Source organism: Corylus avellana, chromosome 6, assembly GCF_965113065.1.
Source record: "Corylus avellana chromosome 6, dhCorAvel1.hap1.2, whole genome shotgun sequence".
NCBI lineage: Eukaryota > Viridiplantae > Streptophyta > Magnoliopsida > Fagales > Betulaceae > Corylus > Corylus avellana.
In genome coordinates, this window is record NC_142495.1 from 7,667,306 (window position 1) to 7,784,230 (window position 116,925).

The 116,925-nt window shown below is 36.4% G+C and overlaps 6 protein-coding genes, 1 long non-coding RNA gene, 1 other non-coding gene and 1 pseudogene across 11 annotated transcripts; 2 read left to right on the plus strand and 7 right to left on the minus strand.

The window, feature by feature from the left end:
* Window positions 1–23,977: 23,977 nt before the first annotated feature.
* Window positions 23,978–24,124, minus strand: LOC132188910 (small nucleolar RNA snoR135). The gene has a single exon (XR_009440969.2). It is a non-coding gene; the product is annotated as a small nucleolar RNA snoR135 (small nucleolar RNA).
* Window positions 24,125–26,434: 2,310 nt separating this feature from the next.
* LOC132187599 (profilin-5) lies at window positions 26,435–30,132 on the minus strand. The gene is given in 3 exon segments (NM_001427885.1): window positions 26,435–26,953; window positions 28,517–28,654; window positions 29,957–30,132. Coding segments are annotated over 3 exon segments (396 nt in total). The 5' UTR covers window positions 30,080–30,132; the 3' UTR covers window positions 26,435–26,818.
* Window positions 30,133–37,648: 7,516 nt separating this feature from the next.
* On the minus strand, window positions 37,649–39,647 carry LOC132188718 (stem 28 kDa glycoprotein-like). Its single transcript, XM_059603246.2, has 3 exons — window positions 39,265–39,647; window positions 38,317–38,526; window positions 37,649–37,826 (listed from the first exon to the last, which is right to left on the minus strand). Exons 1-3 carry the CDS (start codon window positions 39,645–39,647, stop codon window positions 37,649–37,651), a joined length of 771 nt encoding a protein of 256 aa, XP_059459229.2.
* Window positions 39,648–44,764: 5,117 nt separating this feature from the next.
* Window positions 44,765–46,168, minus strand: LOC132187771 (stem 28 kDa glycoprotein). Its single transcript, XM_059602195.2, has 3 exons — window positions 45,685–46,168; window positions 45,371–45,580; window positions 44,765–45,146 (listed from the first exon to the last, which is right to left on the minus strand). Exons 1-3 carry the CDS (start codon window positions 46,068–46,070, stop codon window positions 44,969–44,971), a joined length of 774 nt encoding a protein of 257 aa, XP_059458178.1. The 5' UTR covers window positions 46,071–46,168; the 3' UTR covers window positions 44,765–44,968.
* Window positions 46,169–48,594: 2,426 nt separating this feature from the next.
* LOC148584819 (stem 28 kDa glycoprotein-like) lies at window positions 48,595–55,733 on the minus strand (annotated as a pseudogene).
* On the minus strand, window positions 53,079–58,319 carry ABO5 (ABA Overly-Sensitive 5). 3 transcript variants are annotated; one of them, XR_015912614.1, is made up of 3 exons: window positions 57,515–58,319; window positions 55,613–57,155; window positions 53,079–53,487 (listed from the first exon to the last, which is right to left on the minus strand). XR_015912614.1 is itself a non-coding variant. In XM_059603294.2 (2 exons), the coding sequence occupies exons 1-2, from the start codon at window positions 58,301–58,303 to the stop codon at window positions 55,950–55,952; spliced, it is 1,995 nt and encodes a 664-aa protein (XP_059459277.2). In that variant the 5' UTR covers window positions 58,304–58,319; the 3' UTR covers window positions 55,507–55,949. The 3 variants fall into 3 exon arrangements, 1 of the variants encoding a protein (XP_059459277.2); XR_015912613.1 differs by having other exon boundaries at window positions 53,079–53,539; XM_059603294.2 differs by lacking the exon at window positions 53,079–53,487 and having other exon boundaries at window positions 55,507–57,155.
* A 6,138-nt stretch (window positions 58,320–64,457) lies between these two features.
* Window positions 64,458–65,369, plus strand: LOC148584820 (uncharacterized). The gene is made up of 3 exons (XR_015912601.1): window positions 64,458–64,598; window positions 64,713–64,809; window positions 65,105–65,369. It is a non-coding gene; the product is annotated as an uncharacterized LOC148584820 (long non-coding RNA).
* An 18,287-nt stretch (window positions 65,370–83,656) lies between these two features.
* On the minus strand, window positions 83,657–89,777 carry LOC132187518 (Insulinase (Peptidase family M16) protein). The gene is made up of 13 exons (XM_059601857.2): window positions 89,607–89,777; window positions 88,593–88,832; window positions 88,170–88,466; window positions 87,369–87,536; window positions 87,028–87,195; window positions 86,807–86,887; window positions 86,563–86,629; window positions 85,905–86,002; window positions 85,012–85,084; window positions 84,828–84,898; window positions 84,604–84,653; window positions 84,115–84,227; window positions 83,657–84,035 (listed from the first exon to the last, which is right to left on the minus strand). Exons 1-13 carry the CDS (start codon window positions 89,643–89,645, stop codon window positions 83,983–83,985), a joined length of 1,518 nt encoding a protein of 505 aa, XP_059457840.2. The 5' UTR covers window positions 89,646–89,777; the 3' UTR covers window positions 83,657–83,982.
* A 20,498-nt stretch (window positions 89,778–110,275) lies between these two features.
* Window positions 110,276–115,769, plus strand: LOC132186660 (ATP-dependent 6-phosphofructokinase 3). 2 transcript variants are annotated; one of them, XM_059600649.2, is made up of 13 exons: window positions 110,276–110,577; window positions 111,516–111,562; window positions 111,669–111,708; window positions 111,871–111,933; window positions 112,029–112,166; window positions 112,491–112,649; window positions 112,754–112,807; window positions 112,983–113,051; window positions 113,175–113,304; window positions 114,187–114,452; window positions 114,771–114,816; window positions 114,910–115,064; window positions 115,246–115,769. In XM_059600649.2, the coding sequence occupies exons 1-13, from the start codon at window positions 110,356–110,358 to the stop codon at window positions 115,519–115,521; spliced, it is 1,665 nt and encodes a 554-aa protein (XP_059456632.2). In that variant the 5' UTR covers window positions 110,276–110,355; the 3' UTR covers window positions 115,522–115,769. The 2 variants fall into 2 exon arrangements, with proteins under 2 accessions (XP_059456632.2, XP_059456633.2); XM_059600650.2 differs by lacking the exons at window positions 111,516–111,562; window positions 111,669–111,708.
* The last annotated feature ends 1,156 nt before the right edge of the window (window positions 115,770–116,925 follow it).

Genomic DNA, 116,925 nt, shown 5'->3' on the forward strand with positions numbered 1-116,925 from the left:
AAAGTAGAGATTAGCAGCAGCTCAAAGTTGACAAAAGTGTTACGCTGACGCTAGACGACAAGAGCTAAAATTTGAAGTCGGCACAAAGGTCTTCCTCAAGGTTGCTCCTATGAAAGGAGTAATGAGATTCGAGAGAAAAGGGAAATTCAATCCTAGGTTCGTTGGTCCTTTTGAAATTCTTGAGAAAATTGGGGCAGTAGCTTATCATTTGGCATTACCCCCGAATTGTAAATGGAATGTAAAATAGTTAATAGTAGGTATGATAGTGTTGGTAAGTGGAATAGTAAAATGAGGGTAAGAGCTCTATTTATAGGAAAAACAAATTAACAATTGTAAATGGAAAGTAGAATAGTATTTGGTTTTTCCTATGAATAGAGCGCTTACCCTTGGTGACAACGTGTCCTAAGAAAGCCACATTGTCTAACCAAAATTCAAACTTTTTGAACTTCACATAAAGTTATAGCTTCCTCAAGATGTCCAATACCATTCGCAAATGCTCTTCGTGTTCTTCCTGAGTCTTTGAATAAATTAAGATGCCGTCGATAAATACTACCACATATCGGTCAACAAGTTCTTGAAATACTCGATTCATCATGTCCATAAATGCTGCTGGAGTGTTAGTTAAACCGAAAGACATTACAAGAATTCACAATGTCCGTACCTTGTCCAAAACGCTGACTTTTGCATGTCCTCCTCCCGAATTTTGAGTTGATGATAACCAGAATGAAGGTCAATCTAAGAGAATACTTGCGACCCTTGGAGTTGATCGAAGAGATCTTCAATCCTTGGGAGCGGGTATTTATTCTTGATTGTAACCTTATTCAATTCCCTATAGTCAATACATAATCTCATAGATCCATCATTCTTTTTCATAAATAGAACAAGTGCTCCACACGGTGATACACTCGGATGAATAAAACCTTTGTCGAGTAGTTCCTGTAGTTGATCCTTGAGCTCCGCGAGTTCTCGTGGTGCCATCCGATAAGAAGCCTTGGATATGGGTGCAGTGCCTGGTAATAGGTCAATAGTGAATTCAATTTCCCTATTGGGAGGCATTCACGGCAATTCATTCAGGAAAACATCTGTGAATTCCTGTACAACGGGTATCTCTTCGATGTTTGCTTCTCCTTTATCCTCTGTCACACATGCCAAAAATAGTAAACAACCTTTCTTGATTAATCGAGTTGCATGCAGTGCAGATATCAACTTAGGTGTGTTGATAGTTTAATCTCCATAAAATTTGAACTCTTATTTTCCCGACAGTCTAAATATTACCTCTTTGTGGAAACAGTCCATGCATGCATGGTATATGGATAGCCAATCCATCCCTAAGATCACATCAAACCCGGTCATCTTGAAGATTACAAGATTTGCTGGCATGACATGACCTTTAATCGATACAGGACAACGTCTAACTACTGAGGTACATACGACTGTCTTTCTCATCGGGTTAGTCACTGATAGGCTTACATCTAATGATTTTAGCTTTAGGTTACATGTTTTAGCAAGGGAATATGACACAAATGACTGCGTTGCTCCAGGGTCAAAAAGAACGAAAGCTACACCATTTGAAATAGGGAGGGTACCTGCCACCACTTCATTGGACGCTGATGCATCACCAGGTGTTAGAGCATAAACCTGAACAATTGCATGGTTCTTCTGTTCCTCAAGGCATTTCTGACCACTTGGGTTGCTGGTAGGAGCTTTGCAATCTCTTAGGATATGTCCAGATTTCCCGCATTTGTAACATACAAACAGATAATTTTCGGCATGAAGCTTCCCACATTTCTGACATGGTGCACGTTGACCACCATTTCCTTGTTAACGGGATTGTTGTGGTGTAAAATTTCTCTGTGGGGTTTGGTGAAATCTCTTCTTACTGGGTTGCTCTCCTGAGTGGTTTCATTATGGGACATTTCTCTTGCTCTAGTAGGAATACCCCGAATTTGCATTCTGGTTGGAATACCCCAAATTTGCATTCTGGGTCTGCTCGATTATCGCAGCTTTGTTGACGAGGTCTGATAAGTTTCCAATATGGAGTCCTACCATAAGGTTCATAATGCATGGTTGTAGACCTCTTTCAAACTTCCTTGCTTCTAGCTCTCCTGTCGACACGAGATAAGGGGCAAATTGTGATAGTTTGATGAATTTGGCAGCATATTGCTCTACCGTCATTGACCCTTGAACTAGGTCCGTAAATTCCTAGGCCCTGGCTTGTCGAACTGTCAGAGGAAAGAATCGTTCATAAAATTCCCTTTTGAATTCTTCCTAGGGAATGGGATCCTCTTCTTTTTGTCCTAGCCAGCTTCGTACTAGTGTGTCCTTGGTTTCCCACCACCAATTTGCTTGATCACTTAGGAGGTAAGTAGCATACCTAACCATCTTATTATCAGCGCAGTTCATCACCTTTAGCAGCCTTTTTGTTTGTAGAAACCAGTTTTCTGCAGCTTCTGCACCTGCATTTCCTTCAAAGGTAGGGGGTTGCTACCGACGAAACCTTTCGAATGTGCATCCTTGTTGTCCTTCACTAGTGGATCCTTTCCTGCGTCGGGCCTCGTCTAGCAAGTTCACGAGCTGAGTTGCCAACGCTGTTATAGGGTTTAACTCATGGTTGACTATAGCGTTTTCTCCACTTCCGGAGTCGTTGAACTCGGTATTGCTATCTTGGTTATTGTGAGTTGGGGACGTCATTTCTTTACAATATAACAACCATTAAACAACTTAGACAAGAATCTTGTACTATCTAGTAATGACTACAATGACTGACTCTACTTGGCCGGAATGTGGCTTCCCATTACCCCAAATTTAATTCATTATTATTTTTATTATTATTATTATTTAAAAAGTCTGCAGAACCTTATAACCTTTGCTCTGATACCAAAATTGTAATGTCCCCAACCGGATAGGGCTAGGTCTACCACTTTATTTTCTTTTTATTTTACTAATGCAAAGATCTATAAGGTCTATCAAAGATCTATTAAAGCATTATTAAAAAAAAAAATAAATAAATAAAGTGGCAAACCTAGTTGGGGATGTTAGGGGGTATTTATAGAGAGGAAAAGTTGGAGGCGTTCATCAACTACTCTAAAAAGTAGCGGACATCCGGTACTATAGGGGCGTACGTCTGGTACTATTACACATTAGGTAAAAGGGTTCATCGTATGTCCAAGTATTATCCAATGGTTTTCCAAAAAGCATCGTACGTCTGGGTGGTCCCTCGGTGTATGTCCAAATGGTCCCTAATGTACTATTGTTAGTGTACATCCGGGTGGTCCATACGTCCTCTACTAAAAACAGTATCATGCGTTCGGTAACCCTGACGTACGTTCGGTCAAAAAGGGTTAAGTTCAGATTTGTGCTTCAAAACGTCCAAGGATTTTTATGTTGCAAATTTGGGCATGGGTTCTTGTCATAAAATCGGGTCCTTTATAAATCCCTTAACCTTTCCTTGTAAAAAAACTATTGTTTTTACCGGGGTATTACACCCGGTGAGGTCCTAGGCAGGTCCAGTCGTGTCCCAAGTAGGTCTTGGTCAAGTCTCGGGTGGCGAGGTCTTGGGCACTCTAATCGAGTCTCGGGCAAGTCTCGGTCAAGTCCCTAACAAGTACGATCGGGTCCCAGGTGGGTCCTGGGTGAGTCGCGGTCTAGTCCTAGGTAGGTCCCGGCGAGGTATCGGACAAGTCCTCCTGGGTAGGTCTCGAGCAGGTCCGGGTGGTTCCCAGGCGAGTCTCAGTTAAGTCCAAGGCGAGTCCTGTGAAGGAAGGTCTGGTCAGGCCCAAGGTAGGTCCGGTCAGGTCTCTAGTGGGTCTCGGGAGGGACTTGGGCAGGTCTCGGTCAAGTCTAGAACGGGTCTCGGGCAGGTCTGAGCAGGTCCTAAGTGGGTTCCGTGCAGGTCTGGTCTGGACCCGAGCGGGTCTCGATGAAGTACTAGGCGAGTCTCGGGTAGGTTCGATTGGGTCCAGTCATGTCCTAGGCAGGTCTTGGGCGGGTCCCCGTCAAGTCTCGAGTTGGTGCTGGGCAGGTCCCGGTGGGTCTAAAGCGTGTCTCGGTCAAGTCTAGGACAAGTCCCGGGCAGGTCCGGTTGCGTCCCAAGCAAGTATGGTCGGGTTCCAGGCGAGTTACGAGAGGGTTATAGGCGGTTTACTATCAAGTTCAGGGCATGTCTTGGGGAAGTCCTGCCAAGGTCTGGCAAGGTCCCAAGCAGGTCCGATCGCTTGCCAGGCAAGTCCAAGGCAAGTTCAAACAGGTCCCAGTTAGGTCCCTGCGAGGTTCTAGGCAGGTCCTGTAGCGGATCATAGGTAGGTCCGGGTGGGTCCCCGGGCAGATTTGGTCGGGTCTCGGGCGGGTATCGATCAAGTCCTTTGTGAGTTCCTTTGCGGGTTCCGGGCAGGTCCCGGTGGGGTCCTAGGCATGTTCGATTGAGTCCCAAGCGGGTATTGGGCGAGTCTCGGGCTGGTCCCGGCGTGGTTCCACGTAGGTCCAGTCGGGTCTTGGGCAAGTCCCCGGCAGGTCCTAGGCGAGTCCTAGCGAGATACTGGGCAAGTCCAGTCTGGTCCGGGCATGTCCTGGAGAGTCTAAGTGAGGTCCCAAGTAGGTCATAGTCAAGTCTCAAGCAGGTGTGTGCCGGGCAGGTCGGGCAAGTCCCCGGCAGGTCCTAGGCGAGTCCTAGCGAGATACTGGGCAAGTCCAGTCTGGTCCGGGCATGTCCTGGAGAGTCTAAGTGAGGTCCTAAGTAGGTCCTAGTCAAGTCTCTAGGCAGGTGTGTGCCGGGCAGGTCCAGTCAGCTCCGGGGCGGGTCTCAGCGAGGTCGGGGTCTTGGGCAAGTCCCCGGCAGGTCCTAGGCGAGTCCTAGCGAGAGATACTGGGCAAGTCCAGTCTGGTCCGGGCAGGTCCTGGAGAGTTTAGTGAGGTCCCGAGTAGGTCCTAGTCAAGTCTCTAGCAGGTGTGTGCCGGGCAGGTCCAGTCAGCTCCGGGGCGGGTCTTAGCGAGGTCGGCAAGGTCCCAAGCAGTACCTAGGCGAGTCCCAGCGAAGGTCTCGATCAAGTCTCAGCCAAGTCCTGGTCAAGTCTCGAGTGGGTCTCGGCGAGGTCCAAGGTAATTCCAGTCAAGTCTCGGCGAGGTCCCAGGCAGGACATAGGGCAAGTCCCAGCGAGGTCACGAGCAGGTCCCGAGTCGTAAGTGGGGTCTCTGTCAAATCCCGGGCAAGTCCCGATCCCGAGTGAGTTCCAGCTGGGTCTTGGGAGGGTTTGTGTCGATTTGAAAATGAGATGCTCAAAGTTGAAAAAATGGTTTACTGTGAGAATAAGAATCATTTTCCGTAAATTATTTTATAGCAAAACAAACAGAGTGATTTTAAGAGGTCATCCAATTAGCCTTTTAATCAATGGTCCGGGCCTTCCGGTGGACATGATAGTAGCCAAGGGTCTACTTGCCTCTCACGAGCTCATCTGAGCAATTTTATGTTTGGCTGCTTAAGCAACCCCAGATAGAATTTCCCTTGATGCTTGTTGCCCACCCTTAGCCACACTCATCCCATCGACATTACTGAAAAATCTTTTTGAGGAGGATCGAAAAGACTAAAGATGGGTGATGGGTGAAAAAAAAAAAAGAAAATAGATGAGCAAAACGACGGAATGAGAGAAAGGAAGGAAATTTTTTTTTTTTATTAGCATCACAAAGTGACAGAGGGAAGGAGAAAGCACAAACTGAGAGGGAATTTGATAAAAAGGGACCAACGAAAGAATCTGAGAAAGAAAGAAATAGAAAACCAGATAGAAGAAGATCGACAAAAAAAAAAACAGGAAAGAGCAAAATGAGAGAAAAGAGGAGAGAGAAGAAAAAAGAAATGAGCAAAATGACGTAATGAGAGAAAGGAAGGAAAGAAAATTTTTGATTAGTGTCACAGCAGAGAGGGAAATTGATGAAAAAGGGAGGACTGAAAGAATCTGAGAAAGAAATAGAGAGAACAAGAGAGAGAGAAGCTGGAAAAAAAGAAGAAGAGAAAACGAGAAGGAGAGAGAGAGAGAAAGAAAATTGAGAAGGAAAATGGAGAAAAGAAAGAAATAGAGAACAAGAGAGAAGCTGAAAAAAAAAAAAGAAAAAAAAAAGAAAAAGAAGAGGAAACAGAGGAGCGCAAGGAGACGAAAGGAAGAGAAACCGAGAAGAGAGGAGAACGAGAAGATGGGTGAAAGAAAAGGGAAATAGATGAGCAAACAACAGAATGAGAGAAAGGAAGGAAATTTTTTTTATTAGGATTCACACAGTGAGAGAGGGAAGGAGAAAGCATAGAGCGAGAGGGAATTTTGATAAAAAAAAAAAAGGGGGGGGGGGGGAACGAAAGAATCCGAGAAAGAAAGAAATAGAGAACCAGATAGAAGCTGAAAAAATAAAAATAAATAAATAAAGGGGAGCAAAATGAGAGAAAATGTAGAGAAGCCGAGAAGACTGAGAGGAGAGAGCAATGGAAAGAAGATGAGCAAAATGACATAATAAGAGAAAGAACAGAAAGAAAAATTTTGATTAGGATTACAGAGTGAGAGAGGGAAATTGATAAAAAGGGAGGACTAAAAGAAACTGAAAAAGAAAGAATAGAGAGATAAAGAGAGAAGAGAGGAAACAGAGAAGCAAAACAAGAGAGCAGAGAAGGAAGATAAATTGAGAAGAGACAGAAGTTGGGTGAAAATTGTTAGAGAATATTAGGGGATTTAATTTCATTGTAATTGATTGTAATCTCCTATAATCAGATTTGATAAATTAAATCTGATTGATTGATTTTATTAGCATCAAGCAATGATAACATATTGCAATGCGAAGAGCAGAAAGTCAGCAACAAACATAGATTAAAGAAGCAACAAACCCTAAAACACCAATGATACTGAAACAGTAGAAAACCAAAAAGAGTTCTCCAAGAATTAAAGAAAAGCTAGAACACACTGCCGTAAATAACAAGCTCTAATAAATTGCATCAAACAAAGATCCCTCAGAACTGAAATATTACTCAGATCCCAGAGCATATAACCGGGCAAATGATCCTTTATCTAAGCAATAATCAGTTTGGACAACTGCAGAATACATATGCATAACATAAATGCTTTATTGACAGTCTGCATTTGCAATATGAATGCTGCAACCACATAAATGCTGCTTCAACTCTATCATTAGTAATAAGAATGAAGACTAAATTAATGTTTCCTTTAGAAATAATATGAAGGTCAATATTCTGTTTTATGCACATATATCTATCTAAGCAACAAATTTGGCAATTAGGGGATGCAGACCTGGTGTGATGGAAATGATGCCATTTGATCTAATTGTTCCAAACCTTTTGTTAGCATACCATGTATGTTATGGATGCAGCAAATTGAGTCTACTTTTCTTTGGCTTCGGCCTGTCTCCTTTGCAATTGACAACTGATCACCTTCATTAGTATATATATATATATATATATATATATATATATATATATATATATATTTGATATTCTTGCCCAATATTTTCCAATATTAACAAGAAAGCAAAAACAAAATGCAATGACATTACGAGGTTTTCAAATATATTTTGGGATGAAATGTGAAAAAACAAATGTGTATTTTGGAGCAGTGGGGCCCCATTAGGGGATTGCGGACCTGGTGTGAAGGAAACAGGGAAAGGGAAAAAAGAGACAGAAAAGGAGAATGGCATTTTGATTTTTGTCACAAAAACTAACAGATAGAAAATGCAAACCAACAGAGATGGGGTCGAAACCCAGAAAGGAATTGGAAGTACCTCCTCCCTCCGGGATGTTGCAGTTGCAGAGGAACAATAGCTCTTGAGGCCATTTCCTTTTCTTGTTCTTGTTCTTGTTCTTGGGCGTCATAGCCAAAAACTCCTCCAAAGCTCGACAACATCGATGACAGAAACACTTGGAGACGCCACCTCGTCCACCCCAAATGCCACAATCTCTCTCTCTCTCTAGCTCTCTCTCTCTCGCTCTCTCTCGCTCTCTCACCCTAGCTCTGAGCTTTCTATTTATCTTCAGAGTTTTGAATTTTAAAGAATGCCCAACGGTCTAATTCTTTATTGAAATCAGACCGTAGGATGGATGCAAAATCCAACGGTTGGGTACTCTTCTCTTGTTTGGTAAGATAAGGAATTTTCTAGCCGTTGGTGGTATAATTGAGATTCTAATTACCCAGTTGATGTTGTTGATTGTCGGAAATCCTCTCTTGAGGTGGACTGGCCGATTGGATTTGATTTTTGAATTTTTAGGTCCTGAGCTATTCTGAAAGTGAATCCATTTGGGGCAATTACTTGTTAAAAAAAAGTATCCAAACTTAGCTATCAATAGATATATATATATATAAATTAGGAGCAAATGGGAATTTGATTACTCAGTTGTTGGTTGTTGGAAACCATCCCGTGCAGGTGGTATCTTTTGGGTTTGGCTCCGACTTGTTTATATTATGGGCCGTTATGAAAGTATCCAAACCCAAGCCCAATTCACTACAAATACATGGACCACGCACTTAAAAAAAAAAAAAACCATTGAATACAAAATTCAATAGTAATTAATTAATAAAAAATTCAATCATAATTTATAGTTCAACGTTAAAAAATAAACACTTAAGAATATGAGAGTGAAAATGTGTATTAACATTTTTTGAGCAAAGAAATGTCACTGTAAGCTAGTTAAGTCCTTTCTTGAACAAGAGGCAATTGACGTATAAGGAAGTGGGGAGACAACATGCTCGTGTCATATTAAGGTATAGAGGAAGTGTGGTAAATAATCCCTAAATTTAAGGCAATCAAATTATCATTTATCATTTAAAAAAAAAAAAAAAAATCATATTCGAAGAGTCTTTAATCTCATCCGAAAAAAAAAAAAAAAAAAATCCAAACAAACATTGCAAATTAAATGAATGCTTACAAAGAAATTTCTTAGAAAATACAAACAACTTTTTACACCCCCACTTGGAATGTGAAAAAAGAAAAAAATGCACTCAGGGATTCTGAAACCGTCATATCCCCATTAAGAACGAAAGCACCACTAAACACACATCCTATCTTATTTTCTATGTATATCAATTTAACCTTCAATTTTAATATTTTTTATTCATGCTTTGGCCTCCTCTCTTATTATATTTCTCATTTATGCATTGACTCCGTCCCTATAAATAGATGCTCAAGCAATCTAATAAGGACAGAAATTTCATTTGAAGGAAATTTCATTCAACTCAGTTTAATAAGTGTCAAGTGTCATTTCTCATATATTTTCTTTAATATTTTAATAGTTATTTATTGTTTGATTAAAGTTTCTTTGATCAAACAGAAACTTTTCAGGAACAAGAATTGAAGTTAACTACCTCTCGAAGACAATTTGTATAGAATTAGGTTTCTATCCGTTATTGATCTTGTAAACAAAACAATCTCTTTATTATTATTAATAAGAAATACTGTCATAAGGTAAAAAAGGCAGAAAATACAAAAACCATATTCAGTCTATATGGTATCAAAGCCATCCTAGACTAATGTCACTGATTCTTCTGCTCCTGGCTCAACTCTCCCTCCAACCTCTACAGATACTACCACTGCTGCCACTAGTCCCCTACCTATGGAAATCCCTCATACCCCAAGTTCTCCAACCACCAACCTTCACACCTCACCTCAATTACCCACTGTCACAGCCCCACAATCACACCCTCTGCCTCAAGTGATTCTCATATCTCATCCACGACCTCAGAAGATGAACAAGTGCCAGCTCCTCTCACATGTACTCATGAGATGACAACTCGGTCTTAAAATCAGATATTCAAGCCAAAGCCAATCCCTACAGGGGATGATCAGGTATCCACCAAGTGCATTCTCCACCACCTTATGTTCAGCTGCCACTGAACCAACCTGCTACACTACAGCAGCCAAGATTGCAAATTGGCGTCACGCAATGAATGTGGAGTTTGATGCTCTCCTTAAAAATGGTACGTGGTCCTTAGTACCATTCTATCCCTCAATGAATGTCGTTGGCTCAAAGTGGTTGTTTCGAATCAAAAGAAAAGCTGATGGAAGCATTGAACAATAAGGCTCAGCTAGTAGCCAATGGATTCCAGCAACAACCAGGGGTCGACTTTGATGAAACTTACAATCTCGTAGTGAAACCTATCACTATACACATTGTCCTTACTATTGCCGTCACTCAAGATTGAGCTATTCATCAAATTGATGTTAGCAATGCATTCCTACATGGTGTCATGAAGGAGAACGTCTATATGCTCCAACCACCAGGATTTACACATCCTAGCTTCCCCAATGTAGTTTGCAAACAAGACAAAGCCTTATACGGCGTAAAACAGGCACCAAGGGCTTGGTTTGATTGCTTTAGTTCACAGCTTCATGAACTAAAGTTCAAAGGTTCAAAATCTGACTCCTCTCTCTTTACTTACAAATGCAATGGTGTTACTATTTTTGTTTTAATATATGTCGATGATATCATCATCACGAACTCCCACCAAGTGACTATTCCAAGACTTATTGTTGATCTGTAACTCTCCTTTGCCATCAAAGACCTTGGGCCATTGCACTTCTTCTTAGGCGTTGAAGCAATTTGGACAAAAGATGCTCTTCATCTCTCTCAGCAACAGTACATACATGATCTACTGACAAAAACAAACATGATGTTTGCCAAGCCTATATCAACTCCAATGTCAGCTTCTTCCCCTTTAAGCAAGTTTGATGGCTCCACAATCACTGATCCTTTATTATACCGCAGCACAGTGGACTCCCTTCAGTATCTATCTATCACACAACCAAATTTGTCATTTGCCATAAACAAGGTATCACAATTCATGCAAGAACCCCATGACACCCATTGGACAGCAGTCAAACGCATCTTGCGTTACTTAAAGTTCACAAGTGATCATACATTCTCAATATATCGCTCATCTTCACATTCTCTCACAGCATATTCAGACTCTGACTGGGCGAGATGCCCCGATGATCGTTGATCAACCTCTGGATATTGTACCTTCCTCGGCAGAAATCTACTCTCATGGAGTTTGAAAAAGCAGCCTACAGTGTCACTAGCTAGCACCGAATCTGAGTGTAAAGCTTTAGCAAATGCCTCAGCCGAATTGGTATGGATTCAAACTCTTCTCCGTGAACTTGGTCTGCATTTACATTGTCCTCCGGTCTTACATTGTGACAATATAGGAGCCACGTATCTCTCCTCCAATCCCATGTTTCATGCAGGAACAAAGCACATTGCCATCGACTATCACTTTGTTCGTGACTTAGTGGCTGACAAGGAACTTGATATTCAGTTCATCTTAGGGAAAGACCAAATAGTAGACATCCTTACCAAACCTTTAGTTTCACAGAAGTTCTTGGAGCTAAAATCCAACCTCAACGTTAGCATGCCCACGTCGTGTTTGAGGGGGCGTCTTGGAACAGATAAATCACATACAATAGATTGTGATAAAGATAATGACAAAGGACCTTTGATCAAACAGAAACTCTTGCTAGACCAAGAATTGAAGTGAGCTACCTCTCAAAAACAATTTGTATAGAATTAGGTTTCTATCAGTTATTGATCTTGTAAACAAAACAATCTCTTTATTATTATAAATAAGAAATACTGCCATATGGTAAAAAAAAAAAAAAAAAAAGGCAGAAAATACAAAAACCAAATTCATTCTATAAAATGCTTGAACAATCTAAATAGGTGGGGTCTAGGTACTCAAGTAGCTTCATGTGAGACTCTATTTTAGTCTCACTTGTTCAATAGATGCTCAAACAGTATAATTAGATGGGATTTAGGCTACTTGTGTATTTGTCCAAAAATGTAAAGTACGGGCAAATTCTCACATCAACTGTCTCATTGCAACACAATAAGACATTCCTATTACACAGGATCGAAATCCAAATACATACATTTCTTTGTGAAAACTTCATAGCTAAGAAACTTACCTTGTCACTTCAACATATGCAATATCATAGAAGTTACCTTAACTTGCAGTATGCAACTAGAGAACCAGGAAAGAGGGTGGTCCACTACATTTTTGAGTTTTATGTTGAAAACAAAAATCAAATGTATTTGGTGGTCATGGAAGACTTAGGTACCCTAGACAGCTAAGGTTGTGGGCCTTGTGGTTTTATCCAAAGACTGATCAACTCCTACAGCAAGCGGAGGGTGAAGGTCCATTTGCCCTGGGGATAACCCAAGTAAAGCTCCAAGTTCTCCTTGGTGATAAGTTTCTCGCGTGAACCTCATCTGGATGGGCCACCGCCCAGTTCCGGACCTTCTCTATATTGGCCTTCTCTGTGGCACAAAGAGTCTTGGGAGCATTAAGACGACTAGAGCGAGGGACTCCCCACCTAATCAGGACAGAGGGCGGAGTGTTGCAATACCTCTCCTTCGTAGACAACTCCTAGTGAGTGCTCGACATGAAAAAGAAGCCCTGCTCGAAGTGGTCACCGGGATGCTACTTCTTGTGTAAAACAATAAACCCCAACTGTGTCCAAATCTTGACGGTCTATAGAAGCTCAGGAACTCTCTCGAAGACGGTTGCCGACCAGGCCCAAAAATCATGGGCCACAGTATATTGAAGGCCACTAGTAGCACCCATCCGTTGGGCTTGATTTGGCTTGGGACTAGATTTAGCTCCGCGAGAAGCTCACTGATCATGGGTGGAAGTGGGAGGACCAACCTCGCTCTGAACATCGCCTCATAAACGGCGACTTCCCAGTTATATGAAGAAGGGGTCGCCCCCTCGTTGCTGCCAGGAATCTGGATGATCACGTCATCAGGGATGGCATAGGTATCTCGCAAACACCACACGTCCTTCACGGTGAGCGTGGATCGCCATTCAAGGTATGCGTCAGAAATTTCCTCCAGGGCAACATTCTTCCCCTTGTTTTTGCCCAAAATTGCAGGCAACACCAACTTCCTCTTACCCATGAGAAAGGCGATTTCTGGCGCCAGCTGTGTGGGAAGGCGAGTAGTGCCAGATTGAATCAAACAGTGGGTGACACTCAGACGCAAGCGGGGGACTGCTGGTTGGAGAAAAGGAAGAAGTAAGTCTAAGAAAGGGGACAAAGGGTTAGAAGAACCAAGGAACAGACGGTAATTAGGAACTTTGGAGACAATAGCAACTAGGTACACCGCTCTATTGAAATAGAAAGGTAGGAAGTCGCACAAGTGGTAGCGTGAAGAAGACGATATCCGATGGTTCTCCAGGATGGCCAAAGTGAAAAATATGCATTCAATGTTGATTCTTATATAGGCAAGGCTGAAAGCACGCAAAACCCTAAGGGGTGCATGATGAACCAGCCACGTGGAGCACAGCCACAAGCTGACAGAAATGGGAAAAGGCGTGGCCGTTAGGATCGTACATAATGGCCAAGAGGCGGTTGGTGTCCTTGAGAAGAAGTGCCGTCTAAAACACGCTAGCAGTGACAGGTTTCAAAATTGAAAATTTGAAATTCACGCGCTTTCCCTCTCGATACCCGAAACTGTCAAACGCAAGAATTTGGGGGGTAACTGTTGGAGACAAAAATAGCCCATCAAAAGCGAGGTGAGGGCTCTCGCGAAGCAGGTCGCGCTGAGCCCCCCTCGCGTAGCAAACGTGTCTCGAGGGACCCACAGCATGGCCAGACCATCCCCACGCTAGTACAAGGACATTCGTACGAGAAGGATGTCTGACCTGATAGGCGCACGTCCCTGCACCACCAAACAAAAGATTTCGACCATCCCTTGTAGGATGCTATACTGTGTACACGTATGTAAAATGTGCGGTGGTCAGATGTATGCAAGTATATATGTAAAATGTGCATCCTAAATAAAAGAGGGGGATTCTTTGAAAAGCTGAGCTCTGGTTCTGATCATCTTCCTCATTTTTTCTACAATTCTACGCTAAAAGATATTTCTCCAATTGCAAATAGGACCCCGGCGTTCCCCATCACCTTAAAAACAGTCCAAGTTCTCCAGGGTGGCCGAAAACTGTGTTAACAGTTTGGCGCCTTCTGTGGGAAAGACAGGCAAAGCGCTGTAGCTCTTTAGCACCAAAAAAATATGTCGGTTACCAGAGATCACGCCCACATTGGTGGAGGTGGTGTGATTTATTTTGGGAGGTGGATGTAGCTATTGAGGCTGTGCTCAGTTTGGATCATTCACCTATAGTCATAAACCTACAGGGAGAGGATTACGGGAAGCAGCGCACAAGACATTTCATGTATGAAACTCATTAGGAAATAAAAACGAAATGTCATGAAATTATAACGCAAGCCTGGGAGGATTGGGGTGTACAAAGAGACCCATGGCAGAATCTTACTAGACTAATTGTGAGGTGCAAAAAGGGTTTACAAAGGTGGCAAAGAGATGTGGTGGGACATCCGAAACGGGTCTTGGAGGAAAAATTAAAGTAGCTCACTGAGATGCACGGGGAGGACAAGAACCCGAATATGCTTTTTGTTGCCCAGCTCCAAGAAGACATTCACAAGCTATTAGAGAAAGATGATTTGCGATGGAAACAATGGGTGAAAATTGATTGGCTTAAAAATGGGAATAAAAACACAAAGTTTTTTCACGCATGTGCAAATTAGCGGCATTCTATGAATAAAGTCAGCAGCATATGGGATGAAAGTGGGAGGCTTGCAGAAACACAAGAGGTGGTTGAGGGAGTCTTTGTGGACTACTTTGGTAAATGGGATACTTACGGCATCTAGGGGCATTCGGCAAAGGGATCCCATATCGCCTTTATACTGTGCCGATCCTCTCTCTCCACTTCCTCCACACGACGATGAATGTACATCAACTCATTGTGGTTCTAGAGCCGTCATTGGAGTCGAGCATTTTGTTGGAGGACTTAGTCAATGTTCTGCGAGAGGGTCAATTTATAGGCTTCTACATCTCCTCCTAGGCTAATAAATAGACACATGCAACGTAAGAAAATTCGACATGAAACAATACAAGAAATCAAATGAGTTTTCGAAATTCTTTTTATAAACGTTTATTGGTTTGTAAAGAAAGGAGCAAAAACCTAACATGGTATTCTTTTGAAAGCTCGTAGCAATAAAACAGTAATGGAAGCATAAAACGGTAAGGGGTTACCTTAAGAATGACAAAAGTGCTCTGGGAATGAAGTGAGGGTGTAGCGTCCTAGAATTTTCAAAGTTATTTAAATAGATTATTTTGATGATGATGTTATTTTAATATTCTTTTTAGCCAATGATTTTAATTCTTGAAAAATTTATGGTGTTACAGAGAGTGGTAATTAGAGAATGGTAATTGGTGAAATAATAGGATAGTAAATGGTATGAAGAAAACTAAGGGAAGGTAGAATAGTTAGTGGTAGGCATAATAGTATTGGTATAGTAAAATGAGGGTAGAATTGTAAATGGAATGTAGAATAGTTAATGGTAGGTATAATAGTGTTGGTAGGTGGAATAGTAAAATGAGGGTAGAATTGTAAATGGAAGGTAGAATAGTATTTGGTTTTTTCTATAAATAGAGCTCCGTTCCTTCACAAATTTCACCACTCCTCTCCCTTCTCTTCCACATATTCCTTCTTCTTCCGCTTTCTACTCAGTCTTTCTGAGAGTGTTTACTCAGAGCAGGGAGAGAAATGGCGAGACAAAGCACTGCAAGAAAGAAAGAACATGAGAGAGAACGGACTTGAGAAATTAGTTTCAAAAAAACATACGAGTTGTGTTAGTCAGATTGAAGCAACTAGATTCTTCAGACCACTTTTAACTTCAGTTTAGAGGTAAGTAAATTCACTACCCCTTCTAAAATTTCTTCATGTCATGCTATTTATACATTCTTGTATCGAACTGTAAATAATTATTGTATTTACTGTTCATGGAGATATGTTGCATGCATGAAAGATTTCTAAAAGAAGTATTTAGAAAGCTTCTATTTCTTTAAACGCTTTCTAAGTACAACAACTTTATATTTGGAAAAGTTTTCATTTTGAGAAAAGAAAGTTGAGAAATGATGATAATTATATGTAAGAAGAATGATGATAAACCCTCTTACATGCTACCCTAAGATGCATCAAAAGAAGTACAAAGAAAAGCACAAGAGATAAGATAAATATTTATGAAATGAGGGCACAAGTATGGAGGAGAGTATTTTTGGCCCCAAGAGATAAAGAAAGAAATGAGTTTGGTACCGATACTCGGATGGAGGCGAAACCACTGAAGGAGGCTATGCAAGAAGGCGATATTCCATCAACATGACCGTTGAGTACACCAAGAAAGAGTTAATTGACGGTCAGGCATGGCTAAGGCCACAGTTCAGTGCCATGGTCACAGAGGTAACAGTGTACATGGGCCTTAATATGAGAAAATGATAATATAAATTCATTGATGATATACTATGATGATTTACAATGATGCGTTATGATGATGATTTATAACGATGATTTATGACGATGATTTATGACTAAATGTAATAGTATGTATATGCTACGTGAGATGCAACCATACATACATATATTATTATGACTGATTGTATATTTATTTGTGAAAACATTTTTTCAAAACTAAGAACAATGAGTAAAACTATTTATGGTTGTGGACTTTACTTGCTGGGCCCCTTTGAGCTCATTCAGTTTTATTTCCTGCTTTCAGGTAGAAAGGACGCTGAAATAGGAGGCCAGAATGAAGGCGGGAATAATTATTAATTTTCATAGTCTTTTCATATCAGTTATTGTAATAATATGATATTTTGCAACTAAAGTATAATGTTTTCTAATTTCCCTTGAAATAAAATCTCTTGAAGAATGTTTTAGATCTTTGCATTATGAAAAAAAAAATGGCAGACCTAGCCCTATTGGGCTGGGAATGTTACAATTTTGGTATCAGAGCAAAGGTTATAAGGTTTTGCAGACTTTTAAAAAAAAAAAAAATAAATAATAATAATAATAATAATAATAATAATAACAATATTGGGGTAATGGGAAGCCACATTTCGGCCAAGTAGAGTCAGTCGTTGTAGTCACTACTAGATAATACAAGATTCTTGTCTAAGTTGTTTAATGGTTGTTATATTATCGATTGTGAATAAATGACGTCCCCGACTCACAATAACCAAGATAGCAACAGCAAGTTCAACGACTCCGGGAGTGGAGAAAACGCTATCGTCAACCATGAGTTAAACCCTATAACAGCGTTGACAACTCAGCTCGTGAACCTGCTAGACAATGCCCAACGCAGGAAAGGATCCACTGGCGAAGGACAACAAGGATGCTCGTTCGAAAGGTTTCGTCGGCAGCAACCCCCTACCTTTGAAGGAAATGCGGGTGTAGAAGTTGGGGAAAACTGGTTTTTGCAAACAGAAAGGCTGCTAAAAGGTGATGGACTGCGTTGATAATAAGATGGTTAGGTATGCTACTTACCTCCTAAGTGATCAAGCAAATCGGTAGTGGGAAACCAAGGAGGCACAAGTACGAAGCCGACTAGGACTAAAGGAAGAGGGTCCCATTCCCTGGAAGAATTCAAGAAGAAATTTTATGAATGATTCTTTCCTTCGGCAGTTTGACAAACTAGGGCCTAATAAATTACGGACCTAGTTCAAGGGTCAATGACGGTAGAGCAATATGCTGCCAAATTCATCAAAATATCACGATTTGCCCCTTATCTCGTGTCAACAAGAGAGCTAGAAGCAAGGAAGTATGAAAGAAGTTTGCAACCACGCGTTATGAACCTTGTGGTAGGACTCCAGATTGAAAACTTATTAGACCTCGTCAACAAAGCTGTGATAATCGAGCAGACCCATAATGCAAATTTGGGGTATTCCAACCAGAATGCAAATTCAGGATATTTCCACCAGAGGAAGAGAAATGTCCCACAATGGAACCACTTAAGAGAGCAACCTAGTAAGAAGAGAATTCACCAAACCCCACAGAGAAATTTTACACTACAACAATCCCGTCAACAAGGAAATGGTGGTCAACATGCACCATGTCAGAAATGTGGGAAGCTTCATGCCGTGAACTGTTTGTTTGGGCAGCAGACAGTATGTTAAAATTTGGGCATTTCCTAAGAGATTGCAAAGCTCCTGCGAACAACCCAAGTGGTTAGAAACACCTTGAGGAACAGAAGAACCATGCAACTGGTCGGGTTTATGGTCTAACGCTGGGTGATACATCAGCATCCAATGAAGTGGTGGCAAGTACCCTCCCTATCATCCTGGAGCAATACACTCATTTGTTTCACACTCCTTTGCTAAAACATGTAACCTAAATCTAGAATCATTAGATGTAAGCCTATCAGTTGCTACCCCAATAGGAAAGACAGTCATTTGTACCTTGGTAGTTAGATGTTGTCCTGTGTCGATTAATGATCATGTCATGCTAGCAAATCTTGTAATATTTGAGATGAACGAGTTTGATGTTATCTTAGGGATGGATTGGCTATCTATGTACCATGCATGCGTGGATTGTTTTCACAAGGAGGTAATATTTAGACTGTTGGGAAAAGAAGAGTTCAAATTTTATGAAGATCGAACTATCAACACGCCTAAGTTGATATCCGCATTGCATGCAACTCGATTAATCAAGAAGGGCTGTTTAGGATTTTTGGCATGCATGACAGAGGAGAAAGCAGAAGCAAAAATCGAAGAGATACCTGTTGTACGGGAATTCACAGACGTTTTCTTGAATGAATTGCCGGGAATGCCTCCCAATAGGGAAATCGAATTCACTATAGACCTACTACCAGGCACCGCACCTATATGCTCCTTATTGGATGGCACCACGAGAATTCGCAGAGCTTAAGGATCAAGTACAGGAACTACTCGACAAAGGTTTTATTCGTCCGAGTGTATCACCGTGGGGAGCACCTGTTCTATTTGTGAAAAAGAATGATGGATCTATGAGATTATGTATTGTCTAAAGAGAATTGAATAGGGCTACAATCAACAATAAATACCCGCTCCAGAGGATTGATGACCTCTTCGATCAACTCCAAGGGTCGCAAGTATTCTCTAAGACTGACCTTCGTTCCGGTTATCATCAACTCAAAATTCGGGAGGAGGACGTGCAAAAGTCAGCGTTTTGGACAAGGTACAGACAATATGAGTTCTTATAAATGTCTTTCGATTTAACTAACGCTCCAACTGCATTTATGGACATGATGAATCGAGTATTTTGAGAACTTGTTGACCGATGTGTGGTAGTATTTATCGATGACATCTTAATTTATTCAAAGACTCGGGGGGAACACGAAGAGCACTTGCAAATGGTATTGGACATCTTAAGGAAGCAACAACTTTATGCGAAGTTCAAAAAGTGTGAATTTTGGTTAGACAATGTGGCTTTCTTGGGACACGTTGTCACCAAGGATGATTAGCAATGGATCCAAGTAAAGTGAAGGTGATAGTCAATTGGGTACAGCCGTCAAATGCCCATGAAGTACGAAGTTTCTTAGGACTTGCTGGCTACTATAGGAAGTTTGTAGAAGGATTTTCTAAGCTAGCAACACAGCTAACCAGATTAACCAAGGAAGAATGAAAAATTCTAGTGGACGGAGGATTGCGAGTGAAGTTTCTAAGAGCTGAAGCGACGGCTAGTCACCGCACCAGTTCTCACTCTTCCATCAGGGACTGGTGGATTTGTGATTTATAGCGATGTCTCTCTTAAAGGCTTGGGTTGCGTGTTGATGCAACAAGGGAAGGTTATCGCTTACGCCTCAAGACAATTGAAGGCCAACAAACGCAATTACCCAACTCATGATCTTGAGCTAGACCTAGTAGTCTTCGCTTTAAAGATATGGCGCCATTACCTGTACGAAGAGCATTGCAAAATCTTCACAGATTACAAGAGCCTGAAGTATTTCTTCACCCAAAAGGAGCTCAACATACGACAAAGGCGCTAGTTGGAACTACTAACTGACTATGATTGTAGGATCAACTACCACCGTAGAAAGGCGAATGTAGTCGTTGACGCTCTCAGCAGAAGAACCACAGGAACATTATTGGCCATGTTCATGAAGCATAAGAAGTCACTTCTTGACCTGGACAAAGTAGGGATAGAGATGATTCAATCTTGCATGGGCAGCCTAACCATAGAGTCAACCTTATTGGAACAAATCAAGAAAGCACAGCTTTTAGACAGCAAGTCAACTATAATTCGTGAAGGAGTGGAGAAGGGGCTACCACCAGATTTCCAGATCTCCAAGGATGGAGTGTTAAAATTTCATGACTGAGTGTGCGTTCCCAATAATGCAGAACTGAAGAAGGTCATCTTGTCAAAAGCCCATCAATCATTATATATAGTCCATCCGGGAAGCACGAAGATGTATTGAGACTTACACAAAAGCTATTGGTGGAATGGAATGAAGAAGGATGTCGCGCAATACGTGGAGCGGTGCCTGACGTGTCAACAAGTTAAGGCAGAACATCAAAGACCTGCATGGCCTTTACAACCTTTCATTATTTCTGAATGGAAATGGGAACGTATTTCGATGGACTATGTGTCTGGTTTTCCCAGGGCTCAAAGTGGTCAAGATGCGGTTTAGGTCATTGTTGATCGGCTAACTAAGACTGCACATTTTCTACCTATCAAGATGACTTACAATATGGATCGGCTCGCAGAACTTTACGTCAAGGAGATCGTACGACTACATGGAGTTCCCGTATCCGTTGTGTCGGATCGAGATCCAAGATTTACCTCAAGATTTTGGCGGAGTTTACAAGTGGCAATGGGCACAACGATAACTTTCAGCACATCATTTCATCGTCAAACCGACGGGCAAACGGAAGGAACAATTCAAACTTTGGAAGACATGCTGCAATTGTGTGTTTTTTATTTCAAGGGGAGTTGGATCCAATATCTTCTGCTAATAGAATTCGCCTACAACAATAGTTATCACGCTAGCGTCGATATGGCACCTTATGAAGCCTTGTACGGGAGAAAGTGTAGGTCGCCGCTATATTGGGACGAGGTAGGAGAACGGAAACTACATGGGCCAAAAATTATCCAATATACGTGTGAGAAGATAACGGTAATACAGCAAAGATTAGCAGCAGCTCAAAGTCGATAAAAGAGTTACACGACGAGAGCTAGAATTTGAAGTCGGCACAAAGGTCTTCCTCAAGGTTCCTCCTATGAGAGGAGTAATGAGATTTAGGAGAAAAGGGAAGTTGAGTCCTTAACCTTCCTCACATGCAAATCTTATTATTAAAGTTTTAATTAAATGATTAAATTTACTATTTCTTATAAACCTAAACTTTGAGGATAAATAGTAAAATCAAAACCAATGTCCTGATTCGAACCTTAGCTCTACAGTTTAGCCTCCTCTATTTTTGTTGTCCACGCAAGAGAGAGGTTATTGAGTATATATGTATGGGTGTAGAATGATTAAGTTCTACATTGAGAAGACAATGAATATAATATAATTGAGTTCAAATTTATATGTTTGAATTTTTGGATTGAGTGGTATATTAATATGTTATTTTTATTGTCTTGTTAAAAAGCTTTTCAAGATATCAATTGCTCAACAAAATGGTCTTGATTGATTGAAAGGGGTTTTGAAAAAAAAAAGGTATTCACCGGTTGAAAGAAGTCTTTACAAGAGAGGGAGAGAGATAGATGAATGAAAAAATTTAAAAGAGATTGACAAATATAAAATAATATTAATCAACAATACTTCTTTTGTCTTCCTTTGATAATATACTTTCAAAACTTTCAATGGGGCAATGTGTCCCTTCCAAAAAAAAAAAAAAATTGTCAATGTCCCATATAAATAAAAATAAAATTCTAAAAAAACGAAAAATTTAAAATTTAAAAAAGAACAAAAAAACCAAGGGGTGGCTGAACCACCCCTTAGCCTTAAACCATATATAGGGTTGGCTTTTTTGGTGGCTAAACTACTCCTAAATGGCCAAGGAGTGGTTCTGCCAACATAGGCCGGGCCACAGTAGTAGTTTGACTACCCCTTGATTTGTTCATTGTTTTTCTTTGAATTTAAAAGTCATTCAATTTTTAGAATAACACCAGAATAACTTCTGCCATTACTCTTCTTTGTTAGGCTTTTCTTTTACTTAATTTTATTTTTTAAATTTCTATACCTAATCCTTTACTAAAAGTCAAAACACTAAACTCTCATTTTAAAAAAATAACCAAATAAATTCCGTCTCACTAAAATCTTATTTTTTGTTTTTAAGTATTTTACTATATGTCTGTGTGTATATATATTATTGGTGTGTTGCAGAGGAGAGAGGCAGAGAGAGGGAAGGAATAAAATAATAATAATAATAATAATAATTATTATTATTATTATTGTTTATTTTTGGCAATGAACCCCGTAGCATTTTGCAAAAAGCCTGGTTAATTTATAGAGCCGAATATAGGGACAATTCCGCTGATTGTTTTTTTTTTTTTAACAAAGGAGCTTGCCAAAATTGCTAACATGTTATTCTGCATAACTGGAAGAGAATGCTTTTATTTTATTTTACAAATTGAGCTCAAATCTAAATATCTTTTATTACAATAAGTGCATTGCCTTTGAGGATATTATTATTATTATTATTATTTACATGTCCGCACAAGAGGGTAGAGAAAAATTTAAACTAGTGACTTTCGCTTCATTAAGCATTGTTCCAACAGATTGAGTTACTGGACAAAGAATAATATTATTAAAATCAAAGAGTTTGACCATTTACCGGGGATTTGAAAGTATTTAATTTTATTTTTTTTGGAAGTGGATTTTGAAGGATTTGACTTGACGTGGCCTACCTCCAGTTGAATGGGCTGAAGAAGGCCCATGCGATGGTATTTGCACCACACATGTCGTTTACATAGTGGAGGAAGGGAACCCACGTCCAAAACGACCACAACGAGAATGTTTGAGGTGTTGGGGACCAAATGCAAAGGAAGGGTTTGTTGAGGGCTACATTTTTTAGCCCAGGGAATCCCTTCTCGCATACAAAGCAAGATCAAAAGAGGGCCTAATACAAGAGGTGCCTCAAGCTTATCCTAGCAGACCAAAGAAGACAAACTCCATCAGATTATCTTTTACGGATAAAAATTTATTCTTTAGGGTTTGTTACTGCACGATCATAAGGCCGCTTGACGACCACAATCCTCATGAGCCATATCAACAAGAGCTTTAAGGATCGTTGTTGCATGCCTGAAAGGTTATTGAACGACAACAATCTTGTTGAACCATATCAATAAGAGCTTAAAGGATTGATGTTGCACAACCATAAGGTCACTCCACGATTACAAATCCGGTTTAATGATGCCAACAAAGGCCGATGACCTAGTCAAGTTGTTATTGTAATACCCCAAAAAGAAAAATCACATATAAAGTATATTTATATATTACAAATCCGGTTTAATGATGCCAACAAAGGCCGATAACCTAGTCAAGGTGTTATTGTAATACCCAAAAAGGAAAAATCACATATAAAGTATATTTATATATATTGCATAAATGCATCATTGAGACTTTGAAGTCTATATGAAAACTGGCTTAGGAAAAAGAGAGAAGGGAACCAAGAATAGGGGAAGAAGAAACCCTAACCACCCATAGAAGAAATAAGTATTTCCAGAATATGGTAGAGAATAACTTGAAATGGGGTTTTGAAGGTAAAACCAATGGATTTTGAGTTAAAACAGTTTTGTCGAATTTTAGTTGGGTGACCATGGCAGAAACTCCTGACAGAATTCTGTCACAAGAAGATTAGAAACCGATGCATACAAATTTTCACCATGGGTCAAAATGCCTGTGACTTTGCTCTTCATTAATTTTCACCATCTACTTTTGCTTTCATTCATCATAAATTCATAATGATCATCCATAGGTGATATTGATTACGATACACTAAGCCATCAAACACCCCTTTTTTAATATGAATTTCTATAAAAAAAAAAAAAAAGACTATTTGAAAGCTAATTGTATAAGAAATGTGTGATTTATCAGAACAAAGACTCAAAACAAAACAAACAAAAAAGAAGAGATTTTGCTCCAGAAATGAATCAAATAAATGCAAGGAAAAACGAGATGTGGGGAAGATGATTGTTGAGAATTTCAACGGTGAGATGAAACACAACTGCCCACCTTCCCCAGATCTATCTCGCAAGGGAACTCTTTCGGAAACAGAGTGCACTGATAGTAGCACTACGCCGATACACACAATCCCTGCTTTAACATGATCTAATAATTTATCTTGAAAGAACAAATTAAGCAAGAACCAAAAAAAGGAGAAAAAAAAATCAGAGAGAGAGAGGGCTACAGGCTTCGGAGAGCAATGGTGAGCGAGTATATATATATAGGGGAGGGAAAGGAAGCTGCCGATTAGGGTTTTGTGGGTTGCGGATTCTGAGTATAATTACTAAAGTACCATTAGATAAACGGGTCATGGATGTGGGCTGTGGACTCCTTCTTCTCGGACCGAGCACGTATTAAATGGATTGGGCTTTATTTCAGATGTTCACTACCGTACCCATAGGCTATATAGTCTGTCCACCACCGTCTTTCCCTTATTTATTCAAAGAAAAAAAAAAAAAAAAACATAAGCCAGATAGGTCTTTAATAGACAAATAAAACAATCTTTTTTTTTTTTTTTTTTTTTTTTAACATACCGAGAAATGTTTTTGAAAACACATCATTTTAGTCGGCCCCCCTCTAGAGCCGTGAAACCCTAAGACCCCTTCCAGAGCGCTGCAGTCGCAGGGGAGGAGGGATGGCCTGATGGCCATTGCCTGCATCCCTCCTCCCCTCTCCTCTCCGCTCCGGGTGCTAGTATTTTACTTGATGCCCCTAGTCCTGGTGCCCCTCTCTTCCCCCTCCCCATCTCTCCTTTCCCTTTTGCTTTTTCTCCATTTTTGCCTTTGGTATTGCCGTTCCCTTGGCCGCTCTCTTCCCCGCCATCTCCATCTGCAGCGCTCCCTGCTTGGGTTGGAAAAGGTTGGGCACTGGATCGGCTTGCCTTCGCCCGATACTCCGTCCTCCCCCTGGCTTCCCTCGACGCCTACCCACCTCCTTGCTTTCCGGTTCTGCCGTGCCCATCCCACATTTTGCAGGGGTTCAGTTGATTCGCCTGGGTTTGTTTTCGTTTTTCCCTGATTGTGCTTCTTTGCTTTTGTTCTTTGATTTTGTTTATTTGCTTCCCGGTTATGTTTTTAGGCTTGTTTCTGTCTTTGGTGTTTTCCTGTTCTATTGTGCTTGTGTTCTCTTGCGGTGGGTACTGCCTTTGGGGGTTTTCACTCAAACTCTCCCCTCCCTATTTGTTTGTGTGTGCCACCGATCTCCTCCGCGCCCGCTTCGCTGCTCACCGCTCGTTGTCGGGTCTTTTCAGGCGTCCCTCCCCCGTCAAGCTTTTTGTGCCACTTTCTGCAGCGGTTTCCGGCCAGCTCGCGATCGGCCTCCTTCCGGCTGCAGTGACCCGCTTTGTGTGTTTTTCGTTTTTATTTCTCTGTATTGTTGTTTTTCTGTTTTGTATTTCCTCTTGAGTTCCCTTGTAGTTTGTTTTCTTTGCTGTTATTTCTTTTCCTGCATTTGTTTTTGTTGTTCCCTTTTTTTTCCATTTATGGTTTTTCTTTTTGCTTGTAATAAGGTTCTTCTCCTCCTTTGGTGCGCTCAGTTGCTACCCGTTACTACTGGTCCAAACTCTTGGATTGTGGATGTGAACTGTATCCTGACTTTCAGGTCGAGGAGGATGAGTATCGGCTGGGAGGTTTTGCTCTCAAGGCCGAGGAATAAGCGCTACTTATGCGTTAGATGGTGTCTGTGTGATACAGATCTGATTTTTAAACCTGATAATTAGTCATAGGTTAGCGGATGCTTTTGTTATGATTTGGTCTGTTGTTGATGACCATATTTACTTCAGAGTTTTTTGTTCTGTTTGTAAGAGTTTTATGCTCGCGACTTTTATCAATGAATGAGTATGGTATGTTCCATTTCAAAAAAAAAAAAACAATTTTTTTTTTACTTGAAGAGTTGTTTAGAAGTATGCCAGACTTTGCATGACCCATTCCTGTCAATTTCTTAGGCAAAGAAAGCATGTGGTGGAGGTCACGTCATTTGGATAAAAAATTATTTAATTTCTTTGCTTTGCATTATTAATATTAGTGATGCTTATATTTATTCGTGTCGTATGTATTAAAGGTCTACTACTTTAGGTTGTGGGTGAATTAAAGTTTCTTTCTTTGGCTGGGTAACTGGGTTCCATAAGCGAAAACGACACTTTGTCCGCTCTTCAATTCCATTATAAGAATATATATTTTTCATATTAGGTTGAAATTATAATATTTTTTTATTTAGGTTACTCACCTACTACAATTTTCTCTTTTATATATGGATTAAATGAAAACACAATATAGTCACCACATCACGCTTTGTATACCGTCGATGAATCATTTCTGAATTGGTTGGACCGTCGGTGGGTAGCGGAGTAATCTTCTTCCATATGTTACTCATTATGCTTGCATAATTGACACTTGAATTCACCACAGATGCAAAATAAAACCCAAAGAACCGGGATGCAGCTGAGATGTGTTTGAGTTAAACAAGCCATCTTCTGAGGAAGAACAAACTCTTTACAAGAATAATTTCTGAAATCCTCCATCACAAATATTTAAGAATCCAAAAAACATATCTTTTCATATCATATGATAAAAGAAAGATCCAAGGATGACATTCCAGTACTTTAAGAAGGAAAACAGAGGAGAATACATACATATAAATTAAGGAAACGTGGGAATTGGAGAAATAAAAAGGGGCCTAAAACACAAAAAAAATTACTGTTTCTGTCCTCACACGGTTATTTTCAGCAACAATTCCACTGCCAGATGCAAGCCCAAAACCAAATATCACAATATGGAAACCATAATGCAACAACCTACAGCCCCTGATCAATCAGGTAATCCCCCAACCTCTCGACAATCATGTTACACTGTCCAGGAGTCAAAGGTTCATCATATATACCAAAAATCAAAGCTTGGCTAGTTTTCTTCACAGTGATGCCACCAGCACCCTGCAAAATGGGCAACAAAACAATAAACAAAGAATGCAAGAAGAACAAGCATGTATTTTTTTTTATCAGAGCAAAGATATGAAAAAAAGTAGAAATTTCTCATCAAAGTATGCTTATTTATTTCAAGAGTTTGCAGCCAGTACATTCAAATTGGTTCAACCACACATAATTTAGCAGTCATACATCTACTAGATATGAAAATTCACACTCCAAAACAACCATGATAAATAGCTTCAGCACCAAAAACTTCACTATTAAAAAGTGTAAGTATAGTCCAGTCTTCCCAATTCCCATAAAGATTTTATTCTGAACTTTTCACTACAACTTGAGATTTGCATCCACTATTAGGAATCCAATTTGCGAAAGAATTGGGGTTTGAAATAGTAACATTTAGATGAATGGGGGCCCCACCAGTCCTTTAGACTATGCAAATTTCATCCTCAAAGGGAAAATGAAAAGCAATCAGGACATGATTATATCCAATAATGCACAAGGACAGCTCATTGCTTGAAACAACTTGCTACTAGGCATTATGAAAGTAAAAGTAAAAGCAATTAGGTTTCCATGCGTTAGTGTCATTGTCTGTGCGTGCAAGAGACTGTTATCGACAGGGACCATAACAAATTGCGAGCAAAGATAAATGAGGACTAGTAGGTGGCCCCACATGTGAGACTCATGAGCCCTATTATCTTCCTTTCATGGGTTCGACAGGTCCAAAGTTCATATTGACCTTTATATGAGAAGATAAAGCTGTGGACTGCATCATTCAGAGAATTTAAGGAGTGGATTCCACATTTAAGAATTTGAAAGTCAAAAGGTAAAGCAACTATAAGGCCGGTAATTATGGCAAGGTGCACTGGCTCATATTGAAAAATCAACATACACTTCAACAAATCAAAATAGAAGATTAGGAAAGCGATTTATCAATAGTGTTTCACCAGCATCTAGTACATATCAAATGAGCAACTAATATTGGGCAAAGGTAGAAATCCAAACAACAAAGAAGCAAGAACCCAACAAAGAGACATAACCAAAAATAAAAGAGAGATACCTAAAAACATACTAAAATACACAAAGGAAATTAAAGTATATATCAACTAAGACAAGGGCTACATATAAAGCTTCTGTGGGAGTTATCAAAGTATTAGCTGGGGATTTTCAAGAACATCATTGGCAGATTAACATATTTGGAACTTATATGAAGCATCATCAAATATTATTTCGTCCAAACATCAAGGTAAGTTAACAGTCCTACATAACATATACTCTTAAGAGTAATTAAGTCCTAATAGCAACTGTCATATTGTGTTGGCCATTGTCGCATTATTTCCAAGTGTCTGCATAACATAGATGTGGAACCATGCTATGCACTCAGATGCCACTACAGTTTGAGCAGGCTGTTAAGAACTGATCTTATAGCAAAGAGAGTGACATTTGTACCATCAACATTCCACCAATATAAGAGAAACATTGAAAAACGACAACTAACATTAGCATCATCAATTATTGACCAATGTAAAAGAAACATTAACAAGAAAAGATAATTAATAGAGCTTAAAACACCTTCTTTCCACGAATAACAGCTCCGGACTCTCCCTGGATGACCATGTACTTTATGCCACCAAGGTGTAACCCAGTTGGGGCAAGAGAGCCAGGTTCATCAAAATCTTTGATGATGGCAGCAATTTCTTCAGGCTTGAACTGCATATAAACACGCAAAGGAAGCATATAAATAGGGGACAAGAAAGCATATCTCAAAAGTAAAAAATTTGCTTGAAATGCAAAAGCCACTTGTCCTCTGCTCTAAAGCACTACCATGCGTAAAGTTATTTAAAGACATGAAAGCTTAAATGGTACAACCCAGTATTAAGTTTTGAATCATAAATCAAAATTCATTACATCAATGGTCATATTCATATAGAAATGCTACATGCACTTCCAACAACACACTCCCTGACGTGACGTGGCAATAAAAACCACCATTGAATTTTGGAACCAATGGTGATCCATCCAAAGTTCAATGATAATTTTCACTGTTATGTCAGAAAGTGTGCACTTGGGGGGAGTGCATGTAACACTTCTCATTCATATAAGATGATCCATAAGTAAATGCTTTTTTTTTTTTTTTTTTGGGTGGTGCCCTGTGATAATCTAGTGAACCTATTGCTTTCATCCAAAAGCAAAGTAATGCCCAAAGTTGTATTAATTTCACCACTTGAGTTTCCATGTGGTCTCATTACAAATCAACCGCCAATACAAGTGTGTCCCAATGCATATGATTTAATCAGATAAAGAGCTTCATCCACGTAACTAAGCTTAATGCAGCGTTCAACCTATTCATTCATCAGAAAAACCATCAAAAATCCAATAAATTCTTCTCCAATCCGACGTTTTCCCGGAACCGAATGGAGCTCAAACGAATTTCACAGAAATATCCCAATCGAAAACCAAAATCCAACAGAATGTTTTAGATTCTTAGAATATTAATTAAATAATTAATTAACTAAATCAACAAATTCTTAAAAGCTTAAGCTAGTTCGAACCTCATTTTGTTGTTCACCTCCCATTACAATAAAATATTTCACTGTTGGATATCAGTTTGAGCCCATAAGGATTGTGTTAGAATATTAATTAAGTAATTAAATCAACTCTTTTGCTGAAGTTTTCTAATATGCGGTGATTTAAGGTAGATTGCAACTCAAATCAAATAAATTTCATCAAAAATGAATTGTTGGACCACAGATCCTCCAAAAACAATCAGAAATTGACACGGATCAAATAAAACTTGGAAAAGACAAAGAAAAACAGCTCTAAAGCCTCTAATCGACTGGTTATAAAGCATTTCCGGGAAGAGATTTTCCACGGAATCAAACAGAGCCAAATGGACTAGTCCACCACACAGATCAAGCCACACATGCCATCGGAAATTATTTCACCAAAGAAAACCGGATAACCAGACAACTAGATCTAACGGAATCCAAAAAGGAAGTTAAGAGAGAGGACCTGAGGGAAGGTGGAGCTTTGGGCCCACACGCTGCCATCGTGACCGATGATGGCAGCGGCGGAGAGATGGTGGCCGTCGATCTCGCACATCAGGTGCTCGTCAACGTACGTTTGCCACGACATCTTTGATTTTCTTCGCTTATTCTTATTTTACGATTTTTTTTCGAATTTTCTTCCTATATTCGCCTCTGTGAGAGTTTTTGGTTCAAAGCACAGAACTATAAATAGTGGCACGGGAGCGAGAGGGGAGGGCTCGGTGGGGCCCGCTCGAAGGACCGTTATGATGGTGAGTCGGTGATGTTCTCAGAGCCGTACATTTCAGACATGATTGAATGAGTGCCGTTCACGTTCGGAAAGAGGAGGGTTCTTTGAATACGCACCGTAGCTCTGGCCACGTGGTAGCTTTATATTTATTTCTTTTTTCTTTTTCTTTTCTTAATTGTTTCTTTTTTTAGCTGTGGAATTGAATGTGGATCCCACGTGAGTTGGGAGGATAATTCCAAACGGTGCCATGTCAAAGACGATGATCCTAAGTTCCTAACACGAAGTCGTTTTAATTTGCTTATCATTTTATGTACTAAACAGGCTCTTAAAAGTAAAGCAAGAGATTAAACCGAGTCAAACCAAGGACAATTAATCGACATTGGTTCAATTGAGTGGTTGACTCACTATAAAAGAAGCCATAATAAGGTTGAATTATTCTTTTTGATGTCATCTCATTGTAAATAGCAAATCCAATTGCACAATAAAATTTCTTTCGGTACCTGCAGAATATCCTATAGCCAGCAGATACCGTAAGAAGGATGCTTCATAAATGACTCTTGACCAACAAATGGCAACTAGAACATAGATTTTCTAAATGTTTAAGCAACAACATTACTGCTTTTCTGCTGGTAGGCCAGGGATCCACCTGACCATAAATCCAACACAACAATTTTACACCTATACGCTCATAAGGGAACCTAATTTTCCAAACACATACAATTAGAGTTAACAATTCACGTAGATATGTCGGGTTGGGTTTGGTTTGGGTCGGATTGACTTACAGATCGGTCAACTCAAATTTGGACTATTTAATTAAATTGGTTAAATTCTTTAATCTTGACACAACACGATTTACATAACCCATTTAATAAACATGTTATGTTGAGTTGACCTAAATATAATTCATTTGACCCATTCCAACATGTATATGTTAAAATTATATGAATTTTAGCCTTTTAAGGTTTTGTTTTAGTCCACTAACTTCATGTTTGATTCGTGTCAAATCCGCCAACAAACAATAGAGAGATATAAAGATAGAGAAAGAGAAAAAAAAAGAGACCATATATGTTCCAAATTAAAGACTCCATGAGAAAGATTGAGTACCATCTAACCTACTACATGAACACCATGGCAACCAAGGATCCCCTTCAATGCAGACAAGGACAGAGCCACATGGAGGCTAGTATGGGCTGTGACTCTTACAAATGAGCACTGATTGGCAGCACGCGGGGGCGTGGCACGCCCAGTGCAAAATATATATATATATATATATATATATATATATATATATATATTTTAAGATCAACAGCACTGGCGTGCAATGCACGCCGCGTGCTGTTGATCTTTACCCCTTACAAATTGTTTAAAAAATCTTAATGTATAAGGAAGATTTTGGACTGATTGTTAAATGGCCCCCTACTTGTGTTTTGTTTTTACTTTTGTATTTCAGCGGGAATCTCGCGATGGTTCCTTTCGTGTAAAAGAATGTAGATTGTAATTTTAGATTTTTTTTTTTGTTAGTGTCGACATGTTACATTGCTAATATATCAATTTTGACACATTTATGAACTTTAATAGATATAGTTTTTGTGATACACATTGTATGATAAATTATTTCATTTCTATTTTAACTTGTGTTTACCATATTTTTAGTTCGGCCCCCATAATAATGATTTTTTTGGCTCCGCCTATATATATATATACACGTCATTAACCGTTAGCGACGTGTCAAAGGGCCGTTACCAAAAAATAAAATTTTTGTAGTGTGTTGTTCAAGAACCTATATATATATATTATCAATTGAGTGCCTAAGAATACATGTGTCTTATTTAAGAATGAACCCAAGCTAGCTAGCGTTATAATGATAGGCGATAACATCATGGTAAAATTAAGCCAATGTGGATCTCAAAGGCAAATTCAAATGCATATATAACTTTCAGAATATGTTCTCAAAGAAACATCATCAATAGGATCTTCCTGATCAACGCCCCCGTCTCTCTCATTTTCAGCTTCATCATCATTTTCACCTTCCCTTTTCCATATATTTCATCTTTATCCTCTTGGCCCTACACGTTTAAAATGACTCAGCAACATAGAAATCTAATGAACGAGAAGATGGCGAACTGCCCATGAAAAACCCGAGACTGATAAAGTACAAAGCTTGATTCATATCTGCTATATCTTCTCAAAAGGGTTGCTAAGTGATCTTTGAACAAATGAATTAAGCTGGAATTCTTTTACCTGAGCACTGTGTTCAAGCTTACAATCTAGCATCTGCAGGATCTGTCATATAAAATATTATACACGCACTGTTTAATTAAAAGAACATCCAAAGACTTCGTGGTGGTTAAGATAGAACTGTCTACAAAGAAACAGTAGACCGATCAAACAGAAAGATGGTGTCATTTCACCATGATGCCGACAAAATGATTTTTAAGAGTTGGTGCACTTCTATTCATAATGAAAAAACTGTTTCTATGTTTTTGATGAGTGCTGTGTTTTAAGTAATTTGTTAATGTATTTGTCTTGAAAACAGAAAACAAAGGCAGACAGGAATATATGGATTGTATTTTTGACACCAAACTCACCCCAAATCCTAATCCTAAAACTAGAAAATTTCAGAACACCCTGAATGTGGATAATATTTTTGAAATCCATGACACTTAATTAGAACCTAATAATTCAACAAACACAATATAAAGTAGTCGAGTACCGACAGGCACCATGTTGGAAGTTGGAACCAATCGGTTGAGTATGGAGATCCCACTTAGGCAGTTGTCCCTTTCTCTGTTTTTTCTCAAAACAACACTTTGAAGAGGCTGCCCTCCATTAATATAACAAACTAACATGCGCATATCAGGATATGAGGCTTGCAAACATGTGAAAAGCAGAACAACGTACGTGGACTCCTCCAAAGCATATTAAAGCAAATAATTAAAAAGAGAGTAGGTATTATTATTATTGTATCTCATAAAAGCTGCTCTGGGTTCGCATCGAACTATTTTTCTGCTTGGCTGCTACTCTTTCAAACCTGGAAATTTCATTGCCTCAGAAAGAAAAAAAAATAAAAAAACCCTGGAAATTAATCACATTGTTGCCAGAATGGTCTCTTAGGCTGTGGTTGCCAAAGGACTAAAACAAAAGTCGCTATTATTCTTTTCAAAATCAACCTCAGTATTTTTACTTTTACATCATATTAATTACTTTCTATTACTATTCAAATAAAAAAATACTACAAAATAATTTTTTTAATTTTTATTTTTTAACTTTTTCATACAAAACATGCATTCATACTTTTTTTCCATATCAACCAAATTTATTATAGTTTAGTGCACTTCATTTTTAAGTCGTTTGGCAAAACACAGCCTACTACTTAAGTAAGAGCAAAAAGGAAACGTAAAATAGCCTCAGACGATGACGTAGACCAAAGTACACGTAGTTTCATGCAATCGATTAAATTGATAATTATGAAACAAAGCAGACGAGCCGGAATAAAACTGGCGTATTAATTTTTTAATTTTCATATTAAATGAAGGCAAATTAGGGACAAAATACTGTTAATAGAAGTTCAAAAATCTGTTGCAGAAATCTTGCTACAGAGAAATTGCGGCAGGATTTTAATTCGACGTTCCCCCTGGCTCAAGAAAAATTGTGATTAGTCATGGGGCATAAACTTCGCTCGAGCGAGTTTGCGATTTTTTTAACTCGGTCAAGCTATTTTTGTAATGTTCTCTTCAAGGTTGTACGTGTCTCTAACTTTTTCACCATAAGGCGGGTGTGATAGACTAATCGTCTCTCAGTTGTCTTATCATTCTTAGAGTTTTTCTATTTAATATGTGCAAATTCAACTTCTGATCACTACGTCATGCTGCATTAGTTGTTATCAAAACCCAATTATTTTCTACTATGGTGCGAAGATGAGCACATGGAAGACACCATGCAATCATTGGCAATGTGTATGAACGAGATCAAATAACATGTGATGATTAGAACTAAAGGTGCATTTGCATCGAATAGAAGATTGGTTTGATCAATTTGATGTGCTCGCTCTCATCAGATAATCTTTTTTGTCCTTGCTAATAGCTAGAATTATGTGGTAAGCATAAATGACAAATAAAATTCTTGAATCTGCTCCTTCACATTAGCACTAATAATAATACAACACACGTCCCCTATATATATATATAAAATAATTAAAAAAAAAAAAAAAAAATTCTAGGTGGTGGTCCAACGACTCCCAAATTGCCTAAAAGAGTAGTCGAAATACTCTCAAGCTTAGGAGTGGTTCGGAATTTTTAAGTCACTTTTCTAAACCTTAGAGATCGAGCTTATTGCAAATCGGTGCTACCACTATATATATATATATATATACCAATTTTAAATTGGTATATTTTTTTTTCAAAAAAAAAAAAAAAAAAAAGAAATATTTGAAAAGGAATATTTCTAGCTAGCAAGTTCACGTAATATGATTGAAAATGGGGAAAATTATAAAAGCGTCCTGGTGCAAGATAGAGAGATAGGTTCATCATGATCGATCGGGCATGGAAACAAAAAAAGGTATGTTAAATATATTGGATAATATATTAGAAGCGGAAGAAAGAGAGAGGAGAGAGAAGAGAGAGAGAGCGAAAGCACACAATAGACTACATTGTATTGACTCTAATAATAATAATGAATACAGAGGCCTCTATTTATAGAGAGGCAAGTAACCTAATAGATTAAGGAAAGGTAAACCTAGTAGAATAAGGAAAGGTAAACCTAGTAGAATAAGAAAAGGTAAACCTAGTAGACTAATAATACCTAAAGAAGTAAATAACAAGTAATATTCTTAACATCCCCCCTCAAACTCAATGTGTAAACTTGAGTTTGGATAAATGAAAAGGGAAAGAAGAAGGAATTCGCCGAAAAAGCTGCTTGTGCCGAAACAATTGCCGAAGTAACGCCATAAAAGTTGTTAGAGACCCGTGGATTTTGCCTGAATTTGAGCAATGCATTTAAGCTGGAGCTTGGTTCACTTGGTTATAATTTGACTTGAAAACCATATACTAGTAATGAAGTAGCACACCTGGTCGGCTGAGAAAAGTAGGTTCAGTTAAAAGGGGCTTGTTTGGCCCGTAACCCTTGGACTGTCTCGCCTAATCGGCTGAGCTAAAGTCTGACCCAAAAATTCTAGCTAGTAGACCGTCTCGCCTGGTCGGCTGAGATAAGTAGGGCCGGTTGAAGAGGCTAATCATGTCTGAAACCCTTGGACCGTCTCGCCTAGTCGGCTGAGATAAGTAGGCCCGATTGAAGAGGCTAATCATGTCTGAAACCCTTGGACCGTCTCGCCTTGTCGGCTGAACTAAAGTCTGACTAGTAGACCGTCTCGCCTGGTCGGCTGAGATAAGCAGGGCCGGTTGAAGAGGCTAATCATGCCTGAAACCCTTGGACCGTCTCGCCTTGTCGGCTGAACTAAAGTCTGGCCCATCTAACTAGTAGACCGTCTCGCCTATCCGGCTGAGCTAAGTAAGGAGAAAAATGGCCGGTTGAAGAGGCTATTCAGTGACCGGTGATGGCGGCATTTGACAAGGCATAAGTGGGCCGGTTGAAAGGGGCTTCTTTGGCCCGAAAACCCATGGACCTAAGGAAAGATTGGTCTGACCCGAGAGTGCCATCCGCAAGAAGAATGAACCGGATTGAATTGCGCCAAAGAACAGGCTATAAAACCGAATTGAACAAGCATAAACCAACTTGAACCGCATAAAACAAACGCCTAAATTTGAAGAAGAGTCTTGTTTTCTGCCATATAGAGATGCCAAAAGTAAAAATAGACCACAAATTTGAAATCAGGACGAAAAATTAAGTAGGAAACACCTGGTCAACTTTTTCAGTGGTCAAAGTCAAAGTCAACGGTCAACGATTGAAAAGTCAACGCTGACGTGGCACTAATGACGTGGTAAGGTCTGACTTGATACTGATGACGTGGCACACAGGCTGACGTGGCACTGATGATGTGGCACTGATGGCTGGCGTGGCTATGATGACGTGGCAATTAGGGCTGACGTGGCTCTCTGAAAGGATGACACATGGCTGCAGAAAATAGAAGAAATTCACGGGCGCGTGTGATACACGCGCTTCACTGGCGGCGGAGCTATGGCGCGTGAATCCCACGCGCAGAAGCTTCTACTGGCGCGTGGAGGCGCGTCCCACGTGGTATGGCGGCGTTCTTAGTGGCGATGTGACCGTCGTCGACGGATCTATGGAGCGGTGGCCGAAACCAAGCTGATCCACCTCACCTGGCGGCGTGTGGAGGCACTGCAGCGGCGCGTGGACTGAGAGCAGCACCTTATGGCAGCGCGTGTCGGCGCGTCAGGGTGTCTTTGGCAGATATCTCGACAGATATGGACTCGTCTGGTCTTTATCTGGTGATTGACGGTACCGTTGTTGTGATCGGAGCTTTGTAGAGGTCCGTGGCGGAACGGCTGTGGTGGAGCAACCGAAACTTGAGGCGGCGCGTGGAGGCGCGATGGGACTGAGTGAGGCGGCTCTGTGACGGTTGGCTTTCGGGCTTTCAAGCGGTATAGTGATCTGCTGAAAACTTCGAGGAGAAGATAGAGAACCGTGAGGGACAGAGGGATGGATGCGCCGGATAACATTGGCGGCGCCGGAAAACGTCAAGGACGTTTATTGAAGGCCACAGAAAGGTGGCTTTGATACCATGTTAGAATGCTCTGATACCATGTTAAATATATTGGATAATATATTAGAAGCGGAAGAAAGAGAGATGAGAGAGAAGAGAGAGAGAGAGCGAAAGCACACAATAGACTACATTGTATTGACTCTAATAATAATAATGAATACAGAGGCCTCTATTTATAGAGAGGCAAGTAACCTAATAGATTAAGGAAAGGTAAACCTAGTAGAATAAGGAAAGGTAAACCTAGTAGACTAATAATACCTAAAGAAGTAAATAACAAGTAATATTCTTAACATAAAAAAATTGTAAACCATTAAACGTGTCACATAAGTCAGGAACAACTTGTCTGCTTATTTAAACTCACCAATAAAGTTGAAATAAAATTAAAGCACATAAAAAACAGTTGGTGCTTTCCACTGTATTCACAGAAGTACCAAAGTCACCCCCAGGCCACCCGTTGGTTCCTTGGAAGAATGAGGCACATTGACGACATGCAAATGTCAAAACCAGTTCACTTTTTTTTAGGATACGCTTTGATCACTTCAATGGCCACAGTTCCTCCATGAAAAGGGTGGCTGGGTTAAACGTACTGGACCTTCGATCTGGTCCAGTTGAACCAAGGGCAAATGAGGAAATTTATGGAGCATAATTTGTTTTTTTTTTTTTTTAAAGGGATTTTATTAAACGAAAAATGAAGCACAATGAGCTCTCAGTTGGGCTTTCATTTATTAAAAATAAGAGTTTAATAAGTATCAACTAATGTAGTACATTGGGTCCGGTAATTTGAAGGTCCGATTGCCCGCATTAGCCCCCAAGAGATCGCTCCACTGATCACCAATGTTCCCGATGATTGTATATCCCTTCTTCTCAAGCTTCTTCCTCTCAGCTGATTTGTACACCAGGGATGTATTTCCAGTATATGATGAGCCCCTGCAACCCAAAATGTCATTAGCTCTAATATCACACAAAACAACCCGATTCCACAAAATTTGATTTGATTTTTATAAATTAAATTAAGTTGAAATAATTAATATTTCGAGAATAAGGAATATTGTTCTTGAGTGGCTCAATTGTTGTGGGCGGTGGGTGGGATGCATTTTTCAACTAAGACGGCAGGTTTGAGCATGATGAACCTTGCTGCCTAAATAAAGGTGCCCATCACAGATAATGGCAATGGGGCTGAGTTTGGTCTTACGTACCATATTTGTGATGCACATAAAAAATGTTATATTATAGTATACTCCAACATAATTGAAGGGCACATATTAATAAAATGTAATATTAATATCGTGAATAATGTTATTTAGTAGATTGTTATACGACTATTATTTAACTATGATGATGTGACAGTGAATATTAGCTTGAGAGTCGTATAATGTAACGGTCTATCAAATGGCATTTATTATTGTCGTTAGCTTACTTGAGTATAAGCTTCTCCCAAGTATCGTATCCAACATGCTTTAGATTGGTTGTGGTGACATTTCTTTGGTCTTCTGCTCTTCCTGTTATGAAGACAACCTTAACCTTAAGAGATAACAGCTTTTTGTACAGCTTCAGGCTCTCCGGCAATGCTGGTGCTTTGCCTTTAAGGACCCATTGGTTGAATGACGTAGAATCATAAGGCTCCGCCCTGAAATTTCAATCTGATTAGTTCCGGCAATGAATATTGCGACTTTTAATTAACCATGAATAAGATTAACATTACTAAAAGTGCTTAATATCCTCCCAATGAAAAGAAAAAGAAGTGCTTAATATTAGAAGCAATTCATTTCATGCCCTTTCGGATTTTTTTTTTTCAACTACCTTAATAAAAAAAACTTTAAGAGCTTATCACAAGGTCCCGTGCTAATGAGGCACATGGTTTATTATTGTATTATCGTTAAATAAATCAAGAAATGCTAAATAATATATTTTTATCTTGTAATTGTTCAATAATATTGACGTATCACATACTCCAAACTAATTATGAAATTTTTAATTAAAATATCATGTCAATATAACTAAATAAAATTATAATATCGAGCATTAATTTAAATAATTATTACACTCATCTCAATCTGATGTTGCACCATTAATTAATTAATCACAAGCAACTTGTAACCTACTTTCTCACAAGTAGGTTAGAATAGGTGTCTTTACAAGGTTTAGACTCTAGAATAGTCGTTCCATCACATAAATTTGATAAAGTATATAGTAGAACCATCAGAATAATTACGACGACAGAGGCCATAAATTGTTTCATTAAATTGCAGCAAAGAATCGGCACAAAATCAATCTGAGAAAAGTAACACTGTTCATGCAATTATTGGTTAATTACCAAATTAAAAAGAAACAAAAATGACAACTATTTTTGTAATAGACCACGTACCCAAATCCATGTTTGGCATAATAAGGCAGATTAGAGAGCGAAGTCTCGTCGACGTCAAAGATCCACACATCCTTGCCGTCGCCGGCGATGCTGAGGCTCCGAGCATAGACTAAAGCCTCCTGAGCAACAACTTTAGAGTCTTGCCGATACTGGTGGCCTAGCATGTAGTGCCCCACGTACCCTTCACACTCTTCTGGGACCGTTGACCACCCAATAATATTGCGAGTTTCGACCCCGAGTCGCCAACTTAGGCATGAGACATCCGGCACCGGGGCACCGTGAGAACCCGATTGTGGCCGGAGAAAGTGAATTTGGTGGGTCGGATCCAGGTCCGACCCTTGGCAGGCTACCACGATTGTGGCGAGAAAGAAGAGTGGCAACATTTTCTAGCTTCCTATGTTTACTGAAGGAGATGGAAAATGACTTCGCTACGTGAAATGCCTATTTGCTGCTTCCATTAAATAGGCTCTACATCTTGTGCAGAAACTTCATTTGTTCTATTCATTTACAATGGTGCCCCTTTTTCAAGTGGGCCGGCAGGTCCATGCCAGTACGTTTAACCCAGTCCCTTTTGGTCCAATCAGGACGGAAATTACGGAATCATGTTTTTATTTTTTATTTTTTTTGTATAGAGGTTCAGACTTAATTAAGTAAATAAATAAGTATATTTTTTTTTTTGATAAGAAATAAATAAGTATATTAATTAACATATATAGTCTCTCTATATTTGCGAGAGACACATCCCGTGATTATTTTTTTTTTTTTTTTTTTTTAAATAGACATTTCATATAGAGAACAAAAAATTAAACATTTAATGGGGTCATAATAATATAAAAAAAGAGAAAATCTTTTATCAGGACTATTCTGATAACATCCATTTTACAACTCCCAATCAATAATCGACATATAAGCAAAAATATAAAAAGTGCATAAAAATCAGTTGGACTAAAATACACTAAATTTTAGGGTGATAAAATCCTTAAAGGGTTAACCTTCTATCTCTAGGTTTTAGTTTTGAATCCAAAAACAGGTTTGAGGGCATTAGAAACGAGTTTTGAGGTATAAGAAACGGGTTTTGAAGTAGGTCACGGCTAGATGGGTTTGAGGCGTTCACCACCGGTTAGATCCATGGGTCTGGCCTGGATCTTGCCGACTACGGCTTTTTTTTTTTTTTTTCTCTGATTTTGTGTGATTGTTCTCACTTTTATTTTTTGCATTTTTCTTGAATTGATGATGTGTCACGTAATAATTGGAGGCTGCAAAAAGTGTGTTATCAGGATGGACCTGATAGTAAGGGCTCTCAGAATCCAAATTTGAATCCAATCCGATTTTGACTCCAATTAGAGAAATTTCGATTTAATCATTTCTTTTATTTGATTAAACTTAACCACATCATATCAGTCCTCTATTATGATTAGCTAAGCTTAATCATATCTTTTAAGTCTTCTCAAAGTATGCTTTTAAGTCCAAAATCAATAGATTTAATTGCATCTTAATTTAAAACATAAAAACAAAAAAACAACACAAAATCAAACAAATAATAATGCTAAGGAATTAACATATGTGAGTTAAGGAGCTTGAATGTGTAACATTCAGCGCTTATCGCACCCCCAACTTATATATTACTAGTTCTTAGCAATAAAAAATAGGAAATAAAATTGAAAAACAAAAAGATAGTATTTTTATAAGAGTTTTTAGAATTTATAAGATTGCCGAAGTCCCAAAAGGTCCCCGGCCCCTGGACCGTCCAATGGAGGAACTGTGGCCAAAAAGTGAGCAAGTTTTTGACATTTGCATGTCAATGAGCCTTATTCTTCCAGGGAACCAATCAAGAGGCGACTTGATTAATTTGGTACGTATTTCTGTGAATACAGTGTAAGGCACCTCCTTTTGATTTCATATATTTAGGTAAAAAATTTATGTAAGCAGACAAGCTGTTCTTGATTTATGTGACACACACGTTTAATGGCTTACAATTTTTAACCTTTTTGTTTGGCCATATTGATCTGCCGTCTTCATCCCGCAACTCCATTGTCTGGGGCTGGAAATAATTCTCCCCGATCGAGCACTTTCTCATCATGTGTATCGATCATCATGTTTTAGAAGAATATTGTAGGCTCGATAATCCATCACATGCTAACCCCACTATATATATTATATTCCACGTCATAGCTGAATTATTCTCCATATATAATGGGATCGAATTCAACAAAAGCAAGTAATGGCGACGTCAATTATAGATCAACTTTTCCAGCTTTCCCAAGAAAGTTATCGTTTTGAAAATGTAAAGAAATGGATGCAGAATATAAGAAATAGGTATTTAATTGGTAGCTTTTTTGCTTGTTGACTAGTAAAAGATCCTCTAAAGATCGAGATCACCTTGATGGCATAAAAGAAAAGTTATTAATTTGTTTTTATTAGGTATAGGTAATGCCGACGAAGCATGTGGCAATTTTATATAGCAGCATGGAAAACACAAGTTTCCAAGACTCGAATAGAATAATCGATAAGATTGTTACAAAAAAAAAAAAAACAAAAAAGGAATAATCAATAAGGAAGAAAAGAGAATTAATTAGGATATGATCAACGTGAAAAACAATTTCATACATGGTTGAATTAATGTTGTAATTAAGTTCAACGGCATAGCATTCACATGTTGAAGGTATCTAATGCTCAATAACCAATGCCATATATGTACAGCCATGTTATATTATTGTCTTTTAATTTTCTATTGTTATTTTTGTATCTTTCCAGCATTAATAATTGCAATACAATTGTAAAGCAACAGGCACACCAGAATTCCATATGCACCATACTTGTATTTATTTATCTTATCCTTTATGTTATCTTTTAGTGTACCTTTTAATATAGAGAGCCCCTATTATTAGGTCCATTCTAATAACAGCCATTTTGTAGCATCTAATTACTATGTGACACATCATCAACTTAAGAAAAATGCAAAAAATAAAAGTGAGAACAATCACACCAAATCAAAGAAAAAAAAAAAAACCGGTAGCCGGAAAGACCCAGGCCAGACCCATGTTCCCACGCCGTGGGTCTTGCCGGACCCACGAGTCTGGCCGGCGGTGAACGCATCAAACCCCACCGGCTGTGACTCGAGTTAAAACCCGTTTTTAATGCCCAAAAACCCGTTTCTAATACTTCAAAACCCTTTTCTAATGCTTCAAAATTAAAACCTAGAGGTGGAAGGTTAACCCTTTAGGAATTTTATCACCCTAAAATCTAGTGTATTTTGGTTCAACTTATTTTTGTGCACTTTTTATGTTTTTGCTTATGTACGTGTCGGTTATTGATTGGGGGCTATAAAAGGGGTGTTATCTGGATGGTCCTGATAAAATGTTTCCTCTTTAATATATAATAACAATATGCTTTTTAGCGGAATTCCCAGATGGACCAGATCCTTCTACCTTGGAGACAAAATTAATTTTAGGGTGTCAAATTCATAAAAATACCTAAAATTTAAAAGAAAATTTTAAAATTTTGGAGGGCCCAGTACCCCAAGGCTACGGGAGGTTCCACCTCTGCCTCTGATCGCTTAATTAACAAATCTTTTAACCTTAGATTTTTCAATGAATTTGCTAACTCTTTCCACTCCACCAAAAATTCAGTGAGTCCCTCAAGCTTCAAGGACTGTATCTTGGAAATAAATAGCTCACTGCAGCAACATTAACCTAGAATTAGGATCCTTTCAAATCCAAATGAACTGGAGAATATCCAGTTAGTTATAGTGGATCGGTATTTTTGTCATCTCAAAAAGTGAAAAGACAAAAATACACCTCCACTATAAATAACTGTATATTCTCCAGTTCAAAGTTCATTTAAACTAGAGATGATTATGTTCCCATTACATTAAAGCTTAGGGAAATTGAGTAGTATGGTGAAACTTAATTTGACTGTAATAGCTAGGTTATCTAGTTAGGTTATCTAGTTCGATTCCAGTAAGTTTGGAGAAGTTGATGAAAGCATTGACCCACTTAGATTTGAGCTCTAATGAATTAACCTTCCCCTTAATTTTCTCCAAAGGGGCATAGATGGTGGTAAAAAAAATTTATAAGTGATTGATGTGATATAAAGTAAATAGAAGTTTGAAATTTTTTGTATGGAAAAATAATAAATATTTGTAGTGGATTATTTGTTTGAATAAAAATAAAAAATAACAAAAAGTAATTGGTCGATGTGCCAAAAAAAAAACAAATGTTGGAGAGATATTTTTTTCAAAAAAATTGAGACTTATGCAAAATTGATTGCTAAACACACCCTAGAGCTCTTTGCTTTGTTGCCCTGCTGGCTGTCACATATGCCACGATAAAATGTTTTGTCTTGATATGTTAAATTGCCATTAAATGATATCCATCTGTCAATATCTGTCAATATACGGTCCCAAATTTGGCTATGTCCTATGTACTAATTGGGTTGAACTATATATTTGTGTTGCTCTCTTGCTTGCGATAGCTATATATGTAATGTTTGAATCTTTTTTTTTTTTTTTTTTTTTTTTTGAGAAAAATTACACTTTACTTTCTAAAGTTTCAGGTTATTTTTAATTTAATCTTCAATGTTTCAGAACTTGGAATGCACCCCATCAAAGTTTTAAAAATTTTCAATATAGCCCATCTGTTAACAATTTATGTTTTCTCTAACAGAAATAATAAAAAAATACTAAATTGGTCTTACAAATTTATTTTTTATTTTTATTTTTAAAATTGAGGTTGTCTGACCACTCCATTTGGCTAAATTGGGGGTGGCCGACTACCCCAAGTGGCTAAATGAGGGTGGTTTCCACCACCCCAAAACGGCTGGATTGGGGGTGGTGAGCCCATCGGGGGTAGCCGACCACCCCAAGAGGCCAAATGGGGGTGGTCGAAGCCACCCCCAATTGGCCACCCCCACGACCCATGGGGGGTGGCCGACCACCCCCAATTTATATATTTATTTATTTTTTAAAATTTTGGTTTGACTTGAGGGTATTTTTGAAATTTGTTAAAATATATGGGGATTGTTTTGAAAATTTAAGACAAAAAAAAAAAAATACACGTGACATGACTAATTTTCAGTCAAATTGGACGGAAATGGTTAACAGATGAGTCACACAGAAAATTTTTGAAACTTTAATTGGGTGCTTTACAATTTTTGAAACATTGAAGGTTAAATTGAAAATGGCCTGAAACTTTAGGGAGGTAAAGTGTAATTTTTTTTTTTTTTTTTTTTGGTTGTTGTTGTTGTTGTTATATTTTAAAGTAATGATATTTTATCTTGTTAGAAGAAAATCTAATGGACATTTCATGTGGGGTTTGGGTCACTTTCGTGACGTTTCTGTCGAGTGTGTACGCATCATAGATTAAAAATGTGTAAATATCTCTTAAATTTGATTACCCTTTCCATATTCCCCCAATCCATTAAACATATTTTACGTCTATTAGTTCTACTTTATAGCGAAAATAAACCTTGGAAACTTGATTAAGAAAAAAAACACAAAGAAAAAGCAAAATCAGATCAACCATAAAACTTCAACAAATTCATAATTAAAGCATAATTAAACAAGGACATCCAGAAGACTAAGAAGACTGACTCCTCACAGAAACACTCATTATTGAAGGGTACATATATGATACAGCCCATCCAAGATTTACATATGATTAGCTCCCGACCGACGGATTCAATCAAAAGATCACAAGCGCAACGTTCAACTAATGTAGTACATTGGATCCGGCACTTTAAATGTCTGATTGCCGACATGTGTCCCCAACAAATCGCTCCATTGATCTCCCATGTTGCCAAGGATCCTGTAACCTTGAGCTTCGAGCTCCTTTCTTTTCTTTGATTTATACACTACTGCTGTGGTACCCGATTCAGAGGTTTGCCTGCCACCAAAAATCATCATGCATGAAAAGGGTTAAATCAAGACAAGAAAGATAGAGAATATGGTTGCTTTCTATTAATATAATATAGTCAAGGATTTGTTCAGTTACCATACACACAGACTAGATCGATGTAGAGTTCTTTTGAGCAATTTTTACTATAATTTAGAAAAAAAATTTAAATTTTTATTGAGATAATTTACAAGAGAGAGATCAGAGATGCTTACTTGAGTATAAGCTTCTCCCAAGTCAGGTAACCGACATTTTTCAAGTTCTTTTCTGTAATTGCTCTCAAAGTTGCAGTCTTTCCTGATATAAACACAATCTTAAACCCAAGATTTACTAATTTTTTGTAGAGAAAAAGAACCGCAGGCACTGCTGGTGCTGCGCCTTTCTTTTCCCATTCTTCGAAGGATGTATCGTTGTACTCCTTTGCCCTGAAATTAATAAAGATTGAGAACTATATATAATCAGAAAAAGATACAAATTAATCATAATTATTAATAATTGCATGCTCAGAAAAAAAAAAAAAAAAAAATACCCAAATGCATTTTCAGGTTGAGCATAATAAGGGAGATTAGAGAGAGCAGTCTCATCAATGTCAAAAACCCAAACATTCTTGCCATCCTTGGGGAGGCTGAGGCTCTTGGCATATTGGTAAGCGGCATAAGCCACAGCATTGCAATCCTTACGGTACTGGTGGCCGAGCATGTAGTGTCCAACATAGTTTTCACAGGCTTCGGGAACCAAGTCCCATCCACGGATGTTGTTTGTTTCCACGGCCAGACGCCAACTCAGGCAGGAAACACCCGGGATGCGGTGGCCGGCGGCGCCGGAATGCGGTTTAAGGAGGTGGATTTGGTGCGAAATTCCCTGGGATGTTGCTAGGAGGGTGGCAAGGAGGAAGAATGATACAACTAGTTTCATGGTTGTGATAGCTAGGGTTATAATTGGTAAACAACTATCACTTGAATGATCTTGATGGACTTACTGGCTCTTTAAATAAGCTCTAACTCGTCAAACTGACCTTACCTCGGAGTTAATTTACTCAAACGCCATCTCATCAGAAAATATATATTTTAAATTCTTGATTGGCACCCACCTAGCTAGGTGTTATCAAAGTTACCTTTTTTTGCCTTTTGCAGCTGCTCAAATTACTATTTATGGCTGATTGTGAATGAATCTAGCTAGCACATGTTTCTCATTTCACCATCAAAGTTACTCGTACGTTGTCTTTCTCATTCAATAAATTTACCATAAAATAAAAAAAAATAAAAACTTTTGGGGGAAACTTCACTTAGGACCCCCAAACTTCCACCCGTTTTGAAATACCCCCCCTGAACTTCAAAGTCTCTCAATTTAGTCCCCTGAACTTTCAATTTCTATCAATTTGGACCCTTTTAACTTTTTATACCCATTTTACCCTCGACTAAAACTACGCCGTTTTGGACTTAAACAAAACTACGTCGTTTTTACTCCAAAACTACACCGTTTTGAGCTTCAGAACTACATCACCACCCAACCCAAAACGACGTCGTTTTGGTCATTAATATTAAAAAAATAATAATAAAAAAAAAAAATTTAAAAAAAAAAAAAAAGAAATCGGGGGTGGCTTCAGCCACCCCCTTGGCCAAAATGGGGTGGCCGGACCACCCCATTTTTGGCCAAGGGGGTCGCTCAGCCACCCCTGGCTGGTCTGGGGGTGGCCGGACCACCCCCTTGGCCATGGGAGTGGTCCGGCCACCCCCAAAAGGCCGAAAAAAAAACGCGGGGGGGGGGGGGGGGATCGTGGGGGTGGCCGGACCACCCCCAAGGGGCTGGGGGTGGTTTCGGCCACCCCATACGGCCGGTATGGGGTGGCCGAAACCACCCCAGCCCCTTGGGGGTGGTCCGGCCACCCCCAAAGCACCCCGATCCCCTTTTTTTTTTTTTTTTTTTTTTGGGCCATGGGGGTGGCCGAACCACCCCCTTGGCCATGGGGGTGGTCGAACCACCCCCAGATCGGCCAGGGGGTGGCTCCAGCCACCCCCTTGGCCAAAAATGGGGTGGTCCGGCCACCCCATTTTGGCCAAGGGGGTGGCTGAAGCCACCCCCAATTTCTTTTTTTTTTTTTTTTTTTTTTTTTTTTTTAAATTTATTTATTTTGCTTTTCTTTTTTAAAAAATAAAAAAAAAAAAAAAAATTAATGCATAAAACGACGTCGTTTTGGGCTGGGTAGGTGTTGTAATTTTAGGACACAAAACGACGTAGTTTTGGAGAAGGGTAAAATGGGTATAAAACATCCAAAACGACGTAGTTTAATGTTACAAGGGTCCAAATTGATAGAAATTGAAAGTTCAGGGGACTAAATTGAGAGACTTTGAAGTTCAGGGGGGGTATTTCAAAACGGGTGGAAGTTTGGGGGTCCTAAGTGAAGTTTCCCCAAACTTTTGTCACGTGGTAGTGTAGGACCACCACCTTACAATTAATTAGACCCATGCGGGCTAGCAAGCCGAATGAGGAAGATAGATCAGGCTTGCTTTGCCACAAATCATTTTTGTCTTTTTCTTATTTTTCTTTTGGTGGGGTACGTAGTTTGTACGTTGCAGGCATGCATACAGTAGAACGAAGTAGCTTGTCCTCAACCCATCCATATTGCTCTCGGCGGGCCCTCGATCTTATCTGTTCTTTTAGGGTTAACGTATCATAAGATCGATTTAACCCATATCATAAGAACAGATAAGATCTCATCTGTTCTTTTAGGGTCCATATTGCTCTCGGCGGCCTTCCACTAGTAGCTCATATTAATATTAGTGGAAGGCCAAGTAGATGGGAGCAGAGAGCGGGAGTCACGGAGTAGTATAATACGGGATATTTTAAAAATTTTCAAAATACGTTCGTACAATTAGGGTTTAATGTTTTTTTTATATATATATATATATGTTATGATGTAACCCTGAATCATTAAGAGAAAAATACAGTCACCTCTTTGTGGACAAAAACACATTGCCAAACCACGTTAAACTCTTTCTCTTTTTAATTTTATATTGTTTATATATCAATATTGTACAGGGTAACAACAGGAAAATTAATAAACTTAAATATAATAAAAAAGTGATAAGAATAATTGATGCTTCTCAATTCTCAACACCAAAGCAATGGAGTCACACAAATTGCTAGAGAAGTCTCATGATCTCATGGAAATTTAGAGAAATTCTCAATAATTCATTGACAATTACCTTAATAGTTCACATACACCAGCCATAGAGCTGCTTATTGGATAAGATAAACATACGGGGAATCAAAATAGACAAGATGATAAACTTAGACAACATATATAGATGAGAAATAACTAAGTAATATATCCTAAAACTCCAATTCTGCAGACATTAGTTTGCGACTGCTGTCGACTTATTATTGTAAGGCACATCTCATAATTAGCTCCCGACCTTTTCAATCGAACGACCAATGTTCAACTAATGTAGAACATTGGATCCGGCACTTTAAATATCCGATTGCCGACATGCGCCCCCAGCAAGTCGCTCCATTGATCTCCCATACCGACGATCCTTTAACCTTGAGCTTCGAGCTCCGTTCTTTTCTTTGATTTGTACACTACTGCTGTGGTACCCTTTTCAGATGTTTGCCTGCCATAAACAAATTATCATGAAACGGTTAAAACAAAAACATAAAGTGACGTGTATATATATATATATATATATATTGGTTGCTTTGTTACGGCATCTTTATATGAAGAAAGTAAATCAAGATAACAAAAGAGAAAGCAATTAATTAACTTAGCTGCCTAGAACCTAGCTAGAGAAAAAGGGAAACTAATTAACCTACACGCGCACCTAGAATAAGTTAACACACTTACATCCACTTATCTTTGTTTTAACTTGAAATCTGAAAATTAGCTTCATCTATCTCAAAAGTATAAATAATAGATATTGTATTGTATTATATTTGCTCTAAAATTTTAGAGTGCAATAATTTACATATAATTTCGAAGAATTCATTTACTAAAAATATATAATTTTAAAAAAACTTGGGTGGCCGGCAACAACCACAAGCACACATACATATAGTTCCACTTCTGGCCCCTCCCCTTTTCCCATTGTTTTGAATATTATATATACGGCTAATATATTTATATATAGTTTATATTTTTTTATTAAAATATTTATATATTTAACGTTAAAATTATATATATATATATATATATATACAGCTTAATAATTAATTAGTTTGGTATATATATTATCAAAACTAGACTTATTTATTTATTTTTTTTTTAAAATGTCGAAACGAAGTTGAAAACACACGAGAGATGTCCTGCATGCTGACCGATGCTTACTTGAGTATAAGCTTCTCCCAAGTCAGGTAAGAAACATTTTTCATGTTCTTCTCTGTAATTGCTCTCAAACTTTCAGACTTTCCTGATATAAGAACAATCTTAAACCCAAGATGTTGTAATTGTTTGTAGAGATAAAGAACAGCAGGCTCTGCTGGCCGGTGCTATGCCTTTCTTTTCCCACTCTTAGAAGGATGTTTCGTTGTACTCCTTTGCCCTGAAATTAATAAAGATTGAGAACTATAATCAGAAGAAGATACACATTAATCATAATTAATAATTGCATGCTCAGAAAAAAACAATAAAAATACCCAAATGCATTTTCAGGTCGAGCATAATAAGGGAGATTAGAAAATTCAGGGCACCTTGGGGGTGGCTCGCCACCCCCAAATTGGCCAGATGGGGGTGGCTCAGCCACCCCATGGCCAAAGGGGTAGAAACGTAGCCACAACCATTTTTTTTTAAAAAAAATATATATATACATATATATAAAATTTTTTAATCTTTTTAATTTTTTTTTTTAAATTAATTATATAACACGTGAAAATTTTTGATTAGTGCTGACATGACGTTTTGTTGAGTTTTAGATGGAATTTTAACAGAAGTACTATCTCCGTTTTTATGAAAACCACAAGTACCTCATATGATAAAAATGAAACCCTAATGGAAAAAAAATAATAAAGGGTTTAAATCCTAGGGGCAAAAGAGTATTTAACCCATCTTTTTATTAAAAATTGTGAAAGAATATTCTCATAATGATCCCTTGAAAGTGGGAAAAGTTTTGGGAAAAAGAGAAAACATGTGAGAGAAATAATAAAAAATAAAATAGATCACTTGAAAAGTGCTACTACATGTAGCTTTTTTTTTTTTTTTTTTTTTTTTTTGGCTAATCCAATCAAATATCAATTTTTTTTTTTTTTTTTTTTTGGCTAATTCAATGTGGGTTTTTTTTTTTTTTTTTTTTACAAATTTGATTAGTCATTTTAGATAAAAGTACAATTTGGCTCCTCCATTGGGAATGCTGTACTTTGTAAAAACGTGGAGCTAAAATAAAAAATGAAATTTTTTTAGTTAAACTGAAAAGCAAATTTATTGAATTGAATGTAAATGCTTTAAATGAATCTACAACAAGAGGTATCAAGAAAAAAGAATTAGGATCATCTCCATTTCATTTAAATGGGATAATATCCAGTTAGTTATAATAATATAACTAACTAAAGTTCATTTGAACTGGAGAGAATCATGTTCCAAGAAAAAGGCGATGCGCGTAAAACATTATCTCTCCCTTCCTCTTGAATACCATAGTGTTACATATTTTAAAGGCCTTAAATAAGCTTGTTTGGAACATGAGATGCTCCACACAAAAAATAAAAAATAAATAAATAAATAAAAATAAAAATTCATATGCTGTGAATGAAAGTTTCCACTTACCACTACAGAAAGAAATTGGTCTTTAGCAATGATATTTCATTATTTTGTCATTGCTAAAAGTCCAAAACTGATCGCTAATGCCTTTTAGCAACGATCAATGCTTCGTCGTTGTTGATCATTAGTGGCAGCAATAGAGTCAACACTAATTATGACCTATTAGCAACGACAAAAGCTTCAAAACTCGAAACAAGATATTGCCGCATCTATCTGATAAATTCATATTCCTTATAATGTTTAGGGTCGTAGCTCATAAATTCAAAACTCAAAACAAGATAACGTCGCTGATAATAATTTAAGTTGCTAATAAACCTTATCAATGACGATGATAATATTTAGGGTCATCCCTAATAGCTTTAGAACTCAAAACGATAAGTCTTCATTGCTAATTAGTTATTAGTAATGACATTAAGGCCCCCTTTGGTTCGTGGATTAGAACCTTGGATTGGACTAGTTAATACTAGGTATAGCTAGTCCTTTGTTTGGTAACACTTTATTTCTGGGAATAGTGTATTCTCATGGGACTATTAATCTCATACACACAGGGTTAGCTAAGCCACTCAAAAATGAGTAGCTTAGCTAATCCATTACTATGGGATTAAAATTAACATGTAAAATTGCTAAAAAAAAAAAACCCTACTCTTCTCACACTCACGAGGCTCTCACAATCTCCATCTCTCTCCCTCTCTCTTCTCTTCGATCTCTTTTTTTTTGGTTATTTCGTTCTCTTTCTGCTTCTTGGATTTTTTTTTTCTTCTCTCTCAGTTTTTTTTTTTTTCTTTTTTTTCTCTACAACGTTTCCTTCATTCAGTTTCTTCGTCTCTCTATTTTTTTTCCTTTTTTTTTTTTTCATTCTCTCTCGGTTTTTTTTTTCTTTTGATTTTCTGCAACGTTTCTTTGATTCTGTTTCTCCGTCTCTCTATTTTTTTTTTTTCTATTTTCTTCTCTTTTGATTCTCTGCAACGTTTCTTTGATTTTGTTTCTCCGTCTCTCTCTCTCTCTTTTTTTTTTCTTTTTTTTCTTTTTAATTTTTGTACCGTTTATTTTTCTTGATTCTGTTTCTCGATCTCTCTTTTTTTTGTATCGTTTCTCAGTTTCTTTTTTTTATTATGTTTTTTTTTTCTTCTTCTTTTGATTCTCTGTAATGTTTCTCTTTGATTCTGTTTCCTCGTCTCTTTCTTTCTTTCTATCTTTATTTATTTATTTTAAAAAAAAAAAAAATTTCTGTACCGTTTATTTTTCTTGATTGAGTTTGATTGACATTAGAAGTCAAGATTGAGTTTGATTCTGTATAGTTGTTTATGTTTCAAAAAAATAAAAAAGTCCTTAATAATATAAATTGTATTTGTATTATAAGGATATTTTAGGAAATAAAATCACAATACGATTCTATTCACCAGCATATTGCATTATTCCAAACGAAGAAATAGGATTAACTAGTCTATTCCGGAGTTACAACCAAACAAAGGAATATGAATAGCTAATATATTTCACACTTTTCTATTCCTAGTGGTAGCTAATTCTTTTCCAAAGGACTAGACAATCCGCGAACCAAATAAGGCCTAAGTTGTCGCTGATAAATCCTTATTAGCGTAGATGATAATTAGTTATTAGCAATAAGTCATCACTAATAATTTGTTACTAGTGACAACTGAATGTCATTGTTGATAACTGATTATCAATAACTTAATGTTGTTGATAACTAATTATTATCAATGATTTAAGGTCCGTTTGGAATTGCGGTTTCAATAAATGCAATTTTAAAAATTGCGTTTTTGAAATCACTACTTTTTAAAATCGCAAAAGTGTTTGGTAAAATATGTTAAAAAATACTTTTTTTTTTTATTAAATATTTGTTATGCTAATTTATGATTTTGGTTTAAATTTGCACTTTTTCAAATAAGCACTCCTTAATCTGCTTATTGAAATCGCAGATTTTTTTCCTATTTTAAATTAAGTGCTTTTTAAATCGCAATACCAAACGCCTTATGTTTTGTAATATCTTTTAAAAACGCGAATTATTTTTGTGAAATCACAATCCCAAACGCACCCTTAATCGTCGCTGATAACTGATTATTGGTAACGACTTCATCTCCTTGTTAATAATGTTTAATTTTCTTAAAATAAATTTTGGATTTTACTTATATAATTGTCAATACCAAATTTGTCACTAAACTCTTACATCATACAAGTATTTACACACATTCTTTGAATACAATACGATTTTCAATCAACTAAAAATATGAATACAAGAAGTCTATATTGTTCAAGCCTAGCATAGAGTTTACATGAGATATAAATTACACTCATCTTTACACCTTAACTTCTTGTGACTTCACCACAGATAGCGGTGCTTCTTAGATACTATGCTCAAGAAGGCATTTTGGGTGCATACTTCCGATCCTTCATATACTGCTACAAATAAAGCAGAGTAATGCTAGAATGAAAACTCTTGTTTTCTCTCAAATGTGACTTAACTTTTTAAAAATCACCACTAAATTTGAGATGATCATTATAAGATTTTGATATGTTGGTGATTTTAAAAGTCACGTTACATTTGGGAGGACACAAGAAAAACTCCTTCTAGTCCTCCTTCTAGCATTACTCAATAAAGCATATCCAGCCGAGTCATAACCTATTCGGTAAAAAAAATATAATAAGATTAAACAAAGAAGTGCATTCTTTTGTAAAGAAGAGCTAATAAAAGTTTTGGAATGAAATGCTACTAAACCAATAAAAATATGATCATCATTTCTGTGCATATATAAATTCAAGGTCTGTGAATTTAAAAAAGATTTTCACAATTTTAGCGAATAAGATACTAATGACATGCGAAGTGATGAAAATCATAGCAAGTAATACAGTGTTCTAGGCTTCCAGCCTCTTTTTTTCTTTCTCTTTTTATTTTTTGTCAAAAAATTTAGAATTATATTTTTATTTGTATTAAGGGTATTTTTGCCATTAGAAAGACATTGACAATTTTTTATAGTTTAAGAGGCGTATTGATGCAATCTATATAGTTTTTGGAGGACATTGACAATATAGTAGTAGTTTGATAGAGATATATGAATTTTCTCAAAATTGTAATTAAACTCTAGTATTTATTTTGAAAATTAAATTCATAAATAAACCGTCACTTTAATTTACTCTCTCTTCATCCTTAAGTATCCTATTTAATCTCTTGATTATTCTTGTACTCTTAAAATTATATTTCATTTAGTAAATTTAACTTTTACTAAAATGCTACATGTGGTCACAAAACACACCGACATTTTGATCATGAAAGGTCTCACTCCTAATTCCTAAATGTACCAAAATAACATTTACTTCACATTTGAGTTTACAATCATCTCTGAATTGAGAGTTAAAGCTATAAGTTGCCGTGAATTCAAGTTATTCGTTTTGACAGATGACAATAATTGCATATAATAATTCATAGGGTCCATTCAGTACATTATAATCGTACCAATATGTTATCGACTCTGGACATGTAATCATTTCATTTCTTCTAATGTGTACAATTCACGTTCATGCATAATGAATTTTCCATGGAAGTTAATAATTAAAGTCCACGATGCCATGGATTTTCAATGTATATAAATTATTAGAATGTCCGCTTGTTTACTTTCCCATTCATATCATGAAAGTCCTACGTACGTAACTTTCTCCAAGTAGCAATGCCAATTTCAATTAAACTGTCAGAAAAACATGGAAAATCTTTGTTTCCAAATGTGCTCTAACGTCAATTTGAATTAAATGCTGAGAAGAATATGGAAAGTCTTGAATATAAAAACTTAATTAATAATTTTGTATTTTAAAAGGCAAGAAGAATGACTTTTAAATTAAACTAAAATATTATTTGATTAATATTTAAATATAAGAAAATGGCTACACTTAAACTTATCGCCTTAGGCCTCAAAATGCATCAAGCCGACCCTAATCATCATGATTGATATGTTAAAGTATTATCAAATGGAATGTCTAATCCCATTACTAACTATGAACAAATAGTATATAAATTACAAAGTTTATGGTTTAAATCTTTTGTGTGATAATCTCATTAACACATGTAAAACTATATTCAATATAACTTAAGGACAACGTATATATACAGAATATTATGCACATGTAAAATATAATATGCTCAATGTTCTCATATAATTCAGAAAACAAACAACTTTATTTAATAAATTAAAATGTCATACAATGGAAATTAGTTTTTAGGGCATAAATCCTAATATAATGTTAATAAGAATCGCATAAAATGACTTGCATCTCTAAAAAAACGTAAGTCAACTTACACCACTCAAAAAGCATAACTCATTTTAAAATGTCTTATTTTCTGTTCATTTTGAAAAGAGTGATGCTGTACCTATAAAATATAGGATCGATGTTTATTAAAAATAAAATAAAAAATTTAAGGATCGATGGGCACTGCTACATCAACCCAGTTGTATAAAAGTGAAACACGAGTTGAATATTTAGAATTACTCATTTAAAAAATCATTTATGTTGGCTAATGCATGTTTTTCATTCAACTTTTACATTGAGCCTTAAATTTGAAATTAGAAATTTGAGTTGACTATGTGGAGCTGCGGTGCAAATACAATCAGGCAACAACGTTAAGCCAGACTAGAATTAACAGCAAACGTGTAATGAATCAGTAATCTTCACTAAATCACATTAGAATAACAGCAAATGTGCTTACCTGACACAGCTGGTGTCATGTTGAAAAGCGACCTGGTAACTTGACATCCATAAAAAAACAATGATAAAAGCTGCTGCTGCTCCTTTCGTTTAGTAACAAGAGAAAAGAAGGAGAACCCCATAACTTGAATTGAAGCAAAAACCAAAAGGTCTCCCTGAAGTTACAACATCTCTGTGGTAATTGTACCAAGAACAACCACCATAAAAAATGGTCATCGTCCAGTGTTGGTCCCTATTACGGGCAATATCATCAAAAAACTCCATAATATCACTTGCCCTCAAAGGCAGTGACTAAAAATATGCAATTAGTTTCTTGAGCAATCCCCATGGCAACTTCATCACCTCAAAGGGCTAACAACCCAACCAGTAATCGGGCTTTGCCTTCGATGTTTTACTTTCCTATGTGAACCACCTTGCAAACGTTCAAGCACCGCATATGTAATTGAATCTGGCGTTAACCCCTGCTGCTTAAGTTTTGCATACAGATCCACTGCTTCAGCAGTTCTCCCACACCTCTCAAGACAGTCGAGTAAGATGTTGTATGTTACAATGTTAGGACAGCATCCTTCAGCAAGCATCCCATCAAACAACCTGCAGGCCATCTCAACCTTATCCGTCTTCCCAAAGCATTCGATGAGCGTGCTATATGTGACAACATCAGGATTCAATCCTTTCTCTTGCATTTCCTTAAACCTCATGTGAGCTTCATCAACATCACCATTCTTCCCAAGGCAATTGATCAAGGAATTATAAGAGATTATGTCAGGTTTACAATTGCTATTCTCAAGTTCTTCAAATATTTTAACCGCCTCATCAACCTTTCCAGCCCTGCCAAAGCTGGAGATGAGAATATTATACGTAAATATGTCTGGTGAAGGACCATCTTGTTTCATCTTCTCATAAAGATCATGAAGATGCGAGATTTGCTTCAGCTTGCCAAGGGCCGAGAAAACGGTATTATACATGATTGTATCAGAAGCTATTCCCTTTTCATGAATCTTCCCCAGCAGGTCTATAGCCTCTGTTGTTTTACCTGCACTGCATAAACTCTCTAACATGGAAAGGTAAGCATCCCTATCCCCCTTATCATGGAAGTTCCACATGTTGCAAAACACCCGGTGAGCTTCACTTGCATGGCCCAGCTTGCTCAGAGTCCTTACAAGATATGCATATATCGACTTATTCATGAATTTCTTTGATACTTCCACCACCTCGTCTAGTCTACCAAGCTGCCCTTCTGCAGCCAGAACATTCAAAACGACCCTGTATGTGAATTCATTCGGCCGACAATCATTCTGCACCATTTTAGAGAAGAGAAGAATGGCCTTGTCAACCATGCGACCCTTAGCAAGTGCCTCCATCATAGTATTAAAAGAAATCAAATTTGGAGCGAAGCCCTTTGCTAGCATTTCCTGAAAGAGTGCCAGTGACTCATCGGCTTTACCAATCTTTCCATTCATTCTGATCATAATTGTGTATGTAAACTCATCAGGCTCACAATGCTTCCTTTTCATGTCTTCAAAAGCCCTGTAAGCCTGGCCAACCTGTAACAATTCTGCAGATCAGATAATCAGGATCCACGGAACTCAAATGTAAGGCACAAAGCAGCTGCTAAAAGCTACTTGGGACATAAACAGGAAGCCCACCATTGATATAACTCCAATCTTTGTTGACGCATATTCATTTTCTTTGTATCTTATTGGAAGACATTCAATTTTTATGACAGTCACTTCTATGGCATCATGTGGGCACATTTATATAGGCGAAGCTCAATCAAAAATCCCAATGACGCATTTTTCTAGAGCAAATCATATTATCCCTTTCCTAATTGCAGCAAAACCTTAACCAAATATGCATACGGAAAATTAAAAGATAAAACAAGTGGGAATATAGTAACGCGGACCTTTTCGTCTTTGGCGAGAGCATCCAACAACATGTTGTAAGCAAAAATGTCCAATTTGTAACCTCGGCGGCGCATTTCGGTGAAGACGTGGAAGGCCTTGTCGGAATCGTGGGAGCGGAGGTACGCCTGAAGCAAACACTTGTAGGTATAAGAGTTCATGGTGAGGTTCCACTTCTTGATCAATGAGATGCAGAGGCCGAGGTCCTGGGATTTGCCGAAGAAGCCAATGAGGATGTTGACGGTGGAGATGGTGCCACGCGTGTTGGACTGGTCCATCTGGGAGAGGAGGGAGCGGACGAGCTCGTAGCGGTCCGGGGAGGAGGACTTGGAGAGGATGAGGATGAGGCGGGTGTAGGTGAAGGAGTCGTGCTGGAAATTCGGGGAAAGCGAGGGGCAGAGGCGGAAGAAGTTGAGGGCGAGGGAGGGGTCGTTTAGGGATTTCAGGATTTCGGAGGCCTCGGAGGGGGTAAGAGGGAGAGCGAGGGAGTGGAGGTAGTTGGAGAGGTCGAGGAAGGGATTCGGGTTCGGGCGTGGTGAAGTGGATGGACGGGATTGGTTGGCGTGGTGGTGGAGGAGGATTTGGGTCGCCTTGCAGATGACGTGGCGGCGGGGTACTGGGTAGCCGCGGATGTCGGTGGGGTAGGGAGAACGGAGAGGGGTGACCTCGGCGGTAAGTGAGCGCCCGGTGGGGGAGGTGGAGGTCACCTTCGCTGTGTATTTCGTGGCGTAATGGCGGCGCGTGGTGCAAGCGTGGAGGCGGAGTCTGAGTTGGCGCTGGTGAGCTTTCATGGTGGTGTGTGTGTGTGTGTGTGTGTTGGGGGTTTGTCAAAACAACGACGTTGATGCAATGGGCTCAGTGTTTGTAGGGAGGAAAAGCATGTGGGCTAATTTGAACGAGAAAATAATAAATTTTTACTTGAGCTTTGGGCCATAGTGAGTGTGGACTAAAAACCCAATTTCAGTAAAGATGGAATTTGGGTTCACTTGAATTCGGGGCCTGATTGCAATTTAACAAAAATCGCCGATCATCTTTTAAATACACCATAAGTCATGTTATTTCGGGTATCGGTACCGTCGGTGTCAGTAGGGACATGTTTATTGATTCGTAAAAGTTGGTTAAGTCGATTAATTAACCAACTTCATACCGACAATGAATATTTTTGACTTTTTCGATTAATCGGTAATTAGTTGGTGACAAGTTTTTATGTTAACATTTATAAATTTCATTGTAACTACATAATCAGTAAATAATATGTTTATAAATGAAAAGAAAAAGTAAATTCATGGAATATTGATCAAAATGATAATTACAAATCAGCTGGACAAACACAATAAGAAAAGTTACCAGATAAAATTTAAATTTCACTTGAAAAATCAGCTAAGTCAGTTAACCGATAAATTTTGTTTTTACCACCTGTCGAAACAATATTTTTATTTCGCCTACCAATCGTCAGAAGTCAATTGTCGGTCGGTGGCAGTCGATAAACAATCGGTAAGCGATAAACAATTAAACTGTCCACCCCTATTATTTTTGGTCAACATCTTCAAGAGTTATAGTTATATTATATTGAGAGGTGGAGAGGTGCGGAGGTGCAGGCTTCACCTCATGCATTTGTTATTAGACAAAATGTTAGAATGAAAGGCTACCAAAATATAAAGTGAACTATATATCGGCCGACGGTTCAGAATAATATATAGGAAGCGGTCCTATTATTCTGATTGTTATCAAAGTTTATCTAAAAACTCAATTTATCATTTGTTTTCAACTTTATCTCATTTTATTTATTTTACTCTTTGTTTATTTTTTTTGTACTTGAAAAATTTTAGGTTACGTATCTGAATGAAGATATTGTTTTTGGCTAAAAATATTTTTGGGAAAAATTTATGTTAGTTATATTTTTTAATATTTTTAATTAATTTATGTTCATCGATATTTTATTATCTTGCCTCTTGTGTACTAAAATTTAACTCGGCCGCTAAACTTGATAAGTGATGGTATATTTGACGACCAAGAAGCCAATGAAGCATTCATTTCTTACTTTATTACCAATAAGAAAAAGAAAAACCATTGAAGAAATGTAGCTTGTTAAAATACAAGAATAATATGTAAATAAAGCAAGGTACTCATGCTATAAATACTTTTAATCCCCATAACAAAAGCATAAATTGAAGAAAAAAAAGAAAGCCATGACTTTTCAATTTTGTAAGTTTTATACGATTATCATCTACTTCGCATTCATCATTCTCACAAATGCAAGTAAGTGGTTTCATAAATTCTTCACATAGCTATCCAACATAGTCTACTGTTGTTTGGATTGACATCCTCATTAAATGTTGAAACATTGCTTATTTTAGATGCTTAGATGAGATGAACGGCTGAGATTTATGAATTTGAGAATCTCAAATTTAAAGAAAATTATAAGGGATCTCAATCCACTGTTATTTTGCATTTTATATTATTAGGCGATTTTACTTGTTTTCCGAGAATAATTTCTATAGGAGAATGACTTTAAAACTCTCTTAAAAAGAAAGGGTATTTGTCTTTTCCTATCATTCTCCACTTCAACTTTTTTTAAAATCAACCATTGGTTTAGAAAGTGTTTCTTGTTTTAAATTTGATTTTTTTTTTTTTTTTTTGTTGAAGAGTGCAAGTATTGGGGACGGTAGATTTTGCTAAGATTGTTTAGAATCTGAATTTTTGTTGGTTTTTATTTCATGTGTTTTTAAATTCTTGAATTTTGTGGATGAAGAAGAGAAAAGTAAAGATATGATATTTTCATAACACTCACTTTTATTGTTCCATTTTAACGTGCCAGATGGTACAAAAGATTTGATTTGCCGTATTTCTATAAAAGTTATTTTCTTTCCAGAATCCTAATTAGTCTAAACATTTATATACTTATATAATCCTAATTTTCAATAATGTCTTCAAATGCTAGCATACGCTCATATATGCGCAATTCTAAGCGGATCTGTGGATGAACCTTGCAAAAATTCAACGTGGTGCAACTACATATGCGTTAACGAGCAAAAGGAATGGGGAGTCTGCGTGCCGTTAAAGGAGATGTACACGTGTATGTGTTATTACACGTGTGATGAGATGTGACAATTTACATATGCATGATGGAAATATTAAGTGTACGAGTTGTTACACAAATACAATTATCTAAGCATGTCTTCTAACATACTTTTGTTGCTTCCTATTCCTATGTAAAACATGTTTTTTCATTTTCGAAAACTTGGCAAATTGTAGGCCAATTGTTACTATGTTGGTACTTTTAGTCTATAGTGAAAAATATAAAGTAATTGGATTTCTTGAGGCTGGCTTTTCAGTGTTTTCAGGATTCTTTAAAGGATAATATTTTCTAGTAGATTGTTATATGACTACTATATAATTGAAATGAGATGATAGTAAAAATTAGATTTTAAATCAACAGAGGCTCGTAAAAAAAGAAAAATCAATGATTAATTTTTATAGAAAAATAAAATTGGGACTTCAAGGCTCGATCACAATGGCAGCGATATTTTTAGAACATAATTTGTCCCATTTCTAAGTGCTAAGGAATTTGACAAAATAGTTCACACGATACAATGAAGCTCAAAATGTTACTCTTAGAATAACACTTTCTAGAGTAAAAAAAAAAAAAAAATCCTTATATAGTGAGGATAGCCAAAAAGAGAGAGAAAAAAAAGAAGAATAGATTGTAAATAGAAATATATGTTTTGACAAAATCTTAGAATGGCTACCAAAATATAAGTAGAATTTTATATTGCTCGACATCAATGTACGTTGGAAAGAATGAGAATTTTATACTAAAGGTAAAGTAAATATTAAGGTGGATTGTTCTAAATTAATCATATTAAATTAAATTTATATTAATATTGCGCTCTCCAGTTGAATAAAATATAGATAAAAGGCTTGAATGTATTTAAGACCAGCCCTTATCCCACCTCAACCTTTTACTAGTTAGTATCAAAATTCAAAAAAAAAAGCATTTATCATTGGAACTGTCACATTAATATTGTGCAATAACTTTTGGATAAAGATATAGTTTATTGCATTACTCTTATTTTAGGAAGACATTATCTCAAAAATGTTTAACACACTTTTTTGGTGGACATGACAATTTTTAGGTTATGTTTCTTTTAGGGAAAAATACACTTTACCCCTTCAAAGTTTGAGCCGATTTTCAATTCGACCACAATGTTTCAATTTTTGCAATACATCTACCAAAATTTAAAATTTTTGCAATTTAACTTATCCGTCAGTCAAAGCCGTTTTGAAGGAAAAGTGATCACATGATCAGTTATGCATCTTTCTTCACCAAAATGCCCCTACCCATTCTCAGGTCTCCGAATCCCCACAGGACGATCAAGATCTGCAAAATTCACAACACCCATTTGAGCAAAACCAAATCCAAGACAACCCAGAACCTTTTTCGGTCCTCTCTCCCCGAATCGCCGAGCCTCACGTGTCCAACATCACCTCCGTCTATCACTCCGTCTATCGCCGAGCCCCGAAACGCAAAAGGAAAGGGCTGAAGCCCCATATATGCTAGCACTTGAAGACATATATATATGCTGACATATGCGCGACTAAAGGCGGACCATTGGACGAACCTTGCAAAAATTCAACATCGTGCAACCATATATATGCCTTCCATTGTACGTGCATGGGAATGGGGTGGGGAACGTGCGTGCCATTAAAGGATATGTATAAATGAATGTGTTACCACGCATGCGGTCCTCAGAGGTGACAATTTGAAGATGCATATGATGGAAATATTAAGTGTAAGAGTATGTACGTGTTCTAAGATAGTTTTGTTGCTTTAAATGCTTCGTATGTAAAGCATGTTTTTTCATTTCCGAAAACTTGGCAAATTGTGGGCTGTCCATCCATGTATTACTTTGTTGGCACTTTTAGTATTTAGTGAAAATATATATAAAGTAATTGGACTTCCTGAGGCTCACATATGGCTTTCTAGTGCGGATCTTTGCAGATGCTTAAGATTGCTAGACAACATGATTCTTTAAAGATTAATGTAATACAACTATCATATAGTTGAATTGAGATGACGGTGAAAATTAGTATTTTAATCAACAAAGACTTGTAAAAAAAAAAAGTAAAGGCTAACTTTATGGGTTATAAAAATAAAAAGGAAAATATGAAGGCAAAATAAAATTGGGGCTTCAAATTACAAATAAATAAATAAAATTGGGGCTTCAAGGCTCGATTGCAACGATAATCTTTTTAGAATCTAGTTTGCCCCCTTTCTAAGTGCTAAGAGATCAAATAGTTCCCACGATACGAGCAAGCCTAAAATGTTACTTTTAGAATAGCAAGAAACACTCTTACGGAGAAAATAGCAAAAAAGTGATTATAGAATAATAGAAAAAAGCTATAAGATTGTGTGTCTTTGCATATAACCAATGGGTCATATTTTTAGTGATTTTGGATACATCTAATGGTCAAAAATAATTTGATCCAATGGTCATTAATTAGTTGTAACCACCAAATACACTTTAATAAACACCATAAATCGCATATTAATATATGCGATTTATTATATATATATATATATATATATATGCAACAATATCATTTGTGTTTAAAATTTTAAATATATATATATAAAAATGTATAAAAATCAAGAAATGATGTCGTATGTAGTATGAGATTATCGTATTACCATAAAAATAGCATAGTTTTGGGTTTTTTATTTTTTTATTTTTCATTTTAAAAAACGGTTAGCAGTTATTAGATTTACTAGGCGATTAGCGAAGACGGTTACAGTTAGCGGTTTTAGCTAATAATCGCTAACCGTAATCACATTTTTACCCCTACCAACAGCTAGTAAATGTTCGAATTTCTTTAATATCGCACCTAAAATGGCTAACTTGGTTGAACGAGCTTCTCTCGAGACTTCTACCGAGGCTCTAAAGTTTTTGTATGGGGTTGTGATGCATCAGCTCAATCAACTGAAACTGGTCATAGTCAACTTTTATTTTCCAAATTGAATGCGCAAGTGCGAAGTGCAAAGTGCTCCTCATAGCGTCCAAAGCCCAATGCCCTTACACAGGTCAAGTGACACGGGCGGTTTTGTTGTTGCTAGGGGACTAGCTCTTTTCCACTGCTCAATTTATTGTTAAGTGAGGATAATTTCTTATAAAAAAGTTTACATCTTTGTAGAGCCAATGCGGGGACAAACTTTTATGCTACAGTTTTGGTTACATATAAAACTTTTAGATATAAAAATAGATTTAATAATTATTTCAAATACTTAAAATAATTAATTTTTATTTATTTATTTTAAAATAATCTACAAATCCCTCACTATTTAAAATAATTTTGAAATTGCTATAATAAAAATTGTGTGCATTTTGAAGACCAAATCATGTTATTTATATTATATAGATAGACCACTTCATGTTATTTCCATATAATATATATAGCTTCAAAGTTGTCAGTAATTGATTTCTATTATGCATGTAGACCACATCATATTGTTTCCATTCAATATCTTCAAGAGTTAATAATGATATCCTTTCAAACTTGATAAGTGATGGTATGTTTTACTCAATTAGAGTAATGATACACGTTACGCGGCGTGCGTGAACAGTAATGCACGCCGCTGACGTGGCATGTGCCACATCGTAACCTCTATTTAAAAAAAAAAAATTTCGAAACCAAACGTCAAAACGAATCCCCGCGATACCCATTTTTCATTTCCCCCCATTTTCTTTCCAAACCCATTTTCTCCCCTCAACCGGCACATTGGTTCTCCCCCACCAGCGGCGGCGTGACTCCTCCCTCCCACCGTGCGTCTCCCCACCGTCACCGCCGCCAACGAACCAGTCTATCAGCTCTCGCTGGTTCTAGTTCTCCCCCACGAGACTTTTCTTCCCAAACTGGTGTTCAGCATATCATTACTCCAACCACCCATGCTATCCCTTCACCTTCAGCTCTCTCCCCAACACCATTACAGCTCTGTTCTCTCTCCCCCAGCCCACGCCTTTGGCTTCCGGCAAGGCCCACGCCGACGCCGACCTATTGCACCAGATAGGAGCCGCCGTCCATTATCCGGTGCTTCTCTCCCCACGGCTCCTCTTTGATATATATATATTTTTCTTGTGTTTTTTCTAGTGCTTGCTCAAATTTCTTAGATGATGGGATATATTTAATCTGTGTATTTTTAAGATTGGCCCAAACCCGACGAACGTTCAGCAGCACCCAACGCCACCACCAACGACCGGCACCACCCCCATCGACGACCCACCATCCAACCAGAAAAGAGGTTTTTTTTTTTTTTTTTTAATTGCATCTGGTATTTCTCATAGATCTGCATTATTTTTATGTCCTTGAGTTTTTTCGATGCTTCTTTGAAATTGAGGATGGGAAATGGGTCTAGAGTGAGAGCTTGTTTTGTATTCGTAGGTAAGATGCTTGTTAAAATGCCTGAGTGAGATACAATTTTGTTTTAGTCATATATATTTTCTGTAAATTCTATTATTTGAATTAATTTTACTTTTCTCTTGTTAATATTCTCAGGTATTGCATAATCTATTGACTAATTTCATTTTATCTTGTAGGTTGTTGTTCTGGAAGTGGTATTTAAGGGGATGAAGGCAATGAGCCTCTATGGAAATTTTACTTTTCATCATCTAGTCGGTTGGCCAGAAGATGGTTTTCTTTATGTTTTGAAGATTGCATACTTATTTGCCTATTTTGTTTCCTTAGATTCTTAATTCTCCTGTCTTACGGGAAATAAATGGTGTTATATTGACTCCTAAAGCGAAATTAATTTGTAAATGGTGTTATATGTATTCGTTGGTAAGATGCTTGTTAAAATGCCTGAGTGAGATACAGTTTTGTTTTAGTCATATATATTTTCTGTAAATTCTATTATTTGAATTAATTTTACTTTTCTCTTGTTAATATTCATTCAAGGAGAAATGTGAAATTTCAGGCAAAATGTTCACTGCTGACCTTCGTTTTGTTTGTAGTTGAGCAAAACCCAATCTTGTGATAGTGTTTTTTCGAAGTGTAATACCAGATGCTCACAAGTAGTACTAACGTAATCTCAATTGACAATTTGCAACGTAACTGGCAGAACAGCAGTAGCAGTTATAAATTTTCCAAGAAGAAATCAAAGTCCTACAGGGAGTTCTAGTTGGAGTATGAATGCCATTCACTGAAGTGGTATTTAATTGAAATTAGTCTCCTTATTCTACGAGAAGTTGTGCAAGGGAGCCTTGGCAAATTGACCATTGATTCAATTATATTAGTAGTTTTATTATTTATTTCAATATGTGGATCTTTATTTAAAGATATGATACTCCAATTATCCATTATTATAAAATTTGCATTCTAACTAATTAGCTGCTAGTGAGGATATTCCCACTCTTATAAAATTTCAAAGCTTGAATACGTTACTCAAAAAAAACAACAACAAAAAAAAAATTGCACCTTCATTAACAAACGGATCCACCAATTAGGAAATGCCCCCATTAATAGAAACAATCTTCAAGTCCAAGACATTGCAAATATGTGAAACTCAACTCTCCATTGGATGTAATACCAGTAAGCTAATTCCAGAAAAAGAAAAAGATAAAGGAAGCCAAATTTGGAGTCAATATAACACCATTTACAAATTAATTTTGCTTTAAGAGTCAATATAACACCATTTATTTCCCGTAAGACAGGAGAATTGAGAATCAAAGGAAACAAAATCGGCAAATAAGCATGCAATCTTCAAAACATAAACAAAACCATCTTCTGGCCACCCGACTAGATGATGAAAAGTAAAATTTCCATAGAGGCTCATTGCCTTCATCCCCTTAAATACCACTTCCAAAACAACAACCTACAAGATAAAATGAAATTAGTCAATAGATTATGCAATACCTGAGAATATTAACAAGAGAAAAGTAAAATTAATATAAATAATAGAATTTACAGAAAATATATATGACTAAAACAAAACTGTATCTCACTCAGGCATTTTAACAAGCATCTTACCTACAAATACAAAACAAGCTCTCACTCTAGACCCATTTCCCATCCTCAATTTCAAAGAAGCATCGAAAAAAATCAAGGACATAAAAATAATGCAGATCTGTGAGAAATACCAGATGAAATTAAAAAAAAAAAAAAAAAAGAAAAAAAAAAAGAAAAACCTCTTTTCTGGTTGGATGGTGGGTCGTCGATGGGGGTGGTGCCGGTCGTTGGTGGTGGCGTTGGGTGCTGCTGAGCGTTCGTCGGGTTTGGGCCAATCTTAAAAATACACAGATTAAATATATCCTATCATCTAAGAAATTTGAGCAAGCACTAGAAAAAACACAAAAAATAAAAAATAAAAAAATCAAAGAGGAGCCGTGGGGAGAGAAGCACCGGATAATGGACGGCGGCTCCTATCTGGTGCAATAGGTCGGCGTCGGCGTGGGCCTCGCCGGAAGCCAAAGGCGTGGGGTGGGGGAGAGAGAGCAGAGCTGTAATGGTGTTGGGGAGAGAGCTGAAGGTGAAGGGATAGCATGGGTGGTTGGAGTAATGATATGCTGAACACCGGTTTGGGAAGAAAAGTCTCGTGGGGGAGAACTAGAACCGGCGGGAGCTGATAGACGGGTTCGTTGGCAGCGGTGACGGTGGGGAGACGCACGGTGGGAGGGATGAGTCACGCCGGCGCCGGTGGGGGAGAACCAATGTGCCGGTTGGGGGGAGAAAATGGGTTTGGGAAGAAAATGGGGGGAAATGAAAAATGGGTATCGCGGGGATTGGTTTTGACGCTTGGTTTTGAAATTTTTTTTATTTTTTATTTTTTATAAACAGAGGTTACGACGTGGCACATGCCACGTCAGCGGCGTGCATTACTATTCACGCACGCCGCGTAACCTGTATCATTACTCTTAGAATCAATAAGGCCAACGAAGTAATTAAAAAAATTATAAAAATAAAAAATAAAAAAAATAAAGGAGGCCAACGAAGTGTTCATGGCTAGCTTTTCCACCATAACAATGCACCATGGATGAATATGTAAATGAAGCATTAATGTCCTCATGCTATATATATATACTCTTTATCCACAATAACATATTAACAATATTGGCATAATTGAAGAAAAAGAAAGCCATGACTTTTCGATTTCCTAACTTTTATATGATTATCATCTACTTCATCTTCATCATTCTTACATATGCAAGTAAGTGGTTTTATAAATTCTTCACATAAATTCTCTAAAGATCATAATTAATGTTACTTCAAATTTTATACTATTAGGATATTTTAATTGTTTTCCAGAATCCTACGTAGGAAGTTATGACATAATCCTAATTTTCGATGATGTCTGCAAATGCTAGCATACGCTGAAAAATGCTCTACTCCGGCCAGACCATGGTCTGAACCTTGTCAAAATTCAACATGGTGTAACAATATATGCGTTAATGGCGGTATGGAATTTGGAAGCTGCGTGCCGTTAAAGGAGGCGTATGCGTGTTTGTGTTACTACACGTGTTGATGAGAGATGACAATTTGAAGATGAGTAACGCTAAATGAGAATCTCGTGCCCTCTTTGTACTTCTCAAAATTGATGTGCCTTTTAAAATTATTATTGGATTTGTGATACATTACTATCGAATTTTGATTTAATGGTGATTTTAAAATATATATCAATTTTGAGAAGATACAAGGAAAACATGAATATTCCTTTTAGCATTACTCTTTGAAGATGCATGCAAGGCGGAAATTGGAAATAAAAAGTGTAAGAATTGCTACGAGTACTTCTATACAAACACAATTCTCCAAGTATGTCTTTGTAGCTTCTTAATTATGTAAAACATGTTTTTCCGAATAAATAAAGTCTCACCATTTCTGGAAACTTGGCAAATTGTGGGGGCTCCCTCTATACATGTGGTTTTCTAGTACTCCCAGGATGAAATATTGCGGATCTTGAGAAACAAGAAATTATTTAAATTTTTAAGACCCTCGTGAAATGGCAAATTAAAAATTGTGATTGATTTGCATGTTTAATTGCTTTAAAAGCGAAGTCAATATTGTGCACGTGAATACGACTGTCGATTTTTATTTATTTTTTTAAAAAAAAATCTTAAATAACTCCCTGATTTTAATTCTTGCAATTTTAATTTTAAATTTTGCATTTTTCCATCTTCTAGTTTCCTTTAAATCTGGTAAGGTGATATTAACGGAAATGTTATGTCACATACCACGTATTAAAAAAATTTAGGGTAACTTGAATTTAAACTCTCGAATTACCACGCAGTTTGACAAACTCCTCCTCAACTTCAAAACTTCTCAATTTGGACCCATGAACTTTCAATTGCAATCAATTTGAACTCCTCCGTCAGATTTATGGTGCGTTTGGAATTGTGATTTTGTAAGAATAATCTGCGTTTTTAAAAGATATCGCAAAACATAAGGTATTTGGCATTATGATTTAAAAAGCACTTAATTTAAAATAAGAAAAAATCTGCGATTTCTATAAGCAGGTTAGGGGGTACTTATTTGAAAAAACCCAAATTTAAACCAAAATCATGATTTCGCATAACAAATATTTCATAAAAAAATTACTTTTTAACATGTTTTACCCAACGCCTTTGAGATTTTAAAAAGTAACAATTTTAAAAACACAATTTTTAAAATTGCATTTATTAAAACCGCAATCCCAAATGGACCCTTAACCGTTAACTTCTAACGGCAGTACCTAAAAAGACCAAAATATCCCTTGTGACTGCAATTTTTTTAAAAAACTTTATTTTTTTAATTTGGAATTAAGGATAAATTTAGAATTTTATAAAAAAGTCAGGGGCATAAACGTTATTGTCTCATTTTTAACATTTAAAATCTGATGGAGGGGTTCAAATTAATTGCAATTGAAAGTTCAGTGGTCCAAATTAAGAGGTTTTAAAGTTTTTGGGGCTTGTCAAATCGTGTAGTAGTTTAGAGGTCTAAAGTAAAGTTACCCCAGAAAATTATAATTTTTATTATATTCAACTTTATTGATTGAGGAATGTTGTGTGTTTTCTTGGTGTTCTCATGATCATATTGGGATATTATTTTCTAAAATAGCCAAAAAGAAATTGACCATTATTTCTCTTACCTGATTTTTAGAAAATAATATACACTTAAGACCTGGAGAACACCTACCATTTCCCTAATTGATTTCATTTTAATGCTTTATATGAACTTTATTTGTATGATTAATGTGAGAGGTTTCTAATAGATGCTAACAATATTCATTAATCACAAATCACATTTTCATTTCTTTTCTGGGGCAATTATAAAGGAATGCTGGTTTATCACGTTCATTGCTCTCCTTTTTTTCTTTTTTTTTGACACGTCCGCACAAGAGAGGGGAGGGGAATTCGAACTAGTGAAGTCCGTTTTAAAAGGCGTCGTCCCAGTCGATTGAGCTACCTCTTAAGGACCATTGCTTTCTTGCATACTTACTAATCTATGGTTGTTATCGAACTAAGGTTGGGATCCATTTAAAACAAAAACAAAAACAAAAAACAAAAAATCGAAAGGTATTTTGGGTTTTTTAGGCATTTCCGTTTTAGGGGTTAATAGCTGCATCTGACATATAGGAACAATTAAATCAAATAGAAAGTTCATAGGGTTAAATTGACAGTTTTTAAAATTTGAGGGGTCTTTTCCAAACTTGTGGTAGTTCAGGAGTTTACACTGATGTTTTTCCAAAAATAATATTAGGACTTTAAGGCTTGATCACAATGACGATATTTTTAGAACATAGTTTGTTCTCTTTCTAAGTGCAAAGAGATTTGACAAAATAATTCTCACGATACAATGAAGCCCAAAATGTTATTCTTAGAATAACACTTACCATTTACGAGAATAATAAGAAACACCCTTAGAGCACTCACATTGATTTATTTAATTTTTTTATGCAAAATGGCTATAAAAACTCATTTTATCTAATAATTTGACTTTCCATTTTTCAACCATTTTTCAAGGCCTACATTATGGCAACATAGAAAATCCTTGAGCAAGGCTTTAAGAGGAGTCCAAGCAATTGAGGGTAGACCGAGTTGATAGAATTGAAGGGCTTAACGGCTAAGTGAACATTTGGAAACACTGACGAAGGCCTCAAAGCACCGAAACCAACCCAATATTGCTTTTTGGATTCAAAATAAATGACAACGGGTAGAACTAGACGGGTAACGGTAATATTCTCTCAGGCCCAATCCAGTTTGAGTCTACTACCCAGCCAAAAGCAACTAAATTTGAAAATTAAAATAAAAAGATTAATGAGCAACGACTAGTTGGAAACTATTGGAACCCAAAAGACCTAAAGACCAAACCAATCCTTCACCTCTGTATATATAGACGGAGTGCCATAGTTTGAACAACATAAAAAGTGCCATTTTTTCATTCTTCTCTTTCTTTCATCTGTGCATTCCAAAGTGAAAGTTTCCTAGAAAAACCAAGCCTTGTCTTTGCCTTTTTTTGTTTGCTAATTTTCCTTCTCGGAGGAAGATTTCTTGTAATCTTTGTGCAAGAAAGTGAAATCCTGCAATCTTGAGGCAAGAAAATCTATGGGTTTGTGTTCTTGGAGCAATTTTGCAATCTCGAAGCAATATTTTTCTGTGGGTTTGTGTTCTTAAGTGGAAAGTATTCAGTCATGATTTTTTTTGTCAGGAAATCCGGTGATCGTTTGCCCAAGAGAGGGGACGCGCATGGTAGTTGTAAGAACCCCTTTTCTTCGTGCCCAAGACAATCAGCTTCTGGTGTTACTCGTGAGGATGGAGCGGATGAGAAGCCACGGCTTGTTTTCAAGATCAAATTGCCTCCATCCCAAAACGAAGGAGAAAAGCCTTGCAAAGTTAGCGAGGACAGAGTGGATGAGAAGCCGGTACCATTACTAACGCCTTAAAGCGGCACAAATATTGTTGAAAAGAAACCACGGCTTGTTTTCAAGATCAAATGGCCTAGCTAAATCTCTCAACAAAGGGAAAAAGTCTTGCAAAGAGAAGAATGATGGCAAGGATGAGAGATTGATACCCACAACTTCAACTTCCAGCGGCAATGGCATCAGAAATGGGTACGCTTTCAAGAAACCCATTGCTCGTTGCCCTAAAAAATCTGCGTCAAGGGTCGCTACCGAGAAGCCTTTTCCAACATCTTCTATTCCTGAAAAGAAAGCTATCAAGTTGCCAACACCAAACACAAAAGGGATAAAGTTGAATGGCAAGAGTGATCTGAAGAGCGCCATGGATGATGACAAATTGGCACTGATGCCTTCTAGTAGAGGGAAGAAAGAGAGACGTGTGATCAAGATGATCAAGTCGTCTGCACTACGCCAAAACAAGGAGGAATAGTTGAATACTCATGTTACGAGGGCGATCAAGTTTCGAACACCGAACACCAAAGGGATAGAGTTGAATGCAAGAGTGATTCGAAGAGCGCCATGGATGACAAACTAGCACTGATGCCTTCCAATGGAGGGAAAAAAGAGAGATGTGTGATCAAGATGATCAAGTGGTCTGCACTACGCCAAAACAAGGATGAATGGTTGAATACTCAAGAGATGGCTGTGCAAAAAACTGAGTCCACTAATGAAAGCTTAACTCTAGCAAAGACATGCACCGGGAAGAGTTGTTTGAAAAATATCCAAATGGTTGATAAGGCATTAGAGTTGAAATTTGAAGTGTCAAAAAGGAAGCTACATCAGGAATACCAACAAGCTCAAAATGGCGAAAGGAAGATAGAGTTGATAGATTTCAAGGACATCACTAAGCCTGAGAATGCTCCTAAGCAATCCAGGAACTAATACAGACGTTTATAGATTAATTTTGAGGATCTCATATTTAGTTGTTTTCCATCATCTGGGTTTTGTACAAAAATTGAGTTACATCCTGTAAAATGTAGGGGAACTAGTTACTATCTTGTGTAATCATTCTTTTCAATTAAGTAAATACTTTGATCTTTTTGTCTATATTGGGAATCAACTGATCTTTTCGATTAAGGATAAAGCTCTTTCCTGTCTCTCTGTCTATCTTTTCAATTTAGAGTATATTTAAATGAGCATAAAGTTAGGGATTTGATGAAAATTAGATTAGTCAAATTTAGGGATTTGATTATGATTTGATCACCCTAAATTAGAGGATTTTATTAAGATTGCATTTATGTGTAAGCTCTATAAATAGAGCATTTTGTATTGTAAACAAATCAATTGAGTAAAAGCTTAATATAGCCATTTGGGCTTTATCTGAACCACGTAAAAATCTTTGTGTCTTATTTATTTTATTTTCACAATTTATTTCGATTTCATTATGAATTTCTTTATGGTATTAGAGCTTTTCGGCTAAAGCCAATATTCGATCTTGGTCCTGTCAATTTCTTCATCGTCAATATTTTGCAGATCTTCTAAGTTCTAACCATAGATCTTGCATGTATTTGACCGGATGAAAAAAAAATAAAAAAATCACCCAATGTCTTTGTTTGTGCGTTCCTTTCGGTGGATCCTTTTGTCATGTCATTCTTGTTGCCATTTGGCAACGTTTTTCTTACCTTCACGAAAAAAAAATGATGGCATTGGTGATTCTTGGATTTGTTATGAGATTTGAGCTTCAACGCCGCAGCATCTCGAAGATCCACAGATGCTCTGGTGACTTCTCCACAAGCCTCATTTGAGTTGCTAGCAATGTTTTTCCTCAGCCTCTTATTTAGGGCTGACAATTTTGACACGACCTAATAACCCAACATAAACACGACACGAAATTTGCAAGTTTAGGTTTACATTAAATAGGTCAACCCGTTTATGAGGGTCTGACGGGTCGTGTCACGGGTCGACCCGCCAAACTCATTTATTTATTTATTATTTTTTTTTTAACTTTTACCTTTCAAACTAAAAGAAAAAGTGAAAAACCCAAACAGCATAGTCTCCACTCTCCTCCAGATCCAAAAATCAGAATCCTCCGACCCTCTCGAGTCTCGGCCTCACTCCTCCTCAATCCTCACGCAGCCACGGCCCACGCCCACGCCACGCCACCACTGCTTCTCCACTGCCACTCTCTCTCTCTCTCGTCGCTCCTCCACTCCTCAGTCCTCACACAGCCATGGCCGCCCACACCCCACCACTGCCGCTCCTCGCCTCCACCACTGCCGCTCTCTCTCTTTCACCGATGTCGCATCCGGTATGACAGGGTATGTTCTCTCTTCAATCAGTTGCTCTCTCAAGTCTCAATTTTGTGGGATTTACAGTCCTGGAAAGCCCAAAAAAAAGAGGCGAGAAAAGGGAAGCATGGCTATTTGGTACCCTTGAGACCAAATGGGTCCTTATATATATATATATATATATATATATATATATATATATATATATAATTTTCTTAAAGGATAACTCCTGTTTCCAAATGTTTCCATGAATATCAAGGGACCTTAGATATAAGGCTAGGCTTTTATGGTCAAACACGAACATCTATACATGATTTTTTTTTATTGGCAGATTGCTCATCAATAAGAATCAAGACTAAGGAATGTCTGGTGAATTTGTCGTTACAAAGATTTAACAAAAAAAAAAAAGTCAAGACTATTATTATTTTTTTTTAAAAAAAAATCACTTTTTTAATTAAACGGGTCGGGTCGACCCGGCACGGTCCATTATTTTAAACTAGTTTCACTGGTCATGTCAGGTGACTTATGAAAATACCCATGTCGTGTTGTGTCGGAAGGTTCGACCCGTTTATTAAACGGGTCGTGTTTGGGTATTACTTAAACGGGTCACTGGTCATAAGCGGGTCGGGTCATAAACAGGTCAACCCGCGGACCCGTTTTGCTAGCCCTACTTCTGTTTCAACAGATGTCTTCACCGGTGATTCACGAGCATCGAGTCCCACTAGTCTTAGTCGGGTTGGATTTCTCTGCCGCCGTTCTTGTTCCGTCTGCTTCCAGCTTTCCAAGCCCAGTGCCGACTACCCTTTCCATCGGCCTCATCTCTCTCAGCCGCTACAGCCGTGCATGATGCAAAGAATTTGAAGAAGATGAATGGTGTTTGGTAACGAGTTAATGTACCCTTATTCGAGTTTGCAGATTTTCTTTTTCTTGCAAATTTTCTTATTCTTGTTTAGGGATATGTTACCCTGGTTTAGGTTTTTAAACCTAGATATGTTTGGTTATGGGATTAAGGTAATTCTTATCTCAGTCTAATGTAATCTGCGAACATGATATTCTTGATGCAACCCAAAAAAAAAAAAAAAAAAATCAAAAGAGGTGAAGTTGCCCATTAAAAAGAAAAAAGCAAGTTGCCTATCTATTGACCCATAGTTGGCCTATTTTTGTTCGGCTTTGTGGTATTGTTTAAAACCCAGGTCATTTCAGCCTATAGTTTGGCTTTCACTTCAGCCCAAAGTTGTCTCTCATTTTATTTGGCTATGTGGTATTGTGTAAAACCTAGGTCCACTTTAGCTCACAGTTGGCTCTCATTTTAGCCCGAAGTTGGCTTTCTTTTTTGGTCCATATATGGCCCTCTTTTGTTTTGTTAAAAAAAAAAAAATGGAAAAGTCAAACTCAAGGTTTTATGATCTTCCACCTTGAGTTTGAGGGAGAATGTTAGAGTATATTTGAATGAGCATAAAGTTAGGGATTTGATAAAGATTAGATTAGTCTAATTTAGAGATTTAATTATAATTTGATCACCCTAAATTAGGGGATTTGATTAAGATTTCATGTATGTGTAAGCTTTATAAATAGAACATTTTGTATTGTTTACAAATAAATTGAATAAGAGCTTAATGTAGCACTTTCGGGCTTTATCTGTGGATGTAGGTCATTGGCCGAACCACGTAAAAATCTTTGTTTTACATTTATTTTATTTCCGCAATTTATTTCTATTTCATTATGAATTTCTTCATATAGTACAAATACACTTTAATAAACAGCATAAATCACATATTAATCCCTTCCAACAGCTAGGGTTGAAAAGGTAGTTAATACCTGCCCGCTAACCGCACTAACCTCTAACCACTTTTTAAGGCGGTTTTAGACTATTTTCAAAACTGCTAACTGCCTATATATATATGCAGCGATGTCATTTTTGTGTTTAAAATTTTAAATATATATAACAATGCATACAAACCAAGAAATGATATCGTATGCAATATGATATTATCGTATTACCATAGAACCAACATAGTTTTGAGTTTTTTATTTTATTTTTTCTAGTAAAAAGTGGTTAGTACTTATTAGAGTTACTAACCGCGGAGGCAATTATTGGATTTTATTAACAGCCTAGGTGGTTACGGTTAGCGATTTTAGCTAATAATCGCTAACCGTAACCGCATTTTCACCTCTACTAACAACTAGTAAACGTTCGAATTTCTTTAATATCGCACCTAAAATGGCTAACTCGGTTGAACAAGCTTCTCTTGAGACTTCTACCGAGGCTCTCGGATTTTTGTATAGGGTTGTGATGCATCAACTCAGTCAACAGAAACTAGTCATACTCAACTTTTATTTTCCAAAATTCGATGCGCAAGTGCGAAGTGCAAAGTGCTCCTCATAGCGTCCAAAGCCCAATGCCCTTACACGAGTCAAGTGACACGGCCGGCTTTGTTGTTGCTAAGGGACTAGCTATCTTTTCCACCGCTCAATTTATTATTATGCGAGGATAATTTCTTATAAAAAAAGTTGACATCGTTGTAGAGCCAATGTGGGGACAAACTTTTATGCTACAGTTCAAATACTTATGCTACAGTTTTGGTTGCATATAAAACTTTTAGATATAAAAATAGATTTAATAATTATTTCAAATACTTAAAATAATTAATTTTTATTTATTTATTTTAAAATAATCTACCAATCCCTCACTATTTCAAATAATTTTGACTTGCTATAATAAAAATTGTGTGCATTTTGAAGACCAAATCATGTTATTTATGTTATATAGATAGACCACTTCATGTTATATCCATATAATATATAACTTCAAAGTTGTCAATTATTGATTTCTATTATGTAGACCACATCATATTGTTTCCATTCAATATCGTCAAGAGTTAATAATGATATCCTTTCAAACTTGATAAATGATGGTATGTTTTAGAATCAATAAGGCCAACGAAGTAATTTAAAAAATTATTAAAAAAAAAAAAAAAAGGAGGCCAACGAAGCGTTCAAGTTTTTTTTTTTTTTTTTTTTTTGACATATCCACACAAGAGATGGGAGAGAGATTCGAATTAGTGACTTTCTCTTCATTAGACGTAATCCTAGCCGATTAACCTACCTCTTAGGAACGAAATGGTAACAATTTTCATTACACAAAAATATCATCAAATAGAGATTCACGGACACACAAAGCCATAACAATGCACCGAAGCATTAATGTCCTCATGCTATATATATATCCACAATAACATATTAACAATATTGGCGTAATTGAAGAAAAAGAAAGCCATGACTTTTCGATTTCCTAACTTTTATATGATTATCATCTACTTCATCTTCATCATTCTTACATATGCAAGTAAGTGGTTTTATAAATTCTTCACATAAAAAAGTGGTTTTATAATTAGATAAATTCTTCACATAAAGTGGTTTTATAATTTTATAATTTATAAAGTGGTTTTATAAATTCCTCACATAAATACTAGGCTTCAACCCTAGCTAGGGCTAGGGTTGAAGCCTAATATTTTTATTATGTGTTCTTGAGACTATTTGTTGTTCTTCATAGATAAAAATACTAGGCTTCAACCCTAGCCCTAGCTAGAGATTTAGCCACTCATAACTACGAAATTATATTTCATAATCAAAGTACTAAACATTAAACCTAAAAAAATTAAAAGACAAGAAATTAACAATAACAAAACCAGTGGCCATTCTCTTCGGTCCCTTAAATAATCATTATGGGTGTAAATCTGGTTGGTCAATTTTAAAAATCAAAGCCGGTTATCTAGACCGGTAATTGGGTCTTTAAAAAATTGGATATTTTGGGCATATTTTGAGTATTTTACCTTCTTTTTGAGCCTAATTTAGCTCTTTTTAGCCATTTTTAAAAACAATTATAATTTTTTTTGCCCATTAAAACCTTCTTAGTCTAAAACAACAGAACCTAAAGTTGGGGTTTTTCCTTTAAAATCTCAAACCAAGCTTAAAACAATGGAAGCGCACACAAATCACACACGCTTACAAGGCTAGAACAAGGATTCTCACCTCATGAGGACTTGATCTCCCAAAAATGACCACAAAGTCTCCTCTCTCTCTCTCTCTCTCTCTCTCTATGTCTAGAGTTAACCATCATGTATGCATGCCTTGGACGTATTCAAATCGCAAATTGACCGACACTAATCGATCACTCAAGACCAAAAATTGGCCGTCAAGGGTCATATCATGCCTATTTTTCCTCATTTTTCATGTTAACCCTTGTTTCTTATTAACCCTTAAGTCATAATTAAAAATTTCTAGGCCCTAGTTTAGACCTGGGTATTGCAACGAACATGGAGCAAACTCTAAGGGGGGCTGGACTGGGTAGTGGTGGTGGCAATGGGAATTAGGATCCTCTTCAGTTCACTTGAACAGGAGAATATCTGATTAATTATATTCGAGGAGTATTTTTGTTCCCTCAAAAAGTGAAAGGACAAAAATACCCATCAAATATAACTAATTATATATTTTCCAGTTTAAATGAATTATAGAGGATCCAATTCCTGGCGATGGGCTTGCACGGAGTTGCTTGTGTTGGTAGAGAGGTCACCGGTTCATTAGCTCGGGTGTTTTGACAGTGTTGAAGGTGTACATCAAAATGGCGTCGTTTGTACTATGGGCTTGGACATGTAGTGTTTTTAGGAAGTAATATTATGTGGGGTTTGATTGGTTGGCTACTTAGAACCATAGAGGATGAGGAAATCTAAAATTTATGATCGGGCTCCCAAAAGATGAATTTGATTTAAGTTGACTTGGGGCCTTATTGCAATTTTATAAAAATTACCTGTGAAGTTACACCAAAATAAATACTTGTTTATAAGATTTTCAATTATCTCCTTTTTTTTTTTCTTTTTTTTTTTTTTAAGAATTCAATTATCTCCTTGGCCCTTAGGTGATCGCTTGCTTGAAGGGGCAGAGTAAATATTGAATCGCTTTCTTCCAGTTAATGCTTGATAATGGACTATAACCTTTTAATAATCCTAAGGCAATCCAAATTCAAAAGGCTCCCTTTCTCTTCTTTGGCTTTTTTTTTTTTTTTTTTTTTTTTTGGCATGCAAACAAATTACTAATAAGTAAAAATATATTGGAAGGTTCATTCAAGTTGTTTGACAAAGCCACAAATGTGAGGAAACGTCCATTTATACATGACTCTTGCGCATGCTTGTTAGTTAATAATGATTCATGTCCATTTATATATATCATGAATCATGTTACTTCCCTTCAACATCTTCAAGAATTGTTTATAATTTTCTGAAGCTTAATTTGTAAGTGATGATGTTGTTGATTCAATATTCAATAAGTTAACGAGGTGTTTGCTTCTTCGTTTAGTACCACTTCAAGATCAATGGATGATTTATTACTAATTAAATAAAGCAACGTATGCTATAAATACTCTTAATTTATATGTCATATAGCATTACCATAATTGAGAGAGGATCCGGCTTACATGCAAAAGCTATGGCTCTCAAATTCGCCATCTTTTATATCATGCTCTTTATCTTCATTTTTATTCTTACAAATGAAAGTAAGTAGTTGTTTATATTCTTTACACATAATTATCTTGATGAGTAATGCTATATTTCACAACCATTTACTATATTCATGTCATTCCGACTGATATGAAGGATTTTAAGTGCCTTACATTTTTTTTAAACCATAAAAAACACTTCATGTCAGCGAGTGTTACATGAGTATGAAGAGTAGCATTATTGTATGAGTAATGTTACATACTATATTTTTATCTCACAACTATCCCACAATGTTGACGTGACAATCTCAACCAGCCATTTGTTCAATTCTTTCTTTTCTTTTCTTTTTTCTTTTTTCTTTTTTTGTTTTAAAAAAGAAAAAAAGAAATCTAACAGGAGGTTAAGGATAAAAATGTAGTATGTAGCATTACTCTTACTTTATCTCGATATAGTGTAACTTCATATGCTAAGGAGAAATGTTACACTTCACACCAATTTATCACATTCATGTTACACTGTCTGATGTTACGTGTTTTAAGTAACTTAAACTTTTATTTTTTTAGTAGTTGACATTGTAATTAAGCTACTTAAAACATACAACGTCATCAATAAATGTAACATGAGTATGATAAATTGATATAAGGAATAGCATTATTCTATGCTGTTAGATCATACGTACTATCGGTGGCATATTATACTATTAGCTTTAATTTATGTATATATGAAGCAATTACTATATATATATATATATATATATATATATATATCGAATTTAAGGTAGTCGATTTGATCTATTTTCTAATTTTCAATATTGGTGCCTTCAAATGTTAGCATGCGCAGCCCAATGTATGCGGCGAAGTGAAATACTGACTTTACCGTGCGTAGATTCATGGTGGTGCGACCGCATATAGGGCTGGCAATTTTGACACGACCCGCGAACCCGACACGAAGTTAACATGTATTAGGTTTGGGCTTATCGGGTTCGGGTCTTAATCGGGTAGACACGATTAAATTCGTGTCTGGCGGGTCGACCCATCGGGTTCATGGGTCGACCCGCTATACACGTTTAATAAATGGGTCGGCGGGTCTGGCGGGTCAATTGGGTCTGGCATGTCAATCGGGTCTGGCGGGTCTTGGGTGACCCGCCAGACCCATTAATTTTTTTTTTTTAAAAAAAAAAAAACCTATGTCTAAGTTCTAACTAAGTTAATCCTAATACTTACCGACTCACTCACGGCTTCATTTCACTCTTCACTTCACGACTTCACAGTCTTCACTTCACTGGCCTATTCCTTGTTTTTCCATTACTTTTTCTATGTGGGTCTATATATTAAAACATTATCTTTTAAATCATTATTTATATATTAAAACATTCTCTTTTAAAACGTTTTATTCTTCTTGGATGGTTAAGATAAATTTGACTAGTCATTTAGCCTAAGAGATCCCTTTATTAAATTATTTTTTCCAATTTTGATTAAGAGCCTTTTTAAAAAAAATTTTAAAAAAAAAAAAAAAAAAAAAAAAAAAAAAAACGAGTCGGGTCGGGTCGTGTTACCTGTTTAGCGCACAAGTCGTGTCGGGTCGTGTCTACTCGATATGACCCGGTTATGCTAAACGGGTTAAGGGGGTCGTGTCGGGTTACCCGGATATTTTTCGTGTTATAATCGTGTCAAACCCGCTAACCCGTTTAGCTAAATGGGTCGTGTTCGTGTTTCGGGTAATCGGATCGCGGGTCTTAACGGATCCTAATCGAGTCTACCCGATTACCCGTTTTGCCAACCCTAACCGCATATGCGTTCTTAATGAATACGCAGAATTAGGATCCTGCCCGTGGTTGGATGGGATTCCTACGTGTATGTGTCACTTCAAGAGCTGTTGAGAGCTGGCAATTTAGACAGACAAGAATCAAGAATTCAAGATGTTCTTTCAAGATACTTGTCTGTTGCTTCTTATGTACTACAAGTTTTTGGATAAATAAAGAATTATCATTTCCAAAAACTTGGCTAATTATGGGGCTTTAATTTCCATATGTATATCGTTTTTTTTTTTTTTTTTTTTGAAAGTATGTATATCGATGTATTGGCATATATGTTGCCACTTTTCAGTAAAAGATGAAGATAAAATAAAGAATTAGGAAAAACTTTATAAAATTCTCCTAAATTTCTACTTGTTTTGAAATTATTTTTCTAATATTCAAAAACTCTTAATTTAGAGTATTCAACTTTTAATTTTTTGCAATGTCTCCCTCCGTTAGAATATTTCGTTAAATCTTATCAAAATTTTTAAAATACCTTTGTTTTTTTCATATAAAAAAAATTAAAAATTGCAAAAATTCAGAGGTTAGTATTTTTACAAATTTAGTTAAATCCTGAATCTTTGCAGTTTTTTATTAAAAAAAAAAAAAGAAAGCGTATTTTGAAAAAATTGACAAAATTTAACGAAAAATCTTAACGGATGAGAACATTGCAAAAAATTGAAAATTTGATACCATAAATAGAGATTTTTTGAACATTAAGGAGATAATGTCAGAACACGTGAAAGCTTAATCGAGTTTTGTAAAGTTTCTCCAAAGCATTATCATTTCCTAGATTCGACCTCCATGAAAGACATCATATGGATGAGCCAACTTCCAGCTTTGCATCATTTTCTTCATCTTTATCATTCTAACCATATTGTTTCTTTCAACATATTTTGGTCTCTATGATGTCTTCGGATGATAGCGGGTGAGGAAGGGAGTTTGGGCTGCAATTAGAGATTCATGCGTGTATGTTTTATAAGGGTTGAAACCCAAGAATATGAAGATACATGATGATTATTAATTTACTAAGTATATGATTTACTTCAATTCAGATCATTTATAAGATAATTAAGATGTCCCGGTCAATGGCCCTCTACCCTAATAGTTTTCGCTTCTTCAAGAAGGAAGAGATATAGTTTGGCAACAACCTAAAAGTTAGCCGCACTCCCATGATGGAGAGGTTAATAAGGTTGATCTCTATAGATCTCTTCATATAGTTTTCCATTGAGAAAAGTTGTTTTAACGTCCATTTGGTATAGTTTCAAATCCATATAAGCAACAAAGGCCAGAATCAAGCAAATTGAGGCAAACCACCAACCTCAGTGACAGGATTGATGCTATACACCACCTCCAACATGGGCCTCAACTCTCAAGTCCACCACCACGAACCTCGGTGACATTTTCATGCACAATTAGAGCATGTTTGTGATTATGTTTGAGAAATCTAAAAGTATTTTTAACACTCAAAATGTTAGTTTAAAAAAAAATGCTCGATTGGTAAATACATTAAAAGGGCTTTTAAGTGTTCAAAAAACCTAAAAAAAAAATGACAAAAACACACTTTTGACAAGAGTTTAAAAATGAAGTTTTTGCTCAAAAGCTCTTTTTTGACTTAAAAACTCTATTTTTTAAATACAATTTTAAACAAGCTCTTAGACTTCTAAGGCCAACAATCAAATATCAGCCCAAGCTCCTCCTCATCCATAGCATTGATGCTGATGGAAGCTAGTAATGGAGCAACTTCAGCCTTGTTTGGTAGCCATTTTGAAAACACTTTCTTAATTTTAAAATTTAAAACATACTTTTTTAATAATTTAAAATATAAAACACTATTTAGAAAACTTCACTCATTCTTATGACAATATTTTGAAACATGCTTAATTGCTTAATTTTTCAGCTTTAGTGAATTGCTGCTTGAAAAAGATTTAAAAAAATAAAAATAAAAAGTTTATAAAGTAGCCGCACAGCCACCTCTAATGGAAGAGAGCTGGTCGTGCAACCACAATTGTCAAACAAAGGTAATCGCACAACCACCCTCAACAAGTCAGACGTGGCCACACAGCCACCACAACAGGTTAAAAGTGGCCACACAACCACCACTCTCCTCTTAAAGTGGGCAAAAGGGCACTCTTCTTTTAGAATTTTTATTTTTTTATGTATAATTAAAGTCATCTTTACACTTAATTGTGCTTTCTCAAAATAAACATGTTAAAAAATACAACCAAACAATTTTCTTTAGTAAAGCCCACAATATTTTCTCAAATGTGAATCCACATAAACCTCACATTTATATCATATCAAAACACTTAAATAAATAATTAAAAATAAAAAAATAAAAAAAAAAAAAAACTTTTCAAAAGTACCATCAAAGGATACCTTTACCCTTCATCTCACACCCATCCCTCACTTACATGCCCAATCTGATCATTCCAAGCCTTCCAGGCCTTGTGAGTAAGGACAACTCGAGAGGGGAAAGGGCGGGGGGGGGGGGGGGGGGGGGGGAAAGGAAATCAACTCGAGAAATTGGGGTAACATGTGAACCATATTCTGAAATTTCCTTCATCCCTTTATGTCGAACGGAAAATGTCTAAAAAAACATCTTCTATTCATCAATATATTCCGATCACATCAAACACCTAAAAACGTTTCACTTTGAAACAAATATCAACTTGAATCTTTGTTTAATAATAATTTGCTGCCTTGAATAAATCGATGAAATAAACCCAACCTATAGCATAACACATACTTTTGGACAACTCTAATTTTCTGATGACATCAAACCTCGGAGCTCTGAAGTATGGTTTCTCTTGTTTGAATTTGTAAAACCCTAATTTGATATAATTTATTACATAACTAGTTATCTTGTTTGCATTATAGGCACGAACAACAAACAATGATGCCGCATGTTATTATTATGTCATAAACAACAACATGCTGAAATGACATTAACTTGAAGTGTTACATTGTAACATTCACCAAAAATCTCTTCTTCAAACCTTTATTCAAAAAGTGCTTGAAATGAAGAGGGAACTCACTTTGCTTGAAACTTGCTGCAAACGGATCCGTAGCTGGGGACATTAATAACTGCACAAAAGGGAAACTTTCTTATTAACCAATGCCAGAAAAACGAGATCAGATAATTTTAGACAGAATAAAAGATTACCATCCCCATATGATGCCATTGTTAGAGGTGAGGAAATGATCTTCTGTGAAATGTTAGTAATATCCTTCAAAGTGATTTCTTCGACAGCCTTTAAGAAATGCTCCACAGGCAACCTGCAAAGGTCAAAAACCCTACTATAAAGACTAATTCTACAATCATTTTGAGATGGCAAGATCACCAATATAGCACAGAGAATGGCTGTATTTTGCTCTTTGGAAACAACTATCGCTATTGTTCAGAATGCCACTAGAAATATGGTAATATTTTAAAAATGCAAAACTTTAAAGACGCATCCTGTTTCCTTCATTTGTCTTTACACTGTTGCAACATTTATTTCCCCCAAAAAAAATTACATGATGTAATACTAGCTATGATTTTAAGTTTTCTTAATATTTCACATGCTTCTTATATCCTGAAAGCATAGATATGAAAAGAAAGAAGAATATAAAGGGAAACTGTTTGTGCATGAATGCATAGAGAATGACATACCTCTTTCCATAAGTCAAAATCTGCCTACCTATATCCTCTGAGACAATCATCTGCACAGCACAACAATCATGAGCCCGTAAAAAACAAACAAGCACCAAACAACGCAATCAACGAAAAGAAAAAACTTGAGCATAAGAGAAGCACATGAATAATGCAGACAGAATGCCACGACATAACATCAATCACCAACAGAAATTATATATATATATTGAGGAAGAGAGTACCCTAGATTCCAGATTCATCAGGACAGCAGATTTTGTGGCCTCTTTGGCACGATTAAGCTGCAACTCAGTGACTGCCACATAGGCAGAAAAAGAGAAGATAGAAAATCAAAGACAATATAAAGGACTCAGTATCAGGAATCTCACTAAGATACCACACAGGATGAGACTGTGATGCAAATCAAACCTTGTCCAGGTGTTGCAATTGAGATTAATTCTTCTGCTGCTATATCAACTACTTTTGACGCAAATTCAGGGCCCTATGTCAACAAATCGAAGACCCTCAAGCTTAGTAAAGAAAACTAAATGGTGACAATAAGAAGTTTACAGACCTAGTCCAAAAGAAATTAAATCATGACAGCAAGTCTAGACAGTATCCAAACTTTGTCTTAGAATTCAGAAGATACAAAGAATTAAATACTATATAACACATTATCTAGCCAAACAGAAAGGAAAAAGTAAATTTTGCACATAGCCCATCCATATGAATAATTTATGTAATATAAAAAATAAAAAAGACGTCTTGCATTTATAGCATAATGACATTTTCTTTTTCATTATAACCCATTTATACGAGTGTGCCTTGCAAAAGTAGACTAATAAAATATTTTGGGAATTATTAAGTTATTCCCAATCAGCAAATTATCAACAAATTTTCATTCCATTAGTATGTATTAATAAAAGCCATCCTCTTGCACAAGGCTACATTCTACTAAAATTCTTTAAAACCAGCTTGTATCTTTAGATTTTTCCTAGCCACCCTTTCATAAAATTCATGTTAAGAGCATAATATGGACAACCAGTAGACAAGAATCATTTCTAACATCCTCAAGCAAAATCCCCCACCAACACTATTTAAGGACCTTAAATTAAGATAAATAATCAGATGGCCATCAAAGCCAACTTCATTAGATAACTTTAGCTTATCTTACGTCACTATTATTGACATTTGGTGATTGATGTTTGGAAATTGTCCTATAGATACAGAAGCACGCCCACATGCACAGACCCCTACACTGATTGTATATATCCAACAAATATGTATCACAATTACGGGAAATTTAGTAGTTTGTGCCTTACAGTGCTAGCATAAATGCCAAACAATCCAGTTTCATTGAAGATGTTGTTGAATGCAGAAAAGGATTGGATCTGCTGGTACTCATTCAAGACATGGAGATCTGTGTTCAAAGACACAAAGTTTAGATGCCAGAAAATTTGTGACTATATTCACATAAAAAACTGGTTAAAGTCAGCAAGGAACGAAGAGTTAAACAGAAAGATGGCCAGAACAAGGAAAAACAATAATAAAATAAAGGGAAAAATGCAAAATTAGACCACTTGGTTGATTTACAGTATTGAAATGAACTCAGAGGTTCTTGAGATATGCCAAAAAAATAATTTAGTCCCCACAGATAAATGCCGTCCATTAATTTAACAAATTTCGTTAGTGTGACATTGACTTAAATAGGACAAGTGTCAACTTTATTGCCTTTAACGTTTCACACTATCAGAATCTGTTAAGTCTGTGAATGGAATTTGATTGTAGGGACTAAATTGTTTTTTTGACATAACTCATGGACCTTTGAGTTTATTTTGATACCACATGGAGTTAATTGCAAATCAAGTAAATCATAGGGATTGATTTTGCATTTTTTCCTAAAATAAATAGAAGCAACGACAACCAAAATAAAACCAGATATAAAGCTAAATTAACCCAGAAGAGCTTGGTAAAACTTACATAGCCGAGAGTGCATCCCTTTTCCAGGGCCCCCTGCAGAGAACGAACCACCTCCTCCCATAAGCATCTGCAGAACTCATAGTTGTTAATTCACAGCCATTTAACAATGACATTTCTATTGGGATGGAGGTAAGGGGACTCAGGTTATGATGTAAAATGACAAGCCAGTTATCCTATAGCATTTCAAACACTGGAACATAAGGAGAAAAGATGATCCCAAACACAATGTCATTAAGATGCTCACCTGAAGAACAGTCACAAGAACAGCTTCTTTCTCTTTACGCCAGCCGCCAGGAACTTCAAAAGCAAGAGCAATATGTGTGTTCTGGTCTTGCAAGGAGTCAATGAGATAAGTAACAACCCAATAAACAGAAACTTATTTTTTTAGGTGGGTAATCAACCCATGAAGAGATATGGTAAGACAAAAGAGGGGAGAAAGGAGAGGGGATGATTACTGATACACACCCCTGTATCAGCTTGACGACGATATTCCCCTCCAACGTATACAGATTTTGGCTCTTCAGAAGGGCGTGTGCTCGGTAAGTCAGAGAGAAGTGGTTCTGCAACGGACAGAAGCTCCTCATGCTCAACCCCAGATGCTGCAAGAACCATCCGAGGAGCAGTATAATTCTCCTGAAATAATGGCATCAAACACCATTCAGTAAGCATAAGCATAAATATAGAAAGAAGATAAAAGATAAAGAAAAATAGTCAAAACAATATAAAGTCAACCAAGAATTGTCAAAATTCTATATTCGATGATAAATAAGTGCACATGCACTATTCAGAGAGTATCTTGGTCTTACAGCAACAAATTCCTTCAAAAGTGTACTATCCAATCTGTTCAGCGAAGCTTCAGGAGCCAAAAGAGGATTTGCCAATGCACCAGAATAGCCGGCAGACAGAATGGCCTCCAATAGTAACCCTTGAGGGTTGTTAGAAAGTTCTCCGAGCTCTGCTTTCACCTTTTGCAGCTGCATCAAGATATAGTGTACTAAGATCAGAACATTTGGTGTACTCAACTATTAGGAAAATAGACAAGAGGATTGGCTACGATCAATGGACACTGAAACTACATAGGGTATCACATATTTAAGCTCCAAATCTAGACACGTATCTGTGTTTCTGATCTATCATGTGAATGTTTGAAAAAATGTACATAACTTCAGAACAAAGCTGACAGTAAAAAGAGCGCAATAAAGAATGTCTTCACATAATCTTTTAATCAATAGGATTTACCATCTCAAGTGTCCAAACTGGTTTCAAGCAATCACAAAAGTAATTATGCAACAATATGCCACTTGGGCAATACTAGCATATATACAACATAAAATGGAAAAGGAAAATCCTGAAAGGAAACACAAAAAATAGAGGCCCTTATATGTTACATTTTATTTATTTTTTATCACTGGTAATAGAGGCTAAGGAAGTGGCATACCCCTCTCCAACCCTCAAAATGCCATCCTTCCCCTACAGGTATAAAAGGGAGATGTACCACTAGGCCACAAAGGCTAGTACACACTGTGGGTTCTTTATACTAATATTTTTATACTCATATATGTCCAATGACCAATATGACTGAATAATGAGTACATAACAAATATTACCTCTTCATTGAGTTCCCAATCCAAGAAGGCAGGGTTCCTCACAGAGTCAACAAGCAATTCCACCATTTGAGGAACATAAGTTTTCAGAGCATCAAAAGTGTACCCCATTTGCTCCCGACTGGCTGAGGCTCCTATGTTACCACCAATTGCTTCCACTTCTCTCACGATGCGCAAGTGGCTCCGGTTTGTTGTGCTCTTGAAGGCCATCCGCTCTAGCAAATGTGAAGCCCCAAATGACTCTGGTGTCTCATAAATGGAACCACAATCCAGATACAACCCTATGGATGCTGCAGGATTCTGTTTAAGACCAACCAGCCAAACCTTGATCAGGATTACAAACAATGAAAACACCAAGTGCTGAACTTTAAAACTAGGATGGAGTAAAATCATGGAATACAAAAGTTGCAACACTTTGTTCCGTACCGCTGACGTTTCCGATGCAATTTTGACACCATTAGGTAGAGTTGTAATTTTAGTTTTACTTGGTTCAACATAATCAGGTAGTGGAGGAGGGAGGGTAACGCCTGCAAGTGGGATCTCCAGAGGAGGTAGAGTACTAGTCCGTTCCCCTGTCAACCAGCTAAAGAAACCCCCTGATGATGGTTTTGCAGCAACTGCACTTGATGTCGCAAACCTGGTGGCCCCCAAAGTTCCCACACGACCCTACTCAAGCAGTTTCGTTAGCAGGATGACACATTACTAATTAGTAAGCCATAAATGTAGAATACCAGGCACCAAAGAATTTTCTACCAGTAAATTTCCTATTTTGATAGATGATAAAACAAAACTTGTTGGATTAAATATACAAAGTATTTCAATTTTGAATTTTAAAACTTTTCTACGTTATTAAGACTCAAAAACTCATGTGGAAAAAGAAAACACTTGAGCTGAATGGTTTTGCTCACAAAAATCCCTGAAAACAAGAAATCAACATGGAAAGTGAGGCCCGCAATTTCATTTCCTTTCTATCCCTTTCTTTTCCAGAAACCAAACAGAGAGTAAATGAACATTGTAACACATTTTTCTTTTTAATCCCTCAAAGACAATACAATCCTATAGCTTCGCAGCCTACACAAAACAAAACCAAATCGCTTACTATGCTCTCCATCCAATATAAAAACATTAACTAAAAGAACATAAATCATATCCAATCACCAAAACAATCATAATCTCAATAACCCAACACACCAAAATCAGATCTAACCGAGAAAAAGTCGACGTATTAAAAAATAAAAATATATATATATATATATATATATAGTTTATCAATCTTCTTACTTCATGACGTTCTAGTCTAGGTTCATGTGACTAGGATTCAGAAGCTGTATCAGTGATTCAGTATTACCATTAACCTTTTTTCCCCTCCGACATTTTCTAGGGAACCAAACGGAAAGTTAGGGTTTTGAGAGGGGACAGAGATTGGCAGTGGATACTGACCTTGAGAGACCTGAGACGTGAAGCTGCGGTTCGGTACATGGTGTGGTTGCTTCCTCTTAAAGCCCTACAAACCTTTGGAGGTCGCAGTCTCTGTCTCCTTCTTTTGAGGTTTCTGAGAAAACTGGCCTGGCAATGGAAATAGTAGTCGCGCTCTACAAAGGGTTTAGTTGAAGTGTTTTTTTTTTTTTTTTTTTTTTTTTTTTGTGGTGTTATGCTTTTTTCATTTATTTTCTGTTCTTTAGTATTTTTCGTTTTTCTTTCTAGTTTTTGGTCCATTTTTTAGTGCTTTATTTTGCTAACTAGGCCTTTTAATTTGTAATTATGCTGCATTTAAAAAAAATAGGTGGCATCAATTTTATTACTTCAATTGACACTATGTAGGAAGAAGACCGAAGGGTTAAATACCTTATTCCCCATAGGTTTAATTTATTTATTTTTTGTCCTCTAGAGTTTACTTCTTATCACATGAGGTACCTCTAGTTTGCTTGAAGACGGAGATGGTACTTCCGTCTAAATTCTGTCCAAAATTTTACGAAACGCCACGTTAGCATTAATAACAAATTGACATGTATTCCATATAGGGCTGTAAACGAGCCGAGCTTGGGCGAGCTTTGGCTGTCCAGGCTCGGCTCGTTTATGTTGGAGTCAGGCTCGAGCTCGACTCGAGCCCGACTATTTTGCTCGAGCTCGACTTTTTTTTTTTTTTTTTTTTTTTTGTTTATTTATAATTTAGATGTATTAGATTATAAAAATCATCCAGAATAATTTGCACCTTAAAATACTAAAGAATATTAAACAAACATATCAGATTAATGTCAACCTTACAATTAAAACTAACAAAATCAACTAAAATGCTAAAGAACATTAAACAAATATAATAGATTAATCCCAACATCACAATCATCCATACAAAATCAACTAAAATGTTAAAGAACATTAAACAAACATAAGACAGACGCAATCCAATGCATAGGTAGCGCAAATTCCTCTTCAACCCAAAAGTCAGGATGAAATTCATGTCCACAACTCGAAGGTTTGGACTAAAATTCACATCTACGACCTAAAAGATCTGGATCAAAGTTCAGTACTTCAGTTCACATCCAAGTAGGCAGATCGAGTGGCTAAGCCTTATTACAAAACAGAAGCAAGAAAACCGAAATACTCAAACTCTAAGTAATAAATTCATATGATCTAATGGTCGTATACTCATACTTAAATTTTATGATCATATTATCTCACAATTAATATTAATATTATCTTAGATCTAAGATCATGTGATACATCATATATGTTTTATAAGAATAAAGTATATAATTATAATGTATTGATTAAATAACACAATAACTTATGCAGATATACCATATGATTATATAATGATTAATGATTATGTGATATATACGATTCCAATTTCCAAAGTATAAACTATCTAATTATAATATTTGTATTAAATGACACAATAACTTGTGCGGTTGTACTATATGATTATATCATATGATAAAATGATTAATGACAATATCATATATATATTTCTTATATGTTTTTATATTAATATATACATATATTATATATATAATATATATACACACATATACATAAATAACAAAAAAAAAAACAAAGGTATATAATATATTTGTTATTATTGAGTAAATAAGTAATGTTGATTATATATTGTTATTTGTTACTTAATAAAAAATATATGAGCCGAGCTTAATAAGCGAGGCGAGCCTTATACGAGCCGAGCTCACGAGCTGCTCACGAGTTAGCCGAGTCGAGCCGAGCTTGTTTCGTTTAATATTCGAACTAGGATTTTTGTTCACGAAGTGCTTCATATAATATTCGAGTCGAGCACGAGTCGATCTTATGCGAGCTGAGCCCGAGCTTGCTCGCGAGACGCTTCGCTCACTTAACAGCCCTAATTCCATATAATTAATAAAAATAATAATTTTTAAAAATAAAAACATTAAAAATTTATATTTAATTAAATTTAAAATATAAAATAAAATAAAATTTGGGGCTACGGTCTACAGCCACCCCAAACTTTTTTCTATTTTTTAAAAATTTAATTAAATATAATTTTTTAATGTTTTTAATTTAAAAAATTAATTAATTAATTATATGAACACGTGTCAATTTGTTATTAGTGCTGACGTGACGTTCCGTTAAATTTTAGACGAAATTTAAACAAAGGTATTATCTTCGTCTTTAGGCAAACTATAAGTACCTCTTGTGATAAAAAGTAAACCATATGAGGCAAAAAATAAAAAAAAAATAAAAAGTTAAGGTATTTAACCCCTTAAAAAAAATATAATGACCAATTTGATCATTGAAATTTCAAAAATACGAACTTAAAATTCAGTGATTTTTTAAAGAACAAATATTTACTTTCACCTTATTTTCGGTTTTGCCAAATTTAAGAGCATATTGAATCAAGCCTAAGAAGTAATAGAATTTCTAATACGTTATCTAAAGCTTTTTTTGTTTCCCTAAATTTAGAGAAAACTCCTCAAAATCTCCCTTCATTGCTTCCTTGTATATCCCCTGAACTACCATTCAGCTACAATGCCACCCTATATATCAGGTGGCACTATAGCTCCCCTATCTTTTATTTTAATCACTAAAAAACGCTTCTCTCTCATATGCCTTTTTAATTCATGCATTTCCCCCTTTTAATGTTGTTGCTGATACAAAAACTAAACCAAACAAAACCAAGGTCAATATCACTACTATGATCCGATGCTGCAAGCCCTAGTGACTACCATGTGCATGCAAATGCTGCGAGTCCTAGCCCTATGAAGCACTTTACGGACGAATGTATGAGTCGCCTCTTTATTAGAATAATGTCAGTGATAAACAATTTTTGCGACTGGAAATGATCCAAGATACCCGAGATAAAATAGTTCTTATCAAGCAGAGGATGGCAGTGGCCTAGAGTTGACTGCAAAGCTATGCTGATAACTTAAGACGAAAGTTGAAATTTGAGGTTGGAGATCACACCTTTTCATTACAAGAAATTTACTCATAAGGGCGCCCATGATACTCAACTATTGAAAAGTCGCCCCTAATAGTTAAGTATTGGCGTCCACATCTAAGTGGACGCTAATAGGCGACCGAAAAGATGAATATTAGCGTCCACTTTATAGTTGACGCTAATAACTCGACCTTAATATGCACGCGGGAATTATTCAAGAGGCGGGAGAAATATAAGTGTCCAAAAAAACACTTTTAGCTTCGACAAAATGTCGACGCTGATAGTGGAGCAATAAGTGGACGCTAAAAGATGGCAACAAAAAAAAAAAATTAAAAAATTAAAAAAAATTAAAAAAAATCAAATAAAAGATCAATAGCATCCACTCTGAAAGTCGCCTCCTAATAGTTAAGTATTATGGTCGACTTTGTGGACCCTAAGGAGTAGGTAAAAAAAAAAAATTAAAAAAAAAATTGATGCCCAATAGCGTCCACTAAAAGTAGACACTAAAACTTAAGTATTAGGGTCGACTTTGAAAGTCGCTCCTAATAGTTAAGTATTATGGTCGACTTTGTGGACGCTAAAGAGTTGGTAGAAAAATAAAAATAAAAATAAAAAAAATAAAATTGATGCCCAATAGTGTCCACTTAAAGTGGACTCTAATACTTAAGTATTATGGTCGACTTTGTGGACGCTAAAGAGTAGGTAGAAAAATAAAAATAAAAAAATAAAATTGATGCCCAATAGCGTCCACTAAAAGTGGACGCTAATACTTAAGTATTAGAGTCGACTTTGAAAGTCCCCCCTAATACTTAAGTATTAGGGTCGACTTTGTGAACGCTAAAAAGTAGGTAGAAAAATAAAATAAAATAAATAAATAAATAAAATTGATGCCCAATAGTGTCCACTAAAAGTGGACGCTAATACTTAAGTATTATGGTAGACTTTGTGGACGCTAAAGAGTAGGTAGAAAAAAAAAAAAAAATAAAAAATTGATGTTCAATAGCGTCCACTAAAAGTGAACGCTAATACTTAAGTATTATGGTCGACTTTGTGGACGCTAAAGAGTAGGTAAAATAAAAAAAATAAAAAATTGATGCCCAATAGCGTCCACTAAAAGTGGACGCTAATACTTAAGTATTAGGGTCGATTTTGTGGACGCTAAAGAGTAGGTAGAAAAATAAAATAAAAAAATAAAATTGATGCCCAATAGCGTCCACTTTAAGTATTAGGGTCAACTTTGACAGTTGCCGACTTTGTGGACGCTAAAGAGTAGGTAAAAAAATAAATAAATAAAATTGATGTTCAATAGCGTCCACTAAAAGTGGACGCTAATACTTAAGTATTAGGATCGACTTTGAAAGTCGTCCCTAATACTTAAGTATTATGGTCGACTTTGTGGACGATAAAGAGTAGGTAGAAAAAAAAAATAAAAAAAAATAAAAAAAAAATAAAATTGATGCCCAGTAGCGTCCAACGCTAATAGTTAAGTATTAGGGTCGACTTTGTGGACGCTAAAGAGTAGGTAGAAAAATAAAATTGATGCCCAATAGCGTCCACTAAAAGTGGACACTAATACTTAAGTATTAGGGTCGACTTTGTGGACGCTAAAGAGCTTGTAAATTTTTTTTTAAAAAAAAGAGTAAAAAACAAATAAAACAAAAAGATTATAGCTTCAATTGAACATCTAAAAATGATAAAATGTCATTTATATCCTCGAAACTTTTATAAAATTAAAATTAATTTTTCGTTTTAGAAAATGAAAAAAAAAAAATTAAATTGTAAGCATTCAATTCAAGTCTAATAAAAAATGATAGGATCAAATGATCGATCATATTTAAGTTTAATAATAAAAACATATTTAATATTTGACTCATCGAACATATAATTTGATGCAATATCTCCTTCCATTAGGATTTGGCGTTAAAATGTTATTTCCCAAAAATTTACCTCTAATAATATGTCATTATTTATTTTATATAAATTATCGGATATTCGATCGATCGTGATAAGATCAAATGATCGATCAAACTTCAAACAAATTAAAGGTTCGTTCAAACATCCGTTAGGTCCTACTGCATTTGTTCGATCAATCATGATAGGATCAAATGATCGATCAAATTTTAAACAATTGAAATTGAAGGTTTGATCGAATATCCGATCAATCATAATGAATTAGTTCGATTGATCGTGATAAGATCAAATGATTTAAACAATTGCAATTGAATTAATTCGATTAATCATGATAGGATCAAATGATCGATCAAACATCAATCCTACTAAATTAATTTGATTGATCGTGATAGGATCAAATGATCAATCAAATATTCGATTGATCCTAATGAATTAGTTCGATTAATCGTGATAGGATCAAATGATCGATCAAACATCCGATCGATCCTAATGAATTAGTTCGATTGATCATGATAGAATCAAATGATCGATCAAACATCTGATCGATTCTAATGAATTAGTTCGATTGATTGTAATAGGATCAAATGTTTGATCAAATATCCGATCAATCCTAGTGAATTAGTTCGATTTATTGTGATAGGATCAAATGATCAATCAAACTTGAAAAAATTGATGGTTCGATCGAACATCTGATCGATCCTAGTGAATTAGTTTGAGTGATCGTGATAAGATCAATTGATCGATCCAACTGGATACAATTGAAGGTTCAATTGAATATGTGCATCTTACATGTTCAATAAATACATGTAATTTTTATAGATTAGGTTAAAAGAAATTATTCCAACCTAGTTTGGAGAAAAACTTTGTCCATATATGTATGTGTGTGTGTGCGCGCGCGCGAGAGAAAACTACAAAATGATGTATATATATTAACAAATAAAAAAATAGAAAACTTTACTAATTATGACCCAAAAAATTAATTTTTTTTTTTCAATCAATTTTGACTTAAAAAAAATTAATAAGCTAATATAATTGTCTTAATAAGTTCAAATAAAAAAAATTAAAAAGTGGACAATCAACGTCAACATTATAGGTTGACGCTGATAGTATGGTTATCAGCGTCGACTCATATGGGTCGACGCTGATAGATTTATATTAGCGTCGACTAAGTCGATGCTGATATAAAACTATGTCAGTTTGGTACAAATTAAAAAGCGGGATCTATTGGCGCGGCGGGTGAAATTTTCAAAAAAAACATTTTGTATCTCCCCCTTTTTCTTCTTCGCCTCTCTAACCCATTCTTCTCATGTTATCCCCTGCCTTCTGCAGTTCTGCACAATACCAGGAGAGAGAGCTAGAGTGAGAGAGAGAGAGAGAGTGACGGACAAACAGAGAGAGACAGATGAGACCGCGAGAGAGAGAGAGAGAGATGCGATTCAAAGTTGCAGACGCACAACCATGTATTTTCTCCCTCTAGTTGCAGACGCACAGCCAAGTTCTCTCTCATTCGGTCCTCTTTCTCGCTCTCTCTCTATATATTTTGTTTTCTTAGGTTTTATTCAATTTTTTTACGTTAATCTCAGATCTGACTTTTGGTCTGTGATATGATATATATCTCTTTGTCTCTCTCACTAATGAACATTTGTGTTTCTCTAGTTGCCGAGCAAGGAAGAAAGAAGAGCTTCAAGTAAATTTTCTTCCTCTTCGTCTTCTCTCTTTTCGTTACTATCCGAAATTCTCTCTTATTGGAACCCTGTTTTCTCATGCTTTGGTTTAATTTCGAATCTTGGCGCATATTTTTGAAATTTACGCTTCATGTTGGCATACCTATGGATGATTTGAGAGTATTTTGCTAATTTTGGATTTGGGGATGAAAAATTGTAGAAGCCCGCCCCTATTTGTTTGTTGTAGAAGCCCCTAGTATATGGAATTTGAGGGTTATTGGGTCAACTCTAATGGTGGGTGTTGTTTTGATTTTTGGATAATTTGTTTTATATTGAAAATTATTTGAAAAGGTTCCACTGAGAATCAAATTGAAAATTTTAATCCATCGTTCATTACAGGTTTATGCATCTCATGGGAGTCATCCCTCTACAATAAATGGTGAGAATTTTTTCCCTCATTCTACATGCTCTTGAAAGTATTAGTTTGGTTTTCCATTCATTGGCATTATATTAGTTCATATATTGGTTTAAAGGTTCTTTGAATTTCTTACTGGTTATAAAAATGAGTTCGTAGAACTTCAATCTTAGTGATGTTTAGTGTTTCTTTTACATCCCTTCCTATGCTCATACCATACATTCATCATGGTACATACACATTGGAAGAACTAAAAATGGAGGCATTCATGAGAAGTTTGATGTAGAGCCTATTGGTAATGAGGACAAGATGAGAAAATACCAGTTGACATAGTTGTTCTATCTTTCCTGTATTTCATTCATAATCAACATATCTTTTCTAGTTTCTTATGTGAGGAAAGAATGTTAGGTGAAAGGGTTTGGTTGTGTGCAATAGTTACCAGTGAGTGCATCAATCAAAAGCGCATAGGCAACTCCCCCTGTTTAAGTGTGTGTATGTATGCATACACATGTTGTGTGCATGGATAGGGAGAATTAAGTAAAGGCATTAAGAAGAGAGAGAAGGCATCAGAGTTTATTTATGACATATGAAAACCCAGCTTTTAATTTTGATTTAGGTGACAATAACTTTACTTTTTTGACTTTTTATTATTTGTCAGATGGCCTCAGTCTAGTGTTCCAACTTTCAAAATTATCTCCTGCAAATGTTTACAAAAGGTTCAGATTGGTGAACAGATATCTTTAGTGAGGTTTGTTTGGCATAAAACCATAGCATTTCTTCAAAATGTGCTTATTTGAGTACTTTTTATCAATAGAATTTTATGTCTTGTGCATTCCATCTAATGTCTGCATCATTGATGATTATGATTTGCTTTGTGAACTTTGTAAAAGCTTCTGGCAATGTGCACTCAACTGTTGGTGATTGGAGTTTCAAGAAATGATTGTCATGATAGTTCATACTATATGGCTCCCTTTGCATATTAAGTTACTTTAAGTTTGACTACCTTTTAAATTCTTTTTTTTTTTTGTCTCTTTGGATCATATGTCTTGTTCTTGCACCACATGACATATTATAATCTTTTTTTTTGGGGGGATTTGTTTTCTAAGCCCATTTTTAGGCAGCAATTGTGTTTGCTAGTCAGCAGTGACCTTGCTGTGAAACAAGCGTGCAAATTTGACAAGGAGCACGCTTTGAAGAATGGGCCCATTGTGAGTTTTTCTTCACATGTTCTGCTATTATGTTCTTTCAAAGTTCATTTTGGAAACTATTATTCGTAGAAACGACAAGTACTCAACAAACACGATTACTTGGGGCAGATGTAGCACAATTGAATGGTATATATGGAAAAAAAGATCATGCTCAAGATAATCTTGATCCAACTTCTTGGGATGGGCTACACAAATCCTTCTCTGCTATTCTGCTAAATCTGAAACATATGTGTATATTTAGTTGTAGGATAATAAATTTGTTCAAGTTTAGCCTGACATATGCCTGTTCAGTTTGAAAACATCTTTTTTGATTGCCCTTGCCTGATTCAACAAGATATGGTGGCCTATGACTCAATAGATTCTCTTCGTTCTCAAGTTCATATTCCCAATGTATGAGCTAAGAAATCAAATACTGGTCGATAAACTCTGTGATTAGCATCCCTTGTAGGAAGGCTTGTCATTGGTACTTCAACTTTATTCTTGTGGCTTGGCTGCTAGAATACAGAACATTTTAATTTGTTAGGAGTTGTGGACTCTGTTGAATATCTTTCACCTGATCTTGATTGAGGTTTGAAGGGAGGTGATGCCAATTATTTGTGCCAGTAGAATTTATTTCCTTGAAAGATAATTTGGGAAGCTACTGAAGAGCCAAAAATTCTGCAGCCTCTATGTTTAGAGCGATATATGTTAGAAATATTGTGGTTAGGAGTTAACCAATATATGTTATTGATACCAGTGTTCCCTGGGTCTGCGATCGATCACACTTGGAGTGCGATCGATCACAAAATATAAAAAACCTATTGTTTCGAGATCAAGCGCAAAATGTTGAAAACCCACTAGAACTGCGATCGATCACACTCCAAGTGCGATCGATTGCAAAAGGTCAAAAACCTACTGGTACTGCGATCGATCGCAGATTTTTTTTAAAAAAAATTTTTAGGAACATTAGGGTCCACTTTGTGGACACTAATGGTTAACTATCAGCGTCCACTTTGGTTTGGACGCTGATAGTTAATTTTTTTTAGGACCATTAGGGTCCACTTTGTGGACGCTAATGGTTGACTATTAGCGTTGACTATGGCTTCCGTTTACATCACCTTTAGGGTCAAAACATTGCGACTTTTATGGTTGATAAAGTGGATGCTAAAAATGATCATTAAGGTCGACTTTAAGTGGACGCTGATAGTTAATTTTTTTTAAAATTTTTTTAGGACCATTAGGGTCCACTTTGTGGACGATAATGGTTAATTTTTTTGTTTTTAATTTTTTTTAAGACCATTAGGGTCCACTTTGTGGACGCTAATGGTTAACTATCAACGTCCACTTTGAGTGGACGCTAATGGTTGACTATTAGCGTCGACTATGGCTTCCGTTTACATCACCTTTAGGGTCAAAACATTACGACTTTTAGGGTCGATCAAGTGGACGCTAAAAGTGATCATTAGGGTCGACTTTAAATGGACGCTGATAATCACACATTTGATCATTAGGGTCGGATTGTTAGCGACGACACCTTTAGGGTTCAAAAGTCGACGTTGTTGTTAACAGCGTCCACTTTAGGACTTTTAGGGTCGACTCGAAGTCGCCCCTAAAGACCTAAATTCTTGTAGTGTTTTTAGGATATCTCCAATTAAGGCAGGGCTGGCAAAACAGGTACCTGGCAAATAAACAGGTACCCGTTTATCTTATGCCTGTAACTATTCTTTATGACACCTAGATGAACCTTATTATAAAAAAACATGCATATGATAAACAGGTCGTAGACGGGTCATGTCAGATATTTGTTTTGTCAACCCTAATTAAGGGTGTGATGAGATTGTGAATAAATGGAAACTAAGCCCTCAATTTGTTGGATCTCTTGAGATAGTCAAAAGAGTAGGTAAGCTAGCATACCAAGTTGGCTTACCGCTAGATCTTGCGGGTAATGGGTATGCACAATGTTTTCATGTTTTGATACTGAGGAAATGCATTTCTACTCTGGACCTTGTAATGGAATACGAGCCGTTAGAGATTCAAGAACGATTGACATATGAGGAGATGCATGTGCGGGTCTTGGCCTCGTAAAGAGCAAATGTTGTGCAACAAGAAAATTCATATTGTCAAGGTATTGTGGCTCATACATGGAGTTCAAGAGGAAGCTAAATATATTTTTAGATTTGTAATTAGTGGTGTGGCGCAACTATGTACGCATAGTGGCCACTAGGCCTGGGTAAATTCACCGCCTACCGACTTTCGACCGCCTACCGACTAATAGCCGACTAACTTCTACCGACACCACCTAACCAATGGGAAGTAGGCGGAACAATTTATTTATTTTTTTTTTCTGACAAATTCAGTTCGGTAGGTGAAATAAAATTCTTTAACCGAACCGACTTTACCAAATTAACTTTACCGACCGCCATTCGGTGTCAGGAAAAAAATTTGGCGGAATAAGTCGGTGAAATTTTCAACTTTACTGACATTTTGGCGAAACAAAAATTTTTCTACCGATACCGACATTACCGACCAACGCCTAGGACTAGTGGCCACGACTGCACTACATTGTTAATAGCATGGCCCACCCAGGGTCTGACTTGGTTGGACTCCTAAATGATGGTAGTTATTTGTGCGCATTGGAGCAGTGATGTCATACGACCCGTACTAGGCATTCTTTTGAGAATGCGCAAACCCTATCGAGAAAGGGTTACAAGCTCAGGTAGACCATACAAAAGAGAGTTATGACCATAAAGTATAATAAGTATTAATATCTCATTTGCATGTTTTCTTATTCAAAATGATGAAAATTGTTGTCATTAAGATTATGCTTTATTGCAACTTCAACTTCATTTATTTTTCCCATTGGCGTAATTTTAGAGGCAACATATTTTCTAAAATGTTTTTGTAAAACTCATGACATTCAGAAAGTTCTTGTTTCTTTTAATTATTTTATTTCGTGAAAAGGTTAGGCTAATAGCACGAGATCAGGTTCCAAGGTACTTTACTTACTAAGTCGTAGATTTACTATGTTGTTTTTCTTTCCACATGTGAAACATTTATTTGTTCTTCAAATCTAGTAGAGTTTGAGGATTAGAGGTCTAGACCTCTTCTGCACATGAATACCTAACATGGATAGATTTTAGGTTTTGAGATAACCTAGACTCTAGATTCTAAGGAAACTGAGACCTTTTAAATTTTGAAGAAACTTAAAATTCTTTTCAAACTAAAGGTTTGAAATTAATTTTCTGATTACTCTTTATTAATTGATCACCCTTTAAATATGAGACTCAACCGGTACATGAATCAAAGTAGAAGATTTGGAGATAAACTTCGACTCTAACGTGGAGATAAACTCCTACAATTGCTTAAAGATAAGCTCATAACCTTATTATAAGATAAACTATAAACTTATAACATTATTATGAGATAAATTCTAATAAATTAAGGCAATAGAGACTTATTGCCATAAAACACTGTATCATGACATATCACACGTTATGTATTATCATAACATCTTCCATCATGCTAGAAGAAGTGAGAGGAGTCCTATTGGGGCAATCCATGGGTTCTTATTCCCGATTGTTGTATTTTTATGGTTGTTTTTTCCTTTTTCTTTTCTCTCTCTATTTTTATGGTTGTTATTAGTAAGGTATTGTGATATTTTTATGGTTGTTATTAGTAAGGTATTGTGATATCTATTTTCCCTAAATGCTGGAATTGGAAACGTTGGGTTTATCTCATTTTTTTGTAGTGCATGTACCGAGGTTTTGTAATGTAATTTAGATCACTGTGTTTTCGTCCACTATTTCTTCTATTCTGATAGATGTTTAGGATATTCTTTCTCGGTTAGCTCCCAATTAGTTGACGTGGAAAATTCTGCTTGTAACTCTACAGTTTAATTTTTCTATAATTAACTCAGGTAAGTTATAATTATATCTTTTATAACTTCTTTATTAAGTCAGTAGGGTTTACTCAGATGAAAGCGTGATAGATGATCGAATGAGTATTGAGAGTTTCATAAAAAAATTTTAAAAAAATTTTAAAAATTTTTTTAAAAAAATGTCTTGAGAGTTTCATTGGTACCTTGTACTTCTCAATTTCCCTCACGTACATGGACTCAGCCAGGTGTCACTTAATGATTGGGCAGTACAAAAGTTTTGCATGACGTTTGGTTATTATCTCTTAGCGATGTTTCCTATGACATCTCTCCTTGGGCTTGTCACGCTTTGGGGCCAATTTGCATCTCTTGGGCCTGGCTGAATCAATAGTGTATATACCATAAAGGATTGTGATAGGGACTCACGGTTGACGATGGGGACTAGCTTGGATGTATGAGACCTAAGATTCTGGACCATCTAATAAACTAGATGGAGCCGGAGTTGACTTTGGGCCAATAAGTTACCATATCTCAGTTCGGTTAAGGTAATGATTAAGTGATTAAATTTATTTATTCTTATCAGCGTAAATTTTTGAGATAACTGATAATTTAATATGGTATCAAAACCAAAAATTATGAATCAAACTTTGATTCCGTCAAATTAAACCCTCAATTTAAATTAATTAAAGAAAAAAAATTTACTTTACCTTTTGAAGTTTGAGGTGTTTTTCAATTTGAACACCAATATTTAAAAATTTGCAATGTGCTCTCCTAATATTTAAAATTTTTTTAATTAACACCTTCCATTACTAATTACCGTCTTAGTACATGGAAATTGCCGGCATAAGAGCAGGTGAGAGGCATTTGCTTCTTTTCTTTTTCACTCCAACACCCACACGACACTCAAAAGGGGTTCAAAAGGGGTTGAAGAGAAAAATCAAAACAGACTTTTGGTTTTAATGAGGGGCAATTATACCATTTCACTAGCTAGTTTGGATGCAAAATTGGAAGATGCAGCATAAAAATTCCATATGAGACCCATGTGATGTCATTTCCATTTACTTAGACGGCAATTAGTAAGGGAGGGTGGTAATTACAAATTTTTGAAACATTAGAGAATATATTGCAAATTTTTAAACATTAAAATTCAAATTGAAAAACACCACAAACTTAAGGGTAAAGTAAATTTTCCTCTTAATTAAATATTCTACATGGAGCCGATAAAATTCTGCAAACAAATAGTGGACTCCCTCCCTCCAACTATGTCGAATTGCTTTGTGCTGTGCACATTGACGGTTCCAGGCAAGAAAATCCGTTGGTGCTCCTTTGTAGGAAAGGACAAGTACAGGGTAGAACACTAGGACAGGACATCACTAGGTGATATTGGGATGGGAATTCTAACCTTTACATACGCACCATCGATCCTGGTCTACTCGTTTTACACTGCAATGAATGAGGATTCATATGGATCCCACGTGGGTCACGATCCACACACACATGCTGATAAGAATATTGTAGAATAGATTAAGCTTTACTGTCTACAGTGTACTGTATTTGTTTTGCAGAACTATTTGAAAGTTTTTTTTTTTGGTTTGAAAATTTAAGCCTGAAGAAGAAATAAGCTAAAATTACTGGATCCTATCATAACAAAAGAAACCAAAATTTTCTCTATTGAAAGAGAAACAAACCAAAAGCACTTTAACAAGTCACATTTAGGAAAATTGTACTTTGTACAATTGATATGTATAGTTCGGTTTCATTTTTGGTGTCCCTAAAGCTTTTAGGAGAAACTTCTACGCTCATTATGTGGTATATTGGGTCACGGTTAGATTTTATTCTGCTGTATTCCACTTATTTTTCTCTTCCCCTCTTTTCTCCTTTGTGTGGTAAAGATCTACCCCCTCTTCTTGCTGAAAAGGGTTGTGTCCCTTCTTGCCATGTTTGTTTCTCTTGCTTTCTATGTACATAATAATAATAATAATAATTGTCAGAGACCACTTAGTCGGCCCAATTTCTCTCTGGAGTGATAAAAACCTCAAATGTTTTCGAGGCGACCTTGGTTTCTGGCTGTTTCTGTTGTTGTATTTTTTTGCATGTTTGCACAAACTTTACCTCACAAAATAATTAACTTGAAACTGATTACACCAAAGAAAATAATATATAGAAAGATAAACGGCTTCCTCCCATTGTGTACGTAGCTCATAAGCCCAATAGACCTTTAATATATGGAACAAAGAATTTTTTTTTTTTTTTTTTTTTTTTTCATTACAAGGATTTAGAGTATCACTATGGACAAAACACGCGAGAGCGCGCGCGTGCACACACACACACATATATATATATATATATATATATATTTGTTAATTAACTTGCAGTAGAATACAAAATTCAAATAAAGAGTGACAATGATGCAAAAAATAATTTATTTAAAATAAAAATCCCAAAACGAGCCATTTTTTCAACTTACGTCAACCTATTAATTTCTGTATTTTTTTTTTTTAACATCAACCCATAATAATAGGACACGTATAAAATAAAAGATTTTCGAAGTGGAATAACGGGTTATTTGTATAAAAATAAAATGATATTTGAAGAGCTACTCGGCCCAAGAAAAGTGGGAAAAGCTATCATAATACTCAAAAGAAAGTTGATAAGTTAATTATAATCAACTACACTTGGTATATTTTGGCTATTTGCCATTTAAAACGACTGCCAGTCTATTTCTACCCCAATCAATTCGTGTTTGAGGAGAGAGAGAGGAATTATATGCAATGGAAAATAATTTTTATTTATTTTATAAATTTTTTATTGATTTATTACTAGTGCAAGTTGCATGTAGCAAGTTGACCTTTGTAGTATACAGGAGGACTAAATATAAGAATAGGAGAAAGATGATTAGGTCATTCATTAGGAACTAATTATCTAATTTAAATACTTGATTACGCATGCGGTGTCCGATTACCTCACTTTCATATTAATTCCCGGCTTATATAACGTCGCGTGAAACATGACGCACATGCATGACTTGGGGTGTCCCGTTTTCAATTATACATATTGAAACTTATATATACATTTCTTCATATATTGTATTATATAAACGTTACATTTACATGCATGCCACATTCTTGAATAATTAGAAAATATATGTTAATGAGGGGCATGTCTAATTTATTATTAAAACGACCCCTCTTAGAAGGAATGGTCATTTTACTATTAAAATGATCATTGGTGGGGTCATTTTAACAAAATGACCCAATTCCAGAGCGTCCCTAACACAAGGTTTTTTTTTAGTGCGGAGTTGCCTAATTTTTAGACTAAAAGAATTTTTTTTAACTATGTGATGCAGCGTGATCAGTTAGTGGACTGCAGCGAAGAATATCAATAAACAACGGATAAATAATTCTAGATCTTAAGTCTATCAATGATCTGAAAATTCTTCTAAAAACAATAAATACTCTATAAAGTTTATAGGAAAATTAAAGAGGAATAAACTCAATTCTGAGTATTCTCATTAATCAAAATCAATAATAATCCAAATCTCATTTAGGCCTCTAAGCATCTATTTATAATCTCAAGACTTTAGTCCTAAGATAACAATAAAATAAAATTAGTTTAGAAGTTTATGAAAGACAATTAAACCAAATAAAAGACTAACAAAGAAACCTAATTCAAATAAAAGACTGAAAGATAATATAGAATAAAAGACTAACAAAAAAACCTAATAAAAGACTGAAAGATAAGATAAGTCTTGAATTCCAATCTACATCATCCTCCCGAGGTTGGAAAGAATCCACCCTCAAATTCAAATTGTCTTTTCCACAATTCTTCGGGTACCTTGTCAACTTGTTCCATTCTCCGTTCCTTAAAATCAAGACAAGGTAACACCCCACAATAAGCGTGATACTCCTCATCACTAACATACCTCGATGTTTGTCGTAAGAGTCCCACACATCACTTTGCCATGTAGACTTGTCATGCTTCTTTTATGTTTCGCCCTTCCCACAATCCATGAGCTCCCAACGAACTCACAAAGACCTCTTCAATTTGTGATAGAAAAGTCATCTCCACCCCATAGATCTCATCACAATTTTGGTTAAAAGTCTTTGACAAGATAGCATCTATTCCAATAAAATCAACTTCCAAATCAGAGACTTCTCTTTTAGGACTTTCATCGAGCACTTGATATATAGAACTCACCTCTTCGTCGGGATAAGTGTCGTAAATTGGTGGAGAATTTCAATCGACAAATCCATGCGAAGACTCTTCAACATTTTCATGTATGAACTTCTCATTAATGAAATCAGATTCTTGAAACTCTTCATCCACAGATTCCTTTCCCTTCTCCAGAAATATGGATTTGGTTGATGAGTTTGAAGCCCGCGAATAATGGTCAAGTTGGATTGTGGCGGTATCTCTGCCTCAATATGTGCCCTCTGTCGTTGAGATTGCGCCCTATAAACGACAACCCTGTTATATTCATCCACAAAGCGTGGATATGGTCAATAGGGATTGCCAAATTGGGTTGTGAGGGTCTGTAGCTTTTCCTATAGGATCCCTATCCAATCGTCCATGTGTTGCCACCAACGGATCTCTGTTTGACTCCTACTTTCTATCGCCTCTCTAGGCCCCTTCTTTTTGTTAGAATTTTTTACCTTTTTTCTTTTTAGGTGTCAAACTTGACGCCTGCGTCCTGTGATATAGCATGGGCTTGTGTCGTTGGAAATTCCTTCCACATAGGGATTGACAGGTTCGCTCTCAATGATAAATCTGTCTCCCACCACCGCGTACCGCGGTCTTGGTTGACAACAATGAATGTTTGAACCATCCATGTTAGCCAAGTGATTGGTAGGGACCCCGTGTTGGATGCACGCACGCTCCTTCTTCTGCACGGTTAGAACACCAAACCTCTCCTCCAAGTGCCACAAACGAATCACCGGTTGCTCTTTACGTGCTGCCTCCGTAAAGTCCCCATTCATGGAAAGTAACTTAAACTCTGATGCCAACTAATACAGCGTGACTTAGTGAGCTATAGCGAATAACAACATTAAACAGCGAATAAATACTTTTAGATCTTGAGACTATTAAGAGATCTAAGAAATCTTCTTCATAAAAGTTAGATGCTATCTAGGTTTTGAAGGAAAAAGAAAGAAGAATGCTCAACTCTGAAGTTTCTTATTAAACAAACTCAATAATAATCCAAATCTGCATTCTTAGGGCTCTAAGCATTTATTTATAGCCCTAAGACTCCTAATCCTGAGATAACAATGAAATAAAGTCAGTTTAGAAGTCTATGAAAGACAACTAAACCAAATAAAAAACTAACAAATAAACCTAATAAAAGATTGAAAGATAAGATAAGCATTGAATTAAATCTACATCACTATGTATAATATTTTAAAGGAATTTTTTATTATATGTAAATATTTAACTATAAATTATACAAATATTTCAACTACAGCTATATGTATATAGAGTTAAACCTTGCGGCTAGTTTTGTCTGTATATCCCAATATAACCTTTGTTCTTCTTTCTTACATAATATGATGGTTTTAAAATTTGGGGTAAAGCATCGGACTTTACTATGCATGAAATAACAATATTCGGCTTTAGCCTTTTTTCTAGAGGTTGTTGCTAGTTTCTAATGAGGATTCAGATAGGCTTGCTTTAATCTGTACTCTTTTTGATTTTGAAACCACCTTGTGCGGCTCTTTAAGAGGATCAGATCACTTGTTTGACCAATTTCCTACCATTTATTTATATTTTTGCACTGTTGTTTTTCGTTTTTGGGTCTGTTGTTGGGGAGCTCACCCTATTTTCATTTTTAGGATCGTTTACTCCCTCTTCCTTTATGATCAGGAGTGGAAATAATTCCTTACTGTAACTCTTTTCCTTATTCAATTAGAAAAAAACTTAGTTTTTTTTTTTTTTTTTTTTGAACGAATTATCTCTTCATTTCTATAACAATCAAATGGAGCAAAATGATCCATACAATGCCAAATATACAATTTGGAATCTTCACAACTCAAACATTATCTATGATATACACAATAACCTATCTGGCTATTATAAGACAATATCTATAAAAAGTCACTGTCCCAATCAGTTTTAGATCTACAGCAAATTCCGACTAATCACGTCTCTATTTGCTGCCATGTCATTGATTCTCTAATTTTCTTTTTTACTAGATAAGACAATATCTATAAAACTTCACCACATAGATCGCTACTAAAAGGATATCTAGAGAAAATACATTAATATTTAAAACCAACGAAAATAAAATAACAAAAACCCAACACACCCTCACGAGTTCCATGTGCCACCACCGGCCAGCCATGCGAGACTAGAAAGCACCCTAGGGCCATTGACACACATACCCTAATTGATCTACGATAGAGACGGAAAAAAAGAAGGCAAAGAAAAAAGGAGAAAGGGGCGGGGAGGAGGGAGTCGTAACTCTCTCTCCAATAGAATCTAGCTAAAAGTGAGTGGGTGGGTGTATGTGAGGCTAGAAAGCACCCTAGGGCCATTGACACACATACCCTAATTGATCTACGATAGAGATGAAAAAAAATAAGGTGAAGAAAAAAGGAGAAAGAGGGCAGGAAGGAGAGGAGGGAGTCGTAACTCCCTCCCCAATAGAACCTAGCTAAAAGTGAGTGGGTGGGTGTAAATTCCATCCCTAATTAATATTGGTCCTAACTCTAACTCTAACTCTAACTCTAACTCAATGACACTAGCATATTTGACTTAATTGCAAGTTGCACGACAAGTGGCCTAGACTAATATCGTCTGGTCCAATATTAAAAGTTGCAATTAGTGGTTATCATCCACCGGACCATCTCTTTACGAGTCCCTCCCTTTCCCACATTGCATGCACGTCTGGTGAACTCTTCTAATATTTCATTAACTTATTAATTAAAAGGTAACGTATTGTCTTTGACACCTTTACCATATGATCTTACTTTGAATGTTACCAGCCTGATACAGTATTCTAATAAAAAGGGCGGTGCACATGTCTTTTTAGAGGGAGTTTAATTAGTCAATGGTTTATATATATTTTGAAGAAGGAAAAATAAGAGTCACACAATCAATATATTTGTTTGTTTTTGTTTTTTTTTTTTTTTTTTGACATGTCCACACAAGAAGGGGGAGGGGGATTCGAACTAGTGACCTCCACTTCATTAAGTGTGGTTCCAGCCGATTGAGCTACCTCTTGGGGACCAATATATTTGTTTGTAGTTGCTGATCTAAGCAAGCTAGGAAGGATCAAATTTGTATTCTGTCGAATAAACTATAAAGGCTCAAAAGCAAAACCAAGAGATGCAAAGAAAATTAATAGAAAAAAAAAAAAATTAGAAAAAGAGATGCAAAAGAAAAATGGATGCAAGTTGCGTAAGTAGTACTGCATTTGTTGAATGAATATTCTATTTATTGAGCCAATAATTGCAAAGAAATATAAACATAAAATGACATCGATTTTGGATCTTTAGCCATATATACCCCTATACGTTCGCGAGGACTACTAAGGAGCCAAACAAATGAATTTAAATTTTTTTTCAAATTGACGTGACAAATAAGAAAGAGGGAATTGCATTTTTTAATTTAAAAACTCTTGTCACATCAGTTTGGTAAGTTTTCTGAGTTCATGTATTTGACTCCTTAACACTAACCGAATGCCAACAAAATATTTAAATTATATATATATTGACGATTAAAAATTATATTTCGCCTTCATTGTATCTGTTACGTAACTAAGCATAATTAGAAAATAATAATGTCGCATACACGACGTTTGAAAGATTATAATAGTCATTCATCACAAAACGAAAAACGAAAAAGAAATGGAAGGATATATGATGAACCCCTAGATTTATCTTTATGAATTACAATTTTCTCAAAATATTTCTAACAATAGAAAAATTACTAGTATTATCTGCATTCTCCACTAACTAATTTCGTCAATGAATAAAGTTTTTTTTTTTTTTTTTTGTTCAAATTGAAATAACTTAATTTGAAGAAAATTTTACTTCAAAAAAAAAAGTTAATTTAATTATTAATAATTCTTTAACACTCTTCTTATAGCTCAAATTCCCTTATTAATAAGTGAGGTTCAATGTAAAATATTTTACTTAAATTGAAGGTAAATGATAGAATTAGAGTTTGAATTGATTGATTGATAAAAAATAATAAACAATTATTTATTTATTATTATTTTTTTTTTTAAAAAAAAAAAACCCGTATGGCAGTTGCTATGGCCCTGACTAATTTGTCCCGTGACAATAGCTTTTATAAATTAAAAAATTTCACATTTAAATATTACTTTAAATAAATTTTACAAATCTTGTCTGATTCATGTTACAAAAATAAACTGAATTTAATATTATGAACATTATTAAGGCAAATGTCACAACTTTATAATAAAAGTAAGGTATTGGTAAATAGTTACATGACTGTGGTATAATTGAGATATCGTATTAGTAAAAAATTATCTCTTTTAATTATTATTACTCTTATGATAAAGTGAAATATACTATTATAGCCTCAAACCCCAATAGTTGTTGTGAGAAAATATTAAAAAAACCAATAAAAAACGACATGATTAGAAAGGAGCTTACTTGTGGGGTGACATGTAATTTTAAAGTCAAAACCGTCACATGCCGCCCCCCATCACCGAACAACGGCCTACAAATATGTGCGTAGCTACCCTGTCCTGCACTTCCATCAAGCTCCATGGACTCCCCAATCTCTAGCTCCGCTTCCCTTGCCGCTCCCAGGCTCCGGTGCTTCGACCCCTCTTCCTCCCCCAACCACAGCCCTCGCCACTTCTCCACCTCCTCCAGGAATGGGTCTATGGAAAATTTGACCTACTCCGAGCCCAAAATTGTCACTGGCGAAGCTGGTTACGTTCTCGAGGATGTTCCACACTTCACCGATTACATACCTGACCTCCCTGTAACTCTCTCTCTCTCTCTCTCTCTCTCTCTCTCTCTCTCTCTAGGGGTCTGTTTGGTTGTCGAGAAAAACAGAGCGGAAGAAACGGAGAAGGAAATTTTATTACTTTGAGGCTCCATTTTTGCTCTAATATTGCTTGAGAGTTTGTTTGGTTACAGAGAAAACAGAGGAAAGTAGATTGATGGAGTTGTTTAAGAGTTCATTACTTCCACTCATTCTGTGTGTGTGCGTGTGAGTTTCATAACGGTCTGTTTGGTTGGGGAGAGAACTAAGAGAAAGAGAAGGAAAAGGACTGTTGGACTAATAAGTTTTTCGTTGTTGTTTAGATTCTGGGGAACAAAAAGACTCAACATCGATCTCAGAGTAAAATTAGTCCGTAATAGTAGTTGGAGTTAATCTTTTTTATTATTATTATTTAAATGTTATTTTTTGTATTTATATTTGTACAGGAAAAACTAACTGGCTTAAAAAGAAATTCAACAAAATATTTATTTATTTATTTATTTTTGTTCTTTTCCTAACGGAGTATAATACGAACAATTCGTTTTATGAAAATTGGGAAAAAAAAAAAAGAAAAAAAACAAATGTAAGCGACTGGGGAAGTGAATCAAAGACAAAATTGTAAAGAAATTTTGTGTATCAGGAATTGTCTAATTGTAGTTTTCCATGTATTTGAAATGCATACATATAATAAATTCCTAAGAAGGCACCCCAACCAAGCTTTAAGTGACATCATTTTTTTTTTTTTCTTGTTTAGATTCATTTTATACTATGTTTTTTGTTTAATGCGTAGAAACTGGATGAATAAACCATGAAGGGGAAAAAAAAAAATTAGCAAAATTTTCAAAGAGTAGCATTTTTATAAAGGGTTTGAAGAGGAAGGGATATTTTATATGACATAAAGCTTATTCTTGATTTTTTTTGTTGTTGTCGTGTAGACATATCCGAATCCATTACAAGACAATCCTGCCTATTCGGTTGTTAAGTAAGTTTGTGTATTTCTTTCTGCTGGGTTTTGATGGTTAGTGTATGGACTGATGCAATAAACAAATTTGATATTTCAATCCTAAGTTGTTTTCTGAATTGACCAGGCAGTATTTTGTTAATATGGATGATACTGTTGCCCAAAAGGTAATGATCTCTACGTGCTGCTTGTTCTTTCTGATGCTAGATAATTTGTTTACATATTTTTTCTTCATAAATATTTGATTTCAAGATCTGGGTTATGATAGTTTAAGCATTACTGAAATGTTATTGTACAATTTATAATTCCAACCCGTATCCTTTGTATAGATTGTTGTTGAGAAGAATAGTCCAAGAGGGACACATTTTCGCCGTGCTGGACCTCGTCAAAAGGTTTTAGACTTTTACTCTTTTTTGTCTGCCTTGATATGTTGTTTTTGTGTCCATGTTATTCAGAGTAATGTTACATGTTATTGTGTGTTTCTCAGGTGTATTTTGAATCAGAGGAAGTGCATGCATGCATTGTAACATGTGGTGGCCTATGCCCTGGTCTGAATACAGTGATTAGGGAAATAGTGTGTGGGTTATACCACATGTACGGTGTTCACAAAGTTCTTGGGATAGAGGTGAGCAAATGCATGATCTGTCATTACAATCAAACACATTCCAAGACTCCGTCTGGATCTTGGAAAGTACAAGGGAAAAAAAAAAGACATATGAGGAAAATGAAGGGAGAATGGCAAAGCTTCTTGAACACGCTTTCATTAGCATTCTTTCTTATTTTCCTTTCCTTCCCATCGAACCTTCTGACATTCAAAAAAGAGACCAACACTTTGATTTTATTGCTCGACTCTGGGATTGGTTTGTGCTTTAAAACAGAATCAGAATTGGATGTTAAAAGAATGGATGATCAAATGGTATCAACTAAAGAGGTCTCTTTGTACATATAGGGAGGATACAGAGGTTTTTATGCCCGAAATACAATTCCTTTGACACCAAAAGTGGTGAATGACATCCATAAACGTGGTGGCACAATCCTTGGGACTTCACGAGGAGGCCATGATACCTTTAAAATTGTTGACAGCATTCAGGACCGGGGCATTAATCAGGTTAACTTGTCTGCTATTTCCATTCATAGATCCTACATTGTTGCGTCTACTTTGCAAGCAACCCCTATGTGACTTGAAAATTATGATTATTTGATGTTTCTCAGGTTTACATAATTGGAGGAGATGGAACTCAGAAAGGGGCTTCAGTGATTTTTGAGGTACTGGACTTTAATATGGCACTAATGCTGATCAGCAGTGCCAACGATGAAACGATTAACTCGAAGTCTTGAAATTAGTGGGATTATGTGAAAATTTTCACAAGAATGATCATAAGATTGAGAAATGATTTTCAATCATATTATTTAGTTTTTTATAAAGCACTGTTTAATGCAGGAAATTAGAAGGCGTGGCCTTAAAGTTGCAGTGGCAGGAATACCAAAGACAATTGATAATGACATTCCGGTACTCCTCAAGCCATGCTCAACTTCTGAAATTTGAAATACACATATATCCATCTTCTGATGGAAAACTTTGATTTGAGATTGAAAATGTCTCATGTTAAATATTGTGCTCTTTCTTGTTCAGGTTATAGACAAGTCCTTTGGTTTTGACACTGCTGTTGAGGAGGCTCAACGAGCGATTAGTGCAGGCCATATTGAATCAGAAAGCTTTGAGAATGGTATTGGTCTCGTCAAGTTAATGGGTCGCTACAGTGGTATGCTTCATTCTTCTACTAGCAATTTTAACAGAACAAAAATGTGACCCCTGAAAAATTGTTGGGTTGAGCTTGAACCTGTACTTTATGTTCCAGTGATAATGAGCTTACATGTAAAAGGGAGCTAAATATTTTCCTTAGTATGGTAAAACTGCGAACAGATCATCAACTTTCATGGCTAAACAACAAAGCAAACTTTTTAGGGTATAGTTTGCTCCATTTCCTTTTTCCATTGACGTCTGGTTATCTATGCAATGCATGGGATACCTACATAATTTAGGAGCAGTTTCTCTTTTCTTGTCTCCTTTGAATTTGTTTTGTTTGTTTTTTTTTTTAATTTTTCCCCCATTGAATCCCATATTTGTAAACCTGGATTACTTGATAGCAGAGATATATATAATTTGCTACTTTAATTTACCATTGATTCATGTGGCAAATCTTAACATTCTGGGTAAAAATGCATGTTTTTTTTTTCATTTTAAAGTTTTTTTTTTTTTTTTTTTTTTTTTTGGTGAAATAGAAAATTTAAATCCTAAACTTTGTCCTGCTAATCCATGCCCATATCAATATTTTTGTTCCCTTAGGGCTTTCGGTTCTAATTTCTTTCACACTTTTCTCCTTGGTCTTCTTTCTTTCTATGTAAACAAACCTCCAACATCCCTTGAATGATCATCATTGGTCAATCCAGGGTACTGGATGGGGCATGGCCATCCAGTAATTAAGCACCCATGTACATTAGTGTTCTCATTAAGGGTCTTTTTTTTTTTTTAAGGCGTCTCTCTTGAATTAGTTCTTCTTGATCAAACAAACCAATTATAGAGAAAAATAATGTTTCTTGAACTACCTTCTCCCACTTCTTGTATCTGAGATATTTTCCTGCAGGATTCATAGCAATGTATGCTACTCTTGCTAGCCGAGATGTGGACTGTTGCTTGATTCCAGAGTCACCCTTTTATCTTGAAGGACCCGGTGGACTCTTTGAATTCATTGAGAAAAGACTCAAAGAACACGGGCACATGGTTATAGTAATAGCTGAGGGCGCAGGACAAGAGCTTGTTTCGGAAAGCTTGCGCACCACAGACCAGCAGGATGCTTCCGGAAATAAGCTACTCCAGGATGTGGGTCTGTGTATATCTCAGAAGATTAAGGTATAGATGCTAGGATATATTATCTTGCTTTAATTTTAAATGTGTTGTTTGCCATGCCTTGGACATGATATGAGAGATGTAACAGAGTAATTTCAACTGCGTAAGGCGCCCTCTTTCAGTTTGACAAATAGTAAACCTAGTTAGAAGATTGCATTTGGCGGCATTTAGAACTTGTCGGCCCTTACAATACATGCGAACAATAAGCACCATTTATTTTACTATGGGAACATCATGCGGAGGTTTATAACAGTTTTTTTCAGAGAAATACTGTCAATTACCAGTGACCAGATATTAATCACAGGTTTTTTGTTGCTCTAGGATCACTTCAAAAGGAAGAAGATGGTTATAAATCTCAAATATATAGGTTAGTATATTGAAAAAAATTTATCTTCATATTTTTTGTTTTGAAATCTGATGGGAAATTATTTAACCAAGATTCTGTTTGCTTGTCTTGCAGATCCCACTTACATGATCCGTGCCGTTCCGAGCAATGCGTCTGATAATGTCTACTGCACCCTCCTTGCACACAGTGTCATTCATGGTACAATGGCAGGGTATACGGGCTTTATAAGTGGCCCTGTTAATGGGAGACATGCTTACATACCATTCCACGTGAGTTCCTTTTGACCATGTTTAACTATCTCTGTGGGCCTACATGTATATGTTTGGGTTTGCATTTGTATATAGACAAATAATATTTAGTAGACTGCTATACAACTGTGATATAATTAGAATGAGGTGGTTGTGTCATCTCGACTTGTTTGCTTAAGTTGAATACATCTTGTATGTGCAGCGAGTGCTCGAGGAGAAACAGAACAAGGTTGTGATAACTGACAGGATGTGGGCAAGGCTACTGTCTTCAACCAATCAGCCGAGCTTCTTGGACCATAAAGATGTCATGGAGGATGATAAAGAGAAAGTAGGACAAACCCAACTAGTAAATGGGAAGAGCCATTTAGGAATAACAACAGCTAAGCCTAGAGACACTGAGAACAGAGAGGAACCACCAACCCCTTTAGCAAATGGGATCAACCGTATAGAAGCTACAATTGCGATGGAAAAAGACTAGCAGCAGCTCAGTCCAATTTTAGCAGCTGCTAGTTTGGAGTTTGTGTGTTTCCGGGTTTTTGTTTACTCTGGAAGAGCATGTTGATAATAGTTATACCAAGTGCACCCTGCCATGGATGGGGGCTACGTGTGCTTGTTCACACCATACTGTCAGCCTGTCATAAAGGACCATTGTAAGTTACTCTGAGCAGTGGTTCTGGTAGTATTACTTTGAGAATGTATAAGAATTTCCGGGCATTTCAAGCACTATGCAGATATGTTTGCAAATAAATTTATATGTATGCAGACCAAACAAAATTAACTAAATTCTCTCTCTCTCTCTCTCACCCGAAACACTGTCGTCATCTCTGTAAAGCCTCTCCTGCCGCTTCAAGCTTAGGGAGTGACGTTCTAAATTCTGCCTTATTCCATTTCATGAAATCTAGAAGCACTTCTGCAATCTTATCTCTCTTCATTGCTCCTTCCCTACAGCTGATTTTAGTTTTTTTTTTTAACTTCTTTCAAAGGGGAATTAAGGCCTTCCTTAGAAGCTGCCCCCGCGCTAGTTATCTCTCTTGTTTTTGCTGTTACTGTGTTTGGATTTATTGAGGTTAGATCTACTGCAACCCCTCTACCACCATGACCCACGACTCTCCTCCACCCTCACCGGCTCACGCTCTACCATCCTTCAGTCTCTGCTCCCATGCGTGTTACTACATGTGCCACTACGCCCCTCCTTTGGTCTCTTGTTTCAGATTCAGATCTGGACCTTAAAACGATTTGACCTTGATAGTTTTCTACCACACCGCACTAAGAGTCTCCTCCACTATTGTACATTTACCTCTCCCCAGCTCCCCTAAAAGCTAAACAAGAACTAAGTTCATACGAGTGTTATCTGTCTGCACCCACAACATCCACCGAATGGCCAATACAACTTTGCTGGCTGCATTCTCATTCCCTCTTTCAACAAGGATTCCTGCCGGGGCAGCCGGTGGATTCTGTTGAGATTGGAATTTAATTTTGTCTATTTGCATTTGGATCCTAATATTTAGTGTTTTGTTGCGGTAATGTTTGCTGCACTTTGTTCTACTCATCTATAAAAAAAAATTAATATGCATGCATCAACGTGGAAATCTACACAAGTGTAGGCTACATTGGGACTCAGTTAAGCTTAGGGCTTGGGAGGAACTGCATCCATTTTTCAGTCTCGTCTGCTTGAAATCATCGGCATATACATACATACATATGTACAAAGATGTTATATATATGTGTGTATATTGATAAAGAGATCACATTATGAACGTCAAACCTTTAGTCATACCTTTCATATATTATTTTTCAATATTTTTTTTCTTCCTTAAGTGGCATATTGTTTTTCCTTCTATTCAAGTCAAAAAGCCCCTTCCATGAAAACATCCTAGCCCTA

Coding starts and splice junctions, on each gene's coding strand:
- LOC132188718 (XM_059603246.2), bottom strand. CDS start 39,647: ATGTTGCCACTCTTCTTTCTCGCCACAATCGTGGTAGCCTGCCAAGGG. Junction 38,527..39,264: donor TATGCCAAACATGGATTTGG/GTACGTGGTCTA, acceptor TTGAAATTTCAG/GGCGGAGCCTTATGATTCTA. Junction 37,827..38,316: donor TGGGAGAAGCTTATACTCAA/GTAAGCTAACGA, acceptor TTTGGGTTGCAG/GGGCTCATCATATACTGGAA.
- LOC132187771 (XM_059602195.2), bottom strand. CDS start 46,070: ATGAAACTAGTTGTATCATTCTTCCTCCTTGCCACCCTCCTAGCAACA. Junction 45,581..45,684: donor CAACCTGAAAATGCATTTGG/GTATTTTTTTTT, acceptor TATTAATTTCAG/GGCAAAGGAGTACAACGATA. Junction 45,147..45,370: donor TGGGAGAAGCTTATACTCAA/GTAAGCATCTCT, acceptor TTTTGGTGGCAG/GCAAACCTCTGAATCGGGTA.
- ABO5 (XM_059603294.2), bottom strand. CDS start 58,303: ATGAAAGCTCACCAGCGCCAACTCAGACTCCGCCTCCACGCTTGCACC. Junction 57,156..57,514: donor CTCTCGCCAAAGACGAAAAG/GTCCGCGTTACT, acceptor GAATTGTTACAG/GTTGGCCAGGCTTACAGGGC.
- LOC132186660 (XM_059600649.2), top strand. CDS start 110,356: ATGGACTCCCCAATCTCTAGCTCCGCTTCCCTTGCCGCTCCCAGGCTC. Junction 112,650..112,753: donor AGGACCGGGGCATTAATCAG/GTTAACTTGTCT, acceptor GATGTTTCTCAG/GTTTACATAATTGGAGGAGA. Junction 115,065..115,245: donor ATGCTTACATACCATTCCAC/GTGAGTTCCTTT, acceptor TTGTATGTGCAG/CGAGTGCTCGAGGAGAAACA.
- LOC132187518 (XM_059601857.2), bottom strand. CDS start 89,645: ATGTACCGAACCGCAGCTTCACGTCTCAGGTCTCTCAAG. Junction 88,833..89,606: donor CACGTCTCAGGTCTCTCAAG/GTCAGTATCCAC, acceptor CTGCTTGAGTAG/GGTCGTGTGGGAACTTTGGG. Junction 84,036..84,114: donor AATGGCATCATATGGGGATG/GTAATCTTTTAT, acceptor CCTTTTGTGCAG/TTATTAATGTCCCCAGCTAC.